At 53.8% G+C, this 140,001-nt stretch overlaps 6 protein-coding genes across 8 annotated transcripts; 3 read left to right on the forward strand and 3 right to left on the reverse strand.

The window, feature by feature from the left end:
• Positions 1 to 1,383: 1,383 nt before the first annotated feature.
• MEI1 (meiotic double-stranded break formation protein 1) lies at positions 1,384 to 55,806 on the reverse strand (the record flags this gene model as incomplete). Its single annotated transcript, XM_084255771.1, is given in 32 exon segments — positions 1,384 to 1,465; positions 2,233 to 2,345; positions 2,486 to 2,617; positions 3,528 to 3,650; positions 3,654 to 3,685; positions 4,067 to 4,148; positions 8,322 to 8,497; positions 8,682 to 8,763; positions 10,711 to 10,877; positions 11,156 to 11,266; positions 12,828 to 12,932; positions 13,951 to 14,116; positions 19,450 to 19,725; positions 23,075 to 23,222; positions 24,523 to 24,691; positions 26,987 to 27,084; positions 27,874 to 27,934; positions 28,695 to 28,806; positions 30,364 to 30,505; positions 31,250 to 31,341; positions 32,236 to 32,350; positions 36,965 to 37,099; positions 37,178 to 37,277; positions 38,104 to 38,220; positions 39,045 to 39,159; positions 43,046 to 43,176; positions 45,278 to 45,481; positions 45,972 to 46,077; positions 47,273 to 47,346; positions 52,837 to 52,887; positions 54,297 to 54,420; positions 55,636 to 55,806. Coding segments are annotated over 32 exon segments (3,876 nt in total). The 3' UTR covers positions 1,384 to 1,419.
• A 13,354-nt stretch (positions 55,807 to 69,160) lies between these two features.
• SNU13 (small nuclear ribonucleoprotein 13) lies at positions 69,161 to 70,306 on the forward strand (the record flags this gene model as incomplete). Its single annotated transcript, XM_084254890.1, has 2 exons — positions 69,161 to 69,296; positions 70,044 to 70,306. The coding sequence occupies 2 exons, from the start codon at positions 69,161 to 69,163 to the stop codon at positions 70,304 to 70,306; spliced, it is 399 nt and encodes a 132-aa protein (XP_084111016.1).
• Positions 70,307 to 75,597: 5,291 nt separating this feature from the next.
• XRCC6 (X-ray repair cross complementing 6) lies at positions 75,598 to 92,833 on the reverse strand (the record flags this gene model as incomplete). Its single annotated transcript, XM_084254938.1, is given in 13 exon segments — positions 75,598 to 75,921; positions 78,450 to 78,563; positions 79,477 to 79,577; positions 80,666 to 80,795; positions 82,172 to 82,333; positions 83,325 to 83,493; positions 85,291 to 85,477; positions 88,310 to 88,331; positions 88,334 to 88,492; positions 89,137 to 89,391; positions 90,004 to 90,142; positions 91,461 to 91,573; positions 92,755 to 92,833. Coding segments are annotated over 13 exon segments (1,824 nt in total). The 3' UTR covers positions 75,598 to 75,727.
• A 1,086-nt stretch (positions 92,834 to 93,919) lies between these two features.
• DESI1 (desumoylating isopeptidase 1) lies at positions 93,920 to 108,997 on the forward strand (the record flags this gene model as incomplete). Of its 2 annotated transcripts, XM_084255073.1 has the most annotated exons (6): positions 93,920 to 94,007; positions 103,284 to 103,305; positions 104,452 to 104,521; positions 106,340 to 106,449; positions 107,065 to 107,187; positions 108,904 to 108,997. In XM_084255073.1, 6 exons carry the CDS (start codon positions 93,920 to 93,922, stop codon positions 108,995 to 108,997), a joined length of 507 nt encoding a protein of 168 aa, XP_084111199.1. The 2 variants fall into 2 exon arrangements, with proteins under 2 accessions (XP_084111199.1, XP_084111198.1); XM_084255072.1 differs by lacking the exon at positions 104,452 to 104,521 and having other exon boundaries at positions 106,340 to 106,478; positions 107,021 to 107,187.
• Positions 108,998 to 118,479: 9,482 nt separating this feature from the next.
• Positions 118,480 to 126,726, forward strand: PMM1 (phosphomannomutase 1). Of its 2 annotated transcripts, XM_084254996.1 has the most exons (8): positions 118,480 to 118,610; positions 121,057 to 121,174; positions 122,106 to 122,182; positions 122,311 to 122,402; positions 122,614 to 122,713; positions 125,716 to 125,791; positions 125,965 to 126,080; positions 126,344 to 126,726. In XM_084254996.1, exons 1-8 carry the CDS (start codon positions 118,524 to 118,526, stop codon positions 126,464 to 126,466), a joined length of 789 nt encoding a protein of 262 aa, XP_084111122.1. In that variant the 5' UTR covers positions 118,480 to 118,523; the 3' UTR covers positions 126,467 to 126,726. The 2 variants fall into 2 exon arrangements, with proteins under 2 accessions (XP_084111122.1, XP_084111123.1); XM_084254997.1 differs by lacking the exon at positions 126,344 to 126,726 and having other exon boundaries at positions 125,891 to 126,003.
• Positions 126,727 to 128,509: 1,783 nt separating this feature from the next.
• CSDC2 (cold shock domain containing C2) lies at positions 128,510 to 130,672 on the reverse strand (the record flags this gene model as incomplete). The annotated part of the gene is made up of 3 exons (XM_084256254.1): positions 128,510 to 128,672; positions 129,164 to 129,286; positions 130,497 to 130,672. The coding sequence occupies 3 exons, from the start codon at positions 130,670 to 130,672 to the stop codon at positions 128,510 to 128,512; spliced, it is 462 nt and encodes a 153-aa protein (XP_084112380.1).
• Between the last annotated feature and the right edge of the window lie 9,329 nt (positions 130,673 to 140,001).

Below are 140,001 nucleotides of genomic sequence, written 5' to 3' on the forward strand. Positions count from 1 at the left end.
ACCCGCGCTGGGACAATGAAGTCTGGGGGTGGGAAACAGTCCAGGTTCACTTGGGGAACCGGCCCCTTCTAAGTCTCACTCCAGGCTCAAGGGAGCCAGAATCAACCTCTGGAAACCTTGAGGCCCAAGGGGCGTCGGTGAGTGATGACTGGGCGGAGAAGCGGGGCAGCAAAGGCGGGAATGCAGCCGATGGGGGTGTCCTGCTTCCTCCCGTCGCGCCCATTCCGCCTCTCACCCCCGCCGGCTGCCCCACGCTGCCCGGGTTCTCCCGCTCGGCGGGAGTGCGTGCAGGGTGCGTGCAGGTGGCGGGCCCGGGGCCGGGTACCCGGCTCGCGCACTCGGGATGCGGCCCGAGCCTCCGGGGCTCCGGGTCTGGCAAGGAGCGGCGTCCCGGGACGCCAGCCTCACCTCCCACCCGCCGCAACCCGCTCGGGACTCGGTCCCGAGCGCCGGCCGAGGGCCCGCCCGCCTGGTGTGCCCCACCCCACCTACCAAGCAGGGCCACCGGGCGGGCAGGGCCACCGGGCGGGCGGGCGCTCGGCGTGCGGCGCGGCTCGCGGGCCCGTCCCCCTCCCGCAGCCGGAACGCGGAACCGCGACCCCGCCAGCGGCCGCGCTGGGTCCGCGAGCGCCGCCCCGCCCCGCGCCGCTCTCGGCCAATGAGCGCGGGCCGCGCCGGGCCCGCCGCGCTCCGTCCCGCCCCGCCCCGCGCAGCCCCTGGCCAATGGGCGCGGGCCGCGCCGGCGGCACTTCCGGCCCCGCCCGCGCCGCCAGGTGCGCCCGCCCGGGCGGGAGGTGCCGGCACGTGGGGCCTGGGCCCCGACCCGCGCCTCCCGAAACCCGCAGCTCCCGGGGTTCCCGAAGTCGCACCGGACGATGTCGGCGAGGGGCGTGGCCGCGCCGCGCTTCCTCGCCCCAGAAGCCGCGGCGCGGAGCGACGCACCCACGCGGGCTCGCAGCCGGCGACGCTGGGCGAGGGTCCCGGGGAGGCCCCAGCGGGGCGCTGGCACGGCCCGGCCGGCCGGCCGACGGGCTTGTCCGCTCGTCCCCTTCGCCTGGACGTCGCGACCTGCACCGCCCGGGAGGCGAGGCCGCGGGAAAGTGCCCGTGCTGCGGCGCAGCCGCTCTGCTCTCCGGTCGGCAAGGACGGCCGCCCCAACTCCGGGAGCCCCGAGCGCGGCCTTTTTTCACCAGCACCAACTCCGACCCCCTCCTGGGCGGGCGGACTGGCCAGGCTGGACCAAAATAAGTGGCGTTTTGGGAGCGCGCACACAGGTGGGTGAGTAGCCCTTTATTGCCCGACTCCACCTCCACCGTGGAGCAAATGGCCACTCTGTCCCCATCTCCCTGCAGCTGTGCCCTGCCGTCGTCTTCTCCAGGTCTCGGGTCTGGCCATTCCTGGGCCTTCAAGTCCCAAGGGTCAGTCTCTGATGTGGGACAGCGACACAGCCACCCCTCCCAGGCAGCTGGCAGCAAAAAACATGAGCAGCAGAGGTAAGGCCAGTCATGGAGAAACACTTCCAGAGCCCAAAAGGGTGAAAAAGCATCAGAGTGGTACAGGCGCGCCTAAGAACGCTGCGGGGTCTAACGTCTGGCCCTGAGCACCTGGGCCAACAGTCGCTACAGTGGGAACTGAGGTGTGGACAGAAAGAGGTGTGGGGAGCGGCTGGCTAGGGAGGGGAGGAAGCATCCTGCACCCCCTCCACAAGCACCCCCTACAGGAGTTGTCCCTGGAGCACTACCTCCCCGCAGGGCTTCTGACTACTACCTCTGGCCCAGGGCTTCCTCCGGGACATGCCAGTTGCCCAACATTCTCTCCACGTTGGGCTGAGGAAGCCCCTGTGCCAGTGGGGTTTGGGCAACTTTCTCCAGAACTCTTGGAGAAGGACTCGCTCCTTCCCGAGTTTGGCCAGGTAGCTCTGGAGATAGGCACATCCAGGTCAGCTAGCACCGTGTGATCCTGAACACATCGCTTACCTGTCTGATCTGTTACCACTACCTTCACCTCCCCACTGCTAGGAAGACTAGAGCATGTAACGGGACTGGGCCTTGGTAGTCAATACACAGAACACGTCATTGTCATTGCTACCACCGTTAGCATTCACTGACCCCCTCCTTGCTTTGCAGGACAGGGCTGTGGACAATGCACTCTGTCCTGATGCATGATGCCACAGCCTCCCGAAGCCTGGGTGGCCTTGCCGGGCCAAGGCTCTCAAATGCACAAAAAGGATACAGCATGTCCTGCAGGGGTGGCTGGGCAGAGGAAGTCCAGGGAGAAAGGCCCTCCAAGGAAGCCTTCAAAGTTTGGGCTGTGCTGTCATCAGAAAGGAGCCCCACACTCTGGACCTTAAAGGGGAAGAGGGAAGATGACAGGCCACTCCCGCCACCCCCCGCCAGCTGCCGCCATCAGAGCCCCACCTCCAGGCATGATTGTGTGGGGGACCCAGCCTCACGGGAGTGCCACGCAGCATCCCCTTCCTACCCACCTGCAGGAGGAAGCCATGCAGCGCCTGGAGCGTGGCATTCGGAAGGGCAGCGGGGTCAGCCAAAGCCGCACCTTGCAGAACATGCGCCACCTCTTCTGGAGCGAGGACTGCGCTGCTCCGGAACCGCACAAACTGCCCAGGAGAGAAGCCCCAGCACCAGGAATCCGCAGCTCCTTCATGCAGCCCTATCTCCTGTGCCCCTGCCGTGCTCAGCACGAGCTGCAGCCCCAGCTCTGAAGCCCCCAGAATCTGGCCTTCCAGGAGCTTGGGGTTGGCAGGGGTGGGGTTGTGTCATGGTGCGTAGGGTGCATGACACCCCCCAAGACCCTGAGTTGGCCTGCTGTGACCCCCCTGGTGCTGAACCTCAGACTGTGTGGGCACTTGACCTCCAGCACGTGCTCTCCTAGCTGCCGTTCTCACTTCTCCACCTGGAATACCTGTCCCCCTCCACCTGCCAGACCTGCAAGTCTCAGCTGAAATGGTAGCGCCCCTGCTGAGTGTCCTTTCATTTCATTGCAGAGATACAGGCATTAACTGAGTGCGCACGACATTCCCTCCCTCTCAACGGTGGCAGCGACAATTACTTTGTTCTCTGTTCCCAGTCACTGATTTACCCATCAGTCACCTCACTGTCACGCGTGGGCTTTGGCTTTGTTGTTTACTCAACAGGCACGTAGTACAGGCCAGACAATTAGCCTATCTCCTGCTCTGCCAGTAATGACGTCGTTTAACCACTAGTTGGCTTCTCTGTCTCCTCTAGACTGAGGAAGCCTAAAAGGCAAGAGTTTAGCTCACTGGCCTCTTTTGCGCCCATCGCACGGAATGGTCGATATTTCCCAAGCGTCGGGGTTTACTGGGGTGAGGAGATTTGGGCAAGTAGAGGAATCCCTGAGCAGGCCTCGTGTAGGGGAACAGCTCACTCAGCCCCTCTGTTTTCTTTGAAGATTCAGGGTGGCCTAAAGTAAGGTGTCCCTATTCTACAGGTCAGGACCACCCAACTCATGACATTCTTCAGACCATAAGACTATCCTTCTACACCTACCAGGGTCATGAGCCTCAAGATCTCTGGCCTGAGGAAGGAGTTCTCGCCAGCATCCAGGAGGGTGAACAGCAAAAACCGATTCCAGGGCTGGGAGGCCACATGGCGCGCTACAGGAAACACCAGTCACTGTGGGTTGTTAACACCGCTTTCCCAAAGGCCTAGGAACCCTGCTAGAGAGGGCTGTAGCTACAGGTCCCAAAAGGGCAGCTCAGCCACAAGCAAGTTGACTCCAGGTTTCTTCCTCTGCTGCCTGGCTCAGTGAGACCACACATCCCACTGGTGGGGGAGGAAGCAGCAGGCAGGGCTCCGCCGCTTCAAAGCTGCAGGACCTCGGCTAGGCATGTCACCGACCTCACTGAGCCACAGTGTCCGCAACCATATACGAGCGTGAGCATGTTGTACAGTGTTGTTAGCAGCATTCAGCAAAATGATTGTGTGTCACACAACAAGGGATGGGAGTGTGGAGTAGTGGGGTGGCTAGGGCTGGCCCCCAAAAAATACCCCCATGAAAAATGTCAGTGAACAGGGAGGGTTTCTACCAATGTCTGGGCTCCGAGTATGCAGGTAGTCAAGCAAGGCCTCCAGGCAACCGACGCAGGCGTGGGACAGCAGAGGGTCCTTCTGCAAGAAAAGAAAACCCAGAGAAATTCATGTCAGGATTTGCTACCAATGAGTTCTGGGGCTAATACAAAATTCTGAAAACATTTGGTTTTCAGAATAATTTGGATTACAGAATTTCAGATTTGTCGATAATCAAGAAATGTTTGATGGTTTCATCTTTCACCCACAGAGCATCACACTTGCTTACACTGGCAATTTACGCAGTCAGAGGCTGCTTTGTTTCAGAAATGGAGATAAGCCTTGGGCCCCAAAAGAGATTCACAGATTACAGACTAAGAGCCCCGTAATTTATCTAAAGCAGCAAAATGTTTCATCAAACCAAATGATGCTCTAATAAAGATCTCATCATGTCAGACCTCCCCTGGTGGCTCAGCAGTTGAGCTCTGGGCTGCGAAGCTGCCCGCAGCCTCTGCAGCACCGGTTCAATCAGGAGCCACTGGCACGACAGACCTCTCCTGCCGCCCACTGCTCCCCTCAGCAGTGTACTTCATCTGTCTGTTCTGCTCCCCACTCTGGCCCTGGTTAATTTTCTCACCCTCCCATGCTTCTGACTATACCCAGTGCTTGTATAAATAAATAAATCTTAAGAAAAAAAAAATCTCATCATGTCATTCGGGAAATAAAGTCCCCATGTGCTGCCATTCCACACACACCATTACTTGAAACCTTAAAAGTTGAGGATATCAAGGACTGCCAGGACTCTCAGACACAGGTGTGAAGGTAGAATGGTGCAGCCACTGTGAAATGAATGTACCAGCTGAATGGCTTCTTCTACAATTAAACACAGACCTACTGCAAGTAGGTAGAATTTCAAGATGGCCCCATGGCCTTTGCTCCCAGATGCTATTCCTGTGATTATGTAACATTGTTTGGCAGATTTCTCAGATGGGCCCAACCTAATCACTGTAGCCTTCTAAAAGCAGAGCTTTCTCTGGCTCCTGGCAGAAGAACTGAAGAGAGTGGAGTTTAACAGGAACGACGTGTTGCTGCAGTGAAAATGGTGTGGCCATGTGAGCAAGACCTCGCAGAGCTGAAGAGGCCCCTGAGGAACAAGTGGGGTTTCAGCCTCATGAGACCCTAAGTGCAGAGTCTGAGTCATCAGCTGTCTGACACAGAATTGTGAGGTAACGCACGGGTGTCGAGTGAAGACATTTCATGTGTAATAACTTGTTACACAGCAACAGAAAACCGATAACATCATTTGAACCGGGCGCCTGACTCCTAGGTATTTACCCAAGAGAAATGAAAACAAAGATCCACACAGATTTGTACACAGCAGGTCCCTGAATATTATAACACTGATGAGGAGAAGAAATCCTGGCCAACATGAACAAAACAAGGACCTGGTTTCATTATGTTGGGGTTTTTTTGTTTTTGATTAAAGTCACAGTGAGCACTTACTGTACTTCCCCTTAATGCTGAAAGACTCCTTTTGTTTGTAGATGAAGAAAGTGAGAACCTGTGAGAGGAAGTGACCAGCTGAAGTTAAGCTAGTGGCTGGGCAGGGCTGAGGTGCAGTTCTGCGTGAGTCCGGCCAGCCCACCTTCCACTGCTTTGTACTGGGCCCCCCAAGACTGCTAATGACTGTGCAGACTCTGCCCACCACTCAGTCCACTGAGGCCACTGCTGCTCTGGCCCAGAGATGTCAGGGAGGACAACACCCGGCAACCTGGCTTCCGTCTTTAACCCCTTGGTATCTATCATATTTAAAGGTATCAGCTTCAGTGAGATTTTACTAATCATAAAATTCATCCTTTTAAAAAGTGTAATTCAGTGGTTTTCGTATACCCGCAGAGATATACGGCTCTATCATTCCAGAATATTTTCATCACTCCAAAGAGAAACCCATACTCATTAGCTGTGGCTCCCATCTCTGTGGCTGTATCCTCACTGGCCATGGACATGGAATCATGCACCATGTGGCCTTTCGTGACTGGCTTCTTTCTCTGGGCATGTTTTCAAGGCTCACCTATGCTGCAGGAGGTCAGTACTTCACTGCTTTCTATAGTCAAAGAGCATCCAACTGTACGTCCATAGTCTGTCATCCACTCACTAGCTGATGGACATTGGGGGTGCTTACACTTTGGGGCCGTCATGAATGGTGCTACTGCAGCCAATCCCCTCCATTTTGCAACAGAAAACACCCCTAGACTAAAAATTAGGAATAAGTGGAACTAAACTCTACTCTTTTGTGTCCCCTCTTCAGGACTGTGAACTCAACCCTTGTTGCCTCCTTAGGATTCACCAGCTGCCCGTGCATTCCTGGGAACATGGACAATGGATCACATCACAACCCTAATACAGTTCTCTCTGCCCTCTGTGGATGATAGTGGCATCAGCAACAAACATCTGCTGACTGCCAAGAAAACACCCTCCTGGGAGGCAGACTCCTTGATTCCTGTTATCTACACAGCCTGGCACCTCCTAAGACCTGGAATTGGGAAGTCCTGACTCCCCTGCCCCTTAGAAGGTCCCAGTACTCCTGCTATTAGAAGAGTTGGGTGTTTTGGGGTACCTATCCCGCTGACTGCCTTGATGAATAAAACTCTTCTATATGAAGACAATTCTCACAAATCAGTTTGGCTTTCTGGGCGGGAGTAAAAAACCCGGTTTGGTTACAGTGCTATGAACACTTTACACAAGTTTTTGTGTACACATTTGTGTAGATGAATGCTTTCCATTTTCTTGGGCAACTACCAAAGGGTAGAGTAATGGATCACTTGGCAATTTATGAAGTATTTTGAAGTAGTTCCAGGCTGTTTCCCAAAGCAGCTGCACATGGGGCCTTCCTCTAACCCACATCCTCGGGTGGTCTCTGGTATTACCTGTGCTTCTGCTTGTAGCCATCCCCATGGGTGTAAAATGGCCTCGCTGTCATTCACTGGGGTCAGCGCAGCCTCTTGCTCAACAGCAACCTGCCTCCAGGCTCTCTCCACCCACCTACCTTCCCTACCTTGGCTGCCTTGGTGAGCCTCCAAACACAGTCTGCTGGAGTCCTTCCTTGACACCCACAGCCCCTGCCTCGACTTTGCATTTCATCCACTTGCACCACACCCCCACACTTTCATCACCTGACTGTCATGTTACATGACTTTGCTCACACTGTCCTTCCTGCCTGGAATGCCTTTCCATCTACCTAGACACCCTTCAGGCTGGAGGTCAAACGCCCCTTCTCTGACCACCCCTCCCCTGGGGTGGTTGTTGCCAAAAGGAAATTTACATTTTTATGGAAGAAGATAGAAATACAAACTACCGACCATCTAATAAAGCACTATAAATACTATCCTCAATACAGGACTGAGTAAGCCATCCTGGGAGCTGAGCAGAGAGGGGCTTCCTCTATTCTTGGATCACCGTGGAGAAATGTGCACTGAGCGGAAGAATAACTGAATAAAGAACTATTTTAAAATGACAAACCTGTGGACGAGTCTGAGGGGGCTTAGACCCAGCTCTGAGGGGAGGACAGAGCAGCAGAATGACTTCCAAGTAGCAGGTCCTTGAAGGACAGACTTTCATCATAATGCTGAGGAGGCAAAAAGTCAACTCCCAGACAAGGCCACGGTCTGTGTGGAGTTTGCATGTTTTCCCCATTCTCTGCGATTTTCTCTGGGTTCTCCAGTCGCCCCACCCCTACCATCCCTGTTAAGTTCATAGCATGTCTGTATGTCCTGTTCTGGGTGTGTGTGTGTGTGTGTGTCCTCTGTGTGTGCTGTGTCCTACCAAGGGAGGGCATCCACCTCACACGTGTTGTTGGAGGGGGCTCCAGTCACCCATGACCCCGAACTAGGGTAAGTGGGTTGGAAAATGAATGACTACACATGGCTTTTGAGTATTAGAAATATTTGGGATCTTTACTTAGAGACTTGGCAATATTTTGTGACCAGAAATCCACTGTAGGACCTGGATTCATGCTATCAATTAGCCAATGGTAAGACCAGTTTCCTTACACGTCGTTTAGCTTCAAGTTGCTCAGTGATGTTGGGTGAACCCTTGGCAATGGGGCACTGTGGCAAAGGGAGGCCAAGGAATTTCTCAGGAGCGTGGCCATGACAGAAAGGAGAATGGGGCTACTTGGTCTTGTCCATCAGGCAGCAGCAGGGACGCAACAGAGGCTGAGCCAAGCTCCTCCCAGCAGCACAGCAGTAGAGCTGGCACAGAGAAGCACAGCCTTACCTGCACCAGGAGGTTCTGCAGTCCAATAACGAGTGACAGCACTTGAGCTGTTCCCAGTGGAGCTAGGACAGAGTCCTCGCAGGCTGGCGGAGGTCGGGTCCCTGAAGGCACCAGAGTCACCAGGGCAGAGGAGAAGCTCTGCTGCAGGGCTGTCCGCAGGAAGCGTAAGATGGCGGCTGAAAGTGACAAGCTCCTCATACCCAGTTCCTGCCTCCTTCCCCACCTCCCCCCAGCTCTGTTATGGGGAATACAATGGGGATACTAATGGGGTAACCACAGGCTGGCCTGGGTGGGGTGGCCCCATCTTAGACTCTAGGGAAAAAACTTCGCTCCTCCTGCTGGAGGTCCCTGGGCCCATACCTGAGAGCAGAGCAGCCTTTTTCTTTGGAAAGCTGAGGGCCTTCAACACTTGGTCCAGTTCCACGGACAGTATCTGGTGAACCTGGCAGGGCAATGGGTAAAGGGCCAACCTTGTTCTAGGAGCTTGAGCAGATATTACCTGCCCTGTATCTCTTCCACCCACACATACCCACGGCATCCAGGACAGACACAGGCACACGTCATCCTGGCACCTCACCAGTCCTTGCTTCAGGAGCACGGGGAAGAAAATCACGCCCGTTCCTGGAAAACCCTCCTTCCCCAAACCTCAAGGTCCTCGAGGACCTCCTCCACCAAGGAGCCTTCTCTGGCCTCCCCTGCAGGGTTCAATCGCCCCACAGCGCACAATCACCTAATTCAGATCTGCAGTCAGACGACCCAGCAGGTAAACTCCAGCTCTGCCGTTGCCAGCAGTGGGACTGTGGGTGACTGCAGTGCATCTTTTTTTTTTTCGTCATCTCTGAAATGGGCCCAGGGACACCTGCTTTCACTCCCTCCAGAGCTACCATGAAGAGCAGTCAGGGGTCAAAGCGGTGTCCCCACTGAGGGGTTAGTCAGCTGCAGTTCAGAGCTGTGAGTCCTCACCAGAACACAAGTTGCCCAGGGGACCTCCCCTGCAGGGATCTGTCAGTCTAGCATGGAACCGTTCCTTCCAGATGCCTGCTGGCCGGTGGGGTTGGCAGGCTCCGGGCACAGATACCGCACCATGTGAGCTGCGGACAGAGGAGACCAGGCAGCGGAGGGCGCTGTGTGGGAGGGCACGTGCTATCTGCTCAATTTTTTTGTAATTCTAAACCGTCCTAAAAATCAAGGCTATTAAAAATCATCCAAAAACAAGCAACAGAGGTGCGGAGGTGTGCACACGCCCGGAGGACAGGAGGCGTGGAAGGGCAGCAGGAAGGCTGCAGGAGGGCCGGGTGAGAAGAACACAAAGGTGCCGCAGGCTTGGGGGCACAGGGGAAATGCAGAGGTGCCCGCGGGGGCAGGCGGCGTAGAAGAGGGGAGAGGCTGGTCTGGAGAATGTGAACAGGCATGTTAGTGGTGAAAACAGACGGTCAGACCTGAGCGAGGGCAGTGGGAGGACTTGGAGAGAAGGCAGCGGGAGGAACTGGATAGTGGGAGCTGAGGGCCAGGGCAGAGCCCAGGACAAGGTGCGGGCTTCCACCCAGGCCTTGTCCGCACATCTGCGAGAGCCAAGATCTGTCACAGCCTGTTGCCACCCTAGTGGCCAAACTTTAAAACTGGCTCACTTGTACACAAATGAGTGTGTATCTGGCACTGGCACAAGGCTGGGCACAGTGTAAGGGTGCCACGAAGCCACAGGGCATGGTCCACAGGGAGCAGCCGGGCTCAGAGAGGAGACACCCAATGTGAAGCCACCCGCGAGGAGCGGGCGTGCACTGTGGCACCAGCTTCCACAGGGGGAGGCACTCTGGGCTGCCCTATGGCCGCTGCTCTGTTGTGCCCTGGCCACCTTCTCCAGCAGGGACACTGACACCCACACCATGGGCATTCAGGGCCACAGACTGGCATCTGCCTTCTTGTCCAGTCTGACCTATGCTGCTCGACCCCTGCTTCCCAGCCCCCGCTACCTCGCACTCTCCAATGCCGGCCTTCACCGTAAGCGCATGTCGCGGGTGCCCTACTGTTCTTTTGCCGCAATGGCTCTCCCTGCGGCCCTTGCCTGGTACAGCCCTTCTCGTCTGTAAAGGCTGTGCTCAGAGACTCCAAGTTCCCTACGGGCAGGGCAGATGCGGCATTCATCCTTTATTCCTCGGGCCTGGGAGATTCACGCCACTAAAAGGGACCCACCGAGACAAGTGCCTGGCAAGTCCCTATTGTGTAAGCAAGGGGATGAGGCTCAGAGAGCGAAACACCTCACCAAGGCACTTAGTTAACCATCTTGCCAAGGTGAGACAGCAACGAAGGTACTGCTGCGCCCACAACTCAGGATCTTTATCCCTCCCTTGGGTGCCACCCGTGCCGCAAAGCCACAGGGCCAGAGACCAACCTGCAGGCTGCCGTGGTGCTGCTGCGCAGAGAGGGAGGCGGCGAGCAGCCAGGCCGAGCAGAGGAGCTTGGGCCCCGGGAAGCCAGCCTCAGCCCTGGCCCAGGTGAGCACCAGCATCTTCTCTAGAAGCTCCACCAGGGCCGAGCTGCTCAGGAGCACAGCAGCAGCTGCGGGGCAGGAGGATGGGGTCTGAGCACCAGAGTCAGGGCTCAGTCCCGCAGGCTCAGCGCATCACTGGCTTCCCACAGCATGGTGAGTCAACAGAGGATCCTCTGGAGGCACAAAGCTTCATTCCAGAGCCACGGGTCATCAGAACCAGAAAGGACCTTGCGACGACCACTGAGGCCAGCCAAACTCCCATTATGTTTTTTAAGATGGAAAATCTGAGCACCACAGACACAGCCCGGCACCCTTCCTCTTGCTGTCCCAGCGTGGGTCCCAGCACCTCTTTTCTGACTGCCTGGCGTGGTCTGGTGAAGGCTGCAGTACAGGAAGTTGAAGGAAGGCTGCAGGATGTCCTGGTCGGCGGGGCCGCACTTCCCACACAGCTTGCTCACTGTAAAAGAGGAGGCCTGGGCACTGCACCGCAGCGCACCCCGCTTGAACACCCACAGCACTCGCCATCCCCACGAGCCAGTTTCCGATGTCAGTCTTGGGGTCCAGACACTAGGTGTCCCTGACGTTACAGCCGATGGGAAGGAACATGGTGGGAATGCCGAAGGCCTGTCCGCGCCCTCCATCAGCACAGACGTCAGGCCAATAGCCCACAGCTGTGCGTGGGGACAGACGGCAGCTCGGGAGGTGAAGCAAACCCCTGCAACCTTGCTCGCGAGACCTAGACGGCGAGACCTGGCGAGACCTGGACGGCGGGGGCTGCAGAGGTCACCCTGGCCAACCCCAAGTGGGGAGCAGGGCAGCTCAGGATGCTTGCAGCAAGGGGGCCCTCATCACCTCCCAGGGCACTCTAGCCAGCCCTGTGCCATTCCCTGACTTCTTGCACCTCCACCTGGTGACTCCTTAACTCCTGCTTAGAAATCCAAATTCACCCCCGAGTCCCCCTTCTCCATGAAGTTCCCTTAACTTCGCAAGGCACAGGCCCCACCTCTTAGCACAGCGACTGCACCACGGAGTGGACTGGACGTCTGCAGAGACCAGCCCTCTCCTCCTGGGAACGGCTGCTCCTTGCCCCCGCCCCCAGGAAAACTACCCATCTCCACCATCCACTTCTCTGGCCGTTGCGTCACACTTGGCTTGCGGTCAGCCAGACAAGTGGGTTTCCTACCCCCCCACCCCAACTACAGATCTCCACCCCCAGTGCTCTCGAACAAAAGCACTCAGCACGCCGTGTAAATGCGCATTATATTTCATGTGTGTTCAGCCCATTATTATCCCTGTCAAGCCCGCAGGCCTCCTTCCCGGCTTAGTGCCACCCTGACCTGACTGACCAGCACTGACCACCACCAGGCCAGCCTGGGACTGCTACGGATCCTGACACTGATCTCTGACCTCTGCCTTCACCTCCTCCAGCAGCGCAGTCTGAAGAGTGCTGAAGACGCACACCCGCCCTACTAACTCCAACCTTTCCTCAAGAAGCAGCGACTGCAATGAAAGGTTCCAAAAAGGCCTGGGGGGAGGGGAAAAGGAGACCTGGACCTCCTGTCCAGGGCCAGCTCTGGGCCTAGGTGGAGAACCAAGTTTATCTACGAGGATGGTGCCCCCTGAAGGCTTCCTGCGTGCCAAGCGCTGTGGAATTCTTATCTGCAGTCACTTCTTAGTGCCACCCGGAGTCAGGCTCCCAAGGCGGCAGACCTAGTGACTACGCTGAAAACAAACTCAGACCAGAGGCCTCACCCCAGAGCCCGTACTCCGGTTGGGCCACAGGTTGGGCGGGCGGGTGGTGAGGTGGTGGGTGGACTGGAGGGCTGGTTTATTTATTTATTTACGTCTCCCAACACCCCCAGAGAATGAGCAGAAAAGGTCTGAAGGTCCCTCAGCAGGAAGCCCAGGAACAGAATGACCCTGTAGCCTCTTCCAAAGGGGGGCAGGTGGGAGTGGAGCCACAGCAGCAGGACTGAGGGAGCACCCACAGCTCCCAGACCCTTGGGCGCCACCGGCACCTTGGTGGAGGAGCTTCATGGCCATGCTGTCCAGCTCCTGCCCGGACTGGTTCCTCAGCTGCACTACGGAGAGGAGGCTCAGCAGCAGCGACAGGTTCCCGGAGGCTGTGAGGAACACGAGGGCCGTCAGGGGCTACTGCTCAGCTCAGGCCAAGGTTAGGTGCCCAAGGCAAACAGCTGCTGGGATTTGCCTCTTCTTCCTGCTCCACTCCTCCCTCACTGGGGACGGGGCAACCGACCCTGAATGCCCACTCTGGGCTGGGTAGCAGGAATTCATTATTTCGCTCATTCCCTTAAAAACCCTCTGGACAAGGGATTCTTATTCCTGCTTCGTGGGGAAGAGAACTAAAGCCCAGAGAGGCTGAGTGCTTCACCAGGGCCCCGCCGGAAGGGGGTCCCCACCAGGCGTCGCTGTGGAATCTCAAGGCCCTTGAGCACGGTTATCAGGTAAGCCCGGACTGTCCTTCCCGACAAAGGAAGGCCTCAGCTCCCCCAGACACCCTAGGCCAACCACCACATCCCCATCCTCAGTCAGGGTGGGGACAAGAGAGTCACAGCTCTCCCGCCACTTCCTTGTAACTTCCTGGAAAGTTCATTTAAAAATTCAACTTTCCAAAAACAGGAAAAGACAAACCCATCCTAACCTCAGTGTCTCCGTGCTGTGCCAGACAGCACAGGGGACCCAGTCGGAGTCTGGGGATCCTCCTGGCACTCACTGGCAGCTCTCACCCACCGCAGACCCACCCTTCCCCTGCTGGCTGTGGCCCCTCTTTAGCCTCCCCCACGTGTCCTGCTTTTCCTTCCCAACTAGGGGCTGCCATTCTTGTGACAAATCGCTCCGAGCACAGGCTCTGCAGGGGGCTGAGGGGACACACACACTCATCAAACACACACCCACCCAAGCTAAACACACTCACACGACACACGCGCAGAACCAAACTGCTCAGTATCCGCTCTAGGGGGAGAGGCAGGATGGTAAAGTTAAAGTGGATGCCACACTGGCCTGACTTTTCTTTTGCACAGAAAACTCTTACTCTCGTCCCTAAAGCAAATCTCCTCAGGGCAGAGCCAGCAGGCTAGAATGACCTTCTGGTGAAAACACCCCTAGCAGACTCGGACTGACCTCCCGCAGGGGAAGCTTCATGCTCCACCAGCAGATGCTGCAGGATCATCAGGAAGTGGCCTCGGATGAGACCACCCACTTGCACATCTTCGTTCCTCCTCAGAAAGGCCCTCAGGACAATCAGCGCCTTGCGGGCCGTGGCCACTGGGCTGGAGTAGACGAGATCCTGAGCAGGAGACGGAAGCAGAGCTCAGCGGGCGGCACAGTCAGGCACAGGCGGACAGCGGGGAGAGGGGCAGTGAGAGGGCCCCGGAGGACAGTGCCACAGAACCTGGCAAAAGAGGTGCTCCCTCGGCACCCAGGATGCACCTTCCTGTCAAACAGGTCCACCCCCAACAGGAGGAAACGGACACTCAGAGACCCCATGCCCTGTTCAAGGCCACATAAGCCATTCGACGACACAGCTGGGACTGGAAGGCAGAGCTCCCAACTCCAAGCCCAAGCTCTTTCTGCTTCCCAGGATGCCTCTCTCTTGTGAATGAAGGATTAAGTCAAGAGAAGGTTATTTCTAGGGCCTCCCTGGTGGTGCAGGCGATTGAGCCCAGCGCTGTGAATCTGTTCGCAGCCTCTGCAGCGCCAATTCAAACCTCACCAGCCGGCGAGGGTCCCACATGGGGAGGCAGACCTCTCCTGTCTCGCCCGCTGTTCCCCTCAGCAGTGTATTTCATCAGTCTGCCTGTTTGTTCCCTGCTCTGTCTGTAGTGAATCCTCTCACCCTCCCGCACATCTGGCCTGTACCCCGGTTCTTGTATAAAATAAATAAATAAATCTTAAAAAAAAGATGGGGCTTGAGTGTGTCTACTAGAAGAGGAGCAGGGTGGGAGAGGATAGTTAGGACAGATTCAGGGCACAGGCAGGGAAGCGAGGGCCAGGTCAGGTCCCGTCTGCACCCTGGCAGCTAGCTATTTCTCCCCAAGTCATAAAGGCCCTGGTTTTGGGCAGTGGGAAGGGACATCGCTTTTCATTTGCTTTCAGAGTTACTTTGTATGTGCTGACGGCTAAGGCAGTCAGAAGCTGCGCCAGAGGCTACGCCAGTGATGACTCCTCATGTTATAGGGCAGCCCCGATACAAAACGGGGTGCCTGACTGTGGGTCCTCACCCGCGCGCTTAAAAGGACTTATCAGGGCCTCCCCGGTGGCGCAGCAATTGAGTGCTGGGTTGCGAAGCTGCCCGCGGCCTCTGCAGCGCCGGTTCAATCCCCGGCTGCTCTCTGGCCACCGAAGGAGGGTCCCACATGGCGCGCAGACCTCTCCTGCCGCCCGCTGCTCCCCTCAGCAGTGTACCTCGGTCCTTCTGCCAGCTCTGCTCCCCACTCTGGCTCTGGTGAATTCTCTCACCCTCCCGCGCTTCTGACTGTACCCAGTGCATGTATAAACAAAACAAACAAACAAACAAACAAATAAATAAAACATGCCTCTATAAAAAAAAATTAAAAAAAAAAGGACTTATCAATGCTCTACTGCAGGCGCACACAAAAGGGCTCAGGCCACAGCCACCTTCCCTTTGGTGGTGACGGGATTTGTCTCTCCCAATGTGTTGATGGCTTTGGTGTGGAGTAGGGGTGGAGTCCACAAAGCCTGCATGGAATTTGCTCAGGACATCCCTTCCCCCTAACACTCACACCTATCAGATCCATCACGTCAATTCCTTGGACAGGCACGTGCAGGCCAGTCAGGGGGGTGCCATGAAGCCACAGTAAAAGACTCCTCTCCAGGGAGGTCAGCTCCACACACAGAGAGACATGGCTACAGGCCACCGGCCAGACAAAACCAGACGTGCTGATCACTGGGAGGCACGGGGATGGCTGGTCTGGCTCTTCATGAACCCCCACAGTTGCCAGGGAAACTACTGTGAAACTAATAGCAACCACTCAATTAGGGCCTAATAATGTGAGATTTAAACAGCAGCTGTTTCTTTATATATAATCTGTAATTTCATAATAATCCTTCCAGCTAAGTATCACCAAAGCCTGTCCAATGAGGAAACTAGGGCAGATTAAGGAGTTTACCTATCAAGACTGCAGCCATACTGTAAACTCCACTACACTGTGGGTTAATGTAGGGCAGGAGTGAGGTCAGCTTTATCTTTGTCGCCTTGTAAGGACTCAGAAAACATCTGTGGAGAAAGATGACCACAGAATAGGAGGGCCAGTGGGAATCTCAGTAAATTTCCTTCAACCCTTTTACTTTACAGAGTAGAAGGCTGAAACTGAAGGAGATTTGTCCAAGGTCACAGGACCCAAGACCACACCAGTTTCTGACAGTTGTCAGAGCTGGCCCCTGAGAGCCCCAAGTCACACATTTTATTTTATTTATTTTATTTCATTTATTATTTATTTTATTTTATTTTAAGGATTTACTTATTTATGCATACAAGAACTTGGGTAGAGGCCAGAGATGTGGCTGGTGAGAGGATTCACCAGAGACAGAGCGGGGAACAGAACAGGCAGACTGACGAAATCCACTGCAGAGGGGAGCAGCGGGCGAGAAAGGAGAGGTCTGCTGCACCATGTGGGTTGCTCCCTGGCTGGCCGGGGGATCGAACTGGTGCTGCAGTGGCTGTGGATTGTTTCATAGGTTGTGTCTTAACCCCTTTTGCCACCAGGGAGGCCCAAGTTAAAAGTCCAAAGGGAGGGGGGGAGGGAAAGAAGCTACTTAGGCCGTGGCAGCCGGGGAAAGGTGTGGACCCCACCACATGGGTCAGTGGGAAGACTAGGCTGGACATGGACCAATCTGCACTCTCTCCTACCTAGAATTGTCCAGAATGTTCTGGTACTAGATTGAGCAGTAACATGAACAAGCAGGGAACAAACAGAGCTTCTGTGACATCATTGTTCTTCACATTTGAACAACCTACACGAAAGACGACCCATTGATAAGAGTGGCAATTTGCAGTTTTGTTTTCAGCTATTAATTACCCACATCAAAACCAGAAACTGGTACCAACATGTATTTTTAGATTCTTTTTCCTCCCTGTGGCTAGAAGCGGGGAGCAACAGTAGGAAAGATATATATGAACAGACAACAAAGCTGTGCCTTGCTACTCTTTTTTAACAATTGTCTCTGAGGTTACATTCTTCAGCGGAGTCAGCGAGCGCACGACTCGTGCCTAGGGCGTGCCCACATACTTTCTCTTATCCTGACGTTCTTGTTCTCGCATGAGGAACTTAAGTTCAGAGATGCCCTCGCTTTCCCATCCCTGGGGAGCTCTGTCCAGCTCCCCTAGAAAGGAGGGTGATAAGATGGCACATATTCAAAGACAGAACTGGGTCACCACCAGGAGAGGAAGGACGCCTGCTCCAGCTCCCCTGGGACCAGACTCCCTGAGGACTTGGCTTCCTAAGCAGTTTCTCTTTAACTTGCTCCTTTAAGCGCCTACATCCTTTGAAGCTAGAGGCCTACGACAGCCTTCAGTGAGGACGGGGTATCGTGAGCTCCATGTTAGACAGAGCTGTTATGGGTCTGTAGTTCAAGGGAGAGGTCAGGGATGGGAAAGGAGCCGAGCTGTCCGCACACAGCAGGAGGCCTCCACAGCCAAGGGACCAACAGCCCTGGGCGCACAGTGGGTGAAGAGAGCCCAGAACAAAACTCTGAGGAACATCAACTTTCAGGTGCGAGCCAGAGAGCAAACTAAAGAGACTGGGAAGGGGCATCCAGAAAAGTAAGAAATAAGAAGAAAATGAAGAGTGCCGACATTACGGAAACCTCAAAGGCGTCACCAGAAAGGAAGTGGACAACCACCAAGCGCTGACAGCCGCTGCACAGCCACACCAGCACTATGGCTGGTCCTGGGAGAGTGGTTTCAAATGGCAGAAGCCAGTGAGTGAGAGGCACAGACTTGGGGAGCCAACTACCTTGGCTGTGCAGGGAAGGAAATGAGAGTGGAAGGGGTCGGGAAGGCAGGGACCAGTGAGAGTCACGCTCGGGGGGAAGGACACCCAGAGTAACGAGGAGTTGCCCAGGGGCCCACACAGCCCGTGATCGTGAACTGACTCTTTCTAGCTGCATTGTTCTCTGACAGGGATGGAAGGTGAAGGCTTAAGTCTGATGGAAAGTCTGTCTGTGTGTAGGAATGCAGACAGAGGTAGTATCTGAGAACATGAGGTCCGTGACAGCAGGTGTTAATTCCACCAGTCACTCCAATAAAGTCAGGGAATCATGAGTGTTGATAAGAAAATCAAGCAATCTCCACTCTTCTCTAATGGGCTGTGTCATTCCGCCCGGACTACTCAGCTGACCAGGTAAAAGTGCATTCACAGCGGTGGCTCTAAAACAAGTGCCCCCGAGGTGGGTGTGCTCAACCAATGAGAGACCTGCCGCTAGCGATGACTCACCAAATACAGGTATCAAGTATGCAAATAATTTTCTTTTTTTTTTAAAGACTAATTTATTTTTATACAAGAGCTGGGTTCAGGCCAGAGGCACAGGAGGGTGAGAGGATTCACCAGAGACAGAGCAGGGAGCAGAACAGCAGACGACAGAAAGACACTGCTGAGGGGAACAGCAGCCGTACCATGTGGGATTCTCACTGGCCGGGATCAAACCTGCACTGCAGAGGATGCGGACAGCTTCACAGCGCGGCGCTCAACCTGATGCACCACCAGGGGAGGCCATTTTTTAAATATATATAAATATGGGGCCTCCCTGGTGGCGCAAGGGGTTAAGCACCGCACTATGAAGCAATCCGCAGCCTCTGCAGCATGAGTTCGAGCCCCGGTCAGCCAGGGAACAACCCACAGGGTGCAGCAGACCTCTCCTGACTTGCCTGCTGCTCCCCTCAGCAGTGTACTTCGGTCAATTGGCCTGTTCTGTTCCCCACTCTGTCTCTGGTGAATCCTCTTACCTCCCGCATCTCTGGCCTGTACCCCAGCTCTTGTATGCATAAATAAATAAAATCTTTAAAAAAACTATATATATATATATATATATAAATGACAGCATTTACCTCTATAATAATGACACTCTTATTAGTTTGCTTTCCAATGTACTTTCTTAAGTGAAGGCAAAAAGGCAGAATTAAAGCCAGTGTTTTAGAAGCTGCAGACAGTAACAGGCAGCCTGCTATGTCTGGCCACATACGAAAGTGCTGAGATTCCCGACCCCCAACTCTGCCTGACACCGTCGTGAGCAGGCTGTGGTGGGAAGGAGGCCTGGCGAGCCCCTCTGCAGGTGTCTGTGTCTGTGGCAGGTCCCGGCGTCAGACCTCTGTTAGCAGAATCTGCTTAGAGGAGGCCAGGAGGGACTGGTCAATGAGGAAAGTCGTTCACAGTTACATCCTCGGGGGAGCAGAGGCAGTGAGCAGACTTCTGTTAGGTCTAGGAAAGAGCATGGACTCACTCACGGAAACCAGGCACTTACCAAATCCAAAGGCCCCACACTAACATGGAAACAGCACTTAAGTCCAGAGGCGGAGCCCCCTGACCTCAGCAAACCAGCACCCAGAGATAGAGAGAGGGCCCAAGATCTCTGAACACAGAATCAAGCCAAGTGGTCACCTACGAGCAAAATAAGCAGGATGCTGGGGCTGCTTCGGAGCATGTGGAACAGGGCTGCTAAGTTGGCAGGAAGGGTGGGCTTCCCGGCAGAGGAGCCATCCTCCAGGTCCTCGTAGCTGTTCTCTTCCCAGGAGAACCAAAGTTCCAGGACACGGTGCCCAAACCTACTCATCAGCTCTGGATATAGCAGGAAGAACCTGAGCAGGAGCGGGTGGTGGATGTAGACTAAGTGCAGGTCCGGGACGCCCTCTAGGAATTTCCTGATGGCTCTGACCACAGCCTGGAGACGAGAAAAAGAAAGAGTCTAAATATGCCATGTAGAGGACCCACAAGACCCCACAAATCCAGTCAGCACCTGATAGTGTGCTGGCCTCTCACACTGTACACACCAACGCTGCTCTCCCAGGGCCACCTAGTGAGGAGAAGACACCACTGTGCTTACCCTGAGGCAGAGGCTTCAGCTAGGAGATATTCTGCTCCCCTTGGGGACATCTGAGAATGTCCAGAGATTCTGCTGGGGGTGAACTACGGGCATTCCGTGGGAGAGAGCAAGGATGCTGCTACATGGCGTGCAGTGCACTGAACGCTCCCACAGAAAAGACTTCTGTCCTGCTCGATGTGCTTAGTGCTGAGACCAGGCTCTCCAGCAACACTTACGACCATGGCGTGCTACAGCCCGCAGTGTGCCTGTCCATGCTAGACTTGAGCAGCTTGAGGGCAAGGCCTGTGGAAGATTAATCTGTGCACAGGCCCTGGCACAGAATGGGCGGGTGTGTTGAATTATTCATTAACCCTCAAAACCTCTCTTTTCTCATTGCATAAAGTTCAAATTCCCTAATATGTTATTTTGAGTTTTACAATTCTATAGTTTTGGCTCTATCACTTGGGTCTCTAATTTATTTTGCATTAATTTTTGTGTACAGCAGGAGGCTAGAGTCCGGCTTCACTCTTCTGCACGTGGCTATCCAGGTATCCCAGCACCACTGATTAAAAGACTATTGTCTTTTGGGCCTCCCCAGTGGCGCAGCAGTTGAGCGCTGGGTTGCGAAGCTGCTCGCAGCCTCTGAGGCACCGGTTCGATCCCCGGCTGCTCCCCGGCCACTGGAGGAGGGTCCCACATGGCGTGCAGACCTCTCCTGCGGCCCGCTGCTCCCCTCAGCTCTGCTCCCCGCTCTGGCTCTGGTGAATTCTCTCACCCTCCCGTGCTTCTGACTGTACCCAGTGCTTGTATAAATAAATAAATAAATCTTTGAAAAAAAAATAAATCTTAAAAAAAAAAAAAAAGACTATTGTCTTTTAAGGGGAGACCCTTGAATTGTTCTGGCATCCTTATCAAAAATCAACTGCCCATAAATACATGGGTTTATTCTTGGACTCTAGATTCTAGTTCACTGACCTGGGTGTCCACAGTTAAGCCTACTGTCAAGGCATCATTTCAAAGACAAGACAGGATGTAAACGGGCCACGTAAGACGACGACTGAATACTGGCTGTGGCCTCTGTCTCTTACTGGTGACACTGATGAGTGTGTTTGCGGAGATGTGGTGGGAGTAGGTGGGGTCACTGGAGTGGAGTCAAGAGAGAACAGGAGAGCCAGCCTGAAGCCTCTTGCCATACCAGAAAACCTAAAGTCCGCCAAAGACGATCAGGGCTCTGTCAAAAGGACTCAGAAACTCCCTTGAATAGGCTCCCACTGGCCAAAGACAGAACAAATTTGAGCCTTGAAAGGATAATAACTACAGTGAATTGAAACACATCAAATGTTTTTAAATCCATGAATTCATTATAATACTAAAAAATTTCTTTTTGTCACCTTTGGAAAATGCAAGGCCACCAACTCATTTATTTGAAAACTGGTAGTTAAAGGAAAGAATGAAATACTCAAACTATATAATCTGCTGTTCAGATATCTGAAGAGCTGAGGAGGGAAGTTTCCTGGTACACGAGGATTCCAGTTAGTAACAGAATGAGAGAATTAGAATATTACTGGTTTTGCAATCCCCAACAAATGGAAGGCTCTAAGCAGTGATTACCCATGGCTGCAGGTATCACAGAAAGAGCAGCAACGAGACAGTGCATTCTTTTTTTTTTTTTTTTAAGAAAGGGGGTATGGTTTTATTTATTTTTATTTTTAAAAGATTTATTTATTTATTTATACAAGCACTGGGTACAGTCAGAAGCGCGGGAGGGTGAGAGAATTCACCAGAGCCAGAGCGGGGAGCAGAGCAGGCAGAAGGACCGAAGCACACTGCTGAGGGGAGCAGCGGACGGCAGGAGAGGTCTGCGCACCATGCGGGACCCTCCGCCAGTGGCCGGGGAGCAGCCGGGGATCGAACTGGCGCTGCAGAGGCTGCGCACAGCTTCACAGCCCAGCGCTCAACCGCTGCGCCACGGGGTAGGCCCTGAGACAGTGCATTCTGAGCTCTATCTTACCTAAAACCTATGCACTTTGGGGCCTCCCTGGTGGCGCAAGGGGTTAAGACGCAACCTATGAAGTTATCTGCAGTCACTTCAGCATGAGTTCGATCCCCGGCTGCTCCCCGGCCACCAGAGGAGGGTCCCACATGGCGCAGCAGACCTCTCCTGTATCCCCGCTGCTCCCCTCAGCAGTGGATTTCAGTAAATCTGTCTGTTCTGTTCCCCGCTCTGTCTCTGGTGAATCCTCTCAGCCTCCACACCTCTGGCCTATACCCAGCTCTTATATGCATAAATAAATAAACCAAAAAAAAAAAAGGGACTCCCTTGTGGCACAAAAGGTTAAGACTCAACTTATGAGGCTATCCGCAGCCTCTGCAGCATGAGTTTCATCCTGGTCCGCTAAGGAGCAATCCGCATGGCGCAGCAGACCTCTCCTGGCCCGCCGCTGTTCCACTCAGCAGTGTACTTCGGTCCATCTGCCTGTTCTGTTTCCCACTCTGTCTCTGGTGAATCCTCTCACCCCCCCACCCCCACACACACCAACCTATGCACTTTCCTTATGCCTTTCTGCTTCCATTCAGTGAAACCAGGTCTGCTCATATCACATTTGCCTCAACAGTAACCAAAAAGAGGCAAAGCTAATAGTCCATGAAGGAAGGGAAGTCTCCGGTTGAGGCTGACAGGCCGACACTAAGGAGCAGAAGCAATCTTCAATGAGAGAGGTGAGAGATTCAGAGCTGACTCGGGCTTTTAGTCCCTTGTCCCCAAGAGTTTATAAAGAAACCAAAAAGGGAAATTTGTACACATACAATCACCATTAAAGTGGTCTAAGGTCAACCAAATTAATGATAACCTTGGTCCTGGCTACTCACTGTGTGATAAAATGTCACCGGAAGAAACACCACATACCTCTCTCCTCCCACGTAAACCAGAGGTGGAACTAAGAAAAGAGCCTTTTGGTCAAGTCTGAATCACAGTCCTGGTTCCCCCATCAATTAACTAAAGAGAGTTACTTTAACTGAATCTAGGTTTTCTTACATGCAAAAGAGAGTAACAACCTTGACCTCCCATGATTGTTGACAGAACTGGCTCCTTACATGTCAGTACCCTACACCCCTCCACTTCTCCAGCAACCTCCCCTTCTCTCTGCCACCCCACTTCCCAGCATGGTGTCCCCAGGAGGAGAAGCACCCCAGTCGCGCTGGTCCACACCTCATCTAGTGCACCATCTTTGTCCTGGCAGACGGCAAGCAGGTAGATGGTGGCTCTGAAGACCGGCAGAGGAGGTTGCTCCCCCTGGTCCTGCAGAGACAGCAGGAAGCTTTGCACAGCCATAGATAACTCCAACTCTGAGACAAACCTGTTGACCAAGGAGAGTCCATGTAAGAAAGGCAGAGGAGGCCGTCCCGCCTTGACACATCCCTCAGCCACTGTCCTTCTGGCCCTGCATGTCCACAGCTTGATGACACCCTGCATCCAGTGTGCTATGTACACTTAGAGAAACTGTCACACCTGCGCAGAGCATGGTTCTGTCCTTTGTGCAAGATTAAGGGCCAGAGACTCCTACTCACCCCTGGGAGGTGAAGGGTCTGCCAGCTGGACTAGCACTGTTAGACAGGAACATGCCACTTCCTTTGGAGTTCAGGAGGCCCCGATCCACCCCTCCCATCTTGTGTTTATTGTTATGCATTCGTGTGTTTAGTGGGTTGTGATTTGAGGGGAGGGAGATATCTATGCTTGTACACGTAAGGGAGATGGGATAAGGAGACTGAATTTTCACTATGCAACCTTTTATTCCTTTTCAATTTTCTACCACAAATACGTCTCACCTATCAGATTATATATTCCAAAAATTGAACATTTAAAAATAGTCAGTTCTAGTTCTTTTACCATTCTGGAGCCTATAGAGGCCTACTGGGAACAGGGCTTCTAAAATACGTCTGGAAGACTGTGGTTCAGGCCATTTTTGCGGCTACAAGCAGGTCTCCGGAACCTAAAGGCACACACAGCTTTTCTTAAAATCGAAGGTGTTTGGGCCTCCCCGGTGGCGCAGCGGTTGAGCGCTGGGTTGCGAAGCTGCCCGCAGCCTCTGGCTGCCGGTTCGATCCCCGGCTGCTCCCCGGCCACCAGATGAGGGTCCCACATGGTGCGCAGACCTCTCCTGCCGCCCGCTGCTCCCCTCAGCAGTGTACTTCGGTCCTTCTGCCTGCTCTGCTCCCCGCTCTGGCTCTGGTGAATTCTCTCACCCTCCCGCACTTCTGACTGTACCCAGTGCATGTATAAACAAAAAACAAACGAATAAATAACTAACAACACATGCCTCTTTAAAAAAAAAAAAAAATCGAAGGTGTTTATGCTTAAGATGAAACTGAATTCTATCTAGTCAAGAAACGTGCTCCTGTGCACAAAGCAAACTCCTGGTGGCAAAGACCAAGGAATTCTCATTAGAATTCTAGATCTTTGTCAGTGGCACAACTTCCCACCTGCCTCGAGCCCCCTCCGAGACTGAGCCTCTCAGGAACACAGCCCATTCTCACTCGCCTCTGTGTCCTGAGACACAGACCGGAACTGGAGAGGATGTCTCTGTAAATACTTGTTGAACTGAACTGGGCTGCACATGGGTCCCAGGACCCACCGTGGCCAGTGGCTCAAGCACTGACCTGTCATCATAGATGTACGCGAGGTAGAACAGGAGCAGGACGCAGCACTGTCTCTGGCGAGCAGCCCCCGCCACATACTGGCGATCTGACAGGAGGGCAAGGCTCTCAGGGCTCCTGCTGCTTATCTGGGGCAGCCCGTGCTGCAAGAGCTCAGATGCCGCAGAGAGTTCTGGGGAGGAGAAGCAGGAGAGAGCCACACAGAGAACACAGAAGAGCAGGCAATATGCACGTGTGCACCCACCCCATGAAGAGCGCTGCGCGGGGAGCAAGGACTCGGTCTCCTCCCCGTGTGCAGTGTGCAGCCCACCAGGACGGCCAAGCAGCAGCTCCTGGAGAACAGGGCACATTTGCTCACTCATCCGACAAAGCTCACTGAGTGGCTCTCCTGGGCCAGTTGTGACACACAGAAGCCGGGGCACTGGGAAAGGCAACGAGACGGACACCTGCAGGACAGGTGACAGTGACACATTCATGAGTGGAAAAGGGAGCGAGTCATTCCACGGAGGGTGGAGAGGGCGGAGCTTGGAGGTTGAGCAGAGATGGGAGGAAGAGACTCCTAGGGACAGGAAGCAACGTGTTGAGAGGCCCAGAGGCCTAAGGGACCTGTCAGGGGGCGGCGGGTAGTTTAGTCTGACTGGGTGTCAGGAGCTGCACAGCTGTGTGATGTAACCCGTAGCAAGACTATGAAAGACCGTGAATGCAGCGTAGACAATCTAGATTTATCCTACAAGTGGTTTCCCAGAGAAAAATAAATGCAATATCTGATTCATCAAGAAAGGGCATTTAATACTGAAAAGGTCTGAAAGAAAGGACTTCAGAGTTTAAACTTGGAACAAAGTCAAGAGGAAGGAGAAGTCACTAATTGTGCTTACTTGCACCATGAACCACAGAAAACTTCACCTCTGTGAGATGATGCCGCGTCGGCTGGTGTTTGGGGGTAGACAAAGGCCAGATTAGTTAAGAGAAGACTGAGTTTTCAGACAGAGCCTTCCAGCAGCAGGAGGAGATGAGACTGAAGGCAGGGCGAGGCACAGGGTAAGGACGGAGAATGTCCACAGTAACCTGACAGCAGAGCCAGATGAGGGGTGTGACTCTAAGTTAGCACTTTGCCCACCACGCACACTGCGATCGTCATGCTAGTAACGAAACTAACCCCCTGAGCCTCTCATAGCCTCTCTCTTGCCCTTTCTCCTGATGGCAAGAAGGATGCACTCTGTGCATGAGGGAGCTCTGTGCAGCAATTCCTGGTGCTCTGAGCACTGCAGCCTCAGGTGGAAAGGGGCAGATGTGTGGGAGCTGCCAGCAGTCATGGGGCTGGCACTGGTGTAGCTGTTATGACACCGCTGCCAACAAGGCCTTGGGCACCACCCTGGCAGAAGTCCTCGCGCTGGTGTCTGCATGTCAGCCCACACCTGAGCAGACAGTGCTGGACACCACAGAGAGGTGGCCGCCTAGTGAGAGATGCAAGCCAGGCCGGCAGGAGTGACAACATTCATGGAGGGCTTGTGTCAGCACAGTGTGAAGAAGGCAAGAGAGAAAGAAGTTTGGGAAGTGGGGGGAGATGACAGTCTTCATAAATGTAAAAGGAGGAAACATGGTCAGCACTAAGCCCCACCCACAGAGAAGATAAAGTATTTGTTGAATGAATAAAACTGTTACATTATTTTGTATTACAGTGCGCCAGAGTCTGGGAGAGAGGAGTGCCCCAGGGCAGAGGCATCATCATCACTACCACTTGCACGGCAGCATCAGGCTCCCCCTGGCACACAGCAGCAGCTAGATGAATATGCAACAGAAGGAAAAACTTCCAGCTCTCAGTTCTGCACCTGCTGTCCCCTTGCCGACACTCTGCATGGGCCTTCTTTACCTCACTCAGATCTCTGCTAAAATGCCACCTCCTCATGGAGACCTTCCCTGACCACCCTCCAGAACATGGACCTCCTCCCTCCATCACCCGCCATCCCCTTGCTCACAGCACCTACTCATCCCTGACTTTGTATCAACACATGTGCTGCCTCCTCTCTGACTCCGTGACAACAGGACTTTGTGTCTCTAGCTCTAGCGCTGGGAAAGAAAGTGGCACACCGCAGATGCTCAAGAAATACTTGCTGAATAAAGAAAGCAGTTGGACAAGCTGTTCGAGATGCTTCGGAGCAGAGGTCTCCAGAGTTATGAGGGATGCTGTAAAGATGGTCAAGGTGGGGGCAACTGAGCTTGATGAGCTTTAGGGTCTTTCTCAACCCTCTTTGCCTAAGGGTCTGGGAGTCATGAATCCCATCCTTCTCTGATTCTGTTCTCGCGCCTCCCTCAGCATCAGCATAAATTCCATCATTCCTATTTTTTTCTGAGGAGCTCCAGCAAAGGGATCTTATCACTGTGCTGACTCACCACCAGCCAATCAGCAAGACATCCAGACTCTCAAAGACCACCATGGACCTCAAGACAGTCAAATGCAGCTGCTTACCTTCTTGGGAAGGGGCTCCTGTCATCTCTGGAGCTGAGAGGAGGTTGAGGCACAGGTAGTAGAGGAAACTGGAACACACCTGGTTTAGCGCCAAATGACTTGGAGGAGAGGAAGCAAGAACAAGAGAAGACATTGCCACATGGGCTGGCACCATGAACTGTACTGTACTGCCTCGCCACCAGCAATCAGCAAGACAATTTAGCAAAACACATAAACCTCCCCGCAAAAGAAAAGGTGTCCTGGGTCTGGAAAGGGCTAGAGAATACTAGAAACAGAGGAAGTTGTTGAATCCAAGATATGTGGTCAAGGAATATATAAACATCCAAAGTTGTGACTCTGAATCCCCTGTATTCTCACCTGAACGCTGAATGGAGACACTAGGAGAAACAGACCACACTGTGGTCATCCTGTGGCCTGCGGGCACTAACAAATGAAATCTGCCACATAATTACAGATATAGGTTGACAAATTATAAACAGGAAGGCAGAGAAGGCTGTTCTAGAAACCTCAACAGAGACTGAGGCAGCAACTCTCTACTTTGAACAAGAGTCTCTCCTCTGGAATTGCCAGGCTGACTCTTACTGGTCACTGCATCTTTTACCCTCTTAGCACCTTGGCCTGCTCATCTGCAAAATGAGGGGGCAGACAATTGACGTCTAAGTGTCCTTCCAGTTCTGATGTGACTGGAGCCCTCCAATGAGAATGAGAGTCTTACCAGGATCAGATCAAACAAAAGTTCATACCACCAGGTATTGAGCAGACTCTGCGGGAATCCCCACTTCCACCCCACCCCGTGGTTCCATGACTAAAACAGACCAGTCAGAAATTCCCACTTGACCAGAAATTTCCAGAGGAAGACATTCATTTTTACCTGGGAGCACACCTACCTCCGGTCACCGCAGAACCTGGCCTTCAGTTCCAGCGTCAGTCTGATGAAGTACGAGGCAGCTTGGGAGAAGGGGGAAGGAAGCAGCAAGGGCTTAAGCCAGCCTTGTTACAGAGATTCCCGAGTCTGGGCGGCACCAAGGTCACATAGACCTGGGTTCAGAATTTGCTCCCTCGCTATGGAGTAGAGTGACTCTTAGGAACCAAGAGTTTCTCTATCCCCTACTCTGGGCTCTGCCCATCTTGGCTGGCAAGGCTTGCTTCCTTCTCCTCTCTTGCAGTCTGGGCCTCTGATCAAGTCTGCCCTGGCTTCGGGCCACACTGATGTCCTTACACACAGCCTTTCTCTGCATCCCTTCTCTGCACCACCTCCCCCTCCCCCAGATCTATACTTCTGAAGGTGCATGCATCTAGCACTCCGAGTGCCACCGCCCCAGAAGGCATCCCGAGTCTGGGGGAATGTTTTCCCGCCATCTCAACTAGGATACGTTCGGCATCCAGTGCCAGGAGTCAGAGACATTAAACATCTGTGAGAAAGGAATGCTCGGGGGCCTGGGAGTGACAGGCAGAGAGGAATGCTGTGGGCTCTAAACTGGAACCTCCTGGACATTTTCAAAGCAGTGTCCAAAAATTCGAGAACTTCCTTCAAGGACATTTGGCTGCTGGATGATACTCTTTCCACCCAACACGGGGCAGAACACGAACACTGACACTGAAGACATACACAGAGCCCCCCACTCACAGGTCCTGTTCGCCTGGAGGACTCTGGGCAGCTGCCTCAGGGCCCCGCCCCCCACCCCTTCCACACTTGCCTGGCACCTACCAAGCTTCTTGGAGAACTTCTCCTTCATGTGGGGAACGATGACAAAGAGGCTGTGTAGAATCGAGAGGAAAACTTCCATCAAAGCTGGGTGGGTAGCCTGCTCCGAGTGTCTCTACAAAGAACCGAAAAAGAGACCATAACCCACCGGGTCTGAGCCTCTGAAGAAGGAAAGTTCCAGCAAAACAGCATCAAATTTAGCAAAGAGCAGACTAAGCCCTTTCATTCGAAGGACACAAGAAAGGCCACGTTACCCGAAGACACAAGCCCACATACAAGGCTTACTTCTGCCACTTAACAAATTATGCAAGGTACTTTAGCTCTCCCAGTCTATGTTCCCAAAATGAGTAAAATGGGAACAAAACAAGACGCCCCAGAAACAAGGCACATCTGACATGGAAAAAGTGCTTCTAACCTACAATGCAAAGGGACACTCAAGTCTCTATCACTACAGTCACAGTATTAACAACAAGTTCACAAAGTGCCTTCACATTATTGTTTCATGTGATCTTTGAAGAGAATCACGAGCAGCCTGGTGCAGCAGAGTTCCAGGTGAAGAGTCGGGAACCTGGATTCCAATTCAAGCTCTTCACAGACTTATGAAATGCTGCTGGGCCCTCCCCTCCTTCCCTCCTCCTCCTCTGCCCATTCTTACCCCTGGGTCTCTCCTGTTGCTGTAAATAGTTGGGCCTCAGAGACATAGTTCTTATAAATACTTTTCTTATGGGTTTTTAATTTAAAAAGTAATGCATGCTCACGAAAGACAAAGTAGAAAGCAAGAATAATTAAGCTCATGACAATCCTACGATCAGGCTCTAGATCCAGCTCTAACACGTCACACATCTAGACGGAAGGCAGGGCTAGTGAGGAAACCAATGGGAACCGCTTGCGTCGCACTCTGTGCATGCAGTCAGGGCTGCACCCCCAGTCCCGGGACATTGACCCTCCTGAAGACCTGGGCTCAATGGCTCCTCCAGGGAAGAGGCTCTCTCTGATCAGAAGGAGATGGTGCCACCTGCGCCAACTGTTCCCAGGTGTCTGGGGGTACCCTACTCAGGTGCATAGGGTCGCACGGGCTCGCAGCTCTCCAAACTTCCAACAGGAAGACTCAGGAGAGGTGACCCCGGCAGTCAAGTGCTTGGAACCCTGCTCTTCCTGCCATCTCAACTGCGAGTCAGCGCAAACATAACTCTTCTGACCAGTCTCTGCAGATGCCAGTTCCCATCTTACTGAACGTGGCCTGCGCCTCAGGGGAGCCATGCTCAGACACGCACTGCTGCATTTTACTAAGCAGGGTACAAGGCGCAGCTCTCAGAATGACATGCACATGTTTTATTAAAAGGAATGTGACAACCTCGCCTTTAAGTTGGGGCAATTGTAGCAACCATCTTACGAGTCACTGGAGGATTAAGTTAGGTAGTGGATACAAGGCACTTACCTCTCTATAAACATTACCCATTTATTATGTCATTATTACTGCTTTCTACTTTCCTTGAGAGTATCTACTGGTTTTGCAATGAGACTGTTTTTAAAAGCACAAGGAAGGAGGCTACAAGAGCAACGCCAGTGAGACCCTGGGCAGGTCCAGCAAACCTCCCCAGCACCTCCCCACCCTGCTCACTCACATTCTTCTCCCCAAGCTTTAAGCTGTTCATGGCTCAGGGGAACCCACCATCACCATGGGGATACACAGGGAGTCACAGGCACTGAGAAGAAATTCCGAGAAAGCCTCTAAGGTGTCCTCCTTCTCTGCGCTGGGAGCTGTGAATGGATTCTCCTGGGCAGAAGGCTCATTCTGGAACTCCACAGCCAACCTGAGAAATCAGTGTATGAGAATATCCACCACCACCCGGGGAACAAAAAGGCGAGAAGCATCTTCCTCGAGGCGTGTTGGTGCTCTGGGACCAGGGAAAGTATGCCCAGCAGATGTGGGGAAAACCCAAGAGGCCTCAGTGAGGAGAGGCCCTGGCAGCTGTCTCGCCAGCCTGGTGCTCCCTTGCGAATCCCACAATACCTGATAGATGCTCCCCAAGCAGCCGCTGGCTGCTTCACCCCACCCTGCTGTTTCATACACCTCCCCGCTGCCCAGAATGCCTTCCTCAGATGTGGACAACCTAATGAATTCCACATATGTACACAAAACTGTCTCCTCCCCCAGAGACCGTGTGTGCCTATGGGCAGGATCTATTCCACCTTCTCTCTGTCTACTCTCCAGCACCAGGCCTGGCACAACGTGAACTGAATCTACTCAGCAAGCATTCCATGATGGTACAGGGTTACTTAGGGGATTAAAACTGAATGAGACACAACCTCTGTTCACAGTAACAAAATTTTACCAGGTGGGAATGTTTAGAAACTTCCTATTCCAGCTAGCTGATTTCCAATCTACTTCCACACACCCCCTTCACACCCATGCCCCCCCCACCCCTATCCCAGACAAAGTCCTCTCACTGGGCAACAAGGCCTCAAAAGTCACATGTTGCTTCTAGAACTTCATCCTGTCTGAGCCCCTCCCAACCCCACCCTACAACTACTACTGCAGATCACAGGCCCCTCACCTGCAGGCATTTCTAAATCCCTCCAGAGTGCTTAGGAGGAACTTTCCCCTCCGAAGAATGGCCTTCTCTGAATCTCGACTGGAGGCATGGCCCTGGGGTAAGAAAGAGAGAGGAAACCTGTTGGTGCAGCTCCTGCTCCTGTGTCCCAGTCTGTGCTTGCAGGATCACTTGCCTCTTCCTCTCACAATGGCGCTCGCTGAACCAGGGTTAGGGCTCCCTTATACCTAACTTTCTACAGGGGATCTCAGAGAGTGGAGGAGATCGTGTCACAAACCCAGCCATCTGAAGGCTGCTTAAACAATGGTAGAAGGGGCAACCTTAGCCGCCTGTCTTCCTGTGAACCACAGGACAGGCTCTTGGCACAGTCCTGGCAGAAAGCTGTCAGAGGCAAGTGGACATGAAACCAACTGGCCACAATGCTAGAGTAGTTGCTCCAGAACTTGAAGACCCCCAGCCCCATCAGGTACGAAGAGCTCAGTTTCTGAACTTAATCTTGAAAGACATAATTAGCATTCACATGAACAGTATCTTTTCTGATTTTTAAACCCATGGGCCATTAAAAGCTAACAGTTGCAACACACTGTACATTAGTGCATGTAACACACTGCATATTCTAAGATGCCAGTGAATCCAGCGTTAGCTGTGTGAGCATGTTTACCATACCTGCATGGATGACATAAAAGATAACAGTGTGTGGCAGGCTTGGGTACAGACCCCCTGGGGTTTACTATTGAGCTCAGGTACTTGCCAGTTGGACTGTAGAGAGAAATTATCTAACCCCTGTGTCTTCAGTTTCGTAATCTATAAAAATGAAGAGAGCAATTCTTAAGCTTCACAACTCCGCAGCTAAGTGTCTCATTACAGTGCTTCATTGCAGAGGTGTGTGCATGTGAGAAACAGCTAGAAAGCAGCCAGGCAGTGTATAATTATCTTCTTAGACTCATCCCAGCCTAATCTCCAGAAGCAGCCGGCTTTGGTGCACTGACCAGGGGCCTCCTGTTCAGTGGGGTCTGGGAGAAGTCTGCGCACCGGCTCAGCATGGCTTCCAGCAAGGCCCGCAGTGCCCTGTACTGCACAGGTGGGGTGCTCTGATGGTCCTTCCTGCATCCAGAGAGACAGGGGGAGGCACAGGCAAGGTAAGTAAACCCCAAGAGAACAAACCCTCCACCCCAGGCTCCCAGCTCTAATCTGATAAAAAGCCTTCTTCAGCCGCACAAGCCTGTGCACATTCCAATTGACTTCCTCACTGATTAAACAGAGGTTAACAGTACACTCCTTGCAGAACTATTCCAAGGATGAAGTTAGATAATATATGCCAAGCAGCTAGCATGAAGCTTAATAATAGCAAGTTCTTATAATTACAGCTTTATTATTATAACAAAACAGAAGGTTTTTTTCACCTGAGACATGCCACTTGGTGAAAGAAATACTATTTAGACCTCAACAGAGGTGTGAAGAGATGTCTACGGCCACCATCCTCAAATAAGTGATAACCTCTCTAGGGGTAGAAAAGATCAGATTTGCTGTTTCCTTGATGAGGAAAGCCAAGGTCAATAAGTAAATGTTATCAGGTTTCATTTTGGTATAAAGAACAACTATCTAAGAGTCAAAACTGTACAGGTTTCCCCCAAAATCTGTATGTCGAGTATTCCTATTTGGCATGGTTTGGTAGGTTACTTTTGGGCCTGGGAATGCTCAAAAAATTATTCCACATTAATTAATGGTAACAGCATTCCCAGACCCCCCCCCCCCCAAAATGGCCAACCAAATAGGAACACTACTTCTGGAAAGTGGGGGAAACCTGTAGGGGGACTATCTAGGAGGAAGTGAGTACCCCCTTCTCGGAGATATAAGAAGAAACTGGAAACTATTTTGGGAGATTCAAACTTATGAGTGTGGGATAAAGGCAGACAAGCAGCACCCAGGCTCCGGGTGAACCCTGGTTGTCCAAAGACTCGCAGTCACTGACCCATCCAATTGTGACCGTGAATGAGCCAGAGACCAGGTCCACCTTTTCACTTCATCTGAGCAGAGCTAGGAACACTGTAAGACATTAAATGAAGGAAGGACTGCCTGTCTGACAGGCCAGACAGGTTTCCTAGAACCGCAGTAATAAATCACTACAAATGGTGGTGGCTTAGGAGGGCAGAAATTTAGCCCCTCTCAGCTCTGGAGACTGAAAGTCTGAAATTAAGGTGTTGGCTCCCTCTAAAGGCTCTAGGGAGGAACCCTGCCTTGCCTCCAGCTTCTGGTCGTTGCTGGCAGCTCCTGTCATTCCGTGGCTTCATTACATCATCCCAGTGTCCGCCCCTAACCTCACAGAGCCAGCTTTCCATGCATGACTGCATCGCTCTATGTCCAAATCCCCCTCTTGTCATAAGGGAACCAGCCACTGGACTAAAAGCCCATGTCACGTGACTTAGCTTAACTTGACTCTATCTACAAAGTCCTATTTCCAAATAAGTTCATGTTCATGGGTTCAGGTGGACACGAGTTTTAGAGAGATGCTGTTCAACCAAGAGCAGCTGCTAAAAAGAAACCTCTGCTGACTTTCGCCCCTGGGTCTTTCCTGAGTGCTGAGAGCAGGTACTTACTTAACTACATAGAGTTAGGGCTTGATTCCCGCTTTATTATTCATTTCTAGAAGCTTGAGGCTTCTATCCTACACTGACCACAGGCCTTGATTCCACCATCTGCACATTTTTTTTCAGCCGTTCTCACTCCTCATTCCTCCTTCCAAGTGTGCTTCCCAGAGATCCTTTCAACTACTTCAGCTCAGAGGGACCGCCTCAGGACACATTCTGGGAAATTAAAGTCAAGTGAAGTCGTCTAAGGATGTCCACTGCCCATCACGCTCCACAGTCCTGACCCACCTAGCTTTCTGGATTCTCCATGTGCTGCACTGGGTACCCCTTGCACATCACCAGGCTGTGCCCTCGCGATCCCCAGAGTTTCCCACTCACATGTTGTGGCTAACCCTGGTCCTTCTACAAATCTAAATCTAGCTCATTCTCACTGCACAGTAAACTACCACCTCCTGCCTAAAAGTAGCGAGCAGCCCCCTTAACACTGTCTCTCACAAGACTTACAATCTGCATGGATGGCTCGGTGGACACTGCTCTGACTCTATGCCTTTGTCACCCTGTTGGTTTACTCATCTCACCTTCACTCGAGTTCACCCCAGATACAGAGATTCAAATCCTGGAAAGGACAAAGGGAGGAAAGAGGCAGACTGAAGCCATTGTAATGTAAATGTTATTTTTTTGTTTCAATTTTTAGAATCAACCTAGAGTCAAACCGCAAACTTAAATAAGGCTGTAGAAGAGACTATAAATATGAACAACCCTACAATTAAAATGAAAGACACAGCTAACTGACACCGAGATGTGGGAGGCAGTAAGGAGAAGGGAGAGAAAGCACTGGGGTGCTAACCTAGTCAGTCATCCACGTGGAGCATCAAGAGAGACTGCTTCAAATTGAGGGAACAAGAAACAACAACTTTTTTTTTTTTTTTAAAAGCAGGGTTCTTTTTTTCTTTTTTTTTTTTTTTTTATTTATTCATACAAGCACTGGGTACAGTCAGAAGCGCGGGAGGGTGAGAGAATTCACCAGAGCCAGAGTGGGGAGCAGAGCAGGCAGAAGGACCGAAGTACACTGCTGAGGGGAGCAGCGGGCGGCAGGAGAGGTCTGCATGCCATGTGGGACCCTCCTCCGGTGGCTGGGGAGCAGCCGGAGATCGAACCGGCGCTGCAGAGGCTGCAGGCAGCTTCGCAACCCAGCGCTCAACCGCTGCGCCACCGGGGAGGCCCGAAACTACAACTTTTAATACATTCTTTGGTTTAAAGATATGAAACACGGGCCTCCCCGGTGGCGCAGCAGTTGAGCGCTGGGTTGCGAAGCTGCCCGCAGCCTCTGCAGCGCCGGTTTGATCCCCGGCTGCTCCCCGGCCACCAGAGGAGGGTCCCACATGGCACGCAGACCTCTCCTGCCGCCCGCTGCTCCCCTCAGCAGTGTATTTCGTCGCTCTGCCTGTTTTGTTCCCCGCTCTGGTGAATTCTCTCACCCTCCCGTGCTTCTGACTGTACCCAGTGCTTGTATAAATAAACAAATCTTTAAAAAAAAAAAAAAGAAGAAGAAGAAGAAGAAGAAGAAATGGAAATGTGATCACACAAGCAGTTTGCCAGAGTGATGTAGTCACAAGCCAGACGCCTGAAGCACCAGGAGCTGGAGGAGGCAAGGAAGGATCCCCCTAGAGCCTGCAGTGAGGGGCAGGCCTGCACATACCTTGGCTACAGCCCCATCATGGCGACGTCTGACTTCTGGTCTCCATAACAGTGAGAGAATAAATACCTGTTGTTTTAAGCCACCAAGCTGGTGGTAACTTTTCCATGTGACAATAGGAAACCAATACATGCTAGAACTATAGAGCTGAAACTCAGGGAGTAGCTGACAGCATTCAAGGAGAAAGGCCATGAGACAACCAAGAGACATAACAAAAAGACTAAAAGAAAAAGATTGGTTACAGATTTGTTTAAACACAGCTGGAGCCTCAGCTTCCTCTTCCACTCCATACAGCAAAGCCATGACCTTCCCAAAAGTCTGGCAGAAGCCCGGCGCTCTAATCCAAAGAAGGTAAAACACAGGGTTTCCAGTTGTTCCGACAGAAGCCTGTACTGAAAACCACTGTGGGGTTAGTGAGGTTTACATAGGAATGTTGAGAGGCCCAGAACTCTTGTCTGCTCCAGGCAGGAGACCGGAGTGTGCCCTCTGGAAACCTGAGCAGCCTGAGAGGAGATCTCAACGTGCTGGCATCTGGGTTTACCTCAAGGGAAATGCCCAGGCAGCTCCTCCTCCCTGAAGCCCACAGCTGACAAGTGCCCCTCACACACAGCACCTCCCATGGACCCTGTAGTCCTGAGGAATAAGAAGGTAGCCAGAGTAATAACGTGTGAAAGTAAGCTTCTGAAATGCAAGAATATGAAATAAAAAAAAACACAAAGGAGACTATGGAGGAAAATGAATACTTCAGTAAAACGCTCCTCTGAGAGAAAAAAATCACATCAGTAAAATAAACACAGAACAAAATGCTATTTTTAAAAACATGTAGAGAACGGGAAAGACCTCATTCAAATTAAAAATATGAAAGCAGAATTGAAACAACAAGGGTTGAAAGATACAGTCAAGAAAATCTCCCAGAAGCTAGTGCAAAGTGACAAAAGGATGAAAAAAAATCAGAAAACAAAGAAAATTAGATGACCAATCCAGGATGTCCAACATCCAAATGGCAGTTCCAGAAAGAAAGAACAGAGAAAAAAGAGCAGCAGAAAGTACAAATTGAAGGGCCTCCCTGGTGGCACAGGTGGTTGAGCGCTGCACTGTGAAGCTATCCACAGCCTCTGGGTTTGATCCCGGCCGGTCAGGGAGATTCCCACATGGTTAAGCAGGCCTCTGTCTCGCCCACCGTTCGCCTCAGCAGTGTATTTCTTCAGTCTGCCTGTTGTTTCCCACTCTGCCTCCGGTGAATCCTCTCACCCTCCCACGCATCTAGCCTATACCCCAGTTCTCATATAAAAATAAATAAATCTAAAAAAAAAAAAAAAGTACAAATTCAAAAACATTCCCCACCTAAAGAAGCAGCACCCCGGAGGCTGGCCTGGCCTCGACTGGGTCTCAGGCACATGCAGGGGCAGGGAAGTCCAGCCGGTCTGGTCTCACCTCAGAAAAGCAGAGACGGCCTTCATCGCTTCAGCAGCCACCTCCAGCACGGGGCTGCCCACCGCCTCCTGGAGGGTGTGGCAAGCATCTCGGCACATGGCTGAGCTTGTGAACAGCCTGATCTCCTCTGGCTGCCTGAGAAGTGGCGGACAAGGAATGAGAGCATGAAGTCCCACCGGTCCCGACAAGCCCACTGTTCACTGCTGTGCTCACCGAGTCAGGATCTCAGCAAACAGCAGCAGGCCCTGCTTGTGCAGCTCTGTGTTGTTTGTGCTCAGGCTTCTCTGCAGACTCCTCACCACCGACTCAATCCCTACATCAAGGACACGGGAGATCAGAGATCAGCGCCAGGCAGTTCCTTCACCGCCCGCCCAGCAGAGATGAGAGGCTTTGGATGGCACCTATCAGCTGGAAGTCCCCGGAGACTGGTAGGACCAGACTGTAAGATCTTTCAGGACAGGACCTTATTGGATTCATCTGTCTCCCTGAAACCAGCACCAGCCCCAGGAGAGGCCGTGGCACACAGTATTTAGTGAGAGCTACTGACCTACCTGTGTCTTCTCCCCTAGGTACATCCCTATTCTTCCTAGAAGAGTCAGGTCAAGACCTCCAGGCTCCAGGAAGCTGCGCTGATCCACGCATGCAGAGCTGTGAGTCTCCCTGAGCCCTTGAGACTCCTATCCTTGCCTCTAGCAGAGCTCTTATCAGCTTGGTTCTATCCTGGGCAGGGACCATGTTACAAACGTCTCTAAATCTCCAGGCCTCAGCCAGGCATCTGGCATAGAAAGGGAATGTGAAATAAAATGAATGACTGGATGTGCCTGGTCTAAATATCCAGATGTGATATAGAAAGTCCAAGACAGGAAAAGTATCAACAAGAAGACACAAAAAGAAATGATTTCAAGAAACTTTGAGGGTGACTCAGCAAAACCACTGGCTAGAGTGATGTCTGGGGCACAGGAGAGGACTGACCCGCAAGGCAGTCACAGCTTGCTCATGGAATCTAGGCTGATGGATGGAGATGACCTGACATCCCCCATCACTGCTCTGCCACCCAACTCCAGAGCGCTGTCCCCTGCTCTCCACCGCCCGCCCCCGCCCCCCGCCCCACCAAGAGTTGTGTCACTCCTACTACCAACCGTACACCGTGTGGCACTTGGAAAAGAAGAGTGGCTCTTCCGCCAGAAGTATCAAGCAGTTGTAACTGGACCAGACAAGCACTTCACTGACAGAGGACAGACGCTCAAAGAGGAACTCTGGGGGGAGAGGGGAAGTAACACTGAATGGCGGCGGTGTGATCAGGGCTCAGTAGTTGATGCCAGGGTCGTGGATGGACTCAGCGTCTCACTCCTGTTGCTTTATCTGTTCACACACCCTCTCCATGAGACATGATCATTAATTCACAGAAACACCTGGAAAGTGCCCTCAGGATTACCAACCTGTCTTCTTAACAGATGGGGAAACTGAGGCTCAGAGGGCGGTGCTATTAGTGGCAGAGTTGGGACTGGAACTCAGGCCTCTAATTCTTAGGATGGCTAGCAGCATGACCCAGAGCAAAGAGCTTTTAGAGTCTGAGAGACCTGACTTTGTCGCCTTCTCTGCCAGGGACGGGCCTTGTCAACTTTAAGCGGTTATTTCCCTTCTCTGATCCTCAACTTCCTTACCCAGAAAGCTGCAAAGATCAGCACCTGATGGGGCAACATTTACAAGGCACCTCAGGACGTTACTTCCTGGCTCATAACAAGAAAACACTGGTTCTCTTTGCCTTCTGGTCTGTAGAGCTTTCCACCACCCCCACTAGGTGTTTCTTCCTAGATGGTGCAATGAATGACAGAGAGCAGCAGCAGAGCAGTAACAAAAAGGTCACAGGAAGAAATCTGTGGCAGGAGGATTCAGACTCTAATGAGACCTACCTCCTAGAATCTGTCTAGTACAATTGAACCTGCCACCAACCCACCCACCCCCGAGTTCATGTTATCAAAGAACCCCCAACAGGACCGTGTTGCTGCTGCTGCCATGCCCCAGGGGTCTCCAGTCAGAACTATGGGGTCCTCAGAGGAGAAGTTCTGAGGGGCCCTACCTGGAATGTCAGCATGGATGAAGGCCGGAGCATGCCTGGCTGGAGAGTGGACCAGGGCCGCAGTGATGCAGTGAGCGCTGGCCACCTGCAGAGTCTCGTCTCTCGAGAGAAGCAGCTGGAGAAACAGGCAGCCAAGAAGTGCCAAGCCACACCACTGACAGGACCAGAGGTAAGTAGCCCGGGTGCCTCAGGACGGGATCCCCGTTTGCTCTGCATTCTCCTAAGCTACACATTGCAAGGATGGTGCTGAGGGAGAGCAGGTAGGGAGTATGGAGAGCGGTCTCTGAACAGCAGCAGGTGAAGAGTGCAGAAGAGCTAAGGGAGCAGGCCTGTGTGTCATCTTCAGAAGTCTGCCTGCAGGGCTGACCACTGACTGGGTTGGAGAGGTTGAGTTTTGGGAGGGTTCCTGCCACTCCCAGAACTGGTAGCGTGGCCGCTGTCACTGCACTGTATATATCTGCCACGTAGTTTCAGTTAAACACCTGCTCTCTTTCGGGGGAGGCTGGAATGTTAGTGTGCACCAGGCAGAGGGTGCCTATGTGACCAGCCAGCCCCAATAAAAACCCTGGGCACTGACACTGAGTTCTGAGACTAATGAGCTCCCTGCCTCACAACTCACTGCCAGAGGAATAAGGGGCCTCCTGTGCAACTCTGCTGGGAGGGGCTCTGGAAAGCATGAGCCTTGCTTCTCTGGGCTCAGGCCACACCTTGTCCTTTACTAATTTACTTTACATTCATTCACCATTCACCACAGCCACCGGTATGACGAAACACCTAGTCCTGTGGGTCCTCCTAGAAAATCACTGAGCCTGGGGGTGGTCCTGAGGGAGCCTCAACACACACACACACAAGGGAAGGAATTAAAGCCCATGGAGGTTAAGTTACTCCAGGCCACAGAGCTAATAAGTAGCAAAGTTAAGGCAGAAACCCAGGTCAGCCAAGTCCAAACCTAGGTGTCTTCCCAAAACAAAGATGCCTTCCCCAACCAAATTTTTGATCAGGTTACACCTTACTCAAAACATTTCAATGTATTTCCACTGTTTTAGGAAAAACATTCAAACTCCTACTGGACTCCACAGCTATTAGGAGTCCTTATAGCACCTTCAGAAAACAAGAAAGAGTTCACTGAAACCACAGATTTTAAGTGTGGTAGAAACTGACTTTTTGGGGAAAATGCCCAGTAGAATAATTATCACCGGAAAAAGGAAAGTGTGTCTGGTTTTAAAGCTTCAAAGGTAAAGAAGCAAGTCACACCCATTGTCTGGTATGGGTATGCACCTGAGAACTGTAAGCTTAACGTCACCTCAGCCATATTAGCTGACACACAAACAGCCTTTCTGTTAACATTTAAAAGAGCTTTTAGATATATTACTCTTTGCCATCTCTTTTAGAAAAGAACTGACATAGTGTATTTCAAGATGCTATTGGTGTCAGGAAAACCATTATTTCATGTACCACTAAAAAACAAAGAATTAAGAACAACAATACGGGCCTCCCTGGTGGCGCAGTGGTTGAGCGCTTGGTTGCGAAGCTGCCAGCAGCGTCTGCGGCGCCGGTTCGATCCCCGGCTGCTCCCCGGCCACCTGAGGAGGGTCCCACATAGTGCGCAGACCTCTCCTGCCGCCCGCTGCTCCCCTCAGCAGTGTACCTCGGTCCTTCTGCCTGCTCTGCTCCCCGCTCTGGCTCTGGTGAATTCTCTCACCCTCCCGCACTTCTGACTGTACCCAGTGCTTGTATGAATAAATAAATAAATCTTAAAAAAAAATAATTTAAAAAAAAAAAAAAAAAAGAACAACAATACATCAATGACGGTAAGATGTCTCCCTATTTCAGACCTGTTACACATGAAAAAAAGTGCCTTAGAAAAATATATTTAACCACTAAACAAAAACAGTGATTCTTGGTTTAAAATGCATATTCCTTACACTGTTGAGAAACATTTCACCTCTCTTCTCCCATCAGAAGCAAAATTAATTATAAAAATATCTATTAGGGCCTCCCTAGTGGTGCAAGGGGTTAAGCACCACACTATGAAGCAATCCGCAGCCTCTGCAGCACGAGTTCAATCCCCGGGCAGTCAGGGAGCAGCCCACAGGGCGCAGCAGACCTCTCCTGTCTCGTCCGCTGCTCCCTCAGCAGTGTGCTTCAGTTGGTCTGCCTGTTCTGTCCCCCACTCTGTCTCTGGTGAATCCTCTCACCCCCCGCATCTCTGGCATCTACCCCAGCTCTTGTATGCATAAATAAATAAATCTTTTTAAAAAATCTATTAAAAATTCTAATACACTATTTAATTTCTAGTCTCATTTTAGGCCACTTTCCTTCACCTCCCACCCACCCTCCAGTACCTTTAGTTTCCATCTGTTTCTGGAACATACAAGCATTTCCCTAACTCTAATCTTTACTTACTGTTCCCTGTGCCTAAGATGTTCTACTGCCCTCTCCTCATCTCACTTGCTTGTTTGCTTGATTTATTTTCAGCTTTATTTAAACTAAATGATCACTGCTTATTACCGGCTTCTCCAAGTACAAGCTCAAATAGCAGCCCTTCAGAGAAGCCTGCCTGACCACTCAGCCTGGGGTTGGCTTCCTCCCCATCTCATCTCCTCGTTATTTCCTTTGTAGCACTTAGCACAATCTAGACTTACTTTGCTTTTCCATTTATTTATTATCTGTCTTCCCTCTCTAGACAAGAAACGCGTCTGCTTACACACCATGATACTCCCAGCGCCCAACACTGTAACATGTCACATTGTGCCAGTAAACAAATCAATACTGTAACAGCAGGAACACAAACACTGAAAATATATTCTAAGGGACCTGAAATTTGGGAGAATAAGTTGATCATTAGCCAAAATCAGGAACAACATTAGAGTCTGGCAGTTATAAAAATGCCTGGATGGAAATACAAGGATATAGGCTGATCTTATCTTTATTTGACATTTTGTTCATCGTGGATTTTTTATATTTTTTAATTGCATAAACATATTGTTTATTTTGATAGCAAAATTTTTAGCATTCCCTTAAATCTGCACCTAAGGCAAGTGCCCCACTCACCTCATTCCAGGCCCAACTTTGCTGGTTACCATAATTAAAAAAAAAAAAAACCTCGTCATCCAAAATCGCCAGTGGAAGAACAGTCCTCATATGGATGGGAGCAGGGCTTCTAAGCCAAGATTTCTGTTCTGCAAAGTCCTCTTCCCCAGGAAGCACTCTCTAACCTCTCTCCCTGTTCCCATCATGCTGCCTGGCGAGCTGTGAGGACTTGTGATTCTGTGCCCCTGCTGAGTGAAGGATGGAATTTCTAAATATACCCTACCATGGCAGCAGAGAAACAAACATAGAAAGAAACTTGAATGAGAGTTTCTGGTTCTGAGACTCAGAGCTCAATCTTCAGATTTCATACCCCCAGAGTAGAACATTCCAGAGGCATCCCAGGGAAACAAGGAGGAGTAGCTTGCTCTGGCTCTTTAATACCTACTTTGCCTATCCCCAGTTGTGCCCTTCCCATTCATGAGCAGGCTCCTCCTTCCACCAGAAGGACCCCCACAACCTGGGCTGTCAATCCCGCCAACAGATGAGGATAAGTAACTCTGCCCAGCCCTGTACTGAACACTGAGGAGACTCAGGTGTTGCCCTAAAGAAGCTCCCAGTTTATCATCCACAATATGGTGAGGTAAGCATTGACAGCGGGGCATGTCTACCCAAAGGACCCAGGGTGCCAGGGAGCCCTACAGTCCTTGAAGGCTATGGGGTGCAAGAGACTTGTGAGGCTGAAGGGATAAGCAGGATCAAGATAAAGAGAGTACTAGGTACCAAGCTGAGAAGCTTGAATTTTAACCCTAAAATAATGAGGCAGCTTTGTGTCTGTTGCTGCATGTAATCTCCATGCTCAGATGTGAAGGAGTGATGGATGAGGACAAGTGATGGATGAGGAGTGATGGATGAGGCACTCGGGTGCCCCTGTTACTGGACCTGAAAACCAGGAATCACAACAAAACTACCTTTTTGAGCACCAAGGGCAGTGAGGTCTCTCCTGGTGGCCCCTCCACACCGTCAGCACTCTCCACCTGCACAGCCCTGTCCATGATCATGGACACAAAGAGATCATACTTCAGCAGCTGCCTCAGCAAACCTAGGAAACAAAGGGGTTAGGAAGCAAGATAAGAGAACAGACACCAGAGTGTGCCCAGGGTCCCACTCAGACATCCTCTAGAAATTTGTTTTTTTTCAGTACAATGCAATTTTTGAACACAAATAATGAATAAATAAATGAACACAAATAATGAACACAAATAAATGAACACAAATAATCTCAGAAGTTAAAAAGGTGATACTAACAGTACCGAATAGTTTTTTGTTTCTCTTCCAACTCGGGGTTTTTGTTTTAATTACAAAGATGAGAAGTCACTTTTATAACTTAAAAACAATTATTAAAACTATACTAGTACTTTCATAAACAATACCAAAAAATGAGACAACCATGTGCACTGATAGACCTGCATGTCAGTTATGCCAGATCCCACTACAGGGAATTCCCAGCGCGACCTCACTCATCTGTGAGGACACAGAGCATTTCTTGTTTAGACAGCACATTCATCTGCTTGTCCGGCACGGTCAGCCTCCACTCCTTGACAGCTTGCTTCTGCTGGATTGTGCATGTCCAGCTGTCTGCTCTTTAGAGCAGACATTTACCTTCTTCAGCCACCGGCCACTGGAGGAGGACTAGGGTCATGGAGATGACTAATTCTACCCATTCTTTGGCAGGTGGGGCGGGGGGGGGGTGGCTCGTGGTGGCCCTCTTCCATAACCACAGCTGCAATCAGATGAGTTTCCATAGCCTCTCCTCATTTTGACATCTTGCTGAAGCAGAATTTTGAAAAATAAAATCATAAACTCAGCTATTCCCCAGAAGAAATGTTATCAAAGATAATTTCCATAGGAATTGGCACCAGCTGTCCAACACTGTCCATTTATTTCTCATTCCCCACCTCTCTTTAGAAACTTCTTGTCTTCATAGATATTTCCAAGTATTTATTCTCAGGGACTATTTCCTTAATCTTTTTTTCAGATAGTTGGTTGTTAGTCTATAGAAATAATACTAATTTTGTATCCTGTAACTTCATTGAATTCATTTATTAAGTTTTTGATGGAGTCTTTAAGGTTTTTTATAACTAACCTGATGGCATCTGCAGAGAAAATTTTTACTTCTTCCATCCTGATTTTCATGACTTTTCTTTCTTCTTCTTGCCTAACTGTTCCAGCTAGGACTTCCAGAACTTTGTAGAAAAGAATCCCACCCTTCTCTGTGAGACGTCCACAGCATTTACCACCCTAGACTCTAACTGTCCACATCTGCCTCCCACACTGGTGTATGAACTCCCCTAGAATACAGCTCGGTTTGATCATCCTCATGATGCCAGAGTCCAGCACAAGGCTTGGTCCAAAACAAACAGTCACTGCACGTTGCTGAATTGTTCATAAGAGCGCTCTTGCCCCAAACTGTGAAAAGAAGCTGTTGTCACCACAGACTATACTTTTCCCTGCAGCTCCTGCTGTGGAACAGGCCCACTTGCTCCATGCAAATACAGTCACCCAGTCACCAATCACAGGGCCCACTTGCTCCATGCAAATACAAAAGCTCCCTGCTCAGAAGCATGATGGATCTTGTATACTTACAAGTCACCAATCACAGGGCCCACTTGCTCCACGCAAATACAAAAGCTCCCTGCTCAGAAGCATGATGGATCTTGTATACTTACATAGAGATATCGCAGAAGAGACTGAGAGGGGGCACCGGGGCTGCTAAGGTACTTCAAACAATGAGCGTAGAAACCTGGATATTACCCTGGTGGCTGGACGGAACCATAGATGATTTTCCAAGTAGGAAAACTGACAGGATGTAGTGTACGTGTGGGGATTAACTTGGCAGCAAGTACAGGAGGCACCCGGAGAGGCAGCAAAGCCTGGAGGCGGGAAAGTGCCACCCCAATCTATCACCTCTTCTTCCAAAGGCAACATTCATAAGATGCCATACCAACTCCAGGCATGTGTCATATAATCTGTGCATCTTGTCTCCCAAACCCATGGCCTCTATCCTGGACAAAGAAGCACACTTCCTCACCATTACAGCAGCCAATATCTCAAGTCCTCGTAACATAATCTCCACTCCACAAAATCTCTACAAAATCCCATAGGCTCTCTCGTCCTCTCTTCTCTAAAGCTGCATATCTTACCCAAGCAGTTGATCTGTAGCTCCTTTGTCTGGGCACCATCCAGGGTAGAAAGAAAGAGGGAACACAGCTTCTCCCGAAAATGGCCCGAAAGCATCTCAGCTGCCACTGGTGAGGAGTACAGTTTCCCATAGAGGTAACAGGCAGAAGCTCGCACTCCCTCATTGGGGTATACTAAACCCCTCAACAGATGCTCCATCAGGTCACCTGTCCGGAAAACAACCAAAGGGCCAGGGGAAAATGTCAACTGCTGTATGAAACTCCAAACTATCACTTCAATGGGGTATTATATCCTACTATAATCCCCACAATACATGCTTCCTGGACATTTAACCAGAAGGTTTAAAAAAGTTAAGTGAGATATTTATTTGCATTTTACTGGTTTTTTTTTAAAAGATGTTTCTATTCCAGAATTAATTTATTTCACCCAAAAGGAAGATTTAGAGTAGGTACTTAATTAGTTTGTGTTAAAAGAACTAATAGAAATAGCCCAAGACCAGAGTCAAGAAACTAAACTTTAAAAAAAAAAAAAAAGAAAGAAACTAAACTTTTCCAAACTGGGCAACAGAAAGCACATTCTGCAGCTGGGGAAGCTAAAGCCCAGAGAAGGAAGCAATGACTCCCTGGTATGCACAGTGAGCGAACCACCCAGTGGCAGTGAGACAAACAGGTGAAAGGGCAGTGGCAGCTCACTCACCGTGCTCCATTACAAGCTTGTCTGCCAGAGCAGGGATGGCATCCACCAGCTTGCCAAGAAGGGTCAGGGTGGCCAGGCTGCCTCGCATAGAGGGCATGTTGCACAGCTACAGAGAGTGAACACACTCCACTCTATAAATCAGGTAGGGAGATCGCCCACCAAAATTCATCTTGCTGTAATCGCATCAACACCTGCATTGTGCATGTCTCACCACAACCCATAGTCAGCCTCTTTAGCTCAGCATCCAATACCCCTGCTGGACTGAAATCCTAGGGGAAAGGACTGAGTCAATTCATCTCACAATCCATATCTCGGAATATGTCAAACTGAACTGAAATTAGCATATATGGCCTCCTATAGAGTCAGAAACTGATGGTGGTGAGGGTGGAGGATGAAAGTTCGAAATGTCATGAAAACAGAATGCTGGCTCGGGGCAAACATATACATATATGTATTTATCATTATCGTTACTGTTACTATTAAACATTTTACCAGACACCAGTATCTAATTCACAAACTAGCTGTAGTATTTTAGGCAAGACTCTTAACTATTCGGATGGGAAACAACAGTGCCATCCTCATAGCACAGGGTGGTTGGGAGGACTGGATGAGTTATTCAGCAAAACACCTAACAGAGTGCTTATCATATAAAGGGCTCAATAAGAGTTAAGTAGTACCATCATAATGATAAATATTGATATATATATATATAAATTCAATCTGATAAATAACATGCAGAGTCATTATAACAAATATAATTTATAATTGCTATAATCATATAAACATATAATTATATTCCTAAATATTAAACATACTACAATATTAAAAATACTACTGTTTAATTGATCTCTTTCACTACACTGAAGACAAACAAAACATACCTACTCAGTGCTTACCTTAGATGCTGACAAAAGCAAATGACCTCAGTACAAAATAATGTGCACAATTCAAAACCAAATAAAAACACCAAACCAAGATACATAAATTACTCAACAGAAATGTGTACTGAGTGTAGGAGTACATAGAAAATAGGCCAAGGACAACAATGGCAAGAAGCTGGAACCTCCTCACGGGTCGGGGGGGGGGGGCTTAGGCAAACAAAAAAGAGAAGGAAAGAAGCAGCAAAGCCAACTGGGCAGGATCAGAAGACCCGAACCAAACCAGGTGCTGCGATCAAGACTCTGACCTCAGATAAATCCCTTTTCTCTCTGGATTTCAATCTCATCTTTTCGAAGAGTTAGCCCAGCTCTGGCATCTGAGGACTCTGGTGGGTACTCAAGAAGGCACCGCGACTTACTGACCTCTTTGTGGCACTCGTCCAGCAGACAGTGGATGGTCTGCTCCAGCTTCAGCTGAGTCGTAAGCTGGACAAGGACTGAGCAGACACAAGAGCATTACTAACTAGAAGACAACCGCAGCCCAGAGACCACTTTCGTGGCCCCTCTGCTCAGCCAGCAAAGAGCAGGGGTTGCTTGTGTTAGCTGGCATCAGTCTTCTGTCTCCCATTCAACTGTGTGCCCGTGCGAAAGAAAGAATTTTTGGCTTCTTCATTGTTTTACATCAGGTGTTCTCGACTAGGCTACACAACAGAATCACATAGGAAGCTTTAAAAATATACTAATACCCAAGTCCCACCCCCAGACCAATTAAATCAGAATCTCTAGGGAAGGCGCTGAAGCATCTGGGTATTTTAAAGTTCCCCCAAGTAGTTCTGTTGTGAAGCCAAGGGTGAAAACTACTATTTTATCTCATCTCTACTCTTCCCTTGCCCAGTTTGTTATATAGTCTTCATTTGGGGGACAGAATTATGAGTGAGTTCCTATGAAATAATTGCCAGCATTACCTCTCCACCCGCCCTCCACTACAATCATTTGTGATGCTTCTGCTGGTGTCTCTGAGAAGGGGTGGAGAGAGGCTCGCTCTAAAAGTGCTGAAAAAGCTGCAAGCTTGATTCAACTGCTGCAGCAGGAAGTTGCTGCCACTTCCAGGATAAATAAGGAATTTTAGGAAGCAGAAAGGAAACAATGAGGAAGGAGCCTTGCAATCTCCGTCCAGGGCCCACCACCTCAGTGATGTTGGGGTCTGCTAAGGGTTCTGCAAGCTGTGCTGGCACCAAGAGGTAGATGGCTTTGGGATTACAGCCCCGCTTGAGGGGCCTGAAGAAAATGGACATCTCCCCATTCCTGCCAGTGGTCACAACCTCAAGTAATACATTTATTCACCCAGATCACCAAGGCTGAGAGGTGGTCAGATGTACACGCAGATCACGTTGACATGTGATATGACCTGTCACAGCTGCTAACACTTACTGCTCCTAACTGTGGCTGGATGTCATGACTTGGAGAGACAGAACAGGAAGGCTATTGACAGTCTTAGGGAAGAGGTATGTGGATGCACCTCTCAGAACGGGCACACAGTGCCTCCAGAACATCTACTGTGTTGAAGGTTCTCAACAGTTAAGTGTACAAAACAGCATGTTTGTGAATGTCAGTCAGTCTTGTTTCCCAATCAGCCGAGTCCTTGGTCAATAGACCCACGTGCAAAGTGGCCAGCAGGGTGGCAGAACTGAAAACTATAAATGAGTTCAGCAAATGAATTTCCTCGCATGAAGGCTGAACTGATTACTAAGCCCAATTTAGCGCCATTCTGTGAGAGGAACCAATGTGACACCTAGCATTAGGTGGATTACACTGTACCCCTTCTATTGTGGAGGGGCAGAGTTTTGCCCTCACTGGATACACCTGTAATTGCCTTTCCAAACCACAATACTCTGCCAGTAACACATCTACAGACTTACAGAATGACTGGTTCAGTCTCAGTATTCCATACAACATCACTTCCACTGAGGAAGTCATTTACAGCAAAAGCAGCACAGCTCTGGCCCCACGCCCATGAAATTCACTGATCTTGCTCCACATTTCATTACCCAGAAGCAACGGGCCTAACAACAGAACACAGAATGGCCCATAAAGACTCAGTTATGGCACCCGCTGAAGGACACCATTCTGAGGACAGGGATCTTACTTTTCTGTAGTAATTTTCAAATCAATGACAAATGAACACAGTGCTGTCTTTCCCACCGTCAGAATACCAATTCAGGACACTGAAGGAAAAGTGGGAGTTATTCTTCTCACCACTACACTTAATAACCCACTTTTTAAAATTCTATCCCTACAATTTTGACCTTCTGGCTTAACAGTTTCAGTTGCCAAGGGAAGAACACTTCCGGGAGAGGACATAGTCAGTCTCATTGAATTAGAAACTGGGACTACCATTATGAACTCTTTATGCCATTGAACCAACAGGCAAAGAAAGAACATGAGTCTACTGCCTGGAGAGACTGATGTCAATAACAAGGGAGAAAGTAGCTGCTGCTAACAAAGCAAGGACTGTGTCTGGGCCCAGGGGTTCTCTAGAGCTCCTCTTATGAACCCCATGTCCAACGGTAAAAGGGGAAATTACAGTAAACAAGAAAAGGCAGCATCAGGCCTCCCTGGCGGCTCAAGGGGTTAACACCACGCTATGAAGCAGTCCACAGCCTCTGCAGCACAAGTTCAATCCCCAGCCGGCCAGGGAGCAACCCACATGGCACAGCAGACCTCTCCTTCCTCACCCGCTGCTCCCCTCAGCAGTGTATTTCAGTCTGCCTGTTCTGTTCCCCACTCTGTCTCTGGTGAATCTTCTCACCCCCCTGCATCTCTGGTCTGTACCCAAGGTCTTGTATGCATAAATAAATAAATCTTTAAAAAAAAAAAAAAAGTAGAAAAAAAAAAAAAAAAAAGGCAACATCACTGAAGGTCCAGACCCTTCAGGAATGAAGACTAGGTCACACCATCAGGCAAAATCCCCAACCAGCTGACATAGTGGCTGAAGGCAAAGAATGCAAAGAATGGGCAGTACAAGAAGGAAACTAAATATTAACCACAACTGTGTGACCAGCTAAAGAAATAAAGATTATAATGAGAACGTCTGTGTTTATATATATTAATTCCTTTCTTCTCTTTTATTATTTGTATGAGTTTTGTTGGATATTACCTTTAAATTTTAGTCTTCCAGTACAGAATATTCAGATGGAGCTACAAATGAATCTAAAAATTAATTATCATGGCCCAGAGACGGACCAGTATGCCTGTGTCTCAAAGTGGATACAGCGAATATTGAACGCTGCATCTCCTTGATTGGCGACAGGGGACAGCTTTAGTTGTATGAAGGACAATGCATCTTGTGAGGCAAAAACAAAGCTGTTTTGTTGTTGGGTAGGAGTTCAAATATGTGTGGGCAAAAGGGGGTGTGTGGATATCGACCAGACAAAGGGGTGAAAAGCTAGTTATTACCCCACTGTCTCAGCTCCAAACTGATCTTTCTGTACTTTATGCAGGATGCTAGGGCTGAAACTCTACAAACCACATTTCTGATCTGCTAGCTGGCCCCCATTAGGCTCTGCCAATTATAGGCAAAAAAGAGACGGCAAAGGGCCTCCCTGGTGGCGCAAGGGGTTAAGACAGGGCCTCCCTGATGGCGCAGGGGGTTGAGCGCAGCGCTGTGAAACTGTCTGCAGCCTCTTCAGTGCAGGTTCGATCCCTGGCCAGCCAGGGAGATACTCACATGGCGCAGCAGACCTCTCCTATCTCGCCCGCTGCTCCCCTCAGCAGTGTTTTCTGTCAGTCTACCTGTTGTGCTCTCCACTCTGTCTCTGGTGAATCCTCTCACCCTTCACACCTCTGGCCTGTACCCTAGCTCTTGTATGCATAAATAAATCTTTTAAAAAAAGGGGGGTTAAGACGCAACCTATGAAGCTATCCACAGCCACTGCAGCACAAGTTTGATCCCCAGCCAGGGAGCTACCCACATGGCACGGCAGACCTCTTCTGATTCGCCCACTGCTCCCCTCAGCAGTGTATTTCGATCTGCCTGTTCTGTTCCCCGCTGTCTCTGGGGAATCCTCTCACCCTTCACACCTCTGGCCTGTACCCCAGTTCTTGTATGCATAAATAATAAATCTTTTTTTGTTTTTTGTTTTTGTTTTTGTTTTTTTGCTTTTTTAAAGAGGCACGTATTTTATTTATTTATTTGTTTGTTTGTTTGTTTATACAAGCACTGGGTACAGTCAGAAGCGCGGGAGGGTGAGAGAATTCACCAGAGCCAGAGCGGGGAGCAGAGCAGGCAGAAGGACCGAAGTACACTGCTGAGGGGAGCAGCGGGCGGCAGGAGAGGTCTGCGCGCCATGTGGGACCCTCCTCCGGTAGCTGGGGAGCGGCCGGGGATTGAACCAGCGCCGTGGAGGTCGCGGGGAGCTTCGCAACCCAGCGCTCAACCGCTACGCCACCGGGGAGGCCCCAATAATAAATCTTTTTTTAAAAAAGAGACAGCAAGGCTGTAGAAAGAAGGGACTTACTTGCTCCTTCCTATAGCCTATGGGCTTCCTGTTTATCTCCTGTCTGTCCAGTTCCTACACAGATCCATAAACTTTAATAGGGGTACCGCCTCCCAAAACAGCAGCTGGATTCAGATTGCCATTTTCCAGAACCAGTCTCATTGCAGCTCTCCTCCCGAAACTCCAGCATCATCTGGGCAGTGCCCCTCCTCAGAGATGAGGGTCCCAGCACCGCAGGGTTTCTCCTCTGAGAGACTCAGGCTCAGAGACCCACTGGCAGCCAGGCAGCATCCTCCCCTCAGAAATCTCAGTCTCTCATACTGAGTTCCTCCTCCAGGAACCTGTAAGCTTTAATCATTCCAATGTCTTCCCCAACCCGAGGGGTGGGACCTCCTCTTTTTTTTAAAAAAAAAAAGAGCTGAATTTTTTTTTTTAAGATTTATTTATTTATGCACACAAGAGCTGAAGTACAGGCCAGAGGTGCAGGGGGTAAGAGGATTCACCAGAGACAGAGTGGGGAGCAGAACAGGCAGACTGACTGAAATACACTGCTGAGGGGAGCAGCGGGCGAGACAGGAAAGGTCTGCTGCTCCATGTAGGTTGCTCCCTGGCCGGCCAGTGATCGAACCCATGCTGCAGAGGCTGCGAATTGCTTCACAGTGTGGTGCTTAACCCCTTGCACCACCTATTTAAAGTTTCTTTTCTATTCAAATAGCTTGTGTGGTTTCTGCTTCCTGACTGGATCTGAACTGACACAATTGTTGTTCCTTCTGCAAAAATCCTCCCATCCCAATGTCCTTGTCTTTATTATCCTCACCCCCTTCATACACACCTGCACAGCGTTAACCACCACCTACAGCAGGGAACTTTCAACCAACCAATATGGATATAAAAACGAAGTTTTGGGGCCTCCTCCGTGGCGCAGAGGTTGAGCGCTGGGTTGCGAAGCTGCCCGCAGCCTCTGCAGCGCCAGTTCGATCCCCGGCCACCAGTGAGGGTCCCACATGGCGCGACAGACCTCTCCTGTCTCGCCCACTGCTCCCCTCAGCAGTGTATGTCATCAGTCTGACTGTTCTGCTCCCCACTCTGTCTCTGGTGAATCCTCTCACCCTCCCGCGTTTCTGACTGTACCCAGTGCTTGTATAAATAAATAAATAAATCTTTAAAAAAAAAAAAAAAAACAAAGTTTTGTATGTGCATTTGTGACAGCACTCATTAGCTTTTATTTACCAGTCAACCTCTTCTCTAAATTGCAAACCCTTAGAGAGCAGGCACTATGTCTCATCCATCTCTCCCTCCCTAGTGTCTGATACAGTACCTGGCACAGGGCAGGTAACCAAGAAAGAAATGCAAAATTAATGACTGACAACTTATTGATTTCTCTTTATGTCTCCGAAGTGGCACATTTCAACAAGGTCTCAAATAGTCAAAGCTACAGTTCAGGCTAACATTACCAGCTTCAAATGCAAGGTACACATAATTTCACCTTACCTTCAATACAGAGGTCTGTGACACTCCCATCTTCTGCATTGCATAACAGTCCTTGGAGCAATGGGAGGTAAAAGGCAGATGATTAACAGTTAAAAAACAAACAAACCCACAAAGGCACACCATGAAGTCTAAGATTAATAGCAGCTTTAAGTAATGTCCCAGCTGATTTCAATCCTCAGCACCAAATACCTCGATTTTCAGTGATCCATTCTGCCTTTAAAAGGATATAAACAGTGCAGCACAGAATAAAAACTGTGCACTCTGAAGTCTGCAATAGACGTGGGGTAAAATTCCACTTCTGCCAGTTGTGAACTATGACCTCTCTGAGCCTTGGGGACTATTCTCTTTCCCTTAAAATACTGTCTTGGTAGTGAAAAGCCTGAAGAGCTCGTGCAGAGAAAAATGCACAATGCGAGCTAGGCCCAAAAGAGCTCATTCCATGGAACGTTATAATTGCTTTAAAGAAGAAACCTATTAGTTCATCTCATTTTATACAGGAAGAAACTAAGGCACAGAAGAAAGGACATGACTAGGGCCTCCCCGGTGGCGCAGAGGTTGAGCGCTGAGTTGCGAAGCTGCCCGCAGCCTCTGCAGCGCCGGTTCGATCCCCGGCTGCTCCCCAGTCACCAGAGGAGGGTCCTGCATGGCGCGCAGACCTCTCCTGCTGCCCGCTGCTCCCCTCAGCAGAGGTCTTCGGTCCTTCTGCCTGCTCTGCTCCCTGCTCTGGCTCTGGTGAATTCTCTCACCCTCCCGCGCTTCTGACTCTACTCGGTGCTTGTATAAATAATAAATAAATAAATCTTTAAAAAAGAAAAAAAGAAAGGACTTGACTGAGCCAGGGTCACACCCAGGCAGCTGACACCAGTTTGGACCTTCTGATTCTGTTCAAAGGTCATGCAGACTGGATTCTTTGAAAAATGATACATTTTCCATAATTACCTTCACGTTTTCACCAACCGCTTAGCTGTCGTAAAGCATATTATCAAACACCAAATCATGTATCTCAGAAAGAGGAATCATTTCATCATTATGACAAAATAATCTGCCAGTAAATTAAACTGCAGCATTGAAAAAAGTCTAAATTATAAGACCATTTCTCCAAGCCTCAAAAGCAAATATACATGCTCTACGTGCAAAGTTCAGGGCAAGATTCCTATCTATCTATCTATCTATCTATCTATTTATTTATTTATTTATTTATACAAGCACTGGGTACAGTCAGAAGCGCGGGAGGGTGAGAGAATTCACCAGAGCCAGAGTGGGGAGCAGAACAGGCAGACTGATGAAATACACTGCTGAGGGGAGCAGTGGGCGAGACAGGAGAGGTCTGTCGCGCCGTGTGGGACCCTCGCCGGTGGCTGGGGATCGAACTGGTGCTGCAGAGGCTGTGGGCAGCTTCGCAGCCCAGCGCTCAACCGCTGCGCCACCAGGGGAGGCCCAAGATTCCCTTTTAAGCTCACCAAAAAGCATGCTTATGAAGTGGGTACAGAGTCTCTGGTCCTGAGCCACCAGCTGCACGACCAAGGAGGTGTGCCTCAGGAGGGCGTCTCGGAAGCAGGACAGCAAATGCTTCTTGCGCACCAACTTGGGGCAGATGAAGAAAAATATTCAGTAGCAATCAACGGCAACCCAAGCAGCTGTAATTTTCCAGTGTAACTACAAGATGATACTGGAGGGAGCATCTAAACTATGGTAAGATCCATAGGGTTTGCAAAACGGCATCATCTACACACAAGAACCCTTGCACTCAGCGAGGGCTATACCTGAGCCAAGGTTCCTAACAGCCTGTATTTACATAGCACTTTACTGTTCCCAAATCACTCCTTTATTTATTTTTGTTGTTTATGCACACGAGAACTGGGGTGTGGGTCAAGGGTGCAGGAGGGAGGAGGGCGGTGGGAAGATTCACCAGAGACAGATTGGGGAACAGAACAGGCAGACTGACTGAAATACACTGCTGAGGGGAGCAGCGGGGAGTCAGGAGGGGTCTGCTGCGCCATAGGGGTCAGCACCCTGGCCAGGGATCGGGCTCCGGTCGCAGAGGCTGGCGATAGCTTGATAGGGCTGAGACTAACTCCTGCTCCACCAGGGAAGCCCAACCCAAATCTCTCCTTTATTAACTCATTTAAGCCTAACAATGTGGTAAAACAAGCAAAAACACGGAACATTAATTATCACCATTTGGAAACAAGAAAACCGAGGCTCCAGACGCTATCCCAAGGACTCAAATCTGAGGCTCCCACAGCCCAGAGCGCTTCCACCGCAACAGCCCGAGCGCCCCGCCCCACAGCCGCCTTAGGCATGAATTTGTGAGAAAAAGTGTCCCCCGCGCACTGCCCGGACGCGGGCGCAGGCAGAGGTGGGGTGGCATGGAGGACCCAGGCAGCCCCTTTCAGTCAGCTCTGCACCCCACTTCCGCCTGACTGGAACATCACCCTCGTTTTCCTGCCTGGACACCCCCGAATACGCCCCCATCGCGAGGCCAAGTCCCGAAGAGCAGGCAGAAATGGGGGAGGGGGCGGACTGGGGTGCAGAGAGGGGAAGGTGGAGACACCCGCCAGTCAGGCGAGGCGAGGGGGGCCCTCGGGGTGCCCAGACAATGCGGACAGGCGAAGGGCTGCCTGGAAGCGCCGACGGGGTGCGGGGCAAGGGCCTGCGTCCGGGCCCGGGCAAGGGGGGCGGCTGGGGCGGGAGGAAGCAGGCCTGTCTGGGGAGGTCGCTTCAGTTTCGGCGGGTGAGCCGGGCCCGGGCGGCCTGGCCGGGGCGACCCCGTGAGGGAAGCGGCGGCCCGGTTCGCACCGACGCGCAGGGCTCCGGCAGCAGCTCCAGCGCGCAGGCCAGGCAGAGGCGCGGGGACACGGGCAGCAGCCAGCGCGGGTCGTGGTGGTAATGGGCCTTCTCCAGGAGCAGCGCCGCCTCCTCGTCCCTCCCGGGGCCGAGCCGGCCTGGCGCCGACGCCCTCGCCGCCATCCCGCCGCGCACGCCGCCGCGCTTTTCCCGCGCAATTGGTGCGCAGGCGCACTCGGGGCGAGCCCCGCGGCGGACGGGCGGAGGGGCGCTGGTGCGCCTGCGCGGGCGGGGCGGCCGGCGCGGGGGACGCCGCCCAGCCCCGAGGGGTTTGCCGGAGTTTGTCTTCACCGCGCCCGGGTTGAAAAGCGCTTATAACACAGCTGTATTGTTGTGGACTGGAAGACGCTCAGTGGTTACTAGATGGGATGCGGCCCCGATTCAAGCACCTCTCATGACCAGTTCGGTCTCCATATGATTTTTGTGTTTTTTTTTTTAAAAAGATTGATTTATTTATGCATACAAGAGCTGGGGTACAGGCCAGAGATGCGGGGGGCGGGGGTTTGAGAGGATTCACCAGAGACAAAGTGGGGAGCAGAACAGCTAGCCTGACTGAAACACACTGCTGAGGGGAGCAGCGGGGAGACAGGAAAGGTCTGCCGCGCCATGGGGGTTGCTCCCTGGCTGGGGATCGAACTCGTGTTGCAGAGGCTGTGGACAGCTTCACAGTGCTGCGCTTAATTGCCTGCGCCACCAGGGAGGGCCCTGATTTTTGTTTTTTAACAGACCTTAATCCCCAGAATTTATAAATATTGACTTATTTGGAGAAAGGATCTTTGAAGTTGTGATTAAGTTAAAGATCTTTAGTGGATCATCCTGACGCATAGGCCCTAAATCCAATGATGGATGTCCTGAAAGACACACAAAGGGGGCCTCCCTGGTGGTACAAGGGGTTAGGTCTCGGGACTATGAATCAGTCCACAGCCACCAAGAGTTCAATACCCGGCCAGGGAGCTGACCCATATGGCACAGCAGACCTCTCCTGTCTCCCCGCTGCTCCCCTCAGCAGTGTATTTCAGTACATCTGTCTGTTCTGTTCCCCAGTCTGTCTCTGGTGAATCCTCTCACCCTCACACCTCTGGCTTACACCCCAGCTCTTGTACGCATAAATTAATATTTTTAAAATAAATAAAATAAAAATAGGAAAACTAAGTGAAAGCCAGAATGGAAGATAAAGGAGAGAGGAGAAAACCTGAATCAATCTCCATGCTCCAGCACTGCGAATCATTGTTCTGGGCTCTGTGAATCTCCTTTCAACAGCAGAAGCTGTCTGTAGACATGCCATAAGACATTAAGTGCTTTGACTCTGAAGGTTCAGATAGATTCAAACAAATAGTTGGCTATAGGTGTCCCATCATGGGCCAGGCAAAGCAACAAGGAGTCATCATGGTTCAACAGGGTTTGAGAATTGAAGAGGTGGCGATGGTTCACGGCCATAGAATCTCAGATGCCCACTGATCAGCTTCCTTTCTTGTGACCAAAAGAACTTGAGTGTCGAGTGCAGAGGACACCCCTTGCCCCAAGCAGCTGAGGCTGTCTGAGGCTCCTCCCTCAATCAGAAGTAGCTTGGAATGGGGCAGGACAGATCCACGATGGACACTGGGCAGGGGGAGTGTCTTAGACGTCACACTGGGCAACACACAGTCCCTAAGCCTTCAAAACCACAGAATAGTGGTCTCTACTTCCCCCCACAAATTATCCTAACCCCACAAGGGAACACTTGGAAAACATGTGCCAAAGGGCCACACAACCAATTTTATTAGAGGCTTTGGGGGTAAACAGGCCACTCTCATGCCTTCTCTGACTTGTTCTGAGGACTCTGGGCCCACAGTCTACTTTCTGAAGCCATGCTGATGCAGAAAACACCTAACATGCTTCACAAAACCAAACCTACGGGGAGCTGATGGATTCTGTGGGACCCCATTTGGATTCTCAGGAGCCCCTTGGCCCTGGGGACCCTCTGTCTTGGGAAGAGCAGCACCAGCACAGCAGGGATCTGAAGGGTGAGGGTCCGTCTTCAAAGTGTGGACTCTCACGCTGTCTGCTCCTACACGTGAGTCACCCGCTTTGGGCAGCGACGCAGGACCAGGATCCCTCAGACTCAGACTGGGGGCTGAGTGCTGGGGCCTGGCCAGATGAGGGCTCCCCACGATCTTGTTCAGCAAGGTCCTGCCCACCCCAGCTGCAGCGGAGTAGAGACTCCCTTTGAAGCTGTCGGTGGTGGAGGAACAGGTGCAAGGCTGCTGCCCATTTCCTCTGCTCCCCACACGCTCCAGGCTGCCTCTTCTCCCAAGTCGGGAAGGCTTCAAGGGCTTTGGGGGCCGGCACGCGCCCTCCTGGGAGTCACGGCATGTCCTGCAGTATGAAGCCCTCACTCTGCTGGGAGCCTGCTCTGCCAAGTGGGAGGTGCCTGGCCTGAACAGTTTCCTGCCCCTGCGGTTCTCACTGGAGAGTTCTCGGGCCCTTTCTGGTACTCTGCAGCTCCTAGACTCAGGGGGATCCTGGAGCCAGGCCCTAGGGGGAGCCTCTGCCTGGGCATCCTGTGGTTCTCTGGGGCCCCCTGGTGGCCGCGATCTCCTGGGCTTTTCAGGGCACGTGGAGATGCCATTGGACTGGGACCTGTGTGGCCCACACATCTCAGGAGTTCTGACTGGAGTCGGAAGTTTTGAGTTTTTTCTTACTGGGGGCGGAGGCCTCTGGGGCTTCTCTGGACCTGGCCTGGAACCCTGGGCCCCCTGCTGCCCTGGGAGCTCCCTGCCCTCTCCTACAGGGAGCTTCATCCCTGCAAGGGGCAGTGAGTGGAGTCCTTTGAAGTCAGAGAGCAAATGAGACGTCAGGATCCGCTGCGGGAGGCCCCAGTGCAGGTGCGCCATCTTCCGCCGCATGAGGGACTCCAGCAGCAGTCGTTGGCTCTTCTTGAGGACTGGCCACTTCTTGGACAGTACAGTGGGGGTGGGGGGAACACCCACCAGAGCTGTGGCAGCTTGGGGGGCTTGGTCACATGAGACAGAGGGGCAGGCAGAGGGCAGGCCTAGGGGAGCAGCCAGAGACTGTGGGTTCTGGAGCTGCCCCATCGGACTGGAGGCCTCCGCTGGGTCCACCTCTTTGTCCCTTTGTCGCCTTCTCTGGGGTTTGGGTCGGGCCTGCCGGGAGGCTGCAGGGACCTCCACTCCAGGAAGGGAGGGGGCCAAGCTCTGGCTGGCCAGATGCTCTTGCTCCCCATTGGCGAGTGGGATGACCGCCTCCTGGCTGGGAAGAGGCTTTATCTCAGGACAGGAAGCAGAGGCCACTGCCTCTTCCTGTACCATCACCTTGTGTCCAGAGTCAGAGAGAGCGGGGGTTCCCTTACCCCCAGGACTGTCAACTTGAAGATTGGTTCTAGCAGCCTCTGTTCCTCTGCTCTGGTCTTTGTTCCCTCCCCTTCCTCCAGCATCCTCAGATCTGCACATTCTCTGGCCCTCTACATCCGGGAGTTTTGCAGCATCCTCATATCCATCCTTGTTCTGGTTTCCTTGTCCTTGTGTCTGCATCTCTGCATCAGTTTCACTTCTTAACTGTTTCTGCTCATCTTCCCCGGGAGCCTGGGTCTCGCTGCCGCCACCACCTCTGGTCCCACTTTGGCTTCTGTCTCCTTGTGCTGGAATCTCTGCATCATCCTCACCTCCCTTCTGCTCCTGGTTCTGCCGCTCTGACGAACAGGTATTTCCATTAGCCTTATTTTGTAACAGCCTCTGGCTCACTCCTCTAAGTTTCTGGATGTTTCTACCATCCTCACTGCCAACCTCTCTCTCATTTGTCTTCTCTGATGTTTGGTTTTCTGCAACGTTGTTGTGTCCAGTCTGCTCCCAGTGCCTCCTCCCTGGTGAAAGACTCGCCCCAGTTTCACCACCTGACTGTCTCTGGTTCTCTCTCCCAAGTCTCCGAGTCTCCACATCATCCCCATCTCCAAGTTCTCTCCAGTTTCTCTTCTCTGGTGCCTCAATTTCTGCGCCATTCTCACCTCCCATCTGCTCCCGGTTCCCGCATTCTGACAAGCGGGTCTTCCCATCAATATCACCTCTCAACTGACTCTGCTTTCCTTCCCCAGCTGCGCAGGGCCCTGTGTCCTCCTCGCCGCCACCTTCTCTCCGCCGGCCCTTCCCCGGAGCTTGAATTTCTGCACCATCCTCACCTCCAGCCTGCTCCTCTTTCTTCCACTCCATCACATGAGTTCCTCCATTGCTTTCACTTAGTACTTTTCCCCAGTTCTCCGCCTCAGACGCCCGGGTATCAGCACCATCTTGGCTACTTCTGCATCCGTGCTTCTGCCGCTTCGGTGTGTAAACAACTCCACTAACTTCACCGCCCCACTGCCCCTGCTTTCCTTCCCCAGGTCCCCGGGCGTCCTCGCTGTCTCCACCTCTGAGCCCTCCCGGCTTCCTCTGTCCCGATGCTTCAGTGTCTGTGCTACTCTCATTTTCAAGCTGCTCCTTTTCGAGCCGTTCACGGGGCCTCCTGCCTGGCGGAGGGGTCTCGACGTGCTGTCCCTGCCTCCCTGCCTCTGGGGCCAGGGTGTTTCTGCGGCTCCCGCTCCCGTCTCCCTTCTGGGCCCCCTTCCCCGGCACCTGAATGTCTGCCCTGTGTTCACCTCCACTCCGGCCGCTCTTCCCCCGCGGCGGTGTCTCAAATTCTCTGACAATCTCATTTATGACCGGTCTCTGGTCTCCCCACCACAGCACCTCCATCACCATCCAGTCCTCCTGCCTTACCTCCCTGAGCGGCTTCCTTGCAGGTGTCTGGGTTTCCCCAGCACCCTCGCCTCTTTGCGGGCTGTGGGCTCCCCACCCCACCTGAACTGCATGACTTAGTTGTTTCTGGATCTCTCCCCCAGAGGGTCGGGTCTCCCTAGGGTTCTCACGTCCATCTTGACCCTGCTTCTCCCACCCTGTTGTCGGAATCTCTGCAAGAGCCTCACCTCCAACACAGTCCTGTTCTCCCCACCCCAGGGCCTGGGTCTCTTTATCCCCCTCTTCTTTCACTTCTTCCAGGTCCTCCCTCTCAGATGCCTGGATTTGCTTCACACTTTCACCTCCAGCCTGGTCCTGGGCGCTCCTCTCTGCCCGAGCGTCTGCACTGCTGTCACCTCTGATCTGGTCTTGTTTTGCCCATCCTGGCACCCGGGTCTCCTCACCGCTCTCACTGCCTGTCTGACCCTGGCTCCCCGATCCTTGGGCCTGGGTCTCTCCCTCGTCCTCCCCTCTGTCCTCGTTCTTATTCTTCCCCAATGCCAGGGGCTCAACAGCATCCCCACTACTGCTCTTGTCCAGGCTCCCCCACGCCGGTGTTTGGGTCTCTGCATCAGTTTTACATCTGAACTGTTCCTGGTCCTCGCCTCTGGAAGCCTGGGTTTCGGAAAGATTCTCTCCCGCAGCCTCCCTCTGGTTTCCCTCCCCTAGTTCCTGAAGGTTGGCTCTACTGGCGACCCCCATCGGGCCTTGCTTCTCCTGTCCCGGTATCAGGCTCCCTGCATCAGTTTGGCTTATCGCTGGTCTCTGATTTCCCACCTCCAGGGCTGTGGTCTCTGCATCATCCTTCATTCCAAAGTCTATCGGGAGCTGCCGTCCAGATGCCTGGACCGCCCAGGCCTTCGCTTCTCTGTTGTCTCTCTGCCTCGCCCACCCTAGAGCCCAGGTGGGTCTGTTATCTTCTCTTCTACGTGTCTGACTTTCCCTCCCTGATGCCCAGGCCTCTTGGGGACAGCGCCAGCGCACTCTGGTGGGCATTCCCTTCTGTCGGGCTGAAGGAACAAGCAGTAGCTTCCTGGAACAGAACTGCAGCCTCCGAGTGGAAGGGAGTTTTGGCAAGGAGGTGGCTGAAGTCACAGAGACAGGGTGGGGCTGCAGACTGACAGCAGGTCCCACTGACACTGGCTCTTCCTGGGAGTGGACAAACAGCTGCTGCAGCCCTTGGTGCTTGTCCGGCTTGCTAATCTGATCATTATGGCGACACCAGGGTATCTGCCATGCTTCCCAAGAACTATCCTGATGGAGCATACAGGTGCTTGAAAAGGAGGAAAAAGAGGTGGACTCAGCAGCACTGAGGACATCCCAAGACAGTCCCTGCCGTGGGTGCTGCCAAGACAGCAGGTATTGGGTCCATGATTGCTGGAGGCGCCTCTGGTTGTCCCATCTCTTCTTCTGTGCGCATGGCTGGACATGAGCATCCGGGCCCCTGAGCTTGCCAGGACTAAGGAGGAATTCAGGGGTCAGCTCCAAACAAGGGTTACATCCCATGGAGGGCTTGGCCCACTTCTGCGGTGGCACCTGTAGGTGAGAACACAGGATTGTGGCCTTTGCACACACAGTGTCTCATGTAACCCTCACAGATCAGAAGTATCCTCTCCATTATCCTGGTGAGGACACTAGGGCTCAGGAAAGGGGAGTCACTCCCCTTAGGCAATCAGCTTTCAGTCATTCGAGAAAGCACGGCTATTACTGCACACCCTCACTAATGCTGCTGGGGTAGCATTTGGTTCCATCTTGTAGACACAGAAGACATGATAACCAAGTGTATACCAACATGTTCAGTGTTCAAAAAGTGTTCTGATGGAAATAAAAGCAGAGTGGGGTGGGGTAGTTCCTTTAGACAGACAGAAAAAGCCCCATGGAGGAGGTGACCCCTGACCAGAGACTGGAACGAACGGAGGGGCAAACCAACTGACATCTGAAGGAAGAGCACTGTAGGCCGAGAACACATCAGTGCTAGGCCCTAAGGAGGGAACAAGATCACATGTACAAGAACAGCAAGGAAGCCTGAGGCCACAGCAGAAAGAGTGAAGAGGAAAGTGCTAAGAGATGAGGTCAGACAAGCACAGGACAGACCGTGCTGACCTGGGGGGTGGAGTTGACGTTAGGAGTTTGGCTTTTACTCTAAGTTTGCCAGGGAGTGTATCCACGAGGGCCACTGCAAGATTTTGAGTGCAAAGCACCCGCGTGTTAGGGTGAAGCCAGGTGAAAAGAACCCTTGCTGTGTGATTGCATAAAGGCCAAATGAGTCTATGCCATTAAGAGTCAGCGTAGTTGTGACTGCAACTTCTGGGCTGCTGGCCATTGTGCCACATGTGGATGTGTTCAGTTTGTGAAACTGCACTGATCTATGTCACTTACAATCTGTGTACAGAAATCATCTTTGGATTAAGAATGTTTTAAAAAAAAAAAGGGAGAGAGAGGAGCACAGTTGTGTGGAGCACAGTTGAGTGGTTGAGAGGGAGAGGCAAGTGGAACCAAGCAGAAGGCAGTTTCTATGGTCCAGTTGTTTCTACAGTTTCCACAGTCTAGTTGAGGGGGGCATCTGCCCAGGATTGCTGTGAGGCTAGAGGAAGTACACTTGAGATATGAGTGATCAAGTATGAGAAACTGTAAGAGGGGCAGCCTCCAAGCTAGTGGGTGGTGCCAGTGGCCAACTGGATGGGAAATGTGGAGCTTTCTACTCCCCTAGTTCTCAGGACAGCTCAGATGGGCCCCTGGTTCCTAGCCATCCCCATAGCGAGTAGAGCCAAAAGCACCACCTTCTCATCAGGCTGGTCTTCAGAGTTACATGCTGGCTGGGAGGTTGCATCTCTTACAATCTGGTTTGCAAGTACAGCCCTATAGTAGATGGACTGTGGAACCAGGGAGACAGGAGTCCAGGGTGATCCAGGGCTTGGAACCTGATAACATTCTCCTTGGCCAGCCTGAGTTCCCCGATGCGATTTCAGGTTCAGATAAAAGAATCTTGTAACAAGTGGTTCAGACAGTCATGGAAGGAGATATGTGGGGTCCCCTCACCTTGATGGTCTTCTTCATTCTTGGATGGGTCCAATAGTGCCAATAGTGCCGGACCTGCCAGATCACAAAGAGGAAGAGGACGAGCAGGTTGCCACAGCACCGAGGGTCTCTGCAGCTGCGGTGCTCAGACAGGAGGGCCCGTACTGGCTCCCACTCAGCGCCCTGGAATGGCCCCACCAAGGCACAGGCACCCAGCAATGGCAGCAGCATGACAAATCTTAGGTCAGGCTGGTGGTGTTGGGGAGTTGGAAGACAGGACTGGTATGGCTGGCCCAGCCAGTGTAGGGTGGGGCAGCCCCTGCCTCATACCACCCCTGTCACTAAGGCCACCTCACAAAGGAGTCTGATGCCCCGGCCTTAGTTCCTCTTGAACCGGGCCTCAAGGCCGGCTTGCATACCCTCGGACTGATATGTACAGAGTTGGGGAACGTCCCATCAGGAACTAAGGGGAAAATTTGTTTTAAACATACCTGTCTTCTGCAGTGAAGAGATTGAGCTGCCCCCATGTACAATGGGGTGATGGTAGCTGCCATCTGCTTGATCTCTTTCTTCCTATTAGGTACTTCCACTCATGTGTCTGTCTATCCAATAGCAAACATTTAGTGAGGGCTGCATTGAACCTATGTCTGGCGACCCAGCACCCCTTCCTCTTTGCTCACTGTATCCTGATTTTCTGTTAGGGAGTGACTTTTGCCATCTCAGGATCAGTAATGGTGGGAAAACAAATTGCCACCCTGAAAACTATCTTCCACCCAAAGGTTATATTCAAAACACTGAAGGCTGGAACAGGTAGGCTTAGTCCCTAATCAGAAATGGGCCAGGCCTCCGAAGCCCCAAGGGTCAGCAAAATGATGAGACAGAAATACTTAGAATAAGAAAAGATACAAGTAGTATGGAACAAATAACAAAGGGACAAGACCCCTAACAAAAACTTAATAATAAATATAAATACCCAGGCCTCCCTGGTGGCGCAGGGGATTAAGCACTGCACTATGAAGCAATCCACAGCCTCTGCAGCACGGGTTCCATCCCCAGCCGGCCAGGGAGCTACCCACATGGCGCAGCAGACCTCTCCTGTCTTACCCGCTGCTCCCCTCAGCAGTGTGTTTCAGTTAGTCTGCCTGTTCTGCTCCCCACTCTGTCACTGGTGAATCCTCTCACCCTGCTGCACCTCTGGCCTGTACCCCAGCTCTTGTATGCATAAAAATAAATAAATCTTTTTAAAAAAGTAAATACCCGGGCCTCCCCAGTGGCGCAGCGGTTGAGCACTGGGTTGCGAAGCTGCCCGCAGCCTCTGCAGCGCCGGTTCGATTCCCGGCTGCTCCCCGGCCACCGGAGGAGGGTCCCACATGGCGCGCAGACCTCTCCTGCCGCCCGCTGCTCCCCTCAGCAGTGTCCTTCGGTCCTTCTGCCTGCTCTGCTCCCCGCTCTGGCTCTGGTGAATTCTCTCACCTCCCGCGCTTCTGACTGTACCCAGTGCATGTATAAACAAAAACAAACGAACAAACAAACAAATAAATAAATAAATAACATGCCTCTATTAAAAAAAATAATAATAAATAAAAAATAAAAAAAGTAAATACCCTATAAAGGAAATTTTGAAATATTTTTACTGAAAAACATAAATGCAGTTTTGAATACTAGGAAAAATAGTTATGTTGGAAGTTTCAGCATCCTCAGATGATTTTGAAAGCACAAGACTGTGCTCAGAAATAAACTGGCTCTGGAACGGTGACACCATTGAAACCGTTGGTTCGGCTGTGTTATTTTTTGGAACGTTTAACCCCACTTTGCATCACCAATTCATAGAAACCGCAGACTCCGCGCCCAGCGAAGAGGCCGGTCCCCGCCAGGCCACCGTAGGGGGCGTGGCTTCTGCCTCCGGTGACGCCACTTCCGCTTCCGGGCGCGCGCGCGCCATTTCTACTCCTCGTCCGCGCGACTTTCCGGCAGAGGCGGCCGCGCTCCCGCCCGGCCTCCGGCAGTGCCCCTCCAGGAGCGGCGAGTCCGCGGCACCGCAGCCATGGTGAGTGGGCGCCTGGCCGCAGGGCCGGGGGGCGGGGACTCGGCTTGGGGGCCCCCCCACTGGCCTGGGACCGGGGGATCCGCGCCGTCGCCTGTGCCCGGCCCGGGGAAGAGCTCGGGGTGCCGCGCAGCCCGCTGCCCGACCCCGAGTTCGAACTCCCGCAGCCCGGGGGTCCCCACACTGGTCCGAGGTTGCCACTCGGGAATCCTTGGGCTCCAGCTGCTGCGATCGGGGGTGAGGTGCTCTCTGCGCGTGTGGCTGAAGGCCTGGGGTGGGCGGAGGGGCAGGGCCCGGCCTGGGGGAGACACCCACGTGGCAGAGAGTAGAAAGTTGAAAGAGCAAACTTCGCTCCACCTTTTTTCTGGGATCGCTGGAGCTGGTCCACCCCCCACCCCCCCAACCCATGACTGATGTTCGGGGGAGAAGATCTCCATGGTCTGTGCCTGTTCCCATCCCGAGCCCCACGTGCCAGGGAGCTTTAGGCGTTTGGGGACTGTGGGGTGACCCCGAACTCCGGCCTGGAGCGCAGAAAGGCTTCATCTGCGAAACGTAGCCTCAGAAATGAGAAGCCACGTGCGATTTCTCTAAACTCTTGGTGGTCTCTAATTTTTAATCAAATCGTGTGTCTAGTTTTGGTTGACACTTGGTGAGGGAAGAGTTTGCAAAGCACTTTCACATCATAGTGGGTTTAATCCTTTCCACAGAGCTTGGATCCGGGCGGGTGCCTCCCTCCCCTCTGCACTCCGCACCCCACTCTTTTGAAGCTGATAGGTGACCAAGTCCAGAACGTGCAGCTTCTAAAGCAGTCCCATCTTAGGCTGCTCCGTGAAAGTTTTGGAATTTGATGGTCTCGAGTTGCATTTACTTGGATGCAGGATGCATGGGGATTAAATTTAACATGATAATGCATATTGAACACCTAGCCCTGATGCTTGGTGCTGGGTGAGTGAGTACTCAGTGTTTGTTAAATCAGAACTTTACAGATTTTGATTGTCTAGAGTATGGGGAGGATAAACAGACCTAGCTGCCTAGTGGTATTTTTTCCTGCATTTTTTTCTGTGAACACCGTGAAAAAAAATTAAGGTGAATAAATGCACACCAGGCAAATTTCAGGGCTGTTTGTAAGCTAGATAGTTTGAGCCAACCTTTTTGTCATTGTCAACTGGTACTAGAAGGGTGAAGTGACGACTCCTGATGATTCTTCCTGCCCCTGCAGTCTTCCCCTTGGGTACATTTGAAATTTATTAGTTGAGAATCCTAATTTCCAGAGATGGGTTGTTGGAAACTGCAGTCGAAATACCTGACATTTAAAGGGGGGGGGGGGGAGCAGACTGGAATTACAGTGTTGAGTCTTTTGTTGTTTGATAAGTTAATGGCCTTAAGTTGTGAATTCTCAGATAGCCACCAAAAGACAAATACCAAACCAGTAAGAGGGGATAATAATGAAAAAATAATTGGAAACCCAAAAGACGAAAAGCAAGAAAAAGAAGCGGGACAGATGGGACAAACAGAAGGCACAAAAGAAGGAAGATTTAAACCAATACACCAATACTTACGCATAGCATTCCATAGTGCGGACAGGCCACATCTTGATCCAGTCTTCCATGAGGGCAGGGTAGATAAGTTTAAATGGATTCTGTATCCTAAAGAACCGAAATTTAGGTTATATCAAACGTCATATTGTCTCAGCAAGCTTTGCTGTGACCCTTGAAGGCTTATTCTGAACTGTGCAGAGGAGAGCAGAGAAATGATGAGGCCTTTCGGGGCCTCCCTGGTGGTGCAAAGGTTGGGATGCAGCCTATGAAACGGTCCGCAGCCACTGCAGTCAGCACGAGTTCGATTCCCGGCCAGCCAGGGAGCAGCCCACACGGCGCGGCAGACCTCTCTTGACTCACCCGCTGCTCCCCTCAGCAGTGTACTTCGGTCTGTCTGCCTGTTCTGTTCCCCACTCTGTCTCTGGTGGGTCCTCTCACCCATACACCTCTGGCCTGTGCCCCAGCTCTTGTATGCATGAATAAATAAATCTTTAAAAAAAAAAAAAATGAGGAGGCCTTTCTTCCTGGAACTCCTCCAGCCCATACCTAATTCCCCATCACCCAGGGTCCTTGATACATTCACCCAGGGCGAGACTGGGGGACCAGGGCTCTTGATGCAGTCTGGCCTTTAATGTCACCTTCACAGGTATCAGGCAACCCCAGACGGGGAGTTCCCAGCCAGCAGTCACCCATGCATCGGACCATGTACTAGATGGAATAATGAACTGAGACACTGTTGAGTCATCAGCATGGCTTTGACTTTGGGACCATGTACATGTTTTGTGTATTTGAAAAGTAAAATTTTAAAGATTTTATAGGAACCTCATGTATGTCAACTTGATAGCCACAAGAAAAAAAATTGTTTTGAATAACTTTTATTTTAATTTTTTTTTTTTTTTAATAGAGGCATGCTTTATTTATTTGTTTGCTGGTTTGTTTGTTTGTTTTGTTTACACATGCACTGGGTACAGTCAGAAGCGCGGGAGGGTGAGAGAATTCACCAGAGCCAGAGCGGGGAGCAGAGCAGGCAGAAGGACCGAAGTACACTGCTGAGGGGAGCAGCGGGCGGCAGGAGAGGTCTGCACGCCATGTGGGACCCTCCTCCGGTGGCCGGGGAGCAGCCGGGGATCGAACCGGCGCCGCAGAGGCCGCGCGCAGTTTCGCAACCCAGCGCTCAACCGCTGCGCCACCGGGGAGGCCCTTAATTTTTTTTTAAGATTTATTTATACAAGAACTGGGGTACAGGTCAGAGGTGCGGGAGGGTGAGAGAATTTACCAAAGAGAACAGGAGCAGAACAGGCAGACTGAAAACACTGCTGAGGGGAGCAGTGGGCGAGACAGGAGAGGTCTACCGTGCCATGTGGGTTTCTCCCTGGCTGGCCAGGAATCGAACTCGCACTGCAGAGGCTTACGGACAGCTTCACAGCATGGCGCTCAACCTGCTGCACCACCTGGGAGGTCTATTTTGAATAACTTTTGAAGGTGGTGCTTGGCTGGATGACTTTAAGTTGTATACAGTCTAAAAATAAAGATATTTTTACTGTGGCAGGTGTGTTGTTGGTAAAGGTAGTGTTGGTATATCAATTCATTGTTACAGCATTTTGTATGTACTGTGGGGTTGAATAAATGAGAAAATACTTTGTTTGGGGGGACCAGGGTTCTTCCTGGGGACAGAGGGAGAGCTGAGTATTGATTAGGAAGTGAAGCCAACTTTCTGCTGCATTTCTATGAATTACACCTTAATTTTGATTAAGTTTGGGGTGGATCATGGAAATCCAGATCTACACATCGACCCCTTGTGACTCAAGTGAACACCAAACTGTGTGACTATTTTTGACCTGTTCGCTGCGGCATCCCTGAGTATTATGCTAAAGAGGCAAGTCAGAGTCAGCCTTGCAGTGTGCCTTGCAGTGCCGAGTCATTGCTGACTTTCTTTTTTTGATCCTAATTCTGTATTTCATTTTCTTAAGGGGAAGTGGGCAGGCCGGTGTCAGCTGAGGGTGTATGTTTTGGGAGCGGGCAGCAGAGGAGCTGACGACTGTGTCTCAGTTGTGGATTCAAGTCTTTTATAACTTGTCTGGGGTGACTTCAGGTTCAGGCTGACTGAGGCTATGCTTCCCCCGCAGACCGAGGCTGATGTAAACCCAAAGGCCTACCCCCTCGCTGATGCCCACCTCACCAAGAAACTACTGGATCTTGTCCAGCAGTCATGTAACTACAAGCAGCTTCGGAAAGGAGCCAACGAGGGTAAGGCAGCGGGAACACTCCGGGAAGGGGGTTAAACGCCCTGCTCTGACCTAGCTCTCCAGTTTGGAAGGGGCTTCTCCTGACTGGGACTCATGGGGAGCCGTGAGCAGCATTTTGGGATTAGGTGCTAAAGGTTAATGAACTAGGAATTTTTGAGATCCAACAGATGTTAACTTTTTGCCACATGTACTTAATGAGAATGAGGCAGGCTGGACTTGGGCGGTGTGGCTCTTGAACCAGCTCTGATCTGGGCTTCCAGTTAATGCAGACATGGTCCTGGAAGCACTGGGCCCAGAGGTCAGCAGGTGAGGTAAGCTCGACAAAGCACCTTGTTTCGTAGCGTTTGTCAAATATATAAAGTGAAAAAGAAAAAGCACCTTGTGGACAGTGCTATAGGCATTGAGCTGCGTGGTGTGGGTTTCCCAGAAGGGTTGATCACGGCAGGCTGGCGGGGAAAGCCCTGCACCTCGATCCCGGAGAGCTTGGGAAGTGCTGCAAAGCGCCCGCAAAGGAGACAGTGGTGCTTGGACAAGGGTAATAATAGCAGAGGAGAGGGGCGTGGTCTGGCTCATGGCGGGTTTTGGCAGAACTGGGTTGATGGGTTGATGCAGCCTTTGAGACACGGAATGATGGTGTTTTGGGGGTTACCCAGTCTTTCTTGCACCTGCTTCTTCTCCTTGGAGACTGCTGTGCTCGGCTGCCCATCCCCAGTCCCGCATCACCTGTGGCCCTCTGTGCTCTCCACAGCCACCAAAACGCTCAACCGAGGCATCTCTGAGTTCATTGTGATGGCTGCAGACGCTGAGCCCCTGGAGATTATCCTGCACCTCCCGCTGCTGTGTGAAGACAAGAATGTGCCCTACGTGTTCGTGCGCTCCAAGCAGGCTCTGGGGCGGGCCTGTGGGGTCTCCAGGCCCGTCATCGCCTGCTCTGTCACCATCAAAGAGGGCTCACAGCTGAAGCAGCAGATCCAGTCCATTCAGCAGTCCATTGAAAGGCTCTTAGTCTAAACCGGTGGCCCCTGACTCCTCCCCTGAGTTGTGTATCATATTGTCTGTGTTAGCATGTGGTGTTTTCTGCTACCTTCTATTGTTATAAAATATTGTAGTACTGAATCCTGTTTTTGCATTTTTGTATTGTTTTCAGGTCTCTTCTCTCCCCCCCCCCACCCCCTCCTAACCCCCTCTCCACCAGAACTAATGCCAGAACAGGTGGAAGCAGAGTGATGACACCAGTGACAGGCAGGAAGAGCCAGGAGATCTGGGCCCTAGCTTTCAGGCCCTAGCTGCCTACTGTGTGCGGGCCGCGATGGGAGTAGATAAATGACCGGGGAGGTTACGACTCGCCTGGGGAAGAAGTATGTGTTCTGTGAGGTTGTTTGTGTATGTCCCTGTGTCATTTGCTAATGGCCCCCCGCTGTGTGGTGTTGATGTAGGATATTGTGTCCCGTCCTGTCTCCTGCCTTCCCACTCCCAGCCCCGCCCCCGAGGGTGGCAGGACAGCAGCAGAGTTGCAGAGGTGGCCGGGGCGAATGGGACACGGGGCAGTTGACCGAGGTCTGAGGTGTTAAAGGAATGAGAGCAAAGAGTCAGCTGGTGCTAGAAGGAAGGATTCTGGGCACGTCATGGAGACCTGTGTGGAAGCCACAGCAGAGGTGATGGAATCCAAGGGAATGTCCTCTTTGGTGAATGGTTTCCTCAGTGGACACTTGGTGCTGGCACTGAGAGCCCTCCCCGTGTCCTCCACCATGTGGGTCACCGCAGACGGACAGTGCCACTGTGTCATTATGAGAGTCCTAATAAAGAAATATATTCATACTTCACTGTGAAAGACGTGTGGTTCTTGTCAGCATCCAGCCAGTACCTGAAGGAAGAAATGCTTGGTGTAGGATGGTTGTATCCACTCAAACTTGGAGGCTTTTGAAGGGCAGGGCATCAGTTTCTTCAACTGAAAAAGTCCCACGGCTCTTCCCCTGCCCCTCAGGCCGCTCAGCCGTCCTCCACCAGGCTCTAGCTTTGCTCAGTGTTTCCGTTTCGTTTCTTGAACAGTCCAAGCCTGTTTCCTTCTCTTCTGTGTCCTTGGCATTCCTCCACTGCACCAGGGGCTCTCTCCTCGTGCTCGTCTTTTTTCTCTACACCAAGGAAGTGACTCAAATACCATTTCTTAGGGCTCTTCCTAGCTGCCCAATCCAACACCATCCACGCTCAGGGGTATGCACATGTTGACATTTGCGTGGGCTACACTGTGCTCGTGGCCAAAGCATTCTTTTAATTTGTCCTTAACTAACAGCTGAGCATTCTGTGAGTGGTGCCCTCATGCAGATGCTCCACAGATGCTGCCAGAAGCCTAGACATGTGAACAAGAAGGAAAACAAGTCGCTCCTCCCTGGGCACCTGTGAAGCAGGCTGCAAAATCTGGCACGTTGACATTTACCTTCGAGACTCTCTGGCTTACATCAGGCCTCAGAGGCTTCTCTGACCCCAAACAAGCACTGGTTAGGGACTTCAGTTTTAGGATAAGTTTTCTGAAACCTTTTCCCCACAACATAGGGTTAAGGAATATTTTGAAGTTTACCATAATAACCTTAAAGATGCTTTGCAGAACGGTTCCGTGTGAAACCACAGTTCCATTATCCCCAGCAAAATAACGGTTAATACAACCACCCTGCAAGCACCAATCAACCTATCCACTCCCAAATTCCTTACACACGGAAATGTGAGAAGAGTATCTTGGTTTTAAACCAAGTTTTTGAGGGTAATTTGTTATGCTGCAATAGTTAACTAAGGCTGGGGGGCTGGGCAGCTAAGTGCAAAGACTTGTCAAAGTAGCAGCAATATAGAGAATACTGGAAGTGGGCAGGGCCCACAGAGGAGGTGTTCTGAGCCAGCCATGTCATGCCTGGAAGTAAGGAGTAGGACTCGCCGTCAAGCTTGATGCGTCAGCTGCAGTGAGAATTCCACATGCAGGGGCAGCTCAGGCTCAAACCAGAAAAGCTGGACAATCACAGCTCCTGATCAACTATAATGTGTTTTTTTTCCAGGGTGGATTTGAGGGAATTTCTGGATGAAGGATTTTTAAAGATTTATTTTATGTATTTAGTATTTATTATGGGTGTAGGCCAGAGGTTGGGGGCAGGGGGGGTGTTAGAAGATTCAAGGGGAGCAGAACAAGCACATCTACTGAAATCCACTGCTGAGGGGAGCAGCGGGGAGACAGCAGAGGTCTGCTGCGCCATATGGGTTGCTCCCTGGCCGGGGATCAAACTCACACAGCAGTGGCTGATGATAGCTTGATAGTGCTGAGACGTTAACCTTTGCACCACCAGGGAGGCCCCCACAGTGGATTCCTAAGCACGTTTTCCACGTAGCTGGCATGCAGCTGGCTGTCTTCTTGGCATAACTGTTGCATGTTTGGCATAGATCACACAGGTTGGTGCTTTTAAAAAGCCAACCAGGGCCTCCCTGAGTCTGCAAAAGCAAATGTTTTTTTGTTTTTTTTTTTTTTATAGAGGCATGGTTTTTTTTTTTTTAATTTTATTTGTTTGTTTTTTGTTTATACAAGCACTGGGTACAGTCAGAAGCACGGGAGGGTGAGAGAACTCACCAGAGCCAGAGCGGGGAGCAGAGCAGGCAGAAGGACCCAAGGACACTGCTGAGGGGAGCAGCGGGCGGCAGGAGAGGTCTGCGCGCCATGCGGGACCCTCCTGCGGTGGCCGGGGAGCAGCCGGGGATCGAACCGGCGCCCAGAGGCCACGGGCAGCCTCGCAACCCAGCGCTCAACCGCTGCGCCACCGGGAAGGCCCAAAAGCAAATGTTTTGAAGTCCTGAACAATTCCCCGCTAGCGGGGCAGTTTGCGCATCAGAGTTTCCGGGGATTTCGGGGGCGCCTCACCCTTCCAGGAGGGGGCGCCCTCTCACCAGGGCTGGGGTGGCCACCTCCTCCCTGGGCGCTTTACCACTCGTGGGCTTCAACAGTCGCTTTTGTACGTAGAGACCCTCCTACTTACCCCTTCTCCTTCGGCGGGGGCTCGGCCAGCCAGAGGCGGCCCCGGGGCTGGGGCGCGAGTCGGTAGCTCGGGGCGGTGGCCGCGCGGCGCTCCCCGGCCCGGGCCGCCTGCGCGCAGCCCTGGTGCGCGTGCGCGGGCCGCGTCTCCCCCCCCCCCCCGCCCCGGCGCGCGCTCCTCACCGCCTCCTGCTCGTCACCGCCACCTGGCGGCTGGAAGCGTGTCTGCAGCCGGGGCGCCTGGAAGGCGAGGCGCGGGGTCTGTGGTCTCACCGCTCACCAGCCGGTGTTAGGCTTACGAGGAGATGGAGGAGATGGAGGAGATGGAGGACATGGGGGACATGGGGGACATGGGGGAGCCGAGCCTCGAAAATGCCGGGTAGCTTGCTCAAGGGCACTTGCATTTTTGTGGTGGAGCCACGATACAAACAACTAGATCTGACTTGTGAGCTCACGAAGCCTAACTCAGCTCCCTCCGGCGTGGTGGTCCTGCCCGGAGACCCCACAGCAGAGGCGGCGACATTCCTTGCAGGGGAGACAGACCTCGCGACCGCCATTTATCACCGACGAGGGCTCGTTTCTAACATGGCTCAGGTTCCAGATGGTTATTTACTGCTGGGTGTTTGTTGCTTGCCTTTGTAGTCGTTTTCTTTTTATAAATATGAAAAGAAAGGGAAGTAACCTAGGCTTGGGGAAGGCCACTCAAGAGGACACAGAAAAGCCTGGCAGTCACCCAGGCTTCTCTTCCTAGCCTGGAACGCCAGGGTTGAAAACCAAGGTCCAGCGATGGTCTCTTCTTACCCTCCTACATACCTGCCTGCCTGAATCTTCCTTTGTAGAATTAGTCACTCCCTTTAGAAGCCAGTTTCCAGCAGGCCTCACTTAAGAGGCATGAATTAATTTCTCAACAGGAACGAGCATGTACTATAGTAAATGGCTTTGCATTATCGTGCGGTATCCTCAAAAGCATCTCTATTGGAAAATTAATCTAAACCAATAAAAGGAAAAACAGGTTAAAAAACAAAAACAAGAGCCTCCCCAGTGGCACAGTGGGTAGAGCACCACGTTGTGAAGCTGTCCGCAGCCTCTGCAGCGCGGGTTCGATTCCTGGCTGGCCAGGGAGAAACCCACATGGTGTGGCAGACCTCTCTCGCCTGCCTCGCCCACTGCCGCCCTCAGCAGTGTCGTCAGTCAGTCTGCCTGTTCTGCTCCCCACTCAGTCTCTGGTGAATTCGCTCACCCTCCTGTGCCTCTGACATGTACCCCAGTTTTTGTATAACTAAACAAAATGAAAAAAAAAAAAACCATAAAGCTCAGAGCACGAATCCAAAGCTGAAAATCTGACAGGAGTGATTTGACCCTCTATACTCCCCTCGTGCTGTGCTCATCCTACTCCTACAAGACACAGGACCTGCAAGCCCTGCATCTCAAGTCATCCCTGGAGTATGGAAAGGGACAGGGAGGCTGGATGGGAAAGGAAGAAAAAGGGAGACACTCCCCCCTCCTCTGCCTCCTGGTATTAAGCCCTCTCACCTTCAACATCTACAGCTCCCCTGAAAAGCAAGAATAACCACTGATGCCAAATTCCTAGTGCACTAGAAAACATGGCTTTAATTACTTGAAGTCACATTAAGAGAAAATGCACCATGAGGGGGTTGCTATTTACTCATAAAGCATACGGTACCAGAATTAGAAATGTTCTGTTGTTCTGTTCTTATTGCTTCTGAAATCTGGTCTTTAGATCTTTTTTTTTTTTTTTTAAGATTTATTTGTTTATACAAGCACTGGGTACAGTCAGAAGCGCGGGAGGGTGAGAGAATTCACCAGAGCCAGAGCGGGGAGCAGAGCAGGCAGAAGGACCGAAGGACACTGCTGAGGGGAGCAGCGGGCGGCAGGAGAGGTCTGCGCGCCGTGTGGGACCCTCCTCCGGTGGCCGGGGAGCAGCTGGGGATGGAACTGGCACTGCAGAGGCTGCGGGCAGCTTCACAACCCAGCGCTCAACCGCTGCGCCACCGGGGAGGCCCTGGTCTTTAGATCTTAATAAGATAACGTTTAAAGGAAACAGGTGGGAGCAGAGGACCTCATCTTGCTAGGGCTGTCACTTCTGAGGAATGCTCACCATCCTTGATCATCACTCTCCCCACCCTTATTGTCTGTTTCTACTGTTTCCACTGATGGCGGTGTGTTTCCAGTGGGAGAGAAAGTTAAGCTAACGGTGAGTGGCAAGTGGTCTCTGGATGCAGGCAGACATCGCTCTCCTTCACACTAAAAAGCAGTACACAGGACAAAATTAGAGCTCTTTATTCAGACAGCAGAGGAAAGCACAGCAAAGGGGATGGGGGGCACGTCCTTGGCTTCTGTCAAGTGCGTGAGCGACGTTTTTTAACTGCTGGAGAACCAAGCCAGGTGGCCAGCCATGGGGTCTCCGGTCAGTCCTGGAGGTGCTTGGTGAGCATGTCCAGCAGCTCCTGCTTCTTCAGCCCACCCTTCAGCCCGAATGTCCTGCAGGCTTCCTTCAGCATGGGCACAGTGAGCTTGCCCAGGGTGCCCTTGTTGACGTGGGCCTTCAGCTCCTCTTCAGATAACTCCACCTTGGGCTTTTTGCTTCCAGGACTTTCACTGTCTGGGAAAAACAAGACCCAGAGGGTGTGAGGGAAATGCTCCCAGGGGTGCAGGGGCCCTCAGGTGGCCCGGGCTGTGGTGAGCCATTTTCTATCTGTCTGGGCTGCCTCCCACACTGCCCAGGTAGGCAGGTGTCTAGGCAAGGCCGCTTCCCTGAAGCATAAAATGCAGAACGTAGCACTCTCGGGAGGGGTCGGAGCAGTGTGAGCACTCCCCTCACTCTGGGTGAGCAAGTTCTTCCTCACTTCAGAAAGCAATTCCAGAGCACCCCACATGGTGGTGAAACGTGCAGGCCGAGTGGGCGAACACTAAATCCCTGGGCCGTGCACAGGTGACGCTCTGTGCCAGGGCTCAGGAGACTGAGGCGGCGCTCGGGACTGGAAGGGGAGAAAGCACAGCATCGCCTGCCCCCCAACCCACTGCACCGGCGGCTCACAGATCTTCAAAGAATTTCAGGCCCAAATTCAGTCTGTCTTAACCAGATTCAGCCAAAAGGGTTATGACCTAAACCAGAAGTGGGGTGAGAGACCCCAACATGCTGTCCAGACAAATGTCACGGTCACGGTAAAGGGAGTATCGGGTTTAGGGGTAAGAAAGGACCCACTCGGGCCTCCCCGAGGCGCAAGGGGTTAAGATGCAAGCTATGAAGCTGTCCACAGCCTCTGCAGCATGGATTCGATTCCTGGCTGGCCAGGAAGCAACCCACATGGCGCAGCAGACCTCCCCTGGCTCGCCTGCTGCTCCCCTCAGCAGTGTATTTCAGTCGATCTGCCTGTTCTGCTCCCCACTCTGTCTCTGGTGAATCCTCTCACCCTCCAGTGCCTCTGGCCTGCACCCCGATTACTGTGTAGGTAAATCTTTAAAAAAAATAAAATAAAAGGGAAATTCCTGGGGGCTTAGTTGCTGCTGGCTTGTGGGCCCAGTCCCCCGATTCAGCATTAAAGACGTGTTAGATACAGCGAAAGCGCCAAGTTCTCCTTTCATCTGCTCGAATCAACAATGAACCTGCCCGGCGTGGGATGGCTGCCCAACAGGCACTAACCAGAAGTTCACAGGAAAAAAAAAATCCAATAAATTATATTTTACTCATAAGAGACAATTACAAATCAAACAGCATAGTTTTCCCTCTTTTGGGAAAACTTTTTTTTGTGAAAAAAATTTTTCCCAATTGTTTATTGAGGTGAGGTTGGTTTACGTCCCTGCATTTCTTTTAGGGATCATAGGTTCAAACCTGTACAAATGTACGTTTTCATACCACACCCATCACCAAAGCCCTAACAATCCTTCTCCATGTTTCAAAGGACCCACGCTGCCACTCTCCCCTTCTGGTTGCCTCAGTTTTGTAGAGAGATGTCAAGGCTTGTTGCTGGTTTGCTTTTATCTGACCCTCTGCTTTGTTTCTCTATATTCCACATGTAAGTGATACCATCTGGGAACTTTTTTTAAGTATATGAAGTCCAGGGCCGGTGAGAGTGCAGGGAAGCATACCCACCCCTTCTTAGCCAAGGTACCACTTTCTCTGAGGCACGTGGCACTGGCACTGACACTCTGGCTGGATGCACTGGGTCCCTCTATCCATTGCCTTAATCTTAAAAAATGAGGTGGGGGGTCTCCCTGGTGGCATAAGGGGTTAAGACGCAACCTATGAAGCTCTCCGCAGCCTCTGTAGCACGAGTTCCATCCCCGGCTGGCCAGAGAGCTACCCACATGGCGCAGCAGATCTCTCCTGACTTGCCTGCTGCTCCCCTCAGCAGTGTATTTCAGTCAATCTGCCTGTTCTGTTCCCCACTCTGTCTCTGGTGAATCCTCTCACCCTCCACACCTCTGGCCTGTACCCCAGTTCTTGTATGCATAAATAAATAAATCTTTAAAAATAAATAAATAAAATGAGGTGGGTAATGTTATGATGCAATGTTACTTCAACAAAAAAATTTTTAGGGCCTCCCGGGTGGCGCAGCGGTTGAGTGCTGGGTTGCGAAGCTGCCCGCGGCCTCTGCGGCGCCGGTTCGATCCCCGGCTGCTCCCCGGCCACCAGAGGAGGGTCCCACATGGCGCGCAGACCTCTCCTGCCACCCGCTGCTCCCCTCAGCAGTGTACCTCGGTCCTTCTGCCTGCTCTGCTCCCCGCTCTGGCTCTGGTGAATTCTCTCACCCTCCCGCGCTTCTGACTGTACCCAGTGCTTGTATAAACAAACAAACAAACAAACAAATAAATAAAACATGCCTCTATTAAAAAATAAAACCTATTAAAAAAAAGTTAAAAAAAAAAGTTACTAGACCTTTAAAAAAAAAATTTTTTTAGATGAGGCAGTTATGTAATTGTGGATATAAGTAACTGTCCAACAAACACTGCTAAGTAACAAAATAGCAAACTCGAAAAAGAACTAGCTTTTTGTGCTGAAATATGTATGTTTGTATAAGTAAGCATGTAGGTATGTATAGAAACTTCTGAAGAGAAATTGTCTTCTGTGTTTGGACCCTAAAGACAATTTAAAAAATAACCCACAGGATATACGCACCCACTCCTCACCTTGTTTCCGCTTGGCAACCTTGCCCTCGGGGTCGTAACCTGGTGGATAGACAAGTTCCTTGAACTCTTTCACCAGGGAGCCCAGTCTTTTATCCATGGCCTCAACTTTGGGTACTAGAAAATCCAAACACAAGAAGAATGGCTTGGTGGGTTGTAAGTCCGGGTTTCCTGTCCGATTGCAGCTCTGCAAGGACCAGGAGAAGCACCTAACCCTGGAGGAAGGGCCCCCAAGAAGGCAATGGACCTGGCCCGAAAGCATCCCCCAAAGTCTGCCTAACGTGTACCCCACACCTTTGGAGCTACAGGGGATGAGTACTTCTGCCAGAAGGTCCTCTCCTATATGCTTTAGAGTTTTCAATCTAAGGAACTTAAACCCGATTCCAGCTTTACGGAGAAAAGCAGAGAGGTTAAATGTCTTGCCCAAAGTCCAATAGCTGGGACGTGGGAGCACTGAGAACCAGCTTCGGAAGAGACTAGGGCAGGGCCTCGTGCGGGGGCAGAGTGCGTCACCACGGGGGGTGGGGGGGGCCGGAGGTCACCAGTGGGGGGTTCTCAGGCACAGCCCAGTCTGGAGAGGCTCAAGGCAAGGGCTCTGGGCCACTCACAGGTTCTAAGTCTAGACCCACCAGTTACACCTGTGCTTTGGGCAAGTCACGCCCTCCCGAGCTGAAACAAGGATGCCTGCCCAGTTGTGGGGACGAAGCGAGTGGACGCGGGGCGGCAGGGGCAGGCACACTGCGAGCACTCAGCAAACGGCAGAGATTGTTCGTTGACCTTGACCGACATGTAGTCCGGGGGTGGCCTAGTTCGGAGGCAGGTCTCAGAAGCCTTGCTCCTCCTCCTCTCACCACGGAACCATTCCCAACTGGGGCACTAAACTGGGCTAGAAATCTCGTGGAGAGTCTGGACAGTGAAATCAAGCCTTTTAAGCAGGCTAGGAAATGTACCCACACTACTGGTCCAGAGTGGAATGGACCAAAAAGCCTCCCATGAAAAGACCGTCTCAGCCGAGCCAGCGCCTGCTTACAGGTCAGGTCTTCCGCCTGTTCGGGCTCCATCAAATCCAAAGCCAAGGCCTCCAGGTTCCTGAAGTGCTGCTGCAGTACTGGGTTCTCAAAGCTGTCGCTTCTGGTAAGACAGTAACAACCACATGCATACGCTAAGAAATAAAAACATGAACATTTTTTCATAAAATAAAAAAAATTAAGCCCAACTCAGGAAGCACAGGTCCAAGGCCAGCCGTGAAAAAACACTCCAAGACAAGAACTGGGAAACTGGTCTCTTGCTGGAATCGACTCTCCAGTTTTCAATGTATCCTCTGATGCTAGAGAGCCAAGAGCGGATTTAAAAGCAAACGCGGCCTGCCCCTGGGTCTGTCCCCGGCAGCCATGGGCAGAGAGAGGAATGGAGGCGGCAGGCCAGAGTCCAGAGAAAAGATGAGGCCAGACGGTGGCGGAGGGGAGATGAGGAGGCCGCGCAGCAGCCGCAGCACGCGAGCAGAGACCGCAGGGCCGGCAAGGCCTACTTCCGGCGGGGGGGGTCCGCAAGGCTGCCTCACTCTTCCAAGCCTCTTCTTCCCCCATAGGGGGCATAAGACCCAGCTTTTCAGACAAGGTTAGAGTTGTATCTAGAGCAGTGCTGGCACACGGGAGACTCTTAATAATGCTTCCCTTTGCCCAATAAAGGACATCACGAGCAGGCGACATTTGGAGGGGGCTAGTATTACTTTGCCCAGAGGTAGGCAAAGGCAGGGAAGGAGCCCAGAGACAACGGAGGGAAAGCGGAAGAAAATTACACCTGGGGTCACATCGTGTGGGTTCTGAGAGGGCCCAAGTGCACGTGGGAGGGGCAGATGAGAACCAGATGATCAGCCTTTTAATCCCCCCACAATTCACACACTAACTCCCACTCACTGTGGGAGAGACAGCAACCATGGAGAAGGCCAGCTAGCAGTCTTCTTGCTGCTGCTTCCGAGAACCTGCCCAATGAGCAGCTCTGGCTCTCTAAGCACAAGTTGAGCAGCTGTGAGCGTTCAGCAACATTCCAGAGTCTTTGATATGGAAGACTCTCTGGCTCTGAAAAGGCCAGCTCCTATCAGCTAAGTGGAAAGAATAAAATCATGATCTCTTGCTCTATGCACAACTGGAATTTCCAGTAAGACTTTCAACTCAGGAGGCATTTCCAGAAGAAAAGCTTAAACTGGACCCTCCACTCACCGGTACTTGAAGCGGAGCTTCTGAACAATGGCCTTCATCTTGTCTACCTGCTCCGGGTTTGCAAGGACTTTTTCAGTAAAGGGCACCTTCCGTTTATCGTCGGCATAGGGTAGGAAGACAAGCTGGAAGCCTGGAGAAGGGAGGTGAGTTTTCTGAGACTTGACCTAGCAAAAGGTTTCAGTTACTGAGTTGTCAAACGTCGCTCAGCTCCAACTCCACCCTTCTATCTCCTCTGAAGCTGGGGCTGGGGCCCCACAAGTCCCATTTCTCCTTATCAGCTGATTCCTGCTGGATGCTGCATGGAGCGTCCAGAGGGAGTAGGGAAGGCAGATGCCCTGTTGGTGCTGCCTGGCAAAGTCTCCTTCTGGGCAGCAGCAGCAGCTGGCCGTACCGTTCTGTCCAGAGCCAGCTGGACTATGCCCCCTTCTTAGCAGGCTAAGTCTCAGCTCCATCTAGCCCTCCTCTGAGTGTCAGTCTGCGTCCTGTTCCCTCCCTTTACCGCACGCGCGCTAGATGGGAAGAGGAGAGGGTTGTCAAGTGATCTTGTTCCGGTTACTGGCTGGTTCTACAGAAATGAAAAATCTGGACTGGGACCAGCTGCTGCCGCCAGGTGAAGGGCCCTTCCTGGCACACTGACTGCACTGACCGCAAGGAAGGAGTGAGCCCCTTCGCTCTCCCCTGCCCTAATATCTCCCTGTAGCACCTACTATTGACAGAGCTTCACCCAAGGCCAGCAAGCAAAGGAGAGTCTCAGCTTCAGCAGCACAGAGTGAAAGGGTGGAACTGGAGCTGAGAGACAAGAGCTGGAAAACCAACATGCAAAGTTACTCCCAAGAATTCTGATGGTCAGGGCTAGAAATGTCTCCTGCCGGAAGAGTTCCTTTCTCAAGTTCATGGGCATCAGCTAGGCTAAATGAGAAGGAAGACCGCCACCTGCTGGCTACTTTGTGCTAATACATTTATTAACAGATTTCAAATGTGAAACCACCTTGAGAAAAAGGTATTCCAGAATTCTCTTTGCAGATAAGGAACAAAAACAGAAAGTGTAAATTATCTGCCCAAGTTGGCCAGGTAACAAGTGGCAGAGGTGGCCTGAAGCAAAGAAAAGCCGCTTCCCAACATGTAAGACTATCGTATCTGACCATGGAACCCTGGTCTTCGCACTGTGCCTCGCTGCTTTAGCACAGGTAAACCACACACCCAACGCTGCCAGGGTGCCAAAATGGCTTCTGACAAGGGGCGGTGCCAGCAGTGAGGTCTCGTGACTGTGTCAGTGACGTGCACGCAGGCCCGTGTGGTCGGGCCACCCCCGGTGTGCGGGGGTGCGCTGCATGACCACATTTGCAGCCTTCCCTAGCTGTGCACCAAACTCACCTGCAGACCTTAAAAACGCATTTCCCAGGCCCTGTTCCCAGGGGCTCTGGTTCCCAGGTCTGAGCTGGGACCCCAGGAGTGATTCTGAAGCCCGAGAAAGGTTGAGAAGCGTGGAAAATCTCTTCCACTTACCTGGGGGAGTCACCTGAACTTTCTGGTCATCCAGCTCCTCTTCCTGTGGCATCAAGGCCACAAAATGAGGGGGGACATTCTGGCGGGGGGTGTATCTGCACAGTGCCACGACTTCCTTCTCCAGACACTTGGTGAGCAGAGCACTGAACAGGGTCGAGCTCCCTGGAAAGCAACCGTCACCGAGTGTACTCCAGAGGCGCCCCCTCCTCTTCCCTCTGAGCCCGTGACCAACCCACAACTTGGCATCCACTTTCTTTTATGCCTCTGGAGGGTTATGATGCTCCAAAAGATAAGGGGTGATGGGCCCAAAGCTGAGGGGAAAAGGGGGCAGCAAAGGCATCTTCTAGGGCCTCCCCCGTGGCGCAGCGGTTGAGTGCTGGGTTGCGAAGCTGCCTGCGGCCTCTGCAGCGCCGGTTTGATCCCCGGCTGCTCCCAGGCCACCGGAGGAGGGTCCCACATGGCGCGCAGACCTCTCCTGCCGCCCGCTGCTCCCCTCAGCAGTGTACTTCGGTCCTTCTGCCTGCTCTGCTCCCCGCTCTGGCTCTGGTGAATTCTCTCACCCTCCCGCGCTTCTAACTGTACCCAGTGCATGTATAAACAAAAACAAATAAAAAAAATAAATAAATAAATAACACATGCCTCTATTAAAAAAAAAAAAAAAAAAGGCATCTTCTAGAGGCAGAAGCCTGGACACCTCAAACACTCCACTTTTGAGTGTGGACGGTTAATGTCAGCCCCCTCTTACTGACATTAGATTAAGGACAGACGCCCTAGTTGTTCATGAAAACCAGTCAGGTCACATGGGGCGGCGGGCCTGGCCACAGCGGCTCGGAGGAAGGTGGGCGGCGCAGGCACTACTATCAACACGAGGGAAGAGGCTGATCCTTTTGTTTTTATTTCCAACTCTCTGAAGCCGTAGGTTTCTAAAATGCTAATCATTGCCCCTCCTGGGTATCAGCAAAGCACACAAGCATATCAGAGGCCCCAAAAAAATCTGTCATTTGTTTAGCCCCACATTTCCAAAACGGATTTGCCCACGGAAGACTTTTAAAAGACCCCGTTAAAGCCTGTCCTGCGGTTTCCAGCATGAGGAGATTGCTCAGGGGGAGCACCGTCGGTCTCCCCAGCTCACCCGCTGGGCTCCACCACTTACCATTCACCTGGGACTCCTCGGGGTACACAAACAGGGAGGGCCTCAGGTATTGGTGCTGCTTCAGCATTACCAAGGGCTTGAACCCGATGAGAAGCAAACCTGGTTCGTAAAACCGTCTCAGCTGTTCTGTTTCTTCTTTCTCAAGCACAATCTGCCGGTTCCCATAGATCTAAAGTAGGAGGACAGGAGGACAGGAGTGAGGTGTAGAGGTTCCATGGAGATGCAGTGCAAGTTGCCACAAGACACCAGCAAGTTCTCCCGAGCAGGCCCAGCAGGGGTCTCCCCTACCACTGGAGGGAGCACTTCCCAAGAGCCTGGCAGGCAAGTCACATCTGTCACCGGATCTATATTTGGTAACAACCCTCCCAGGTTGAGGTTAAAAACTGTTTTACAAATAAACTGAGGTTCATCTGGTTGGTCACCTGTTCCAAGGGGACAGTGGAAAGGGACTGCAAGCCGGGTCTGGCTGGTGTCCTGCTCTTCGAGTGTTGAGTCCCTCCCTCACTTTTTTTTTTTTTAATATACTTTTTTTTTTATAGAGGCATGTTTTTATTTATTTATTTGTTTGTTCATTTATACAAGCACTGGGTACAGTCAGAAGCGCGGGAGGGCGAGAGAACTCACCAGAGCCAGAGCGGGGAGCAGAGCAGGCAGAAGGACCGAAGGACACTGCTGAGAGGAGCAGCGGGCGGCAGGAGAGGTCTGCGCGCCATGCGGGACCCTCCTCTGGTGGCCGGGGAGCAGCCGGGGATTGAACCGGCGCTGCAGAGGCCGCGGGCAGCCTTGCAACCCAGCATTCAACTGCTGCGCCACCGCCCTCCCTCACTTAACACACCGAGCACTCAGCGTCAGCACTGACTCGGGGTGCTCCAACCACACCTCTTTATGACAGGTGCCCAGCTGGGTCAGAGTGGGAGGCAGATATGCCCAGGCATACTTATTACTTCCAAAGGTGAATGTTTACGTTTTGATCTTAGATATGCAATTTAGTAACAGAACTCAGTTAAGTCAAATTTGAGTTTTATGAACAAAAACAAAACCCTTTTAGGGACAAAAGGTCAAGAAAAATCTTCAGTGAATAGAGGAGGGTCTGCCTGTGAATAGCCAAGATGGAAAACTAGCTGCTTCCAAAATGGTAAAGGAAATTTCTGGTTTTCTCCTTGGGAAAGTAGGGCAAGACCCTGGCTTGAAATTGGCATTCCAAAACCATGTCATCCGGCGGAACCAAAATACTAATATCTTAATTTTAGTCACTTAGCTGATACTTCTAGGTCCTGAACTTGAGCAAAAATCTCTCCCATATTTTACGTAATTTGAAAGGATGACTCATGGGATTTTAATTCTAGATATCAGACCCTTCCAGAGGGAGCGATGCTGAGAGGATGAGGGGAGACTGCACTGGACGTCTCTGCGCCTTCAGTGAAGAAAGGCAGATCTGGATCATTTCAAAACACAGGAAACAATTGGTTGGAGTGGCCTAAAAATTCTTTCCTTAAAAACAAACCAAAAAAGGGCCTCCCCTGGTGGTGCAGCGGTTGAGCACTGGGCTGCCAGGCTGCCCGCAGCCTCTGCAGCGCCGGTTCTGGTTCGTTCCCCGGCGAGGGTCCCACAAAAAAAAAAAAAAGAAAAGAAAAAGAAGAAAAAGGGTGCACTTCACCCCTACCACACCTTCCCTGCTCCCTGCTCCCCAGCTGACATCAAAGTATCTTCCCATCAAGGGGGATGCCTGCGAAGACTCCCAGCAGCACTTGCTCAGTGACCCAAGGCTGGTTTTCACCAACATCTGCTCTACCAGCCTAGCTCTCCAGGTATCACTGGTCTGATTCCAAGGAGCAGCAACTTTCTGTTTTACCAGCTTGTCTAGAAAGCTGTGCACGCGCAAACTCCTTAAATCACGAGGCTGGTCCCCGTCTCCTGCCCGGTTAGCTCTTCAACGGGGCGAAATTCAGAGAGAAGGCCGACCCACCTGGGACCTCTTGGTGTCACTGGGCAGAAGCAAACTGCCTGTATTTACATTAAACGTTCGAGTCTTGGTTTTCACTGGTTCATTTGTCTCCCGATACAGCCTCACTGGAGGAGGTCTGAAAGCTTTCTGGACCATGTTGTAAATGCCAACAGTGAGTGCTATGTCTTTGTTGAGCTTCAGCTTCAACCTGAGAGAGAGAAAAATAAAAAAGCATAATAAAAAGACTTAAAGATTTAAATTCCCTCATGGCCTATCTAAAATTCCCTCATGGCCCCCAAGCCTTCATTTCTTTTATTTTCTACAACTATCCCAAACAAGCCCTTAGGATGTAATTCTCATGCATTTTAACTACATATGGCGTTTGCTATAACATCTTGTCAGAGGCTGGCTCCCAAAATGAGTTTGTGAATGTACTGCTGAATACTTAAAATGATAAAGAATGTGCCGTAACAAAGAAGACGGTGGGCGTTTTCACTGGGCCTAGCCCCACACCAACTGCCCCACTGATTACTCTCCACCCTGCCCCATTGGTCACCCTAACAACGGGTCTTGTGTGCAGCAGCTGCTATTTCTGCTTGTCTAGTATCCTTCCCTTGCTTTTATTTTTTTTTTATTTTTTTTATAATTTTTTTTTTTTTTTATAGAGGCATGCTTTATTTATTTGTTTGCTGGTTTGTTTGTTTGTTTTGTTTATACATGCACTGGGTACAGTCAGAAGCACGGGAGGGTGAGAGAATTCACCAGAGCCAGAGCGGGGAGCAGAGCAGGCAGAAGGACCCAAGTACACTGCTGAGGGGAGCAGCGGGCGGCAGGAGAGGTTTGCGCGCCATACGGGACCCTCCTCCGGTGGCCGGGGAGCAGCCGGGGATCGAACCGGCCGCGGGCAGCTTCGCAACCCAGCGCTCAACCGCTGCGCCACCGAGGAGGCCCCTTCCCTTGCTTTTAATAATGAAATCCCAATTTTTCTTTGGGAAACACCCTACCACACTGAGGTTTTGGGGGAATATTAAGGTGCTATGGCCTCCCCTGGCCAAGTGGGACCAACTGACACAGGCTCAGGCCCATGCTCTGAGAGGCGAGGTCTAAAGCAATGACCAGAGAAGAATATGACTGAGGTGACGCCTTCTACTATCATGAGTCCTTGGAACCCCGATCCTGGAGCCACCACTTCCCATACTATCCGCGCATCTCAGGATTTTGTTTGAATATGAGGAAACCAGTCAAAGTCCATTTCAGGCACCTGCCACAGAACCTTATTATTGTCCTCTGTACAGATGCAAACACTGAGACTCAGAGATGGTAGCTACCTTGTCCAAGCAGACATCCAATAACTAGGAAAGTCTGATTCAGAAGTCATGTACTTTGCCGTTACGACACATTATTGCTCCACAATATTTATGTCAATCTCAAAACAAGCTGTTGGATATGTTTCACTTCATCTGAAATGGTTTCAGGTTAATAAATGGCACTAGTAGATGACAACCTACCTACCTTAAAGGGTTGTCATGAAGATTATGAATTCATTAGTACGCTAACAAAAAAACTCAGACAATGCCTGGCACATAGTAATGGTGCAATAAAATACTGTTATTACTTGGTTATAGCAAGAACAAGTTTGATAATCTTCTAGGCCTTGGGCACTGAGTTCTCAAACAGCTTCAGTTTTATTATTGATGTCAAATATCCTTGCTATGACTCTTTGAACAACCCGCCCACAAAATAGTAAGAATAGGCGAAGCGTATTAAGTAACCACACCATGCTGGGCGTTGTGCCTGCGTCTTCCCACTTAATCATCACCACAGTCCAATATGGAAGCACCTTTGCTGCTCCTATTTTACTGAGCTCAGAGAAGTTGCAGGACTTGGCCCAGGTCACACAGCAGAGGGGCCAGGACTGGAAACCCAGCCAATCTAACATTGAGTTGCTCTTCTATCCTCCCTGCCATTGCACCCCCACACACACACACATATATGCAAGAGCTTCCCAACATCCCATCACTTCCAGGAGGAGGCGAAGGAGAGGGGACAGGGAGCTTGCCTGAGGAGAAGCAGTTGCTAAGGGGAAAGGAGAACAGTGACAAAGCTACAACCACAGCCATGAACTGGTACCAGGGTCCTTTGATTTCATGGATTTTCTAGCAGAAAAATCAGTAAACTTGGAAACTGCTCAAAATGACCAATGGTGGGGCCTCCCCGGTGGCGCAGCGGTTGAGCGCTGGGTTGCGAAGCTGCCCGCGGCCTCTGCGACGCCGGTTCGGTCCCCGGCTGCTCCCCGGCCACCGGGCGAGGGTCCCACATGGCGCGCAGACCTCTCCTGCCGCCCGCTGCTCCCCTCAGCAGTGTACTTCGGTCCTTCTGCCTGCTCTGCTCCCCGCTCTGGCTCTGGTGAATTCTCTCACCCTCCCGCGCTTCTAACTGTACCCAGTGCATGTATAAACAAACAAATAAATAAATAAATAAAAAAAAAACATGCCTCTATAAAAAAAAAAAAAAAAAAGTGTAAAAAAAAAAAAAAAAAATGACCAATGGTCATAGTCCTTTTATTGAGGAAACTCATGTAAAATGGAAGCCTGGGGATCTTCAGGAAGAAGCGGCGAGGAGCCCTAGGGTTCCACTGTTACAGTTCTCTAAACACGATCTAACAACCCGGTTCCTATTGCTCTCCAAGCATGTTGTTGCTCTGTATTAGTCTTCGAAGGGCTTCTCATTTAATCCTCACAATATATCCTAATGAGGCAGGCACTACTGTTATCACCAATTTACAGAGAAGAAATAAACTGGTGCGTGTACCTGAGGATTTGTTAGCCCACAGCTGTCTACCCAAAGAAGCGGGCAAACAGCACACCAGCTCTTTGCAGAGCAAGAGAAGCAAGGAGCTTATGCAATCCTGAAACAAAGCAAGATTTGGCAGAGAAGCCCAGAGAGGGAGTAGCACCAACCAGAGTTAAGTGGCCAAGGAATGCATTGCTGATGCGTTTGTCACGGGTCTCGTGGGCACCTGACCCAGGCCGAGCCGCACCTGCAGAGCACGCGCTTCTGTTCTCCTTAGAGCGAACCTTCCTTAGCAGGTCCTCCAGCCTGGCCGATTCCTCAAAGTGAACCCCAAGGTCCTCATCCTCTGCCATGCTGATGATATCTCTGTAGAACAAGGAGATGTCAAAGCCCCCATCTTTCTTCAGGTGCATCAAGTCAAGGCAGATACCTGTACAAAGGCAAAAGGCAGGGGAACCAAGTTTCAGCCAAAAAAAAAAAAAAAATTTTTTTTTTTTTTTTTTTTTTTTTTAAATTAAGCTCAAATATGTTTTTAAAAGCTCCCAAAGAACCAGACTGAGCTCCTCCCTGGTGGCACAGGGGTTAAAGTCTCAGTGCTATCAAGCTATCAGCAGCCACTGCAATACGAGTTCGACCCCGCCAGGGAGCTACCCACATGTTCTGCTCCCCACTGTCTCTGATGAATCCTCTGACCCCCCACACCTCCGGCCTACACTCCAGCTCTTGTATGCATGAAAATAAAAATAAATCTCAAAAAAAGAAAAAAAAAGAACCAGATTATTAACATTTCCATAACTTGAACAAAGTGGTTAAGGAAATTAACTGCTACAGTGACTTCTAAGAACTCAATCAAATAACCACTAGTCATGGTGGCGTGAAAGTCAAGAGAATTTTCCCCTGGTCAAGTCTGCAGACAGCTAACGGTGTGGCCACGTTCAGTGGGAACATCACCCAGATATCCCCCCACCCCTACCCGATTCATCAGACTCTTTCACTTTACTCTGAATGCTTGACGGCAGCTATAGAGAGGCAATAAAATTAAGTGCCCAGTCAAGAGAACAGGAGGGATGCCACCTGTGTCTCGGAGATCCCCGGCCTTGGTCCTGGCCCGGCTGGCTTTGGCACTGTCACTGCCATGGGGGTCGTCCTCGTTGGTGAACAGCATGATCCGCTTGTGGCTCATCTTGAACTGGACATTGCTAAAGAGGTTGGCACAGACCCACAGCACCTCACTCAGTGAATAGTCGGATCCATGGCCAAGTAGCTTTTGGAAATGCTTTTTTCCCTGCTGCCCCTTAAACTGGTCGAGCTCTAGCACTCGCTTAGCACCTATCAGAGAAGGGAAGGGGGTCAAATGGGCAGAGATCAGAACAGTGTCGCTGGCCACCCTAACAGGCTAACAGAGGGCCTCGCGTCCCTTTCTCACCCCGAGGTTGTTTATCCCTTCTAGCAAGAGTCTCCACTCCAGCAAGAACCCCCCTGTGCAAGAAAGCACACAGGCACGACTTGTCCCATGTCTGGGCTTTCCTGCACCTCGGCAGATGCTGTGTTGTTTACAAACCGAAGGTCTGTGCTGTGGCAGGCCTACACAAATCTACGGGGCCATTCTGCCAACAGTGTGGCTCACTTAGAGTCTATGTCACATTTAATTAAGGTGGGTATATTGTTTTTTAAGACGTGATGCTACTGCACACTTAAATGCAGCATTTCAGTGCAATGTGATCATCACTTTTATATGTACCGGGAAACCAAAACATGTGTGTGGCTCACTATATGTGGTGCTTGCTTTACTGCGGTGTTCTGGAACTGAACCTGACCTATCTTCAGGTGCACCTGAACCCCTAAGCCAAGATGGCACCCACTGCCTTCCCAGCATCCCTCTTTGCTCAGGGTGGTGGCCTTCAAATCTAAGGAAGAAATTGATCTTAGATTACTACTGACCTGGAACGTCCAACTCCTGCAAGACATAAATATTTTTGAAATTCACAGAATTTTTGTCCTTCTCGGTACCATAGAACACCACTGCCAAGAGATCTCGATCACTGCTTATGATCTTATTGGTGTACACGTTCTGGATACACTGGAAAAATAAAAATTTAGCTCATATTTAGTTCATATTTAATGACTTACTACCGAATGTTCTCTTTTTTTTTTTTTTTTTTTTTTTTTTGTGGAACCCTTGCCAGTGGCCAGGGAGCAGCCGGGGATCGAACTGGTGCTGCAGAGGCTGCAGGCAACCTCACAACCCAGTGCTCAACCACTGCACCACCAGGGGAGGCCCCGAACTTTCTCTTGATTTTATAAATTAAAGCCATCCTAGTGGGTGTGAGGTAGTATCTCATTATGGTCTCGATTTGCATTTCTCTAATGACTAAAGGTGTTGAGCATCTCTGCATATGCTTGTTGGCCATATGTATATCTTTAAAGACATGTCTATTCAAGTCCCATGCTCATTTTAAAGTTAGGTTGCCTTTTTGTTGTAATTCTCTTTCAGCCAACTTCAAAGTATCACCTGCAAAAACGACTTACTTCCGTACCATAATTGCAGATACTTCCTTTCCTCCTTAACACCCCCATCTCTATAGAAGGAAGAGTATATTTCTAGTGCCAGGGTTAATTAACACAGAAGGTGGGAAAAGTGTATTTACCAAGGGTTCAAGTTCACACCAAGAACAAAATGAGCTTATTCTCTAACACTGCTGTTCTTTTTCAGCTGCAACTACAGGTACTGCTTATCATTCACACACATACTTATCAGAGTCCATATTTATTAAAGTGGTATTAATATTTTTGGGGGAGGGATGTTTGTTCTTTTTATTTCATTTTTTTAAAAGATTTATTTATTTATACACACAAGAACTGTGGTACAGGCCAGAGTTGTGGGGGGGTGAGAAGATTCACCAGAGACAGAGTGGGGAACAGAACAGGCAAATCAACTGAAATCCACTGCTGAGGGGAGCAGCGGGCAAGGCAGGAGAGGTCTGCTGCACCATGTGGGTAGCTCTCTGGCCGGGAATCAAACTCGTGCTACAGTGGCTGCAGCAAACTTCATAGGTTGCGTCTTAACCCCTTGTGCCACAGGGAGGCCCTCTTTTTAAAGATTCATTTTATTTATTTATACATAATAGAACTGGGGTACAGGTCAGAGGTACAGGGAGTAAGAGGATTCACCAGGGACAGAGTGAGGAGCAGAACAGGTGGATCTACTGAAATACACTGCTGAGGGGAGCAGCAGATGAGACAGCAGAGGTCTGCCATGCCATGTGGGTCAGGTCCCTGACTGGGGATCGAACTCATTCCGCAATGGTTGGCAACAGCCTGATAGCAGAGATGTAAACCCCTGCGCCACCAGGGAGGCCCTCTTTGTTCTTTTTAATTAGATAAAAAGGTAGTCTTACCTGGATACTCATGTCAAAAGGAGTCAATTCATTTTCACCCTGAGAGTCAAACATAGCCCTTGAAGCATCAACCAAAAAAATCAAGCTATCTCTTCCTGAGAATTTATAGTCTCCTGCAGCGGAAAAAAAAAAAAAAATTTTTTTTTTGCTTTTTTGGTCATATTTGTCATGTTGATCATTCACCTAAAACAGAGAAAAGTATAATCTAATGAATTATAAGATGATTATCCTTAAAACCACCACCTACATCAGGAAATCGAATCTTGCTGCATCCCCCACCTAAGTCCTCCTTATGTTCCCTGGAAATGACATCCTCACACTCCCCTGAAGAGGAACCAGGATCCTGCCTTTTGGAAATCACTTATTTGTCTTTATAGGTTTATCATCCAAGTGAACATTCCTAACACTAGCATTTTTTAATGTTTTTGAAGCCTCTAAATTGAGAGATATCCCTTCTGTCTTTTTGCCTCTTGTGATTTATCTGTTGAGGAACTAGATGTGTTATATAGTTACCCAGCTTCTGCATTTTGCTGGCTGCATTCTTTAGATGACCATGAACATAGTCTTTCCTAGTCAGAACTTAGAGAGGCTTTACCAGATTCAGATTTTTTCTGGCATGACTACATCCTAGATTGACTACACACAGGCAGAGAAATCAACTACTGTACAAAAAATAAAATAACAATGTAAGAAAAAAAGTTTTTTTGATTAAAAAAATTACACCCGGGGTGATGTGTTTTTCACAAAAGGCATATGATGTGCTGAGACTTAACCTTCTGCACCACCGGGAAGGCCCATGTTTCTCAATTTTAATGAAAACATTTAAAAAATTTTCTACCCAGAATTAAAATTGACCAGTATGCAGTCTTATTTGTTACTGTGTTGCCTGAACATACACTTCCAATCCTGGAGGCAATGGTGAGGGAATGAAATCTTGCAACTATGTGGCTGAGGCTTACTCTAGTGGCTGCACTGGGTGAAGGAATTTTTAAACCAACGTCCTAGAATGAATAAACCTACCTTCCTGCCTGAGGGAGAGTCTTACCTGGGCCACGAAAGGTGATAAAGCATACCTAAGTTCAGAGATACATATGGGCACTCAATAGCTGCCAATTTACCAGTATCCTGCAGAAGTTCAAGACTAGAAATGTCCCATAGACTAGATAGGACCTAAATAAGAGCCTTTGATGGCTTCACAAAGCTCAAAGGAGAAAGGTAGTTAAGATTCGCTGGAGCTCAAAGAGAAACAGGCAGGGAGAGTTCACACTGAAAGACACACGTCAAAGTTCCTCACCACCTGCTTCGAGGCCCTCCTCTTGTTCTTCTTCTTCGTCATCGTCCTCGTTTTTGTAATAAGACTCCCACCCAGACATGTTGGTTACTGCTCACTAGGTGAAAGAAAGTTAAAATCAGCAAGTTTAAACCTAAAAGATTTTGACTTCTAGGCCCCTTTGAGCTCTGTCCTCTGCGCTTGGGGTTATTCCTGAGGAATGTGGGTGATGGACTGTGCTGCCTGCAGAGTTCTCCATAGCTGTAGCGCAGAGGCACTCGGGCTTAGGGGATCAGCCCAGCAGCAGCCTCGCCCTAGCTATTCCCACGGTTGCTTCAGGGTCGATGGTGACCCGGGGTGGCCACTGCGCTGTACGGGTGGGGACGCCCAGCCTGGAGGTCCCCTCCGCACCATCTGCCCTGTGAGGGATCCCCGCTCCCAGGCACCCAGGCCTTCAGCGGGCCCAGCTGTCCTCATTCCGCCCAAAACGCTGCCCCAGCTCCTCAGCCCGCCACGCCCAGCGCGGTCTCAAGGGGGCCACGGCTGGGGGCCGCCTCCGCCGGGAGGAAGGGACGGGGACCAGACGCCGACTCGACCCCTCGGCCCGCACCCTGCGGAGGGGGACGCGCGCGCCCGAGGGGACGCAGCCGGACAGGCGGCCCCGGGCCTCAGCAACGTACACACCAGACGGCCACGTCCCGCCGACCTGGGGCGCAGCGAACACTTCCGCCGAGACCGGGCGCGGGGCGCCGGCACGCGCGCCGCCAGTTCTCTGGCCAATCAACGCCCGTTGCGTCATCACGCTCCGAGCGCACGTTTCCCCGGCGCGGCGCCGCGGCCGCCCCCACCCGCGGTCGGCTCGCTTCCCTGACCGCGCCGCGACGCCGCGAAAGCCCCGCCCCCGGCGAAGCCCCGCCCCCGCCGCCCGGCCGGCCGGCGCGCACATGCGCGCGAGCGCGCCCCCGCCCCTTCCCGCGCGGGCCCGGCCCGGCCCTGCTCTGTCACCTCACAGTGGTCGTTGCCGGCGGCGGGCGCGGGGCGCGAGCAGCGCTGGGCGGCCTCTCCCCGCCCCTCAGGCCGGGCCCGGGCTCGGTCCCCGCTCCCTCCGCTCCCCACCCCGTCGAGTGCGGGGCGGCCCACGCCTCCGCCGGGTCCAGAGGGCGTCGTGGCCGCGCCGCCGCGGGCCCCGATGGAGCCGCCGAACCTCTTCCCGGTGAAGCTCTACGTGTACGACCTGTCCAAGGGCCTGGCGCGGCGCCTCAGCCCCATCATGCTGGGTGAGGGCGGGCGGCGGCGGGGCGGAGGCCCGGGCACGGCGCGGCGGGACGCGCGGCCCCGGGCCCCGGGCGGGCGCGGGCGGGGGGGCCGCGGCGGGGCCCCGCGCCCGCCCTCGCGTCCTCTCGCCCGACCCCGGGGGCAGGGGCGGGGCGCGCCCTCTCCTCGCGGGGGCGCGGGCGGCGCCGGAGCCCGGCGGGCCCCGGGCCTGGCCGGGGGGCCCTCTGCACCCCTCGCCGCGCGGCGTGGGGCTGGTGGGGCTGCGGGGCGCGCGGGGCCCCTCGCGGCGAAAGGGACACTGCGGCGGCGGCCCTCGGAGCCTCCCCCGCCCCCCCCCCGGCCAGAGGAAACCCGCCGCAGTCTGCGGGTGCAGGGGAGAGCAGCGCCCCCCCGCCCGCCCGGGAGCAGGGGCGTCGGGCCCCGCAGCCTGAGCTCCGGAACTCCCCGGGGTCGGCCCGACGAGGCGGCTGCTCACGAGTTTCTCAGCGACCCGCCCTTGCCCAGACGGGTGCTTGAGACCCGAAGGGGCGCGCGCGCCGCGGGGTTAGCGAGCGAGGCCGGGCGCCCCTCGGGGCAGCCCTGGACGGCCCGAAGGGAAACGCCAGCCCTAGTTCTGCAGAGGCGGCCTCACTCGAAGCCAAATACCAAAATATCTCCTGGAACGTAAAAATTTGCCCAGGGTGTGAGTTCAGGTGAGACCGGGCAGGAAACGATTCCCAGAATTGAACATTTTAACAACTTTAGAACATCCATTTGAATAACTAGTTTCCCCCGAAGAATAGAGACTCTGTTCGTTCTTCTGGGTGAGACGAGAGGGCAGAGGTCAGGGGTGCGAGGCCGCTTTTGAGGGCATCTTTTCGGTGCCTTAGTTTCTAAGATGTTCTGGGAGTTGAACTTGATGGCTTCACCCCAGGCCTCCCTCGAGGATCACCTGGGTGTACTTGTTAAATGTACAGATACCTTTATTTTCAACACTTACTGTTAAATGATAATAGGAAAAGCAAAACACTTTTTTTAAAAGATTCATTATATTTGTTTATGCATACAAGAGCCGGGGTGTAGGCTTGAGATGTGAGGGGGGCAGTGAGGATTCACCAGAGACAGAGTGGGGAGCAGAACAGGCAGACTGACTGAAATACACTGCTGAGGGGAGCAGCGGGCGAGACAGGAGAGGTCTGCTGCACCATGTCAGTCACCTCCCTGGCTGGGGATCGAACTCATGCTGCAGTGGCTGCTGATAGCTTCATAATGCTGAGACTTAAACCCTTGTGCCATCATGGAGGCCCCCACAAACAGTTTTTTAAAGATACAAGTGTGTGTTTAGAACAAAGATAGTTAAATGCTTGCTTGGGCAGTTAATTATCTGGAAGAATACATAAGAAATTGGTAACAGTGGTAGTTTATGGCAAGGAGAACTTGATGCCAGGAGATAGGAGTGGAAGGGAGATTTTTTTTTTTTTTAGATTTTTTTTATTTATTTTTATACAAGAGCTGGGGTACAGGCCAGAGGTGTGAGAGGGTGAGCGGATTCACCAGAGACAGAGTGGGGAACAGAACAGGCAGACTGACTGAAACACACTGCTGAGGGGAGCAGCGGGTGCGACAGGAGAGGTCTGCTGTGCCATGTGGGATTCTCACTGGCTGGCCAGGGTCGAACCCACACTGCAGAGGCTAAGGATAGCTGCACAGCGCGGTGCTTAACCCGCTGTGCCACTGGGGAGGCCCAGAGGGAGATTTTGATGTAAACTTTTTGTACCTTTTGAAGTGTGTACAACATATATTATCTATTCAAAATGAGCAAAGTTTTAAATGGATGGATTCTAAAACCTCATTACACAAGTACTAAATAAGAATCACCTGGAGGGCCTCCCCAGTTGCACAGCAGTTGAGCACTGGGTTGCGAAGCTGTCCGCGGCCTCTGCAGCGCCAGTTCAATCCCCGGCCACCGGGCGAGGGTCCCACATGGCGCACAGACCTCTCCTGCCGCCCGCTGCTCCCCTCAGCAGTGTATTTTGTCAGTCTGCCTGCCTGCTCTGTTCCCCGCTCTGGCTCTGGTGAATTCTTTCACCCTCCTGCGCTTCTGACTGTACCCAGTGCTTGTATAAATAAATAAATAAATCTTTGGAAAAAAAAAAAAGAATCACCTGGAGTTTTGATCCAAAAATTTGTATTTTTAATAAGCTCCACAACTCATTCTTATGTATCCAATGCATTATTGGCCAGAATGACCTAAATCATCAACTGTTAAAATGAGTAAGGCAAATGTGAAAGCAAAACTTACAAAGTCATTGTTTGGGGGAGGTGTTAATCACTGATGTATTACAACAGTAAAGTCCTAACTACACTTCTTGGAATGGAGCCACGTATTGGTTAGTTTGATCATACGTGAGATGTCACTTAGTTATTTCCTGACCCACAAATGAAAATCTTCCCCTGTACACACACTACTTTTTGTTCTGTTATCTAATAGTTACTGATTTGAGCTGAAAGGGGCCTTACAGATGATTCATTCAACAGATACTTATTTTCTACTATGTGCTTCCTCATGTGTTAAGCATAACCAAAGATGATACAATGAACCAAGATGGTCTCTGCCATCTTGAACAAGTGCTGGGCTTTGCAGGAAGCAAACTGGGTACTGAGGCAGAGAATGAGAGATCTACTTTAAATAAATGCACAGGGGTGGTGATTTTTATTTATTTTTTTATTTTTTGTGGGACCTTCGCCAGCAGCCGGGAAACGAACCGGCGCTGCAGAGGCTGCAGGCAGCCTCGCAGCCCAGCGCTCAACCTCTGCGCCACCAGGGGAGGCCCAGGGGTGGTGATTTTTAAGCTGGGAATTTAAGAATGAGGGTTGAAGTTGTCCTAGGGAGGGTAGTGAGGAAGTTATGGGATCCAAGCAGAAGGAGGATCAAACTGCCATAGCCCCAAGACAAGAAAGAGCCTGGCCTGATTCTAGAACTTAAAGCCCTGGTGGAATTCTTTAGGTGAAGGAGAAAGTGAAATAGCTGGAGATGGGGTGCTGGGCTTGCCCCCAAGCCCCTTTTTATTTTTTTTTAAAGATTTACTTATGCATACAAGAGCTGGGGTACAGGCCAGAGATGTGCGGAGGTGAGCGGATTCACCAGAGACAGTGGGGAACAGAACAGGCAGACTGACTGAAACACACTGCTGAGGGGAGCAGCGGGCTAGGCAGGAGAGGTCTGCTGCGCCATGTGGGTAGCTCCCTGGCTGGCCAGAGATCGAACTCATTGCTTCATAGTGCTGTGCTTAACCCTTTGTGCCACCAGGGAGACCCCACAAACCCCTTTGTAAATGGCTGTGAAATCCTAAAAGATTTTTGCCAAAAATGGGAACTTTACCAATTTGGCTATGATATTTCTATACCTTGCCTATAAATCTAAGTCTTCTCTATTTCCTTCTCACATACTGCTTTTATGCCTATTGCAGAACTAATGAAGAACTGATATTTCCCAGTTCTTTGAGTAGCTGTGTATATTGATTTCTCATTCCTAAGTATATTTGAACCTTCAAAAAATCAATGTTGCCTGAATTTTGCAATGATTTCTAGAAGCGCATTAATAGTTGGCATATTTTGAGAGCTTACTTTGCGTCAGGCCTTTTTTTTTTTTTTTCCTGTTACTTCACCACAATTTTGTGAGATAGGACCTGTTATTACCTCCACATTTCAATTGAAAAACCTGAGGCACAGGGCCTTAAGAAACTGACCCCAGGTCTCACAGCTAGCAAGTGACAGATCTAGTCATACATATGTGTATCCCCTTATAAATGATATAAAATAGGTACCTCGTTCAAGTTTATAAAGACATCTTTGGTCAACTGAAGTTTGGATGAGAAAAAAGTCTGAGTTCATGGTCTTTGTGCCATTTGTGATCTGTAGATTCATCACCATAACTCTGGGCCTTCGTTTTCCCAAACTAAATTAGTGAGACCCACTAATTCATCAGTAACAACAGTTCTCATTATAAGACCCCATTTAGCTCTATACCGGTCATGCTTAGACAAGATAAAACCCAGTGTAATTATCTTCTCCCCTGAAACCGTGTAGATGCCACAGCTTTACCTCCACGGTCGCAGTCTCCTAGAGTTGCTTCCCCGGAAGGTATTCCTGTCTCACTGTCCTTCACTCACCATGAGAAGGGTCCCTGAATTATCTCTAGTATTCTAACAGAGCACAGCCTGGCTGCACCTTTTTTTTTTTTTCCCCATAGTCACTATTTGCCTCAAATAATTAGCTATTATAATTGTCCTTCAGTTCCTCTTAATAATCTTGACCTCTTTCTGTACTCTAAAGTGCGTAGAGATAAATGCAGATTTTTTTTCAGTTGTGGTTGATTGTCTTCCGCATCTCCACGTTTATGTGCATGCATGTATCCCAAGATCACATTTATTTTTCTTTCCAAGAGGATCTCAAAATTGTCCTCAGATTTCATGACGTGGGGATATAGAATATAATCTCTATATTTTTTGGCAGAATGCAATCTAATGATTAGCTGAGATCTGACCCTATGCTCAGTTCCTTGCTTAAGTCTGTAGTGCAAATATCAATGAAATAAAAGACATGAACTTTGTCTTCTGGGGGTTCCACTAAAAATAACGTATGTACACATGCAACATTAGACAACAGCATAGGAGACATTATGATTAGATGCCAAATGAGTGTCTGGTGAAGCAATTATTTTAGGCCTTGCAAGAAAGGAGAGGCTACGGTGATGGTTATGTCCGAAGGACTTCAGCACAGTCCTGAGCATCTAGAGGGCGGGGGTTCTGTCTCACTCCCCTATGTGTCCCCAGCGACCCCATCAAAGCAGGTGCTGCGTAAATATTGAGTCAAAGAATGATTAAAACTTGAACTCAAGCTTGAAGATTAAGTAGAATTGATTTGAATCTGAGGGGCTTTTTTTAATGTTTTGCTGCCATCTGTTGTGCTTTGTTTTAAACTTGTATTGTTCATTGTGTGAACTGCTTTATATCTAATGAGTTTAGTAAGCATGCAATTTCTTTATGGCAAAACGAAAACTAATGTAGCTCACCAGGTCCTCTGTGATCCTGCTCACGCTCCACCTCACCTGTCTCCACACGGGAACACAGTGAGCAGGAGACTTTCTCAGCCAGGTCCCAGGGGAGATGCCTGGAGTGGCTGTTTTCTCCCAGGAGTTACCTAGGGGCTGAGGGGCTTCATTCACGTGCAGAGGCCCACTGGAGAAGGCCTGCAGTATACCACATCAGGACCAAACCGCGCAGCTCTTTTTCACCCCTAGGCCTTTCCAAGATTGTGCCTTCTGCCAGGGATATGTTCTCAGCCTGGCTACCTTCTGCTCCCCCTTGAGGTCTCACTTAAATTGTCATTTCCTCCTGAAAACTTTCACTGACCCCCCACTCCCCAAATCAGACACGGGTCTTATTCCGTGCTGATGATATCCTGTTCTCCTTGAATAGCACTCACCGTTTTTATTTTAGAATTTTGTTCTCATCATTGTTCACACCCCCTCCCCTAACTGGGCTGGAGGATTTGTTGGGGGCAAGAACTCTTGTTCTCCTCTGTCCAGAGTCCAGCGCAGAGCTTGACAGTCAGCAGCCACGAGCTGCGTGAGTGGTGAGGCGGTACAGGCCTACCTCAGAGCATCGCTGTGGGCCCGACTAATCAAAACAAGCTGACTAAGAGGGCACTGTACTGAGGAGAGAAATCGCAAGTCGGTTATTTTTATGCTTGGAAAGAATCCTGTCCTGGCTCCAGAGACTCCTAGTGCTAGATTATTAAGCAGTTTTAAACCTACTTTGAGGATTAAAATATCCTCTAGGTTTTTAACCATGTCTTGCATTTGGTTTTGTGTAACCTTTCTCTACCCAAAGGAGGAGGAGGCCCCCACTGCCTGTGGGCATGTTTTATAACATTGACACCAGGGCCACTCTGTTATACAAATGTTTTCTTTTACCTTGCCCACCTAGATTCATGATTCATCCAGGGCACCCAGAGAAGAGTAATCTGATTTTTTAAATTAACATTAACCCCTTCACATTGCTGGTAATCTGACGAATGACCAGACCAACCAAAAGCTTAAAACACTGCAGACTGAAAACACTTTGGCACAGGGGTGTGGGGATGGGGAGCAAGAGCGACATTGGATTTATAGTGTTTGACTTAATGATGCCCACACAGAGGACCCTGCCCTGGAACCTTTCCACCATCATCCACTTTGTGCTTATTAATAGACAAACATTTACTTGGCACGAGCTGTATACCAGGTGCTGATCTTGATCATGTCCTACAGCCAGCATGCATGTCTTATATGCACAAGTTATAACTGTTATAACTGATGAGGCAGTAGATGGAATTTTTCCTTGGCTTTTTTTTTTTCTTTTTTTTTTTTTTTTTTGTACTCTTAAAGTCTGTCTGATACGGGCCTCACTCCACATTTTTTGTGATTCATAATGGAAAACGGGGCTCACCCATGTCTTCCATTTCCCGTGCATGCTTCATTGGCCTCCAAATCAATGCAAAGTATATGCCAGCAGGCTTGAAAATAGGTAGCCATCTGACCTTTTGGGCACCCTGCGGAACAACTAGTGGGAAATAATCTCCAATCTATTGTGTGCTAATATCCACTGAGCCTAATTCATGTCCCAAAATAGCCTTGTACCCTAATTCAGTTGCAAACTATTCCCACCTACCCCCCACCCCAGTGTAGCCCAAAACACTGACAAACTGCATTTGGTCCTACCTTCCATGCCTGTTGCCCTTCCCATGCCTGTCTGCAGCCTGGCCCTGGTATTCTTTCTCGAGAGTAAGTTGCCAAGCAGCTATGCTGGTGTTTCTACCTGAGCTCTGTGACAGGTGCCTCCTCAGATTGTGCTTTCTCTTTGCTCTATGCTGAACAAACTGTGCGTGGTTATATGCCCATTTGTAAAATGACATTAGCAAATATTTGTGCTATAATCACTTAAAGATGTAGGAATAAGGGTAGACTATTAGCAATTTAAGAAGGGATGCAAGGGCCTCCCCTGGTAGCGCAGGCAGTTGAGCGCAGCGCTGTGAAGCTGTCCACAGCCTCTGCAGCACCAGTCCAGCCGGCGGGGGTCCCACATGGCGCTGCAGACCTCCTCCTGTCGCACCTGCTGCTCCCCTCAGCAGTGAATTTCGCCAGTCTGCCTGTTCTGTTCCCCGCTCTGTCTCTGCTGAATCCTCTCACCCTCCCGGCAAATCTGGCCTGTATCCCGGTTCTTGTATAAATAAATAAATAAATCTTTTAAAAAAAAGAAGAAGAAGAAGGGATGCAAACCCTGGCTCCAAGGATTTTGGCAGAGAGGGACAAGTAAACGAAAAAAAAAATGATTAAATAAAAGGATCTCTCTTCTATAGTCCCTATCACAGCCTATGGATGAATGAGATCTATACAAAGAATATCCAGGAATTTGTATCTGCAACTTTCCTTTTTCTTTTTTCTTTTTTTTTTAAATATATTTAAAGAGCAGGTTTATTAGAAAAGGGATAGGTTGGTAAAAGACACTTGTAAAAGACACAAGCAGGCAGGAAGAGCTGTCCCAAAAGGGACAGGTTTGCTGAGAGAGGCCTGTATAGTTGCAGGTGGCAGCCTTGAGGAGGGCTGCCTCTGCTGAGGGAGGTGAGTGAAGGGAAGCCCTGGCAGGTTACTGGTCAGGGCAGGCAGGAAGCTGCTGTACTGCAGAGGGAGGGAGCTGGTGAAAGGAAGCACCTGCAATAGTCACAGATGGGCAGAGGGAGTGCTGCTGCAGCTTTCCATTTTAGAAATGTTATTTTTTTTAACAGAATAGGAAACTGGGGCCTCCCTGGTGGCGCAAGGGGTTAAGTCTAAGCACTATGAAGCTATCCACAGTCACTGCAGCATGAGTTTGATCCCCAGCCAGATAGCTGACCCACATGGTGCAGCAGACCTCTCCTGTCTCCCCGCTGCTCCCCTCAGCAGAGTATTTCAGTCAGTCTGCCTGTTCTGTTCCCTGCTCTGTCTCTGGTGAATTCTCTCATCCCTTGCACCTCTGGCCTATCAGTTCTTATATGCATAAATAAATAAAATAAATCTTAAAAAAAAGAATAGGAAACTAAGTCATAAACAGCACTGTCCAGTGGGGATGGAAATGTTCTAGAACTGCACTGTCCCATCAGTAATCTCTATCCACATGTGGCTCTTGAATCCTGGAAACGTAGTCACTGCAACCGAGGAACAGAATGTGTGCATTTATTCTTGTTAAATAGCCACATGTGGCCCGTGGCTACTGTGTTGGACTTCCACACTGCTCTCTGATCTGGCCCTTCATGGCCTCTGTTCTCCATCACATCTACTTTCCTCCTCACTCAGCCACTCTAATCACACTGGCCTTGTTAATGTCCTTCCTGCATGGGGCATGTTCCACCTCTGTGAGGCTCCTCCCTTGTCACTTACAGACATCACCTTCTTAAAGAGCCGCACCCTGCCCAACTCCCAATTTTCCTTACCCTACTCTTATTTTTCTGTTTTGCTCATTATTGCTAACATGTTATGATTTATTGTGTTCATTACTATTATTTAGTGACTGTCCCCTCCCGCCCCCATATATAAGTGCCACAAAGTAGTTTTTCTTGGGTCTCCTCTGTTTATTGATGTATGCCTAGTGGCAAGAATGGAGCCAAAATATAGTAGTCACTCAATAAACATTAGTTTACTCGTTGAACTGGCAGGATTCAGACCCCGCCTGTCCACACCAGAACCTGGGTTCTTATCCACGACACTAGGTTTCCTCCCAGAGGAGGAAACAGAACAAGAGAAAGAACCTCTGATCTGCCCCGTTTGACTGCATTATTCCCTGTCTTCAAGGACATAAACGACCACTTGCTGCCATTTAGACCAGAAGGGCACATCACCTCTTTAGAATGCAGCATCCATCTCCCTGTTTTGCACATAGTAAAGAGTTTTTCAGTTCTGCTGTCTTAACTGTGGTCTTCGTAGATGACACAAAGAAATGAAAAAGCAAAGTTGAATTGACCGCAAAGTGGGGAAAAGACACATTTGGGGTCCATCTATACCAGTTTGTGTTTGGCATTCTGACGAGGGGCGCTGATTGTTTTCTAGCTCACCACGACTTGTGTCACAGCCTACACATCTTATTGGAGAGGTTCAGCCCTAGGAAGTCCCCTAAGGAGCTGATATTGGGCTGTTCTGGCTTTGGGTGATGTTCTGAATTAACTCAGGCTGGGAGGCTATTTAGTATAGTCCCAAGTAGCTAAATCTCTTCTTTTTTCCACAGGGAAACAACTGGAAGGCATCTGGTAAGTTGGGTGGAACATCTTACACTGACTGGTTTATGCAACAAAGCAGTATCTGCATTCCAGGTTCGAGTCTGGGGCTTCCAGCTTGCAACATAGCTCTGTCATAAACCATCAAGTTCTTTATCAACTGTCCTTCTCCCATGGGGACATGTGGCAGTGCCTGGAGACATTTTCAGTGGGCGGTGGAGGCCAAGGATGCACCTGTAAACTTCCAGTAATGCACAGGACATCCTCTACAACCAACTATCATCCTGCCCTAGATAAGGCAAAATGATTCGTGCCCACCCCAACCAAGCCTTGCAACTACATTTCTGTCTTAAAACACATGTCCTTTGGCCTCCCAGTGCTGGCCCCAGCCCATCAGCCTCCTGGATGGTGGTCGAGCTCTCAACTCTGTATATGAGGAAACTGCAGGTCGTTGCTCTGTCTGGACTCCTAGAGCCTGCTGCATTTGGGTTGACCAGAAAGACCCTTTAACTTTTTTTGATTTGAATCAAGAAGTACTATAAGCACCTTCACAATTAACAACATACGGTGTTCCCCTCAGTATGAACCAGGTTAACTGCTTCTGTTACTATTAAAAGTCTGGGAACAGGGCCTCCCCTGGTGGCGCAGCAGTTGAGCACTGGGCTGCGAGGCTACCCACAGCCGGTTTGTTCCCCGGCTGCCGACGAGGGTCCCCAAAAAAAAAAAAAAAAAGTCTGGGAACACACCCTGGTCTGAGAGCTTGATTTCGTAAACTATTTGTTAATATCAGGGTGAATCTAGCCACTCCCCCTGCTCACATTCATCTGCTGCAGCGCTGCCACCGCGCTGGGAGACATTTGACCATGCCAGTTGCCACAACTGAGGTAGGGGGTTGCTGCTGGCATCCAGTGGTCAGAGGCCAGGGTACCGCCAGACATACTAGAATCTAGCCCAGGACGGCCCTACGACAAGAAACAGTCCAGTCCCAGATGTCAGGGGCGCTGAAGCTGACAGCCCCTAATCTCTGGCGTTTATCTCACTTGTGCCTTTGGTTAATTCTGTAAGGCTGTGACCATGATCATGTCCTTGGGCAGAAATTACTCTCCCTGCAGTGTGGCCTTGCCTTTCTCCCAGACCAGTCTCAAGTGTCCTATTTACCCTGTCTGCTCTGCTTTGCAGGCATACCTCCATAGTCGTGCACAAGGATGAGTTCTTCTTCGGCAGTGGCGGTATCTCTAGCTGCCCCCCGGTGAGTGTCTTCTCCCTCCCCTGTCCTGCACGCCGGGTTCCCGGGGTTCCTGTCACAGTTGTGCCTACCGTGTCTGTTCTGGCTTCTGGCTCAGTGTCTGTAGGCCTCTGGCTGGTTCCTCACAACCATCTTCAGAACTGACTCAAGGAAACCCTTTGCACACACTCCAGCTAGTTACCCGACACTCTGTTCCCATAGCCCACAGGGGTCCCTTTGGGTCACATGTCACATGTTAACAGGGAAGTCTCCTTGTAGCTGAGACCATGTCTTACTCCTCTGTCCCCTTCACCAGCTCAGGGCCTGGCTCACGCTGGCCCCCACCGCCTGTAATAAGCCCTTCATTCAAGCCCCATCAATTCTACCTTGTAAATGTTTCTTAAACCAGTCTGTCTTCATCACCTTCCATTTCTCCTTAATCTAGGCCACCCTTGTGTTCAAGTAATGCATCTGCTCCTCTCAGCCAGTTCTCCGCATGGGTGGCAAAGTGATTTTTTCCAAAATGAAAATCTAGCCATAGCATTCACCTGCTTAAGCCAGAATTCTCCCGACTGCCCTGGGAGTAAAACCCAGAAAGTTCAGCCTGGCCTCCGAGGCCCTCTCTGACAGGGTGAGCCCTTCCCCTCCCTGCTCTTTCTCATTTCTTGAACACGTCTTGGGCATTTATACCCTGGTTTTTCACACGGGTATGCCTCTGCGGCCTTCAGATTTCTAGGCAAATTTTCCCAGAAAGGGAAAGTCCCCTGTCGTTTTCTGTAGCATTTACAGCTTGTTTTGCACTTTGTATTCCTTTATTGGAGTACAGTACTGGCTTTAATCTGCCTTCCCTGCTAGACGGATAAACTCCATGAGGGCAAGAATCTCATCTGCTTTGTCCACACAGTATACCCTCAGTGCCGAGCATAAAGCCCAGCGTATAGTCCGTTCTCAACACGCGTTTGTATGCGAGTGAATAATAGGTGGTCAAACAGTGACCTTTTAAGTCTCTTGCAATTCTGGGATAATCACTGACTTCCTTAATAATCCCGCTTGCCATGCTTTTCCCAGCACCTCAAACAATGTCAGACACATAGCAGGTGCTCCACAGCTATCCTGTGAATTAGTTTCAGGGAGTTCTCCCTTACTTTCCAGCCCTTCCCAGAAACTGTCCTCCTCAGGGAGCCTGTTGCTTCTCCTTTTGCTGGTCTCTGCCCCCTCCCACCACTACCCCCCCCCCAGGGGCCATCTTTCCTCTGGTCAGATAAGTCACTCTCTGTATCCATGGCCGAGCGTTTTCAGCTTTCTGGGTGCCCTGTTGCCATCCTTGCATTAGCCTCGCCATCAAATGGAAAACTTAACTGTGGACATGTTTGCCAACCTATCCCCCATCTCAGTCCACATTTTCCCATTGTTTTAAGGGCTCTTGAGTGTGTCACAGGGGAAACTGGCTGCAGACACTATGGAATAGGCATGGAGGGGGCCTGTCACATGTGAGCCATCTCTAGTCATTCTGTCCTCCTGGCCAGGACGCTGGGGACAAGGTAGATGCTGGGGTTCTATCTTTTTATCAGCTGACGAACGGACTTCCGCTTGCAGAGCCCTGCCAGCAGCAAGAAGTTCCCTCCTCAGCCCTGTTGCTTGCACGTCACAGTGGAAAGTCACTGGGGAGCTCTAAGCCGTTGTCACCCTGCTACAGACGGGAAGTGACTCTCGTCATCCACTCTGGGTGTGCTCAAGTCAAAAATGAAATTGCTGGAACTGAGTGTGGTTTTCATGGGAAGCCACTTTCAAAAGTCAGTGGGAACTGTGATTTAATGACTTTCTTTGGGTTGGCTCTTTTAGGGAGGGACATTGCTTGGGCCCCCAGACTCTGTGGTTGATGTGGGGAGCACAGAAGTCACAGAAGAAATCTTTCTGGAGTACCTGTCCTCCCTGGGGGAGTCTCTGTTCCGGTGAGTGGAGACAGGGGTGGTGGTTAGCTGTGTCTGTCTCCCCTGCTAAAGCTGGCCTCCGGAGGCAACCGCTACGGCACACCCTTAAGAGCCCCCTGTCTAGGCCTGGCCCCACATCTGCCGATGGCCAGCCCCCTGCCACAAAAAGAGCATGGCGCTCCCATGCAGCCAACGCTCCAGCCCAGCGTCCGTCCTCCTGCAGGTTTAGAAGAAGGGAAAGGAGAGGCTGTTAACGCCTGCTGGTTAAAACAGCTACTGCCGTTTCTGCACACGCTGCTCTCGACCCAAACTTGCCGAGTGTTTGGTCCTGAAAATCAAACATAGAGTCGGTAGGGACGTTGGGATGAAACATCTGCACAGATGTTCTCTTCAAGAAGCTTTAGCTAGCTTGTGTTAATAGTCTCCTGAAACTCTAGCGAAGCCAGGGGTTTTTATTTCATCCTTCCCTTAAAAATCTGTTCCAATGGTTCCAAGTGGCACATCCACATCAAACGGTCCTTTTCCTGTGTGAGCAGGGAAACCTGTGCTCGCGTGCAGCTGTGCTCACGCTCCATCTCCTGGCTTGAGCTAGTTCACGGCGGCACCTCTGACTCACATCTGTTCTCCCATGTGCAGAGGGGAGGCCTACAACCTCTTTGAACACAACTGTAACACCTTCAGCAACGAAGTGGCGCAGTTCCTGACCGGGCGCAAGATCCCTTCTTACATCACTGACCTTCCCTCTGAAGTTCTCTCCACGTAAGCGGCCTCCCTACCCTGCCTGGCCACCCTCAATGTCCCCGTGCACTGGCAGCCACCCGCCGTGATGCTCGCCTGTGTCCCCTTCCCGCCCCGGACCAGCTCCACCCGGTCTGAGGGCCACCGCAAAGCTTAGACGCCCACTTGAGCCTGGCTGCAGCATTCCCCCGGGATCTCCGTGTCTGAAGCTACTCTCCAGACGCGCCACCTCAAACCGAAAGCTTAGCAGACGGGCAGAGCGGCCGGGGAACGAGGGGTGGCTAGTTTTGTAACTGTTTGTTGGTCTTTTTCTCTGCCATGAGCTCTTTGATGCCCTCAGAGACAACTTCTGCTTGCTCTTGTGCCTGTAGCCCTCAGCCAGCCCTCGGTGGATTTTTCTCCAAGAACACTCTGGAGCCCATCCCACGCTGGTGTGCTCCAAGCCTTGCTGGGCCACCATCCAGGCCAGGTCCCCTGAAAGGACACGCACCCCCAAAGCCATCTCACCCCTCCCTCCCTCTGCTGTTGAGTGCCCTCACACTGCCTCCATCCCTTCCATGACCATGTTCATTTGTTGATTCTGACTCAGTTTCTCCTGAACAAGGCCCCTGCCCAACAGGGATCCTGGCAGGTTTAGCAGGCTCGGCAGGGTGAACTGTTGTTCACACCTGCGTAGGAAACAGGTGTAGTGAACAGGACTGCATGTGGGGCGACCTGGTGGGTGAGGACAGCGCGTCCCAGCTCACCCCACCTTCGCCTGCCTTGGGGTATGTTCAACCCCCACAGCCTCGCTGAAGAATCTAGGTTATAGAGCATGGAGCAAACTAGGTAGCTAGAATGTTCCTGCTGTGCCTCTCTTGACAGGTGGAGTTCTGTGTTTGTCTGAATCAGGCTGATAGGTCTTGGTTCGATATACCTGATTCCCTTTGAGCTTGGGGGTCACCTTCAAAAATGGCAGTATCTGCCCGAGAAAAAGCAAGCTGGTGGCTGATGCGATGAGGGCCCCCTGGCTTGAGGGTGTGCTCCCTGGAATGTCTCTAAAACAACGGCTTTCGCATGATTTTTCCATTTGTGCTATTATGAGAGCAAACAGGGGGCTCTCTAGAAAGTGGCGCTGGCAGCGTCTGACCCCTGCAGTTGCCATTTTTCCTGAGTCCTCCCTGACTCCCTAGGAGACCTCAGACCCCAGGGCCTCCCCTGGTGGCGCAGCGGTTGAGCGCTGGGCTGCGAGGCTGCCCGTAGCCTCTGCAGCGCCGGTTCATTCCCGGCCGCGGCGAGGGTCCCACAAAAAAAAAAAAAAAACCTCAGACCCCAGAGAAAACCTGTTGTCTACCATCCTCATTCCTGGCTTATCTTTTGCATAGCCTTTTCCTTTTGCCTCAGCTTCCTCGCTTAGACTTTGTCCTTATCTGCTCCCATGAGAAAGAAGCAGTACAGAAAGAAGGGTGAGCTTTAGTTCCCTGGGTGCCGCCAGCCTGCTCAGGCCCCAGCTAACCAGGATTGAGACTAGTAAGGGAGTAAGGGGGTAGCGTCACCGAGGAGGGGACCCCAGGGGGACACATGCAGAGCAGGCGAGTAAGAAGGCGAATCCCTCTCTGAAAAACGATGTGTGAGGCGGGTGAGCAAGTGGAATGAGGTCCCGGTGGGGGCTGACGCGCGGCACCTGGGGGCCGGCCTGTGGTTTCCACCGAGGGCCCACCCAGCCCACCTCAGCTCCGGCCTCTGTTCTCTCCACAGGCCCTTCGGACAGGCCCTGCGGCCCCTCATAGACAACATCCCGATCCAGCCCCCCGGGGGGAGCACCGTGGGCCGACCCAACGGCCAGAGCTAACAGGACTGCCTGGACCGCCCTGCCTCCCCAGGGCTTTTCCTTTTTAAACAAAACAAACCCTACCAGATTTCTATTTTATAATTTTACATCAGAGCTAACAACCAGGGGACGGCTTTTTAAAATTTCCCAGGGAAGGAGATCATCAGGCTGCATGTAGGTCAATGCTGCTAAGAACCAGAACGGAATGCCATCCCCTCTAATGGTATTATACTAATTTATTAAGGCTGTCTTGTCTGTGAGTTCACTTTTGACGCTGCTTCCTGAGCGTCCTCACTGGAGAGAGGGAGGGGGCTTGCTCAAGCAGAAAAGCAAGAGGCACGATTTGGGGGCGCCCCAGCCTAGACCCTCTTTCCAGACAACACCCACGTTCCACCCAGGTTGCCACTCGCTGTGGGACCCTAGTGAGTTTTACAACATCCATGACCCAGAAGCAGACGCTCTCTAGCGTTGAACGAACCAAAGGATTCGGTGCACGTGGAACCAGTTTCGGGATGACTGACCCAACCTAAGCAAGCTCTTTAGCTACAGACCTCTCTCCTCTCCCTCCTCACCTCAGCAGAGCCATGGGGCCAGGGCTGCAGTGACCAGAGCCTCAGGACCAAGGGAGAGGGACGGCACGTGTCAGGCCAGAGCAAACAGGATAAAGCCATTCCTCCCTCCACCTAGACTGGCCGCCACAAGCCTCTGACGTCAGCTTTGGACCTGCTTGGGGCTTGTAGGCTGCTCTTCCGCAGCACAGCCAACCCATCCGGGTAATGAAGGCTCGAACTGGAGATTCAGAGCCCCGGGCCGCGTCTGCGAACAGTATCGTAGGTTCTCTGTGGTCACTAATCCCACCCACCCACCCGATCCGTGTGCAGTATCCCGCTGGGACCAAGGGGAAGGATCCCCTGCTGGGGAGCAGCCCTGGTGAAGAAAGAGTAATGATGCAGAATTCAAGGCGGCAAGGGAATTTCAAGTGGCTTCAGATAGGGATTTCACTGTCCTTCCAGGCCTCGCTTCCAGTGTCATCCTGACTTTCAGGAGGCAGCTTGGGGCGCGAGTGGGCATTTGCCCAGTGAGTGCTGCTCGGAGCTGATAGGAAGAGAACAATCTGAAAGTTCTTATCTGGAGAGATTTTCAGCTTCCCTTGCTTCCCACAGCCTCCCCAAGTTAGTATCCTGGGGACGCAAGTATGGAGAAGGGACTCCGCTGCCAGGGACTGCGTCCCAGCTCCGGCATCCGAGGCTCAGATTTGAATTACATTCCCTTCACGGGGTATGGCCTGCAGCAGGTGCCTTTCCTCCAAAAACTGCTGCTCCTCTCCTAGCTCCGCTATTACCCAGGGCAGTGGGCGCCACAGGGTCTGTGCTGGCAGGAAGGACGTCATTCCGCCTCAGTGTTTGCTGCTTTGACCTGGCGGAACTGGGCCCGCGGAGGTTTCTCCGGGAGAAACCTTGGTCTCGGCTACCGCTCTGCTTCCCATGGGGTTTCTGTCCCTTTCCAGCTTGCCTTGGCCAGCGCACGTGCCTTCAGGCTCCTGCTCCAGGCCTCTGGCCCCGAGAACTCCGCTCTACCCGGGGGTGCTGGGCCTCGTGCTCCTCTCCCCTCCCCGTCCCCAGACCCTCTCCAGAGGTTTCACTCCTCCCAGCGTCACCTCCAGACCAGGGCTGTCCTACCAAAGTAGGCCCCGGGGCTCCCCTAGAGAATCTGTCACCTGGCTCACTGAAAGGCCCATCAACCATTTGTGCCAATGTCTGTGCCCAGGATTGAGAGGTGAGGGCAGGAAGCAGTCTTCTTGGAGCTCCTCCACCCAACCCGTCTCTCACTTGGGACGTCTGGGCTCAGGCTAGGACCGGCAGCCAACACATTTCTCTGCCCCAGAACCTCGAGCACACCCATGGTGACCAGCCGGCCCCACACGGGCACGCACAGGCCAGGGGGGTGGGAGGTGAGCCGCAGGGGCCATGGTACCACACGGCGGGCACCACCACGGAGGTTTAAAGGGACGGGAAGGAGGGAATAAAACTCGCCCCCTCCCAGGAATAAAGCTTGTACCTCTGCCATTCCTTTCTGCCCTTGTAGTCAAACTACTAGCTGTGTCTGGCGTGGAGGTGTTTGCTGGTTTTCTTTGTTTTTTTTTTCTAATGCAATAAACTCATTTCTGCCTGCTTTTTGTGTGTGGGGTCGAAGGTCTGGGTGCGTGCCCACCGTGAAGCAGCCCGGGCTCCCGCTCCACCCTCTGAGCTCACTTTGCTGAGTAAGCAGGTGCCTTTTCTTGGTGGGAAGCCTTAGTGGATCAGAAGCAACTGACAGGGAAGACAGGTTTACAAAGTGGCACAGGGCCCGGAGAGGACATTATTTGCCCAAGGCCACCTTAATGCTGGCGTTGGGGTAAAACTCAAAAGCCTGGTCTGCTGGCCCTGCTTGGAAGATCTTCCCCGGGGGACCTGGGCCACTACAGGCCGTCGGCCTTGCCAACAAGTTTTCCGAGTGCCTGGGTCTGCCCACCTTGCAGCCTGACTCGCTGAGCGTGCGGCTGGGTAGGTGGACAGTGCTTGGCCCAGGAGCTTGGCCGCAAGTATCCGTGGGTACAGTCAGCCAGCAGTTGAGGGAGCGCCTTCCGTGGCCTGGCCTGGGTGGGGTGTTTTCACACAAAACAGACTTGAGATGGGGATACTGGTCCACTGGATGAGGAAACAGCAGAAAAACCAGCTGAGGGGCAGCAGTTGGCCGAACCCTGAAGTTCCATCATCCTAAGAAGCGACGGTTGACATTTTGTGACTTGCAGACATTTCTGGACTTGCAGCCACACGATACACATGCCTGTGGCCCCGCTTCTTTTCTCGATAGGTAGTGAAGATCGGTTTGGCCCCAGCAAGGTGGAAGCAGAGTCGTGGGGAGGGGCGGAGATGGGGTGCTGGTGTGGATAGAGGAAGCTATAAACATTCCAGCAAAGCTGAGCGCCATTAGGTAGAAGTCAGCTGCTCACCACGGGGTGGGTGTGAGTGCAGGGGCGGGGGGGGGGGGGGTACCTGCCCTGCAGTGGGAAGGGGCAGAGGGAGATGGGGTGTCGGGACACGTGCCCAGGTGGGATGGAAGGTTTGGACCATGAGGCCTCACACTCTGAGGGGCTCTGGACTAAGGGCAGATCACTGAATGTGAGCCCTTGACCTTGGAGCCTGGCTGCCTTGGAAGGGGCCAGAGACTAGTGCTGGGACTGAGCCGAAGCCCTGGCCAGATCTCTGTCCCACCTTTCCCAGCTGGGGAGCGCCGCAAGGCCATGCTGCAGTGAGAGCGATGGACACCAGGTGGCGCTGTGGGCTCGCACCCAGCCAGCACCAAACTCCACTCGTCTCTGCCACCCCAAGTTACATGAGCATGCCCTGCTCCCCATACACCTCAACCCCTCTGAGGTTCCCTAAGAACCCATGGGCAGCAACCAAGGGCCTTGTCAAGCTTGTCCCCAGATTTCTCCAACCCCCATATCCTGATGCAAGTGCAGAACCCCATTGCATGCACTTGCACAGCTCCCACCCGTGTTCACCTTTTGTGGAACCCGGACACCCCTTCCTCATTTCTCTTCATCTGTCCTGAGCCCCTGCTCAGGCTCTGCATCCACCTTCCAGCTATGAAGCCTCTCCCGGCGCATTCTCCAAGGGCAGGCCTGTCTGAGGGCCCAGCACCCAGCACGGCCTGGCGCAGCACAGCATCAGCCAGGGGGTTGAGGCCCCAGCTCAGTCCTGGTAGGGTGGCCATTGAGGGGGAGGGGTGCTTCATTTAAATCCCCGGACCTGGATTCAGACCAGCCTGGATGCAGCCTCTGCCCCAGAGACCTGGATGAGGCCATCTCCTCTCTGGGCCTCGGTTTCCTCATGTTATAACGACAACAATGAACCAGAAAATCTCTACCCCACCCAGAGAAGTGAGGGGTGACTTGTCCAAGTTCTGAGTCCTCAAAACTGAGCCCCAATCTGCAGCGATCACCAATCTATGTCAAGGGTTGCTTCCCTGCATTTCACCCCCCCCTCCCCAGGTGGGACAACACTGGGGCCTGGTCATTGCTGTCCCCACTGGCTTTGGCTGAGGAAACCCCAAAGGGACTTGAGCCAACCCAGCAACAGCCTCCGCCCCCCTCACAAACACCAGCCCTGAGCATGCGCCCTTCAGCTTATTTCAATCCAATGGATCCCTTCCATTGTAAACACAATGTGTGCATTGCAGGCACCTTGACAAACGGAGGGAAGACAGGCAACATCCAGCTCTCCCCAGCCTCCCACCGCCCGATCAAGATGGAATCAGAACAGCAACCAGCTCTGGCCTGTTCTTCGCAGAGCCTCTCAGGCACCTCTCCCAGACCCTCACCTTCCCGACAGCCCTGTGGAGTTGGCAGTGGTGGCCCCACAGGCTCAAGATTGGGACAGGCTCAAGATTGGGAGGGACCAGCCCAGGATCAGCAGGCTGGGGAGGGGCAGCCCAGACCGGTCAGCCTGACACTACACCCACAGCTCTACGCAGCCCCTACGGTGGCACTGCCCCCTCAGGAGGCCACACCCTGGCAGGGAAAAAGAGGGTCCACAAGCCCTATCACTCAGCAACTTGTTGACACTTGGCCTTCAAGCAACAGCAAGGGAACAGGGAAAAGTGGGGGCGTCCCATGAAGCCTGACTGTACTGTGCGACCCTGGCAAAGCCACCTGACCTCTCTGGTGTCAGTACCTATCTCTGGAAGTTGAGATTAAGGGTACTCACCTCAGTGAGTTCTCAAGAAAAGTAAGCAAAGTGTCCAGGGCAGGAGCTACACTTTCCTGACCAACATGGACGACACTCACCTCCAGGCCTCAATCAGCTGATCCAGAAGAGCCCGGTGTTCCTTCCACAGCAGGAGCCTGCGAAGCTGGGGCTCAGGGGTGCTGCCTTCAGGCCTGGCTCCCTTGGTGCTTGAAAACACCCTCTGGCCAGTCCTCCCGGTCCCAGTTTCCCCAATCCTGCTCCTTGCCCTCCCCAGAGGCTCCCCAGGGCCCCATCTGGGCACCGTTGCCAGGGATGAGCCTCCCTCTTAAAGGGACATACAGGCGGCCACACACCGAGGTCTGTGCCTTGGCAATCCACCACCCCCTGGGGTTCTGTGAGCGGCCTCATCAGTGAAATGGGTTGTGGTGAGAATCCAGAGGCTGAAACAGCTCCCTGAAGGCCTGCAGCACTGGTGTGCAGCGCCTGGGAGCTCATCTCTGTTTATCTTTGGAAAAGTGGACCCAGTGCAGAGAGAAAAACCTGTTCTGCCCCATGAACCCAGTCCTGCAGCTTCCCTAGCTGAGTGCCAGGGGCGGGCCTGGGTGCCGCATTTAATCACTTCCCAGGAATTCTTAAGCAAGGGTAAGGTCTCAGCTGTGAGGTGTTAGAGAGCAAGCTCCACAGCTGCAGCTCCACCCGCAGGAGCCAGAACAGCTGAGTCCTGCAGGGTGTGGCCCCCCAGTGCCTGCTGTGAGCTCAGACCTGGATGAGGCACCAGGCATTGCCTACCATAGAAATGATTGTTTGCTGTCTGCATCCAACAGAAAACAAAAACTTTCTTGAGGGCAGGGCCCCTGTTTTGCTCCCCACAGTGTTCCCTGGAGCCAGCAAGGTGACTGGCAAACAGCTGTTTAATGAAGGAACCAAACTCTGCCACATGCTCTGGAAGGAGGATTTTCCCTTTTGCTTCAGGCTCCAATATGGCTCCTCAGCAGGATGCAATTATCGATCCTGTCAAATTTTTTTGCATTTATTTTGATTTTTTTTAAGATTATTTATTTATTTTTATACAAGAACCGGAGTACAGGCCAGATGCACAGGAGGGTGAGAGGATTCACCAGAGCCAGAGCGGGGAGCAGAGCAGGCAGAAGGACCGAAGCACACTGCTGAGGGGAGCAGGGTGGCAGGAGAGGTCTGCGCGCCATGTGGGACCCTCGCCAGCCAGCCGGGATTGAACCTGCACTGCAGAGGCTGTGGACAGCTTCACAGTGAGGTGCTCAACCACCTGCGCCACCAGGGGAGGCCCTGTACCCCAATTCTTGTATAAAAATAAATAAATCTTTACAAAAAATATATTCCACTAAAACAATATCTTGATTACTGACCTTTTAAATTTTTTTTAAAGATTTATTTTTTATTTATACAAGAGCTGGGGTATAGGCGAGAGTCATGGGAGGGTGAGAGGATTCACCAGAGACAGAGCGGGGAGCAGAACAGGCAGATGGACCGAAATACACTGCTGAGGGGAGCAGCGGGCGGCAGAGGTCTGCCTCACCACGTGGGATTCTCCCCGGCAGGCCAGGAATCAAACTGGCGCTGCGGGGGCTGCGGAAAGCTTCACAGCGCTGCACTCAATACGCTGCGCCACTGGGGAGGCCCTGAGCTTTTAAATTTTGTGCCTGTGGCTCCTCACCCTCCTCACACTGGTCCCAGCCCTGCCGCCTGCCAGGGGCTCCCCTGAGCACGTCTCTCTCCCCTCTCGTCACCAAGTGACGACAAATAACACTTCCAAGAGTGTGAGAGGGAAGGATTTGTGGTCAAGTGTCCAACACAGTGGCTGGTGCACAGGAAGGAATCTCACTTTTGACAGTCCTGTCAGGTGGGGATTACATCCCCATTATATAGACAAAGACACTGAGGCCCAGTCAGGGAAGGAGGCCTGACCCAATCCTTGAGTCACCAGGATCAAATGTGGTTCCTCCTGATCCCAACATGGTGACCTTCCCAGGGCACTGCAGCCACCAAGACAGAAAAACAAAGAAGCCTATAAAAGCCCACACAGGCGCCACTCGCGGCGTGTGCACGGGTGTGTCTGTGTGACCCAGACCTCCACAGCTGACCATAGGCAGCAGGGCGAGGATGATGGGTGCTGCAAAAAATGCCCTCCAGGGGCCTCTCCGGTGGCGCAGGGGGTTGAGCACAGCACTGTAAAGCTATCTGAAGCCTCTAGAGCACGAGTTTCATCCCCGGGCAGCCAAGGAACTACACATGTGGCACAGCAGACCTCTCCTGTCTTCCTGCTGCAACCCCCAGCAGTGTATTTCAGTCAGTCTGCCTGTTCTGTTCCCCACTGTGTCTCTGGTGGATCCTCTCACCCCCTGCATCTCTGGCCTGTACCCCGGTTCTTTTTTTTTTTTTTTTTAATTTTCTAGAGGCATGTCTTATTTATTTATTATTTGTTTGTTTGTTTGTTTTATACATACACTGGGTACAGTCAGAAGCGCGGGAGGGTGAGAGAATTCACCATAGCCAGAGCGGGGAGCAGAGCAGGCAGAAGGACCGAAGGACACTGCTGAGGGGAGCAGCGGGCGGCAGGAGAGGTCTGCGCGCCATGTGGGACCCTCCTCTGGTGGCCGGGGAACAGCCGGAGATCGAACCGGCTGCAGAGGCTGCAGGCAGCTTCGCAACCCAGCGCTCAACCGCTGCGCCACCGGGGAGGCCCTTTACCACGGTTCTTTATGTATAAATAAATATTTTTAAAAATGCCCCCCAGGACAACCCCAGGCAGAGGGCCGTCTGGAGACTCCTGGAGAAGAGGAAGGTCAACTTATTCCCAAGGGGGAAACTTAAATTCACCCCATCGACAACCAGACAGCCTGCTACTGTTCCATCACAAAAATGGGATCTCGTTTTTCCATGTTTTTTTTAAAGATTTATTTATTTATTTATTTATACAAGAACCAAGGTGCAGGCCAGAGGCGCGGGAGGATGAGAGGATTCACCAGAGACAGAGCGGGGAACAGAACAGGCAGACTGATGAAATACACTGCTGAGGGGAGCAGCGGGGAGACAGGAGAGGTCTGCCCCGCCATGTGGGACCCTTGCTGGCGGGCCGGCTGGGATGGAACTGGCGCTGCAGAGGCTGCGGATAGCTTCACAGCGCAGTGCTCAACCGCCTGCGCCACCAGGGGAGGCACTTCCATGTTTTTTTTTAAGATTTATTTATGCATGCAAGAGCTGGGGTGCAGGCCAGAGGTGCGGGGGTGGAGGTGTTGTGGTGGGTGTGAGAGAGGATTGCCAAAAGACAGAGTGGGGAGCAGAACAGGTGGATCTACTGAAATACACTGCTGAGGGGAGCAGCGGGGAGACAGGAGAGGTCTGCTGTGCCATGTGGGTAGCTCCTTGGCCTGGGATCCAACTCCTGCCACAGTGGCTGCTGACAGCTTCACAGTGTGGAGACTTAACCCCTTGCGCCACCAGGGAGGCCCCGCTTTTCCATGTTAACTAGATTTTTTTTTAAAGATTTATTTATTTATTTACACAAGCACTGGGTACAGTCAGAAGCGCGGGAGGGTGAGAGAATTCACCGGTGCCAGAGCGGGGAGCAGAGCAGGCAGAAGGACCGAAGTACACTGCTGAGGGGAGCAGCGGGCGGCAGGAGAGGTCTGCGCGCCATGTGGGACCCTCCCTCAGGTGGCTGGGGAGCAGCCGGGGATCGAACCGGCGCTGCAGAGGCTGCGGGCAGCTTCGCAACCCAGCGCTCAACCGCTGCGCCCCCGGGGAGGCCCCATGTTAACTAGCTTTTGATGGCTGCAGGCACTGCACCTTATGATGGACCACAGTGAATCCAAACAAGCCCGACCCCTCTTTCCTATTTTCTACACGTTGACCTGTTGGCCCCCAGGGTCACACATGCCGCCCGTGCCCGTTCAGCCGGTTCTCCCCTGGGTGGGCCATGCAGGCTCGTTCACGTGTCTTTCCCGAGCAGAGCAGCCCGGCCGCGCAGGGGCCTTTCCGCCTCACAGCGGCAGACGCCGGGCCGCTGGGGTGACGCGTCCACGCGGCTTGCCGGGAGGACGGCCTGGACCCGACTCCACAGTCACCCGCCGGCGAAACAGTCGCAAAGGGGAAGCCGGAGGGCTTCCCGGAGGAGGCGGCCCTTGAGCGGGGCCTTACGGGGCGGACAGACAGGCAACAGCAGGAGCCGGCGTCGGGGAAGGTCATCTGCAGAGGTCGGAGGCTGAGCAAGGGCCGTCCCGAGATTTCTTAAACCTCCAGGCTTGTAGGGCAGAGGCTTGCAGGGCGAGACCGAGGGCGGACGAGGCGCACTGCGGGCAGGAGGCCCCGGCCCGGCCCCGCGCGGCCGCCAGCCGCGGGCAGGATCCCACGCCGGCCCCGCCCCTGACCCGCCCCTCCACGGCCCCGCCCCTCCCTCCGGCTCATCCCTCGCCACCTGCTCCCCAGGCCTAGGCCCCGCCCCGGACCCGCCCCGGACCCGCCCCTCCCTCCGGCTCATCCCTCGCTGCCCGCTCCCCAGGCCCAGGCCCCGCCCCCGTAGGGTTTGGAACGACCCCGGCCGCCACCAAGCCCCGCCCCCGCCGGCGGCTTTGCGCTCCGTCCTTCCGCGTCGCTTCAGGCCCCGCCCCCACCCCTCCCGGCCCCTGCGGAACGCGGCCCCGCCCAGGCCCCGCCCCCGTCCCGCCCTCCCCCGCCCGGCGACCCGGCGGGCTGGCCCCGCCCCCGCCCCGCCCCCGCCCCGCCCCGCCGGCCTCCTCGGGCGCGGCTCGGCGGCGCTGCGCCCGGGAGCTGCCGCCATGGCGGTCACCGCGGAGGGCGCCCGCCGGAGGGAGCGCGTCCTCTGCCTGTTTGACGTGGATGGGACCCTCACGCCGGCCCGCCAGGTAGGGCCCCGGCGCTGAGGGCAGCGGCCCGCGGCCCCCGCCGGGCCAGCGCGGGCCCGCGCGCCGACCCCGGCCCGGCCGCGCGCGGACGCCGGTTCCCGCCCCCGACGCCCCGAGACCGCCCGCCGCGGGGGGCGACGCCGCGGGCCCCGCGTCCCCGGCCGTCGCGCCCACGTTCTGCCCCGGGCGGCGGCGCTGGGGGGACTCTGGAAAGTGGGGGCCAGGGCAGGGCAGGGCCGGCGCCCCGTCACCCCGCCCGGGCTGCGCTCGCCGGCCCGGTTCCCCAGGCGCCCCGCGCCCGGCCGGCCCCCAGTCGGCCCTGGGCGCCCGAAGGCGGCGCCTGCGCCCGGGGTTCCAGACTGCGCCGGGCGTCGGAGCCGGCGTTCGGGGGACGCAGGGGCTCGGGCCCGTCTCCCCCACCCGAGCAGGTCTGGGTCCGAGCCTGGCGTCCCACCCGCGCCCCGCTTGTCTCCCGGCCCGGGAGGGCTGTGGCTGGTCCCGGAGGGCCTCGTGGCGCGGGCAGGGCCGGAGAACAGTTTTCCTTCCAGAGGCACCTGGCCCGCGTGGCCCTCCACCCTCTGCTGCTCACCCAAGTTTTCTCCCTTCGGGTCTCACCCCGGATGAGCCCCTCACCCACTCTGGAGTGTGGACCTGCTGGATATGTGGAGAAGTAGGCCTTTTCTTGCCCACCCTCCAGTCCGGGGTGCAAGGACCCGCTGCAGGGTCTCCTAGAGCAGGGAGCTGGTAGCGATGGGGTAAGAAGGCAGAGGCTCTGGGAAACCGGGTCTTAGCTTCCCCTCTCAGCTCCTCACCCCGTATGGGAGGACCTAGCTGGCTCCCTGGGAGGAATCAGGCCACCTTGCTTTCCAGCAGCTTCCAGAGTCCCCTAGGGTGGGAGGAGATAACCAGAGGGGTTATCTCCACTGACTTAACAGCCTGGACCAGGACAGGGTATCCATGGTGCCCACCCACCAGACCCTGTCCTTAGTGGTTTTTTTTTTTTTTTAAATATTTATTTTTAATGACATCTTTCTTTTTTTATTTTTATTTTTATTTATACAAGCACTGGGTACAGTCAGAAGCGCAGAAGGGTGAGAGAATTCACCAGAGCCAGAGTGGGGAGCAGAGCAGGCAGAAGGACGGAAGCACACTGCTGAGGGGAGCAGCGGTGGCAGGAGAGGTCTGCACGCATGTGGGACGCTCGCCTGGTGGCAGGGGATCGAACCGGCGCTGCAGAGGCTGCGGGCAGCTTTGCAGGCCCAGCGCTCAACCACTGTGCCACTGGAGAGGCCCCTTAGTGCTTTTTATTTTAAGATTTATCTATGCATACAAGAACTGGGGTTCAGGCCAGAGGCGTGGGGGGGTGAGAGGATTCACCAGACAGAGTGGGGGAACAGAATAGGCAGATCAACTGAAATACACTGCTGAGGGGAGCAGCGAGCAAGTCAGGAGAGGTCTGCTGTGCCATGTGGGCCGCTCTCTGCCTGGCCAGGGATCGAACTCATGCTGCAGTGGCTGCAGATTGCTTCATAGGTTGCATTTTAACTCCTTGTGCCACCAGGGAGGCCCCTTAATGGTTTTTAAACTATACTGTATATTCCTGAACATATTCTCCTTAGAAGGAATGAAAACAGAGAAGACTAAAGCCCCATCCAACCATGTCAGGATCCCAGGCCTAGTCCCCACCCCAAAGCCTTCCTTCCATACCCGGGTCTCTGTTAGCCCAGAGGAAATAGCATCTGTAAGCCTTTTTTTAAATAAGCGGGATCATGCTTCGTGGGTCTTCCTGCCACTTGTCTGACGATGGGCGCTCTGGCAGCGCTCTCTGGCGTCGGAGCACAGGCCAGCCTGTTCCGTGTGACCACAGCGCGGTGACTCGGAGCACATAGTGCCATTGTCCGACTGACAAGCATGTACATTGTTTTTCACTGTTTTGAACCTTACCCCAGTGGACCTGCAGCCACACCTGGGCAAGAGAGGTGGACATTCTGGGTGGCAGGGCACATGCCTTGTTTGAACAGACCTTGCCAGTCGCCCTCCTCAGTGGCCAGCCCAGGGTACTCCGGGCACTTGAGGGAGCCTGTTTCCCTACATCATTGTCCACACTGGGCGTGACCATGTTTGGAAACATGGATTATAACTCCTTCCTCTCTGTGTCCCTGGTGGGGCATGTCCCCAGTTATTGTGGTTCATTTCCAAGCACAGCGGGGGCACACTCTCACGGAATCTTAACAGTGATCCCCACTTTCAAGACGGGACAGCTAAGGCAGAGCCATTTGCTCGAGGTCTTTCTGCGCTTGGAGCCCAAGTGCGTCTCCTTTTGAGGTCTGGGGTCCAACCTTTGAGCTGCCTCAGAACCAGGTGGGCTCCGCACGCGGAGAGGGCTGAGTGGAGGTCCCAGACATGAGGACGACTAGAGCCCTCTGCTTTCCTGCCCTCCCTGCAGAAAATTGACCCTGAGGTGGCTGCCTTCCTGCAGAGGCTGCGAAGCAGGGTGCAGATCGGTGTGGTGGGCGGCTCCGACTACTCTAAGATTGCTGAGCAGCTGGGCGAGGGGGATGAAGGTAGGAGGCCGGCCCTGGCCAGGTCCAGGTGGGGGTGGAGCGAAGGGGGAGTTCCAGAGACCCCCAGACCATCATGCGTCCAAAGACCCGGCCCTCTTTCTAGGGGGCAAAGGAAGAACAGGAAGGAGCCAGATGTCCCCCTCGTGGATCCAACACACTTTTTGGGAGCACCTGCAGTGTGCCAGGCTTTGAGGCAGCAGCAGAAAACAAAGCGGGCAGAGTCCCGCCCTGCGGAGCTCACAGGCTCAGCCCTCCCTGCGGGGTCTTGGTTTCATCTTTAAGATGAGCACAGTCAGGACTGGCTGCCGTGGCTGAAGTGACCACACACTAGCTTCCTGTCACTGGCTCCTCGTCACCACGCTTTAGGGTGGGCTGATTAGTAGCCCAGGTGAGACTCTGAAGTCACCTGGCAAGGTGTTTGGACTCTGAGTCCCCGGTCTCAGCCCAGTGGACGCAAATGCCTCCGGGTCTTCAAACCAGAAATGCCCTCGACTTTTTCCTTCCCCCACCACTCCACCCCGTCCCGGGGTCACCTCCTGCTCGGCCCTGCCCGCCGCAGCCTCCTGTTTTCTCCCCGAGCGCGCCCCCCGCCCCCCACTCTTGACAGCCAGAATCTATCCCCATCCGCACCCTCCCGGAGGGCTGGAGGCCTGGGGCCCCGGCCGCGGGAACTGCAGGGGGGGTGGCGCCCTCTGCTGGCGGGTCCTGGAAGGTTCCGGAGGAGGGAGCCGCGGCAAGCTAGGAACAGGGCCTTGTGGGCGGAAGGGCCTGCGTGGTCAGAGGCCAAGAGGGACTGGCTTGTTGGGGAAAGCCGGCTCAGGGTGGGACAGTGGGCTTTGAACGCCAGGCCCAGGAGCGTGGGCTGCTCTCTGGGCGTGCCCGTGCCTGGTCTCACCTTTTGCCTCCTCCCTGATCGCCCGTGGCCCCGAAGTCGTGGAGAAGTTTGATTATGTGTTTGCCGAGAACGGGACGGTGCAGTATAAGCACGGACGACTGCTCTCCAAGCAGGTCAGTGCCCCCGGGGCCTTCTCCAGGGATACCCGGCTTTTCCACCGAGGGACAGGCCAAGGTGCCCCCTGCCCTGGATGGGGGAGGGACACCGGCCCCATCCCACTCAGAGCCCTATGCCTCGCCAGACCATCCAGAGCCACCTCGGCGAGGAGCTGCTGCAGGACTTGATCAACTTCTGCCTCCACTACATGGCCCTGCTCAGACTGCCCAAGAAGCGGTGAGACCCCGGGGGTGGGAGGAGCGGCTGGAGGACCCCCCCCCCGCCCCCGGGCCTGCAGGAAGAAAACGGTGGGCCCCTCAGAAGGCCAGGGAGACGGTGGGGGCCTGACGCAGTGGTGGGGGAGTTCTTGCCCCATGGGAACGCCAAAGTGGGACTGCATGTGAATTCAGGGCCACCCTGTCCCCTCGCGCGCCCCCTCCCTCCCCAGCGGGACCTTCATTGAGTTCCGGAACGGCATGCTGAACATCTCGCCCATCGGCCGCAGCTGCACCCTGGAGGAGCGAATCGAGTTCTCCGAGCTGGACAAGGTGCCCGACGGCGACCTCAGGCTGTAGCGCCTCGGTCATTCGGCCTCTCTCAGTCTTTGTTTCTGGTCTGGGACGTGGCTGGGGGGCGGTTCTGGTTCGGCCCGCACCCCTCTGTACACCTGGCGTGAGCTGTGGGCACATCCCACTGCTGCGCCCCTCCCTTGGAGATGGGCCCCACCCGCCACCTGCTCAGGTAACCCAGCGCCGAGGGCGTCCTTCCCCCTCCCGCCCTCACAGCTTCGGCCAAGAGTGGGCCTCAAGGCCACTCACCCGTGTCTCCGCCCTGCACCCGCCGGCCTGTTCTCTGCCGGCGCCATGGATACCCTTTGAAAGCACCGCTGCCCTGTCCACTCCCCGCCTACAGCCCCTCTGGGGCTCCCTTGCTCAGGGGGACGAGGCCCCAGCCCCTCCAGTGCTGTTCCAAGGGCTGAGGGGTCTGCCTGGCTCAGGCCCACTGTAAGGGCAGGAAGGGGCACAGGGCAGGTTTTCTGATCCAGCAGACGGGGTAAAGGAGGAGTCCTGGAGCCCTCGGTGGCTTTTCAGGCTTTTATTGGGGTTTACCAGGTACACGGCAGGCCGGGGTGCTGGGGGGCTGGCAGGTCTCCCAGCCCCCAGCAAGTCTTCACTCTATCTGGGCTCTCCGGCCTTCTCTCGTGGTTCTGCTTCTCGTTGTTCTATCTCTGCTGGCGTCCCCGTGACGCTGCCCTAATAAGCCCAGTCTCAGCCCAGGTGAATCCCATCTACCTAGGCCCACACCCCACTCCAGGTGCCGCCCTCAGGCATGCGTTCAGGACCGCAGGGTTCCCTCATCCATCCTGATGGCAGGAGGCCAGAAAAGCCTGATCCTTTTTACCTTACCCTACACCCCCCTCTTCAGTCTTACCTATGCCCTTGACGCGCCGCTGACTGTTCTTGGAACATTCCACAGTCCCTCTGGCCTTTGGAGGTGCTGCCCCTGCTAACCCTTGACTTGTATTTTGCTTGTCAGCCCTCCAGCCATGCGCTGCCCTTCAGGGCGAGCCAGCACGCCAGCCTGCCACGCTGGCCCGCCGCTGTCCTCTGACCTGCCCTGCTCCCCCCCGGGCTCGCCCCACCCCACCACGTCCTCCTTGCTAGGGCCGGCGGAATCCACTTCTGCCCACACGCTTCCCTCCGACACGCGGCGCTCACCTTCGCAGGGGTCACCTCAGTGGGGCCTTCCCCGAGCATCACATGTACCCCCGCGCACCCCAACGCCTCTCCTCTGTTTGGCTTCTCCCCATGCAGACATCGCCACCCTCTAACACAGTCAGACATCTTTTAACCCTTGGTGATTGTCTCCCCAAAATTAAGCTCCGTGGGGACTGGGCCTTCTGCGGCCGCTCCGACACGCCCACACGGGAAGCCGCAGGCGCGCTTGTGAGGGGTGCGGAGGGTGGGTCGTCCCCTTTGCGGATGAGGAAACTGAGCTCATGGGCATTGGTGAAAGGACAAGGATTTGAACTTGGGGTTCTGCCCACTGCTGTTTCCCAGGTGGCGGTGGGGTGGGACTTGCAGTGACGCTTCCAACTCACTGACCGGGGGTCCCTGGGCTTAGGGTAGGCGAAGCCCTCGGGTGATTGGCACTGACCAGAAAGAACCCTCCCACCACGCACATACCCAGCGGCCCAGGCTTGCGCTGCCAGCTCCCCCCGACTTGCTTGGACAGTGGCTTCGCCACGTGCGCCTGTGCTCTCTGCGGTGAAGGGGGTGAGCTCCCGTCTCGCGGCTACAGCGGGGCTTGGGCACTGGCCCACACATGCCCTGCTCACGGCCCCTGGGGTCTTGGCTTTGGTGCTCAGGTGCTCAGCGCCTTCCGGGACTCCGCGCACTCTCCTCAGTTCCTCAGGCCCTGAACGAACCATGCCCGTCCTTAGATGCGGACACGGTGGCTAGGGGTGAGCACCCAGGTCCCGCCGAGGCTGGGCTGGACACACGGCTGCTCAGTGCCCGGCCTGGCTGTCTGGAGGCAGGTGTGGCCCTCGGGCCCCGGGGAGGCTTCTCCTCAGGGCTGTGGAGCCCTTAGCGCTAGGCTGGGCCCAGAGTGGCTTCCGGGGCGGTCCCACTGCCTGATTGGGAAGGCGAGGCCACGGCTTCCGGAAGCTCCCGTCCCCCATCTCCGCTTCTCCATGAGCGGAGACAGACAGGGGTGGCTGGTTACTTCTCAGAGAAGTCAGGCTTACCATGTCGCGCACGGCCAGGAAGCACGACTGCTGGGCCCGGCCCCCAGCAGCTGCCTCTCTCCCAGGTTGAGTCGCAGCTGGCTTTTCAGCTCAGGTCCTCCCTGCGCCACAGCTGGCCACCCCCTGCCTTGCGCTGCGGTCCTCCCTGACTCCACTGGCTCGCCTCGGGGTTGAGGCTCGCCTCAGGTTGAGGCACACCACGGTGCTCAGAATCCCCTCCACACCCCTGGGGCGTGTCCAGACTGCCCCAGGCCCTCTGAGCTGGCTGTCCTGCGCTGCCCTGGGGGAACCTTCAACTCAGGCCCTGCTGCATCCCCCTGCCCCCTGCCTGAGGGTGCTCGGCAAATGAGGTGCCCGTGTGGTTGGCGCTGACTTGTGCCCAGCATCCTACTGACCTGAGCTCCCCTGCTGCTGACTCACAGGTCTCCTGTCTCTTGATGCCTCACGCTCATTTCCAATGGCCCAGCTAGTTTGTGGCAAGCTGGGTTGAGCCCTTTCCTGAGGTGGACACTGGGCCTTCTGACACCCCTGCCCTCCGGCCTTCGCCTCATGCCTCTTCCCCCAAGGCTCCCTTCAGAACACCTGTCCACAGCCCTGCTGTCAGGGCCCGGCAGAGTTCAGTCAGAACTCCCGGCTCTGGCCTGGCTGGGTGGCTGAGGCATGACCCCACCCCGGGGCTCAGTTTCTTCATTTGTACAGTGGGGCTGTAGCACCCACGTGGAGCGCTCCAGTCACAGGACTGGAGTGCCCAGCGCAGTGCCCTCCAAGCCTGAGCCTCCGCCCGTTCCCTCCCTCCCGCAGAAGGAGAAGATCCGGGAGAAGTTCGTGGAAGCTCTGAAAACTGAGTTTGCCGGGAAAGGGCTGAGGTTCTCCCGAGGTACGTGCACCGCAGGAGGCCTCGTGGCCGGTGGCCCTGGGGGTTGGTGAGTGAACAGAGAGAACCCCCGCCCGCCCACACACCAGCCGCCCTCTCCAGCCCTCTGCCTTGCAGGAGGCATCCCCTGCCCGCCTACGCCCCCGCCGCCCTCTGCAGCCCCCTGTGCCCTGCAGGAGGCATGATCAGCTTCGACGTCTTCCCTGAGGGTTGGGACAAGCGCTGCTGCCTGGACAGCCTGGACCAGGACAGCTTCGACACCATCCACTTCTTCGGGAACGAGACCAGCCCTGTGAGTGTGGCCCAGCCCAGGCGCCTCCCGCCCCCCGTCGCCCCGGTCAAGGCCGGCCACAGGCGCCAGAGCAGACCCCGGAGGCGCCCAGAGAACAGCCAGTGCTCACAGCCCCGCCACACAGGTGTTAGGCTGAGGCCCTGTCGGGCTGCCGCCTGCCCCAGGCCACGTCAGGCAGACCTGGAGGAGGGGGCCCCACGCCGGGGTGTCTGCTGGGCTCCACCCCGGCACCTCCTCAGCCACCACGTGTGCCTCCTCCGCAGGGCGGGAACGACTTCGAGATCTACGCCGACCCCCGGACCGTGGGGCACAGCGTGGTCTCGCCGCAGGACACCGTGCAGCGATGCCGCGAGATCTTCTTCCCGGAGACGGCCCACGAGGCGTGACAGGCCTCGCCCCGGGACTCCCAGAGCGCCGTGGCCCTGGTGCCACGCGTGCCGGGCCTTCCTGCGGCCCGACGCCGGCCAGCGTCTGTGTGGACGACCGTCCCGTGGCCAGCTCCGGGGCTCGCGCCGCCGGGCTGTGGTCGCTGCCCGTACTTCTGAGCCGGCTTCCCCTCCCCGCGCTGCTGACAGCGGCCCTGCCTGCCGGGCGGGCGCGACGCGGGGGGCGGGTGTGTGCGGTGAGAACTTGATCTCACGGTATTAAAGTCCCCGGAAAAAAGTGTGGCCGTGGCTCCGTCTGGGGGGGTGCTTGGCCCCGGGCGCAGGTCCCCACAGCCGGTCTGCAGGGGAGGAGCCAGGCAGGACGTCTCCGGGCCAGCCCTGGGGGGCCGGCTGTGTGGGTGTCTTCCCCCAGCCCCTTCCCAGGACCCATCAGACAGAGGCCACTCCAGACCAGCCCGCGCCACAGTTGAGGGTTTATTGCCAGTGTTGGGGAGGCCAGGCAGGCGGGGGCCGGGGGTCCCGGAGGACTCTGCGGGACCTGAATGGGGAGGGTGCTGCTGCCCTGCCGCCACCCCAGGCAGCCCCGAGCCACTGCCAGCTCGCACTGCCTCCTGGCCGCTGCCTAGAAGGGGCTCTACTCACAGGATGGAGGTCTTGGGGGCCCCCAGCAGTTAACTTGCACCAATAAACCTTCTGCCAAGGAGGCCAGCGAGTCCTGTTCCCCGGGAGGAAGGCCACGGGCCCCGCCACAGCACCCAGTTCCAAGTGGGGTGTCAGGCTGGGAGAGTCCCAGTTTGGGGGAGCTGGCCAATGCCATTCAGTAACTCTGGGCTCCCAACCTCTGTGGGACAGGAGCGGGGGGCACCTTTATACCCCAGCGAGGGCCAGGGATCCCCATAGATAGTCACGGACCCCTTCATCTTGGATTGGATCTTCAAAGATTCACTGTCCCTGGCAGGCCCTCCCCTGAACCCCATTTCTTGCCCCACTAGGTGATGTGCTCTCTAAAAGGGAATGTGGGGGGTGGAGTCAGAGCCCCTCCTTCCTGGCCTCCCAGGTCCCGCCAGCGATGGAGATGGCTGGCCGCTGGCCACAGGGCTCGGCGATCAGGAGGGAGGAGGACCCAGCCCCGGGGGCGGCAGGGCTGGGCCTTCCAGGCTGAGGCCACCCGAGGGCCCTCCTGACCCTGTGGGAGGGGATATGTGTCCCTCCAGCCAGGGTCCTGGGCAGCCTTGGTGACTGGACACTGGCGGAATGTTGGGGTTTGTGAGCCAGGGCAAAGGGGGTGGCTCCGCCCAAACCCACCACTCATCAGACTGGCCCAGGGGAGGGGACACTGCCTGCTTGGGGTTCACAGAGTCACTGCCAGCTGAGGAGGGGCTGTGGCTGGCAGAACAGGAGCCCCCAAACTGCCTTCTGTGCTCAGGCCCCTCTTTCTTGCCCCTCCAGTGTGTTGAGGGGAGAGCAAGCAGGCAGGCTGGGGGGCGCCGCAAGGGGGGCCTGCCTGCCTCCTCACTTGGCCCTCTTCCCCTGCCAGAGGCTGGGAGGCTCCCCCAAAGTGCTCCCTGGCCCAGCTTCCAAGGGGAGGGGCCCAGGCCACAGGGAGACCCCAGCCCAGGTGGGAGGTGTGAGTAGCAAGAGCATTCTGGCCCCGGGGCCAGTCCTGGGGTAGAGGCCAGGAAACAAGCGTGTATGGGTGGGATCTGCTGTACCCGCAAACCCCAGCCCCAGGCCTGCCGTTGGTACGTGGCTTGATGGGCAGGAGGGCCCTGCGCGAATGTGGCAGAGAGGAGGAGAGGAGAGTGTGGACAGGCAGAGAAGGCGGGCTGTGGCCTCCTCAGTCCAGCTCAGTAACAGTCACGGGTCACGGGGTGATGGAGGCACACTCACAGCCACAGCACGGACAGACAGACAGACAGACAGGGGCACGGAGGCCGCCCGGGGGCCTGGGTCAGTCAGCGCAGTGGGGCGCGGGGCCGGCTGCTGCCAGTCCGCCCTCTGTGGCTCCCCCCTGGCTAGGCGGCCGCCTCGAGACCACCCGGCCTAGGAGCCCACAACCTGGCCGGACCACGTCTCGTGGGGAGTGTGGGGGGCCAACTGGGTGAGCACCACCTCCACGGCCTGGAACTTCTGGTTCTTGGGCGGGATGGGGCACATCTTGTAGGTCACCTCATCGCCCTCCACCGGCACATACTCCCCCTCGATGCTGGTGGGCGAGAGAGGGCATCAGCCCCGGAGCAGACCCCACTCCCAGACGCCCCCATGGCCTGGCCAGGGAGCCTGGGCCAGCCCCGGTCTCTAGTCTGAAACACAGGGATCCCAAAAGTCCCTCCCTCCCTGTGCTGCTTGGGGATTAAGTGGGGAGATCCCTGAGGCCAGGGGCTGGGGGCCAGGCCTAGTCCACCTCTGCTCCCGCCTAGCCTCCCTGCCTGACAGCCCTTCAGGCTAAAAGGCCCAGCCCTCTTGGCCCCCATGAGCAGCATCCAGGACACAGCTGTGGCTCCAGGGGCTTCTGGGCTCTGAGTGCCCCCCCAGCTCTAGCCCTCCTCCTATGTACCCCTGCCCCCGAAAGGGGGAGGTAGAGATCAGGGACCCAGACCTCATGGGCCAGTGAGGGGGGAGAGGCCCGGGACATGGTTCCGGAGGCAGATGGGGACAGTGCAGCCAGCGGCCACGGCCCGGGGGGGGGGGACTCACTCAGACACGTGGACGAAGATGTCCTCAGACCCGTTCTCGGGGGTGATGAAGCCGTGGCCCTGTGAGCGCGAGAACTGCTTACAGACGCCCTTGAACACGGGGCCAGCCGAGGCTCGGGCTGTCCTGAGGATGGGGGAGGGCAATTGGCGCTGTGGCCTGGGGACCCAGCTCCCGGGCCTCCACAGCCCTCCTGGACCTGCCTGGGGGGCCTGCCTCTGAGCTGCAGGAAGCCCTCCCCAGGCCAGACACCACATGAGTTTACGCTGGCTCAAGCCTCTCATCACCCCGTGAACAGACAGGGAAACTGAGGCCCAGAAAGGAGAACTAGTTTTCCCAGGGCAGACACACAGCCAGTGGGTCTCCTGAGCCCAGCCGGCGCCCCTTCTCGGCACAGCAGCCTCCCGCCCTGTCGAGGCTTAAAAGGATTCTTGCTGTAATATTTTTCTTCCTAACCCATTGTAAGATTTTTTTTTCTTGCATAGAAGAACTGGGGTGCAGGGTGCAGGCCAGAGGTGTGTGTGGGTGGGGTTAGAGGATTCACCAGAGACAGAGCAGGGAACAGAACAGGCAGACTGACGAAATACACTGCTGAGGGGAGCAGCGGGGAGACAGGAGAGGTCTGCCACGCCATATGGGTAGCTCCCTGGCCAGGGATCAAACTCTTGCCCTAGCGGTGATAGCGCTGAGACTTGAGCCCTAGGCCACCAGGGGGTCCCGTTGTAAGATTTCTGAGTGAGGAATGGCCTGGGCTTCAATACGTGCCCAGAGTTGCTCCCTGGGGTATCCTGCTCACGCACCTTCCCTCATCCCCTCGTCATTTATTAAGCATCTGCTCCGTGCCAGGCTTGGGTTGAACGTGGGATAATTAGCATTTGCCACAAAAACCTCCTCCCTTGGCTAAGCAGTCTGTCCCCCCGTGGCTCCCACAAGCACCCTCCCTATAGGACCCCACCCAGTGACCCACCCCAGAGGCGCAGGCAAGCCCCCATCCAGCCCGCCCCCTCGCTCTCCCTCTCCAGAGACCAACCCACGGCTGGGTTATTGTCCAGCCTGTTCCACAGGCCTGCGCCACCCCCAATGCCTTCTCCACCTGAAACATCTTCCAGGCCCTGCTTAGATGGCCCCCCTGGCGCCTGAGGCTGGCCCTCACCCCCAACCCTGCCGGTGGTAGTGGACGGTGGGCACATTCCCTCCGGACTGTAGGCAGCTGTAGGCTGAGACTGTCTATTCGTCATTGCGTCAGGATGTCATAGGGACAGGCCTCCAGCTGCGAGGGGAGGCGGGGTGGGCCGGGGGGGGGGGGGGGCAGGGCGGGAGAGGCGCAGGTACTCACGCGGAATACGTCCTGGTCCGCTTGGTGGGCAGAGGGCTGGGCAGGTCCCGAGCGGAGACGCCGCCCCGCTCCCAGACCCTGCTGCCCTCCCGATGGAAGGGGAAGGTGGGCCACACCGGGGACTTGGGGGAGTGGAGCGGGGGTACAACTGGAGGGGACGTGGGCTCCGAAGTCATGGTGGGAGCAGCAGGAGTGCCGGGTGGGCTCCCAGGCTCGGGGGCCGGTGAAGGGCTCGGATGTCCTGGCGGGCAGGGCCCGGCCCGGCCCTGCTCGGCAGCCTCGGCAGCCACAGGCTCCGTCTGGAACAGGGAAAGGCGGGAAGCGTGAGTGAGGCCCAGAGCGGGCAGCTCCTGGGCGACGGCGTGAGTCTAGAGAGCTGGGCGGGCCTGCGCGCCATCCCCCCAGAGACCCAACAGCCACAGACCCCTGCTCCGGGCTGGCCTTGCTCCCCCAAAGCCCGTGCGTCGAGCGCAAGCCCCGGTGACGGTATTCGGAGACGGGACCTCGGGGATGTGACTAGGTTTAGGGGAGGTCAGAGGCCGGATCCCCCATTGCAGGACTAGCCCCTTAGCAGAGCCTCCGAGCTGGCCGCCTCCCTCCGGCCCTCGCACAGCAGGAGGCGCTGGCCTGGGCTGCCACCCTGGCCTTGGACCTCCAGCCTCCAGAGCCAGGAGGGAGATGTCTGTTGTGGGAGCCCCCCAGTCCGTGGCATTTTGTTTTTAGCCAAGTTGACTAAGACACACCTGGGAGTCCCGCTGGCACAAGTTCCATTTTCCGACTCCGGAGCCCAGAAGAGGCGCGTGCCAGAGGCCAGGGACGCTCTGGATATAATTTGGCACCAACGCGTCAAGCCCACAGACCTGCGTTTGAATCTCAGCTTTGCCAGCTGTGCCCCGGCGGCCTCGGGCAGCCCGTCCTCTGACCCTGGGCCCCGACAGCCCGGGTCTGAGTCCTGTTCCTCCACCCCCGGCGGTGTGGCCTCCTCCACACTCTCAGCCGTTGGCTCAGCTTCCCGCCCCTCACGGGGGGATAATGTTGTTCTTGTTCAGGAAGCGCTTGGCCCAGGACCGGGCGTGTGGGCTCCCGGGAACACTGGTGATAGATCCTCAGCCCCTTTCCTACTCTCTAGAAAAACTCGGGGTGAGAACACCATGCAAGGCTATTGAGGCTCCAGGGATTAGGGCGACAGTGCCTGGCATCTCTAGCACCCAATAAAGTGCTACTATGGGTGCTAATCACTAGATATTCCCACATCAACAGCTGAGGGCCTGGACGACCTTGAGAAAGTTCACTCTTTATTTTCTTCTGAATCTGAAGAGGAAGAAAAATCGTTTCTTCCCCATTTCCCCGTCCCCAGGGATGGAGAAGTCTTGGACCCCAAGATGCTCCGGTGGCACCCTGTGGAGGAAAGCTGGGCCTTCCCGGCCAGGCTGCTCTGAGCCCGGGACAGGAGCCTGCTGGGGCGGCGGGGCATAGCAGGGCACACAGAGCCCCAGCTCTGCCTTATGTCAGCTGCCCACCCGGGGTGGCACCTCCTTGGCCTGTTTCCTCATCTGCACAAGGGAGCAGATAAGCCCCGCCTGGCTAAGCCCGGGGTGTCAAGAAGCGCCTGAAGTCACACAGGCCTAGGGGTCCTGGGTCATCACCTCCTCACCCCTGTTCCTTTACTCCCACCCCTCACCCACAGGCCCCGAGGTCGCAGGTGAACCCCTGAGCAGCCTGGTCTCTGTCTTGCCTCCTCCCTGCACCATCCCAAGCCCGGGTTTCTGGGGAGGACGCCCAAAGCAGCGCAGGGCAGGCCAGGCAGGCCGGGCTGGAGGCTCTCAGGCCGCTCTGCTCGAGCCCAGCCGGCAGGGTGCTTCTGGGTCCAGATGGCGAGAGGCTCTCCTGTCCTGTTTGGACAGGGGGCCTCTTCCTCCCCAGGACCCCATCCCCAGGGATGGGGTCACCCTCAAGCTGACGTAGGGTGTTGCTCTCGGAGTCCATTCTGGGAGGCGGGGGCGGTCAGGCCTGGCTGCTTTACCCCCATCTTAGAGGAGAGGCAGAACCTTCAAGAGCCACGAACACACAAAAACTTGTATGTGAACATTCCCAGCGGCATTATTCATAGTAACCAAAGAGCGGCCACACCCTAAATGTCCACCAGTGGCTCCATGGACAGACAAAACGTCTGTGGCCAGAGTGGAGTATTACTCAGCCGCGACCAAGGCGGGCTATGATCATGCGGTGACGCCCAGGAAACTTGTGGCGAGGATGCCAAGGGCAGGCCACCGGCGCAGGGCTCCGCGCGGGACAGGCTAATCCGTGGAGCCAGAAAGGAGGCGAGTGGTTGCCTGGGGCCGGGGGAGGCAAGGGGGCGGTGACCTCTCACGGGGGCAGAGCTTCTTTTCAGGGTGATGAGAAAGAACATGCTCAACTGGACCAAGGCAATGTCTGCACCATCCCGTGGAGACAGTAAAAACCACCGCGCTGACCACCCTAAGCAGGGAGGGGCAGGCGCGTGAGTATCTCAGCAAAGCTGTCGCCGGGAGAGCAGCCGCACTACCCTAGATGACAGCCAGGAAAGCAGAGCAGCTGGGGGCAGGCGGGCAGTGCCCTCCTGGAGTGTCCCCACCAGACCTGGAAGAGAATGGCGGGCACTGGGGCGCATCTGGGGAAGCCCTGCCTCCCCGACTGCTGGCAGAGGCGGTCCCGGCCTGCCCACCACAGCTTTCCCGCCTGCCTGCCCTCGTGCCTGGTGGTGACAGCCTGGGCGGGGAGGTCTTGGGGGGGGGCGGGGAGGGGCAGCGGCGGCCACAGTGGTTACCAGGGAGACGCGGCTACAGGTGGGGACCCTGCTTGGGCCAGCCAGGCTCCCAGACACCACATCAAGAGAGTGGTAGGAAGGGGACACGGGTACCGACTGGCCGGGGCTGGGGTTGAAGACTGACCCCCTTCCCGGCCCTCCCCCAAATGGGCTCCTTGAAGTGGACCAGGCGGCCGAGGGGAGGAGGAAGAGCAAGAACAAGAGCGACAGGCATTCACCCCCTCCAGCCCCACGGGACTGTGGGGGCTGGTCCCCCCACACCCCTCTTTTCACCCCTGGCCCCTCAGGAGAAGGCAGGACTGAGGGCGGGAGGGGCAGACGAGGCTCCTCCAGGCCACAGAGGCAGGCTCTCCCCCCACCAGCCTCGGTTTCCCCATCGGGAAATTGGGCGTTTCCCTCTGGTTCAGAAAGTGGGGGACAGTCTCTCCTCCGAGGGCTCCTGTGAGGACCAGAGAGATGGACTGGGGAGCTCCAAGTGGGCACGAGTTTGCTCCTCCAGAGGGGGCTGGAGGAGCAGGTGGGTTGTGCTAAGTTGAGGAGGCAACTGAGCAGGGTCAAGCCCACCCTTTACTCTTACCTTCCTATTTCCCCAAACTCGCCCACCCAGTGGGTCCACCCTGCCCCTCAGACAGCCTCAGACAGCCCTGGACAGACAGGACCGCTCTCCCCTCCCTTCTGCTCTCTCCATGTGACTTCTGGAAGTCTGGCTGGCCGAGCAGGGCCCCCAACCCCCCACCGCCTTCAGCTGTGTCTCCTGGTCATCAGGGAGTGGTTCTAGCTGCTTCAACTTCATTCCTGCTCCAGCCCTTCAAGGCCAGTGCAATGATTGTCCCCTTTTGCAGAAGGGGAGACCGAGGCTCAGAGAGGCAAAGTCACTCTCGCAAGAACACACAGCAGTGAATGCCTGCGCCAGGACTGGCGCCCATGGGGTGGAAGCTGTGCTTCCTGGTCCCGGCCCTGCACTGCTCCTGGGCTTGCTGTGTGTCCTTGGCGGAGTCTTTCCCTCTCTGGGACCTGCCAGAGCCCCGGACTTGAAGTTGCCCAGCAGCCTGACGCCAGGAGAAGGGGGCGGAGGCTGCAGAGCCCACCCCGAGTTCAGACACTCCCAGTGTTGCTGCAAGAGGGGGTGAGTGAAGATGGGTTTTCGTTGTCCGAAGGCGGCACAGGGCGCAAAGGTCTCTACAGAGGGGCCTCCCTGGTGGCGCCAAGGGTTGAGACGCAACCTGTGAAGCTGTCCGGAGCCTCTGTAGCACGAGTTCCATCCCGGGCCAGGGACGTGACCCACATGGAACCAGAGACCTCTCCTGACTCGCCCGCTGCTCCCCTCAGCAGTGCATTTCAGTAGATCCGCCTGTTCTGCTCCCCGCTCTGTCTCTGGTGAGTCCTCTCCCCTCCCGCACCTCTGGCCTGTACCCCAGTTCCTGTATGCATAAATAAATCAATCTTTAAAAAAAAAAGTCTCCACAGAAATTATTTCCCAGCTGCCCTAAAAGGCTGAATTTACAATAGTTTCCACTGGACACATGAGGAAGCTCAGGCTCAGCAAGGTTGGGTGATTTGCCCACCAGCACGCAGCAGGCAGGTGACAGAGCCCAGATTTCCCTGCTGGTAAAAGTATTTCTCCCATGATGATAAAGTCTGCTTCTGGTTCAGCCCAGATGAGGCTGGAGTTTTACCAAAAAAAAATTCTGGAAAAACTAAAGGAAAAAACAAAGTCCCCCAGGACCAGGACTGTGTGTGTTTGTAGAACATTTGCTTCGAGCCAAGCAGCGCTAAAGCCCAGTCCCCACACCCCTTACCCTGTCAGGCTCAGTGAGCCCCGCTAGGGGTGATGCCCTTGAGATCAGGAGGCAGGAGCACCATCAGGACCCAGCGGGCCCCAGGTCTGCATCCTGCCTCCAGTGTCCCCTCACCGAGCGACCTTCCTTTTCTGAGCCTCAGTTTCCCCATCTGTGCAATAAGGTTGAGGACAGCACAAGGGGCGGGTTGTGGGAGGAGAGGAGTCAATGAGCCAGCTGGGAGTGGGCAGCTCCCTGGCAGTGCGCTTTGGCCCTGACCTGCCTGGCACAGCTCCTCGCCACCTCTGTGCGGAAGGCCAACCCGCTGACTGCAGACAAAGGATGGGGAGGTGAAAACAAAGCCTCACGCCTGCTTGGAGGCGGCCCACAGTGAAGCGCAGCGGCGTCATGGGGCACAGGCCTGGGTAGTGACTCAGCCCGTCAGCAGGTGCCCACTGCCCTGGCGCTGGGCGCCTCCACTTCTCAGTTCCCCGAGAGAAAGGGGCAGGCAGGAGTGGGCTTTCAGAACCCCCTCTTGACCAGAGACCCCTGTGGCCCTGGCAGATGAGGGAAAGCAAGCTGCCCGCCCAGTGCTGTGTGACCTGGGGCAGGCAGCTGCCCTCTCTTGGGCCTTCCTTTTCTCCTCAGCTACTTGAATCATCTCTGGTCCCGATGACTTGTGAGGGTCCGGATGACTGTCCCCTGAGGTGGCCAAAAATACACGCCAAGTAAGCGAAACTCACACAGCCCTGCCCCCCGAGAGCTCGGAGGGAGCAGGGGTCAGGCAGACGCAGCGTGGGGGTCCTGGGTACATATCACGATGGCACCTGCTGATTACTACCAAGTGCCAGTGGGGTGCCAAGCCCTGCACCCCACTTAGTCCTCCCAGGAGCCCTCTGCCATCACCTCCACCATTATATAATTCTCTAGCAGAGTAAACTGAGGTTCGGAGGTGGAGAGACTTGCCGGCAGGTCCCTGGGGCGCTCCCCCACCCTGGACACATTTTGCAGGGGTCAGGGAGTAGAGGCAGGGAGGGAGGCCCAGCAGGCCCCTGCTGCCCCTGACCTCGCTGGAGGAGGGAGGGCAGGGGTGCAGAAGAAGTTGGGGAGTCAGGGCTTGGGGTTCTATTTCTGGCTCTGTGCTGACTCAGACCATGACCTTGGGTGAGTCACTTGCCAACTCTGGAAGCTCGAAAACAACTCTCCCAATAAACACATCCTAGCCCCAAGCCCCCACCGCGGCGGGCAGGCGCGGGAGGGAAAGGCACAGTAGGAAGGACAGGGCATGGGGACATGAGAAGATGGGGGGCCGCTGGGTGAGCATCAGGGTCTTGTCCACGGTGGGGTTCAAGAGGGCGCCGGAACAGGCGCAGGACCACAGACAGACACTGGCTGTCCCCAGCCCCTCCCCCGCCCCCAGCCTCCCAGACACTCCTTAAAATACATCCTGCTCCAGCGCTGGAGGTGACCTAATTAGGTCCCTCCCCTCCCACAGCGCGTGGGGGGTGGGGGGGGCTGCCCCAGCCAGTACTTAATTGGGACCCTTTAACTCTCCTACTTGTCACCTGCCCCTGCTGCCCTGGGGCTGCTATGACTAAGGCCTCCGGCTTCCTTGGCATCGGTGGGGGTGGGGATGTCCCCACTGTGTGACCCTGGGCAAGTCACTCTCCCACTCTGAGTCGCCAGGGAGAGAAGAAGGGAAGGAACGGGTCAAAGGCACATTTAGGGGGACACAATCTTGCACTCAATCAGACCCCAAAGCCTGGGCTGCCACCCACCTGGTGGGCATCACTTCACTGGCTTTGCGATCGCAAAGACCCCACCTTCTGTGCTTTGGCCGCCCCTCTTGCCGCTCTGCTTGCAGAAGGGTCTGGATTGCCCCAAGCCGTCCTCCGGGGAGGCTCTGGGTCCGGCCTGCTGCTTGTGACCCAGGACGTGCCCGGCTCAGCAGGCCCTGAGCGCCCCCTGCTGGTGCCACTCTCGGGGACCAGCCTGCAGGTGTCCCCTCCGCATCGGCCATCTGGGAGGGACCCCGCCAGTGCCCCCAAAGGAGCCCCTCCTTGGCCAGAGGGCATCTGTGAACCTGCGGCATGTCCAGGATGGAGAAGAGCCCTCTGTGGCCCAGACTGTCCCGGGCATCCCCTGGGTCCGCGGGCAGCCAGTACCTGCTTACACCTGTCTTTTTTTTGGGGGGGCCAGACAGGCCCAGAGGGGCGGGCTGATATGGGACATACCTGGCTGTTTCTGGAAAAGGCTTCAAGGAAAAGGGGTGGGGAAAGCAGAGTGGGAGCATGGGGGAGGCTGGGAAGAGGAAAGATGAGGAGTTTGGGGGACCCAGAGGCCTCCGGGATGGAGTCAGGTGGGGGGAACTGGCTCCCCTCCCCCAGGGGGCTGGAGACCGCCCCTTCCCAGCGAGAGGCCCCTCCTGGCGCCCATCCAGGCGGGCAGGGTGCCAGGTCTGGGGGGTGCCCACCCGCCCGGGCGCGCGCCCTCCGCCCCTCCCCCAGCCCGGGCGCAGCTCACGCTCCATTTATTATTGTTCTCGCTCCGCGTCCCCTCCCCGCCCCGGGACTAGCCGGCCGTCTCCCTGGGGGTGCAGCCTCGCCCCGTATCCCCGCCCCGATCCTTGCGCCCAGCTGCCCCGAGCCCGCACCCCGCAGCGGGCCCAGCACCCCGGGGCTTCCCGGCCCTCCGGGACCGCGCCGGGAGGGGAGCGGGGAGCGGGGAGCCGCGGGCAGGGGAGGGGAGGGGAGGGGAGGGGCTTCGGGGCGCCAGCGCCAGGCTGGGGGCTCCGCGGCGCTTCTAGAAGGCAGCCGGAGCCGCCTCTCCGAGCGGGGCCCACAGCGCCCGTCGCCGGGCCGGCCACTCCGCCGCGGCCCCGGGTCCCGGGGGCGGGGCAGCCGGGCCGGGCCTCGTCGCCTCTTCCCGCGCGCCGGCGGCTGCGGCAGGTGCCGGGGCCGCCTCCGGGCCGAAGCGCAGGGCGCGGGGACACGCGCCGACGCCCCCCGCCCCGCCCGCGCCCCCCGCCGCGCCCCCGACCCGCCGAACCCGCGGGGCCGCCCCGGGGCGGCGCCCCCCGCCCGCGCCCCCCCCCCGTCCCCGCCCCGCCCGCCCGGCCGGCTCCGCGGGCGCCCGGCTCACCTCTCCCCGCGCCCGGCTCACCTCTCCCCCCGCCCGGCTCACCTCTCCCCGCCCGGCTCACCTCTCCCCCCGCCCGGCTCACCTCTCCCCCCGCCCGGCTCACCTCTCCCCGCGCCCGGCTCACCTCTCCCCGCCCGGCTCACCTCTCCCCCCGCCCGGCTCACCTCTCCCCGCGCCCGGCTCACCTCTCCCCGCCCGGCTCACCTCTCCCCCCGCCCGGCTCACCTCTCCCCGCCCGGCTCACCTCTCCCCCCGCCCGGCTCACCTCTCCCCGCGCCCGGCTCACCTCTCCCCGCCCGGCTCACCTCTCCCCCCGCCCGGCTCACCTCTCCCCGCGCCCGGCTCACCTCTCCCCGCCCGGCTCACCTCTCCCCCCGCCCGGCTCACCTCTCCCCGCGCCCGGCTCACCTCTCCCCGCCCGGCTCACCTCTCCCCCCGCCCGGCTCACCTCTCCCCCCGCCCGGCTCACCTCTCCCCCCGCCCGGCTCACCTCTCCCGGCGGCGCGGCGGGCGCTGCTCCTGGGCGCGGGGCGCGGGGCGCGTGTGTGTGTGTGCGTGTGTGCGCGTGTGTGCGTGCGTGTGTGCGGGCACGCGGCGCCGGCCCCGCTCGCTGGCTCCCTCACTCACACTCCCTCACGCTCCCTCACTCGCTCCCGCCCTCGCCCGCGCTCGCGCCGCCGCCGACGTCAGGGGGGCGGGCGGGGGGGGGCGCGTGCTCCCGGCTGGAAGGCCCCGGAGCCCGCGCCCCCGCGCAGACCGCGCCCCGAGTCGGGCCGGGCCTGCAGCTGCGGCGTCTGCCCCGCCTTGGGGGGGCGGGGCGGGGCGGGGGGAGGAGGAGCCGCGGAGGGACGCGGGGAGGGAGAGCAGGGCCGGCGCGCCCCGGCGACAGACAGCGAGTGCGGTGGAGCGCGTGTGTGCGTGTGTGTCTGTGTGTGCGCGTGTGCGTGTCTGTGTGTGCGCGTGTGTGCGTGTGTGTCTGTGTGTGCGCGTGTGCGTGTGCGCGCGCGTGCACACACGCCGGGGTGGGGCTGAGTCCGGCTGAGTCCAGCTGAGTCGGGGAGAAGGGAGGCCGCAGCAGAGAGGCTCCCCGGGTGCGCTGGGCCCCCAGGGCTCTCTGACCCGCCCTCCCCGGGTCCCGTGGCCCCTGACCTCCTGGAGCGCCCCCACGCGCTCCCCTCCGCGCTGGGCTCAGAGTGAGCGAGTGAGCGGATGTGGGCGAGTCCCAGGAACCCCCTTTCCCCGGCCACAGTGGGCCCCGAGATGTTCTGCTCAGTGGAATGAAGAGGACCCCAGGGAGTGACGAGCTGGCCCCCCACACACACACACACAGAGACACACACACACACACACACACACACGCATGAAGCGCTTGGGCCTGACTGACAGCCTTCCCTCCCCAGAGCCCAGCAGACAAGCCTCCCTTGTGACCCCAGCCTCACTGCTCCCAGGCGGTGTGACCTTGGGCCAGTCCCCGAGGACCCTGGTCCTCCTCAGCCTCTTCTGTGGAGCTGGGAGAGTGGCCCCTTCGGAGAGGCTGCGGGGGCTCCGGAGCTCAGGGCTCTTCTTCCCTCCCACCCCTTCCCTTGGCCTGAGCTTGGAAAGAGGGGTCTTCCCCTCACAGTCAGTGCCACTGAGGCAGACTGGCCTTTTCAAGAGTCTTATTCAAATGAAAAGGAGGGGGGCCTCCCTGGTGGCGCAAGGGGTTAAAGCACCACACTATGAAGCAATCCGCAGCCTCCCCAGCACAGAGTTCGATCCCTGGCCAGGGAGCAACCCACAT

Source organism: Talpa europaea (genome assembly GCF_964194135.1).
Source record: "Talpa europaea genome assembly, chromosome: 15".
NCBI classification, from domain to species: Eukaryota; Metazoa; Chordata; class Mammalia; order Eulipotyphla; family Talpidae; genus Talpa; species Talpa europaea.

Excerpts from the sequence above, each read along its gene's own strand:
- PMM1 (XM_084254996.1), top strand. The coding sequence starts at position 118,524 with ATGGCGGTCACCGCGGAGGGCGCCCGCCGGAGGGAGCGCGTCCTCTGC. Across the intron at positions 122,183-122,310 it reads GACGACTGCTCTCCAAGCAG|ACCATCCAGAGCCACCTCGG; the intron begins GTCAGTGCCCCC and ends ATGCCTCGCCAG. Across the intron at positions 122,714-125,715 it reads AGTTCTCCGAGCTGGACAAG|AAGGAGAAGATCCGGGAGAA; the intron begins GTGCCCGACGGC and ends TCCCTCCCGCAG.